Here is a 144179-nt window from a genome sequence, read left to right as displayed (position 1 = left end):
AGAAATGTAGTCTTTCCTCCAGAAATCTGGATAAAATATTCATATTCAGTGTTGAGGAGAAGTGAACAAAACCAGAGATGTTCCAAAACATTGTCTAAAGTTTATGTATGGCTGTAGAGTTGGAAGAGTGACCTGCAGCACTCCTAGACATTGCTCATCAGGGTATGTAGCAATAAGACAAGAGGTAATGGCTTTAAACTGGTAGATTTAGGTTAGACATTAGGGAGAAATTCCTCACTGTGAGGGTGGTGAGATGCTGGCACAGGTTGCCCAGGAAAGATGTGGAAACCCCCTCCCTGGAAGTGTTCAAGTTGGATGGGGCTCTGAGCAACCTGATCTAGTGGGAGGTGTCCCTGCCAATGCAGGAGGGTTGGATGTAGATGATCTGTAAGGTCCCTTCCAATCCAAACCATTCTATGATTCTATGTTTGATTCTATGATTAAGTTGCTGTGGGATATGGGGCAATGTGTGTATCAGTGCTCCCAGCCATGGTCAAAATACTTTGGTTTTGCCTACGATTTATTGTTTCAGAGGGGTAGAAATACCATGAAGGTAACTAGAACAGATCTATTGAGAGGACAGGATTTCAATCTGATCTTGAACTTGCTACACACATCTTAGATTTTTTAAGTAATTGACTTGTGAATTTGAGAACTATTCTGGGAACCTGTGTGGCCTTTCAGGTTCCGGGAGAAAAAGGTTTTGAACCACAAAACATACAGGCACACAGATGTCACTTTCAGTGAGTCACCTCCATTATGTCAGAAAATTATATGCATTATTTACCAAAAATCCTAAAGGCAACTAGTGTCACACCACAAAAAGGGAACTGTATGTGGCAATCAGATATTCTTAGCCATTTTGTGACACTGGTGACTACGGAAAATCATTCCGGGAACCTCCATCACCCTGAGAGATCCTTGATCTTCTAACACAATAAGGAGGTGATTACAGCTATCCACTGTTCCTTGCAGAACAGCAACAATCAGATCAGCCAAGAAGCATATGCTTCAGCTTCTCCTTCAGTTCCCAGAAGTGCTATATGCAAGACTAGCAGCATACAGCTGCTAGTCAGAGAGTTGTAGTCAATGGGGAAGAATCTAGTTGGAGGCCTGTGACTAGTGGAGTCCCTCAGGGGTCAGTACTGGGACCGGTGTTGTTCAACATCTTCATCAACGACCTGGATGAGGGTACAGAATGTACCCTCAGCAAGTTTGCTGATGACACCAAGCTGGGAGGAGTGGCTGACACACCAGAAGGCTGTGCTGCCATTCAGAGGCTGGAGACTTGGGCGGGGAAAAACCTGATGAAGTTCAACAAGGGCAAGTGTAGATTTTTGCATTTGGGGAAGAAAAATGCCATGTACCAGTACAGGTTGAGGGCTGACCTGCTGGAGAGCAGTGTAGGTGAAAGGGACCTGGGGGTCCTGGTGGACAGAAGGATGACCATGAGCCAGCAATGTGCCCTTGTGGCCAAGAAGGCCAATGGCATCCTGGGGTGCATTAGAAAGGGTGTGGTTAGTCGGTCAAGAGAGGTTCTCCTCCCCCTCTATTCTGCATTGGTGAGGCCACATCTGGAGTATTGTGTCCAGTTCTGGGCCCCTCAGTTCAAGAAGGACAGGGAAGTGCTGGAAACAGTCCAGCGCAGAGCCACAAAGATGATGAAGGGAGTGGAACATCTCCCTTATGAGGAAAGGCTGAGGGAGCTGGGTCTCTTTAGTTTGGAGAAAAGGAGACTGAGGGGTGACCTCATCAATGTTTACAAATACGTAAAGGGTGAGTGTCAAGAAGATGGAGTTAAGCTTTTTTCAGTGATGACCAGTGATAGGACAAGGAGTAATGGATACAAATTGGAGCATAGGAGGTTTAAGGTGAATATCAGAAATTTTTTTTTTACTGTGAGAGTGACAGAGCACTGGAACAGGCTGCCCAGGGAGGCTGTGGAGTCTTCTTCACTGGAGACATTCAAAACCTGCCTGAACGCCTTCCTGTGTGATGTGCTCTAGGTGACCCTGCTCTGGCAGGGGGGTTGGGCTAGATGATCTTTCGAGGTCCCTTCCAACCCCTAGGATTCTATTATTCTATGAAAATGACTTTGTCTACAGGTACAAGCCTTCGGATTGCACAGCATAAATATGTGCCCTAACCTAACTTTGACTATGTGCATTCATAAAGTACAGGACATCAAATACAAAGAAAAAGATAAATAAGAGAAAATAGAAATTAAAGAAATAATGAAAATTCTATGTGTAGTAGACAAAGAAAAGCCTCAATCTGCAGCATTACTTCACAGCATGGATCCAACTGATGAAAAACTGCTCTGTGGGAGCAGCTGAGCTCACCTCCTTTGCCAGCCTTGACTTGAAGGGAAGATAGCTTTGGAGGTCAGGAAGGGGACAGCTTCAGTCTCAGCTTCTGCGAAACAGTGTGGCAATAGCTATTTACCTGAAATAACAAAGCTGAGTGTGAAAAACCCCTTCCCAAAGAGGGCAAAGCCCCATTTGAAGACACTTCTATGAAGACAAGTCCTTGTTGCTTTCTACAGTTGCATGACTTCATGTAGAGCATCAGGGTTTACAGAGCATTTGCCTTATGTGTTAAAAAAGAGTCAGTTTTCAACGTCAAGCTCAATTTTAGGAGAGCTAGAGATATTTATTTAGGGCTATAAGGTACTTTTTAGAGTTGAAGAGCAGATTAAACTGCCCTGTAGTTGTGAAAAATGATATACTTTGGCTGGATTTTGTCTAATCATGCTTCAGAAGAGAGTAGGACACAACCCAAGTCTTGTTTCAGTTCTGTTCACACCTGACTGTCACCAGCAAGTGCAAAGGTCTGTAAGGACACTATCAGCCAAGGGAGGAAACAATGCACAGTGCAAAATGGCTCACAGTGAGTCACTTGCAGCAACATGTACGACTGGCAGCCACAAGAAGGAAGCATGTGCTTGTTGTGTGATCCTGAATTTACTACTACGGATTAACATATTTTTTTCCCTGCTCTTGCCATAGCTCACTAAGGGATTTACAGTGGCATGTGAAGACCCCTTTTATAAACTGCTGCCTGCGGTAGCTGAAACAAGGAAAATCACCAAAGACAAGCTGGGTTCTGGCTCAGAATTTTAATGCATTTTACATATAGGATCTTCTATTGGGAGCAGACTTTTGCAGTCCCTGTTTAGAAACTGCAGTTGAAGCATTCACCCAGATGAACCCAACAGTGTTAAGTTTTATATTAAGCATCAGATCATGCCAGCATTTCTGATGCAATAATTACAGATCAAGTTGATGTAAGAACTTAAGATCAGCTACCCTGGGTTACATCAAAGGTCCATCTAAGCCAGGAGGCTTTGTCCAGCAGTGACTGGAAGAAACTACTTGGAGAGGGGTTGTCCTTAAGAGACCAAATATCAAATGTGTATCTGGATAAGCCAGAAAATCCTAACAACACCCTCCAGCAGAGTGCAATTGGGATTTCCTGAGTCATTGATGGCATCTTTATAACCCTCAGTAGGTTCCCCTTCCCTAAACTAGACTAGATCCCTTTGAAGCCCATGTAAGCTAGCATGTAGCATCTACAACAAAGATCTCCACACGTGAACCACATGTTAAAAGAACCATGCCTTTTTAATGGCTCTGTTTCTGCTGCTAATTTCATTCAGTATCCCCTGTTTTTCTCACCAGCAAGCAACCATTCTCCATGAAATCAGTGTGAAAATGGAAAGTGTCTTTGCTCACACCTGGACACAGCTCTCCTATTAAGTGCAGAAAGCCTTGAAACCACCCACACTCATCCCAAAAACAGGTCCGTGCTTAAGCTGTGAATCAAATCCAGACTTAAGAGGTATGGACTTTATGAAAGGGCAGAGTCAGGACATCTGGGTCCTCAGTGCTGGTCTAGCTCATTGCAATCCTTGACTATCCCTGTGGATAGTGCTTCTTTAACCCCCTTTGGCACCCTACTTAACCCTTGCAAGGACTCAGGGTCCCAGGACGTGAGCACATGCCCATTACCATGAGGGATCCTAGTGCCAGCTACACACTCTGGAGTACTTTGAGGTTCATTGTACGCCTCAAAGCCAAAGGCCTAAAAGATATTTGCCTTTGTCCTGTGTTGTCTTTCAGCTCCAAAATGCCCTTTGTTTGCAGTAAAGGATGTTCACTCACTCAGAGCCAAAAGGGGAAGGTGTGCCAAGGAGGCATGTTACTGAACAGCAAAAGTGGAAAAGACAGGGTGAGCAGGACACATCCCATGTTAGTAAAGAATGAGAAGGATGTTGCAAGTGCTACAGTCAGCTGAGCAAAGTGAGCTGAGGGCTGAGTGAACAACTCTATCTCTATTTAGAGATCAGCCCAGCAGGATCCCGTTCCTAGTGTTGGGTCTACTTAAAAGGAGGGAGCACTGTGAAAAGGCTGGCAATCTGTACAATTTTGCTGCCCTCAGGCAGAATATAATACAGCTCATCCAGTCCATACCATGCTCCAGAGCAGGGTCAGTATTTGTAGAAACTTTCCCTAACGGATGATTATCCAACGTGTTCTGCAAAACCTCTGGTGCTGGCAATTCCCACAATCTCCCTGGGCCATTTATTCCTGAACTCAGATACATTTTCTTTAGCCTAAAAACTTGTCCTAGTGTTTAGCCTAAGTCCTTTAATGCAATTTAAGCTGAATACTCCTTTTCATACACTCAGTGGAGAAGACAACTATTTTATTCCCTTTCACTTAGTAGGCAATTTCCTATATGTTTAAAGACTTAGGTTTTCCTACTGCTTCCCTCTAGACCCAGTCTTTCCTTCTTTATCCCAAACAACGACAAATCTTTTGGTCTTCCCTCACAGGTTGTGTGTTCTAGACCTCAGATAATTTTTATTCCTCTTCTCTGCTGTCCCCACCAAATAGCCTGCATCTTTTTTTGCATGCAGCATGCATTGGAGGCTGCAGTGCTTCAGCAAGGCTTCGCCACCACTAAGTAGACTGTGGCCTCCTGGGTTACGTGCCTCTTTTTTATAGCCTGCTATGATATCTGATATCTGCTCTGGTTTTATGTTTTGATTTTTGGGGGGTTTTTTGGCAGTGTGACATTTACAGAATATGCATAGGGACCTTTGGGCCTTCCTAATGAGACAAATAGTTCATACTTGAAGAGGTGACAAAGTACAGTGACTCAGTAGGACAAAAGGCAGAGCTTGTGAGCTTAGGTCTTGATCCAGGGAAATAGTTATTTCCTTGTACAATTTTCTCTGGCGCAAATAGATCATTGTACTGTATTTTGAACACTGTGTTTGTGTTTTGGGTGCTGAAAGCCAGGGAGAGATTGACAGCATTAAAGAGAAATTCATTGAAGGCCAAAAAAAAATAAATTAAGAAGTAAGAGAGTGAAAAATGTTAAAAAATTAATTCTCTATAATTAAATCAAGTGATAATTTCAGTAGAAGATTACAGGCTTAAACGAGCCTCCAAGACAGGAACACAAACAATGCACTAGTTTATAGTATTAAAGGACAGCAAGCAGATGGTCATAAGCAAATGCATCAACATGAAATTAATGAAAATACCACTTCAGCACAACATGGGAGAGAATGGGATTTACTAGGCAGTGGAATAATTTCCACAAAAAGTGATGGAAGCCCCACTACTTGCAGCATTTGAAGCCAGACTGGACACAAGAGATAGTCAGTAGATAGCAAGGGGAAGGTCACTAGAGAAATTGGGATGGGATAATTTTCTCGGAGGCCTACCATTCCTGTTTTAAAAGAAAAAAAAATATAAAATTTATATATTAAGGGAAAGACCTCTCTACTATGACTTGAGCCCAGATGATGGAAAGGCAAGGAGACTAAGCTGTAGCCCTGTATCATGAGCAATAATCCTTCTTCTGACTTTGGAGGAATTAGGGAAAACCCAAAGAAAATTACATCAGGACTCCTAAGGCAGATGGCAGCTTTTGTGCTATGTCTAAGCTTGTTACAGACAAGAAGAATTTACTATTGATACACCAGGAGCTGAGTCAAGGAAATGTGACAGCAAGGTGACAGGGGAATTTTTTCTCTGTTTTTGCTGAATCATTTATGCCCTGTGAGCTGCACTTTCTGGGATGCTAAAACAATCAGTGAATTGAGGCTGAATTTGTCAAATAATTTCACATGAAGTGAGACTAAGACAGGGAAGAGCCTGTATCACTAGAGAGAGGGGTCAGTTTTTATTCATAGAATCACAGAATCATAGAATGCCAGATTGGAAGGGACCTCAAGGATCACCTGGTTCAACCTTTCTAGGTGCTACTGAAGTCTGGCTCAGGACCCTGAGTTATTCCTGAGCTTGTCTCATTAATGGGAAAGGAAGGAAAGCCTGGATCCACCAAAGTGTTGCAGCAGGAGCCTCCCGTTGCCCTCCTTTGCTGGCAGCAACAGGATCCTCTCGGCTCAGACGTAGTGTCAGCCCCCAGCACAGGAGGAGTTTGAATCTACACCATTTTCACTTCCAAAAAGAAGGGCTTAGTCACCAGACCAAGATGCTCTGAACTAGGCCACTGCCAGTCTTTCCATCTGCAGTTGTCCCACTTAGCACTGACACACAGGAGAAGGAGAAAACCAAATATTTTTATCACTTGGCCCTCATGTGACAGAGTCCTCGGCAGCAACAAGAACATAATGTATTCTTGCTTTCCCACAGCTTTCTCTTGCCCATCACACTGTGAACCAGGGCAGGGAAGTAGTGCCTTGGCTTAAAAATAGCCTGGCAAAACGTAAGCTGTGCTTTTGAAGTCCCATGGATTCTTTGGACCACTTTGTAGAGCAGCTATCCAAAGACCTGTGGTGTCACAACCAGTAATGAGGGAAAAAGATGCCAGAAGAGAAATACAAGAAGAGAAATACAAGATTCTGCTAAAGATGGGGGAAGAGGTATTATGGTCTCACCACTCAGGAAAAGATATTTAACCATGGGAATGAGATGGGAATTATAAAGAAAAGTCAGAGGAACCTGGAGAAGATGGTGACAGAAAACTGTATAGTGCGGCAGCTAGGTGTGGAAAGAGAAGACCTTGTACCCTCACACAACAAGCCCTGATGGTGCAGGCTGGTGCTGGAAAAGGATGATGGACATCACCAGCCATTAGGTATCAAATATGTGTATTCCTCCTACAGCTGGGAAAATGATCCAGCTTTCCTCCACCTTTTGCAGCTTTCTACCAAAATCCAGTATGATCCCCCCCCCAGTCCAAGTAAAATGCTTTTTTGATAAGAGTGGCAAGAAGAATTAGGACTTCCTGAGGAAAACCCCAATCCCTGCTCCTTCATGCCATATTTATATATATGCAGGCTCACATGCATACCCTTCCTCTCCTGACCTGCCGTTAGGACTGAATTACAAATGACGTGGTAGCAGCCCTTCAGAGACAGGCCAAGCCAACACTACCTTAAACCAGAGCACAAAGCATCCTGAGCCTGACCTGTCAAGAGCTATCACACTCATCTTCCCAGATTAAGGCAGGACTTCATAACTCACATCAGGTGGCAACTCTCAGGTCCTGCACATCTATGCCTGAGTGAGCGAGCTAGTTTAGTTTTTGTCACAGGTGTTTTATTTTTTTTGGCAAGAGCTGCGGGAGTAAAATGCTGTTAGCACATCAGCAGGCTTGTCACTCCCTCCCTGTCACATCAATCAGAGTCTCCATGGACCCAGGCTGCCTTGCCATGTGTCTTGGTGTGGGAACAGAGAGTCCTTTCCCCTCAAATTGCTCATCCACACTGTGAATGAGCAGCCGGGTTGTTGTGCTACACAGGGCAGGAAGGCAGAGGACAGGAGCCACTGGGCCTCTCTGTGCAGAGGAGAAGCTCAAGACATTGCAGAACAAGGAGGTCAGCGAAGCCACATCCTTCATTATGCATGGATTTGTAATCAAGGCTGATTCCAGACAGTATAGTTAATCCATGCTCCCCAAATCTCAGCTGGAAGAAAATGGATTAGCTTTACTGACTTCACTGAAGCCGAAGCAATTTACCCTGGCTGAGGATCTGATTTTGATCCTGGCCAAGGATCTGATTCTTATCCTGGCCATGAGTTACCATGTCTGTTGCAGCATACAGCACAAAAGCATGATTTGTCAAGCTGACCAGGGGTTGAACATGGCTCTTTGGCTGGAGGGAAGCAGCAGAGATTAGTCCATGCAGTACAATTTCAATATGCTGTGAGAAACACAGTGCCAGGGGGAAATAAAAAACCCCAAGAGGAAATTAAATCCCTGCACATGTTACATCATGTGTTAAACACCTACCATCTCCCACCCCAACACCAGCCACTGAGGCTTCCTTCCTGCCCCTGAGCTGTTGGCTCCCTGGGTGAGGGCAAGACAGTATAGATCCTGGCCACAGCAGAGAGATGACAAGCAGTACTGCAGGGCACACTGCAGGGAGCATGGGAGGTTGTAAATGAAGATCTTCCTAATTAGAAAGTGGTTGGAAGTGCACAAGCACACATAGATTCCTGGTCTGGGGTAAGCTGCTCTCCTACAGGCTAAGGTGATGTTAAAAGGGAAATGGTTAAACAGGAGATGGTGAGGACACAACAATGGATACAGCAACAGGTGCACATATGGCACTGCCAGCTACAGAAAGCCATGAGTAAGGGCCAAGGAAGAGCCTGGAGTCAGAAAAAGACAGGCATGTGATGGCAAGGCTCTTGAGACTACAAGCGAAATTCTGAACTGTAACCAAAGATGATTAGGAAGCAGTTGAAGATGTCAGTTCATGAGTAAAATGTTTGCATGCTGGGTATAGGAAGTCCATGTAGCTGGGACTTTGTAAGGTCAGGTAATGTTCAGGCTGAAAGATGTCAGTTGGGTAAATCCCTTTAGCAAAGGTCAAAGAATTAGAATTATGGAGATCCAATGGTTCCTAGCTGGAGGTGCAGTGCTAAACCAGACAAAAAACCTCAGGGATGCAGGGCACACACTTCTGTGGGTTTAAAAAAAAAAAAAAAAAAAAAAAAAAAAGCAATTTCCGCTGCACCTCCCACTAGACCAGGTTGCTCAAAGCCCCATCCAATCTGTGTCCTCCCCAGACAATCTTCTTGGGTATCCCATGGCAAGAGAATGGCTATGGTGTTGCACCCTTACCCTGTCACAGCTAGATCCAGCCCTCATGGGGACACAGACAGGAAAGAATAAAGGAAAATCTCTCAGGGAGAACAGGGGGTTCTGTGACATTTGCTTTGAATAAAGTATTCAGAAATGCTTGATAGGAAAATACCAAATAGGACCTAATAATATTCTCTTAATGAGGCAACTTAACTGCCTGTAATTGTGTCCTGTGCATTGTGCTCTCCCAGCACAGGAGTTCAAAGGGTTGTCACAACAGGCCCTCAAAGGAGGGTTTTATAATGAGTGACATTTCTTTTGGACTCAGTATGAAGCAGATACGCTGAGGAGGACAGGAAAAGGGAAAATGTAAGATACACCAAAAAATGGTCATCGTTAGACAGACACTGAGCCCTATCGCTGCTTACTGTAAAGCAGCACTAAAATCAAGGGCCCTCTCCTGTAGGCTGTGGTCAGTTATGGTTTAAGAGAGGATGCGATTCAAACTTAGTTTGACATCTTTAAGCAAAGGGACTTCAGAGGGTTTTATCTGCTCAGCTCCTCCGTGAGCAATGGTTTCCCCATCATGAGAGGAAAATAAGGTTTTTCCAGGACAACTTGAAGGGAAGGCCTGGATTCAATTAAGTGGAAAAGAAAATGCTTTCTCTCTCTCTCCCTCCCTCTCCTCTTTCCCTAGGACAGTGGCTGTTCTTCATATGAAGGTCACCCACAGCACGGGAGTCAGGGGCAAGGTAGAGAGCAGGGGAGGCTCACAAAATGGCAGCTGCCACCTCAGTAACCTCTGCAAATGCAAGCATCAGTTGTGCAGAGAACAGTAACTGTTTTGAACAGGTGAAAAAATAAAGCCTAGTTATTTAATTTAGCATACATGCTAGGTGGGTCAATATCTATCACTCTCTCCCCATCCTTCTTCCCCACCCCCGAGGTCTCTAAGGGCAGAGGTTTAAGTCCCAGCTGAGGAAACAGCATGCTTCATTTAGTAGCACTGCAGCAGGGCTGCTGGGGATGTCATGCTTCTGATGAGACATTAAATCAAGGTAAACACTAATCTCATGGGCATCACTGCTTAAGAAGCACAAGAAGAAAAAAGAAATGACAGAGCCTTCATGACTCTTGTGCTTTGACCTCTCACTACATTGTGACTCCTCAAAGTGAGGAAGCCCAAATGTATATGGAAAAGGAGCTATGAAGTTTTCCGACTGCCTGCTTGTGCCTTTATTTTCATTTGTTCTAGGAAAGATTTATTGTGGAAAAAAGGGGTTGTTAAACAAAATCTTCATCAGCAAGAGCAAGCAGATACCATTCCAAGATCCTATTAAGCATCCATGCCACAAGCCATCCTTTCTTATCTTTTCCACCCTCACTCCATTCCTCCTCACCCTACAATCTTCCTCTCCCCTCTGAACAACCCAGCACCTATGTTCTCTCCCTTCATCCCCCATACCTCGACTATCATGGGTCATTTTTCCGAGTTTATTATTTCAAACCCTACTACAAGGTTTGCAGCTCAGGTCAGGCTGAACCTGCACAGCCATACAACAACTTCTTTCTTTTACAGATAAGAAACAACGAGGAAGACAGCAGCAGTATTTCAGCCTGTTCTTCCCTCTTTTCCAACCACCCCCAAGCCATCTCCCTGCAAAGGCATTATTTTCTCTTTGAAATAATCTTGGAGCACCTGATACTTGCTGGAATTCCTCAGTGTAATGTTTCAACAATTATTATCTATTTTTTCAAGCTTTACATTAATTCTTGTTTAATAAAATCACTGCTCTGTGCAGGAGACTGAGCTCTCCCAAAGACAAACAAGGAAGGAAAATATTTATTGTTATCAATATCCTTACAGAAGCATCCTCACTTTGTTTGGGTGACAGCATGGGTCCAGCGCAGGCACAGCCATTGCCTGTCACAAGCACCACCTCGAGGATGGGCAGAAAGAGGTTTCCTCTAAGGAGGCAGGCAGAAGGGCCAGTGAAAGGAAGAGAAAAATATACCCTTTTAATATTTGGTGTTGTAATTTTTCATAGGTAAAAGAGAATTCAGAGACTTTTAATACCATCGCTTTGCAAAAAACAAACAGTTCCCCTCATTCTGCCTCCATCATGTGGAATTAACAGGCAGAGCTAAAGCCAAAGCTACTGATTTCATTAGGCTTACACTAGGGATGAGTTTCTCTCTGCATACCAAGCAAGTCGTTGTACATGTTTAAAAGTTTCCTTTGACTGAGTGTCTTCCATTACTTTCCCACGTCCTCACCTCCCTAAACTCCTTGGATAGGCTGTATTAACTTCTGCAGAGCCTTACACTCACTCCTCTAGCCCCTGTATCTGGCTTTCGTCACCTTCCAGCCTCATGAACTACTCATCCAGAAACCTTGCACTGGCTGTTTCCCAAGTCCCAAGCTTCCTCTCCCTGAAACCTTGCTGCTACTGCAGTTTCATTCACTTCCTGAGAGCCCTCTCTGCTGGAGCCCTCACAGTTCATACCTTAATTCTTCCTTTTTGTCTCCCTTTTAACTTAATCTGCAGGGTACCTTCACATGCACACATGACCCCACTTCAGAGACTCTGAAGTATCTTCCTCCATCCTGAACCTCCTCACAATCTTCATTCTCATGTTGTCTTCTCCACTTCTTTTATCACTTTCCCTCACTAATAAGGCTTCTGTCCTCACATCATCTAAGCTGGACACACAGGAGTATCCCTGGACCCTCTCCCATTGCAGAATGTGGCTGAGATCTCTAGCACCATTCTTTATTCTTTGCATCTGCCACCTTTACATCCTTTCCAGCCCCACCAAGATGTTACAAGCACAGAATCATTTCCCACTTTGATGGTGACTGTAATTTTTTCCATCTTCCAGTCATCTCGGTTTGTTTGATAGTCTGCTCCAGGACATCCCACTATGCCCTACCAGTGCAAGATGGTGTCTAGAAGAACCAGGACGTCAGGCAGGAGAGAGGCCAATGTGATTCTCTGAGGTCTTTTCCAACCTTAATAATTCTTTGCGTCCATGATTTTCTGCAAAGCTGGAAAAAACACAGAGAAAGTTTATGAACCCCCCTGGGAAATCTGGGCAGCTTTAAGCATCTCTCCAGTAACTTCTGCCTGCAAGCAGCCAGATGTTTAACTTGGGCAGAGCACTGACCAGTTCCCTTAGAAATCATGCCCAGGTCTCTCAGGACAGGAGGTTTGGCTGAGATGTAAGGTCCAAGGATCCCCATGTGGAGAATTCATATGCCCTCTCATTCCCTTCTGCCTCTGCCTGAGAGGGATATCACAAAATTATTATTTAGAGCTGCTGAAGTCTTTGCTGCTGGATTTGCAACAGCAAACTTAATCTACACCCCTCGTCCCTACGCTTACCCACCCCACAGGGACTCAGGTGCCTTTCAGGCATTATTGTGTGTCGGCAACTGTCTTTGTACCAGCCAGGGATGACAGGGGAGCAGACTGAATGGGAGCGAGAGCGTATCCACATACCCAGATCTGCATGACGTGGACCTGTCCCCCTGTCCCTGTGCACGTGCGCTCTCGCACACAAAAGCTGCAGGTAAGCGTGCCCTCTCACCGTGTACACCAGGCACACCCACGCTCTCTTTTGCCTCTCCTCTCCTCTCCTGGCACCTCCTCTTCCATTCATATTCGTAGCCATGCCCATGGACACGCTCCCTGCACATAGATCTGCTCTTTTTCTCACGGGCACTCCCACTCTCTCACATGCGCGCTCCCTTTGTCTCTCCTTTCACAGCCACTCTCTTCATCTTAAACCTAACACACCCCACCCACACACACCCCCCTCTCCCCAGTCCAGCTGGATCTGGCCTTGAGCTCCTGAGATGAAAGGAGCTTGTTCCTACCTAGGGAGAAATGTTACTGCTCCTTTCGAAAAATATTATTTTTTATTTTATTTTATTTTCTGATGAGCCACTGAACGGCAGAGACTGGGACCGCCTTACGGTCCAGGCAACATGGTGAGGCATTCCAGGGCATTGACCCTGCCGAGTACCAGATCCTTTGATGAAGGATCAGGATGGTCGTTGATTAGGAGAGCACTAAAACAGCCCGAAAGCTTCGTCACTGCACTGCAGCAAGGAGGGAGCAAAATGGGGCTTTGTAGCCCTTTTGCTGCTATGAGAGAAAAATCGTGCCGGCGCTGCCTCCCGAGGGCTGCGGATGCGGTTGTCATAGCAACGCTACATCTGAGTCAGAGCTATTAAGGATCACCATGGCAACAAGTGTCTCACTTGCCATTTCCAGAGAGCTGACGGGGTTTGGACTGGAACCATCACACCACAGGAAAAGGGCCAGGGTGGGAACTAACGCCTGGCAGGCCCTGGATGCGGGGGTAGGGAAACAGCACCCACACCCTTGGGCCCACCTCCCTGCAGGGTCACCTCCTGCCAGCCCCTGGGCCTCCTGCCCCAGCACCACCAGCTTCGGTGGAACTATAGCCTTGGTGCAGTGGCCTCTGCACTTAAACGAGGACATGCCGGGAGTCATGCTCCGTGCCACCCCCTTCGAGATGAGGTGCAAGCAGGGTCCAGGGCTGCTGCGGTGAGCTGACCTCTCCCTGGAAAGCCTTCTCAAATAAGCAGATTTTTTTAACCCGCAAACTCCAGACAAAGGAGGAGACAAAGCTCCCCGCTGTCTGCCAGCTCTCACCCTCCCCTCCGCGCAGGAGCCTTCATGCTCCTGTGAATATTGAGCAGAGACAGAAGCCCCGGAGGGATTTGCATTTCGCACTTGCCAGCAAATGAGCAACAGGAAGATCACACCGAGACCCCGGCACGGTGCTAGTACTAATGTGTGCACTAGAAATACACTCACTGAAGAGTCTGAAATTGCTCCTCCCTCTCCCTCTCTCTCTCTCTCTGTGGAGAGGAACCAGCTGCTGATTTTGTAGTCACAATGTCAGTGCCCTTTCAATGCAGGTGAGAAGCAGTGCTGAGACTGCCCGTGGCAGGCAGATGGTGTGGCAGGGCAGACCTCCTCCGTGCCTGCCCTGCCATCGAGTCAGATATACATGTATGTGCAGATGATGGCTCTGCATTTTGCACAGTGAGGTGGGTGTCACTGCTGCACAGGCTGGAGGTTCAGGCTCATGCAGGCAACGTACTCTGGAAATGCAGGCAGAGCTTTTAGCACTGCTGTATTTCCCTGTGGGGAGTTAGGTGTGGGGAGTACACACTCTGGCCTGCAGGGGAGGAAGGAAAGCATTCCCAAGACGTCCATGTTGCAGCTCTCTTTCCTACTATGTCCAAAGTGAGTCTCGCCACTGTCCTCCTGTAAGACAATCTGTGATGCTGGCAACACAACTCTGACAGAAAATACGAGGGAATCTCAAATTTCTTAGCTCGTGCAAGGTGTTAAGCACCTCTAGGTACTGAGACTTTCTCCCACCTGCCTTTCTTTCTCAGCACTCAGTCTCTGCCTGCAAAATACTCACATGACAGCTTTACATGTGTTGATATGGGAATAAATCACCTACAGGGCAGAGGAAGCATAGTTTTACATGATAAGGGCTGCTCAGGTATATGGGGTTTCCTGCCAAGAGTGCCTGCATGTTCCTGCATCCCTCCAGCCCATGTTCTGGACACACATCTGTTGATAAAGCCTACTGAAGGACAACCTGCATCCTTCAGCCACCTCCACATCCCTTGAAGGAAGAAACCATCAAATCCAGACATGTCAGAGCCAGATGTGTTGGTGGGTCCTTGATGACTGGGACTGTGCCAGGTCATCTCTTGTTCTGCCCTGAGACCAGAGGACAAGCACTGCCCAGAAGTGGCATTCTGCTTTTTACAGGGCCAGGTTTTGTGATCCTGGCACCCCTGGTGTCACTTTTTTCGCATGACTCACACAGCTCTGCCAGACTCAATGATCTCTCCCTTCTGTTACCAGAAAAGAAGTAGTGATAACGTCCCTCTTCCTCCTTGCACCATCCAACCTCCATGAGTTTTGGTGCACCACACTGCTAGTGGCTATAGCACATCATTGACCCCTTACGAGCCCAGACAAGCCTGCTCCACTAAGAAGGCTCTTTTTTTTTTTTTTTCCTCATGGGTTTCACAAAACATGAGGCAGGGTGAGGCGCTTGTTGCTCTGTTTGTCACTGCTTAACCTGCCTTTACCTTTGAGCTCCATCAAGCTGAGTTGCAAGGTGGCTCCCTGCTGGCAGCCGTCTTGCCCTGGGCTACTGCAAATTGAGTGAGTTGGTCTCTTGAAGTATTTTCAAACTGTGGTAACTAAATTAACCAGTGAGAAAGCCATAGCCACTGTAGATCGGAGCAGCAGTTGGAAAGACCAACAGCAAACACTCACCTGCAAGCAGGAAGACTCCCCTTCCACTTGGGACTTTGAAAATGGATGAGCAGGGAGCAGCTGCACTCATAGTTGGTACCTAAAACAGGTATGAAGCAGATCTTTAGGGCCCTTGAAGGACTGCAGCCTGCCTTCCTCAAGACAAACTTTAGGAAGCATCAAGGTGGAGGTTGCAGGAGCCAGGGCACCAGGGGTTTCCCACCTTCTGCACCGTTCCTCTGCATCTTTCCTTAGTGCCATGGGCCAAACCAAGCTAAGTGGAAACTGCCAATAGCTTTCACCTGAAATACATCTACTGAAAAAAAAAAAATGCCATAATAAAGCTTGTCCTGCCCTCCTGTTTCCAAAAAAGGTGTTTAGCTCCTGCTTCTTTGTATTTTCTGATTGTTCATAATCTTTTTTTTTCGTGACAAAGATGTTTCTTTCTTTCTTGTGAAAAGGCGAGAGGTAGAGAAGAGTCTTGATGAAAACATAATGCCCTGTTCTTGCCCCCAGCAACAGTGCCATCCTGCTCCCAGACAGCAACATGGCAGGGCTCACTCTAGGCTAGGTATAGGCGTTTGCAGTCTTTCCCCATCCCATGTCTTCACATTAATTCATTCATTTTGTCATTAATACATGGTGTGCCCACCACAGTCAGTACAGCTGGTGGTTTTCAGATCTGTGCCAATACCTGAGTTTAGTTCTGATTTAAAGTGGGTCACACCAAAATCTCTGCCTCAAAAAACCAAGAACAAAAAGGCTTATGATGAGTTTTTTTCTGAGTAAATGGGTAAGCAGATTTTAAAAATGGATCTGAGGCTCCTAAGTCACTTTGGAAAAATAAACTTCACAAACCCCCTCTCCTTCAGCGGGACAGAGGTGGGAGATACTTGATAGATAAGGAAGATTTTTTTTAATTTTTTTTTTTAACAGGTGTGTTATCATTAGTCCTCAGTGAACACACCTATTAAGGTGATTCAAGGCCATTCAAAACTCACACTCTGAGATTTCATTTCAGGTAATCTTTCTGCTGACAGCACCCGGTCAAGCAGCAGCCCAAGAGGCTGTTCCCATTATTCTTTCAAGATCAGCACACACAGGCTGCCATAACAGACCTATAAAACACCATCTTCTTTCTTTTTAATAGGAGAAAGAAAAGGCCAAGCTCTGCTCCAAGTCTCAAATAATTTCTTGACAGATTTAGGGTCAAACAGCAGGATTCACCCTCTTCCACTCTTCAGACAAAAGGGAGAAATCAAGGCCAAACAGCAGCTGACTGCAGACCCTCTCCTGCTCCCCAGCTCCGACTCCACTCCCAGCCCAAAGCATGTGATGGGACAGTGAAGCTTTCTGCAGACATGTGCAATATTGATACAAATATGTGGCAAAATTACTCTCCACTAATGACAGAATGAGGCTATTCTCACTTATGAGTCACATGTTTTTTTTGGTATATATTCCCCATGTGTTTATTTTCTTGTATTAGAGGAATAGCAGCATACCCGCTGGCCAGAAAGCTAAGTGCCTCAAAATAGCTCTGAGATGGGTCTGGCTTGCTCAGAGCCTGCTGCTCCTTCAGCTGATCCCAGACCCTTTTGACAAGCTGGAAAACATTGGGTTGAGTCTAGGAGTAAAAAAGAGTTTGTCTCACAGCAGGATGGGTGTCTGGCTCTCAACCGCAAGGGCACAGTGGACTGGGTGCAGTAGGAATGGCACTTTGTCTTTCCTGCTTTCAGCTGTTTCTTCCCATAAATGTTTGCCTTGCTCAGCTCCTGACAAGAAATGAAATAGCACAGGGACCAGCTGGTATTCTCCCACTCCTCCATGGACACAGCCACTCGACAAGCAATCTCATGTGCCCACGCAGGGACTGAGGGAGGCTGTACAGGGGCTCTGTGCTGTGGCTTGGCCCTCTCCCCGTTTCTGAACCTCAACTTACCTTCGACCCCTACTCAGTCCTAGGACAACAGCAGAATAACACAAGCTGGCCATGTAGACCTGATCCAGGTCTGCCCTATTCTCTCTTCAATCCCTGCTCAGCCCCATGGAAAACTCCTTTGACAGAGGGGTGGTCCTGCCCTGTGTTTGTGTTCCTGGGATGCTGTTGACAGCTCCAGGATTCCCATGTACAGGGATTTCCATGCATCACTTTTGCTAACTGGACTCTGGGATGATGATAAATCATGACCCTTGTTTGTCAAGTTTTTTTCTATGTGAGAAGAGAGGAAAATGTTCTGACTGGTGTATTTTTTGCTGCCGTGGCTGAGTCCTTGTTAAGTACTGAATAAGGCAGACAAGCTGGAGGATTTTAAAATTATTTTCCATTCAAACAAGTACACAAAAGCTTTATTGCCAGTCCCAATGCTGGAAAATCATGTTAGGCTCCATCAGAATCATGACAGTGGCTTAAATCATGAGTTTAAAAATAGATGTGTTAGCTTATTATTATTTGCTTTATGGTTTCTGAATCATTAGGTTAAACTGGCATCAAGTTCTTAGCATTCCTACATACCAAAAGTTCTAAAAACTCATTCTAAAAATATTAAGAAAACCTTGAGATCCTCGACTAGTGTCGTTTCTCTAGAATATGAATTTTCAAGAAAAAAATGCAACACAAACTATTGTAAGATCCCCGCTAAAACTGTGAGAACTTCTGACTTCTTTCTTCTTCTCAAGTGTTTCAAATGTACGTTTTATCTGCTCATTTCTGCCAGCAACAAAAAAAATCAGAGACTAAGCAGCACAAAGGCTAGGTTTACTTTTAGGAGAAACTAACACTGGCAGTTACTTAGGCATTGGCAGAGAGCCCAATGACACTGCTGATAACCTGGCTATCAACAAACTTCCAAGCTACCATGTTGCTGGCACGCTGCTTAGGATCGTTCTTTTTCATAGACTCAGTAGATCTTGACCTGGAGGTTCCTGTACTGATCCTGGATGAGCTGTCTCCAGACCCAGAAGCAGCACAGCTCTTCATCACTGCAGCCCTAACGTTTTAGGGACCCACACAGGGGGCTGCTGCATTGTGCCGAGGGGACACACAGGTCCCCTTGCAGCAGTTTGGGGATACAGCAGCATGGCAGCCTCTATCACCATTTTAAGGCGTCAGGTCAGTATTTAATCAGACCAAGGGGCACTCATCTCTATTCTCCATCACTTCTTATGTCCTTGAGCCCTTCTTAAGTGATTTTCTTACTCACACTCAGCCCTGGAAACTATTTTTTCCCATAAGACCCAACAAAAGTCACAGCCAGATACATCACGGTGGCAGGGAGGGAAGGAGGAAAGAGGCTGTGGTGGATGAGCACAGAAAGGAAGCACAGAGACACGTAGATGGTGGACACTAAGCAGTGACCCACTTTCCTCCTAGTGCAGGTGAGTCTATCTGCAGCATCTGCAGCTGTAAAACCCAGAAGGCTGAATAAGACTCAGGGAAAGCTAAAGTAATCAGTGACGTCAGTGAAGCCAAAACCTGGTGGTGGTGGTTGTGATGGATAGCTCAAAAGGAAAGAGGGCAAGCACCAGTGCAGACAGGGAGCACCATCTCTCATGTGGCCACAGACACCCACAGACAGCTGACTGCTGTCTTGTATCTGGCCTGCTCCTGAGGGACTGGAGCCCTCCAGTGTAAATTGGGATTTCATCCCTTACCTCCCACTGGGCTGCTGTTGGGTCTCCCCGTCCTTTGGTCACATTGCCTCCTGGCAGGCTGGTTGCAGCCCACGCAGGGTCCCTGGGGTGGCAGCCTCCCTGCCACCACCCCTCCGGGCAGGGATGCTCTGAGGAAAGTCTGGCCTGGCATGTTCTGCAACAGTGGTGCAGTCCCCAGCAGATGTCAGGCTCACACCTCAGTCTTGAGGGGAAATGTCAGGGCTGAGGCTGAACAACCAGGCTCATGGTTAACTCACCCTCACCCAGCTGTTCTGCAAAGTGTGGAAATATTAGTGCATCCAGCTGTGCTAGGCACTTGCTGCTCCTTCATACCCCCCACACAGGTGCTCAGGTGCTCATCTATTTTTAAGCTAGCCTTGAAGGTATTTAAAGTAGAAGACAAGCAGAGAGTAGGTTCCCTTTCAAAAGGCAGGTCCTTGTATCAGGGCTACACCACGCACTCTTTGCCGGCTACCTGGGACTTGCATGGGAAGAGATTAGGGACCTGCCACTGGGCTTGGTAAATGCTGGTGGACTGGGCTAGTGTGGAGACTTCAACGGGTGCCGACAGCTGGTGCAGCTAAGGGAAGGACCCCAGGGAGCTCAGAGATACAAGAAGGGCTGCAATGAGCTGCTAGTGGATGCAAGCACTGGAAAATAAGCAATGCTGAGAGAGCCAGCTGGGGGAGGCTAATAAAGCCTGCCTGTCAGGGGTACTATCTGACAGGCAGACAGCCAGAGGAGGGAAAAAACAGCTCACTCGAGTCCATGGACCCATAACTGGGTTATGGAGCTATGTAATCCACTTAAGCTATAAAACTGTCCTGCCTCCCTCCCCCAACCTTTACTCTGCTCTCCTGTACCTCTAATATTCAGAAATGTTTCCTCGAAGCTTCGCAGGAAGTCTTGACAGTGGTTCAATTTGATTAGCCCTAGCTGCAGAGTTTTCCCAGAGGATCTCGGGAAGCACAGAGCTACATTCCCTCCAGAAACCTGCAGGATATTGAGGAGTTCATACAGCGTCTGCAGTGCAGGAGAGACCTGCTCTGTAAGAGGGGCACACACACCAGCAGAGAGAGAGAGGGGTGGGCTTTTTTAACCTGCATTAGGAATTATATGTGGACACTTAATGCAGTTTATTCAAAAACAGCTGTCTTTTCCATTATGTGTCATTTACCCTGGGAGAGACAGGAGAAGTGCAAGACGCAAAAGGCCTCTTAGATCATCTAGCCCATCACCCCACAAATGAGGAATTAATCCCATTAAGGGCCACCGTTGGCTTCGGTGGCTTCAACATTTGGTCCTAATTGCACAAACACAAAGCCATTACAAGACTGCAGTTTGACAAAGGAGTTTTTTCTCTTTACAGGATATATAATTTCTTTAATTGAAGGGGTTTATCTGCGTGCTAATAATTAGAAAAAATATTGTCCACCTCTCTTCTCATTTTGTTCTTACATCCTGGTGTGCTGGATACAAGCAGATGAGAATGTGCAAAACCAAGCACGTATTATGAGATCAAGAATGCACAGGCATATCAAAAAGACAGGTCCTTGCCCATGAGGGGATTATAATCTTATTTATTATATGGATTGCAGCAGTGCATTACTAGCAAAAAAAAAAAAAAAAAAAAGGAGGTTCATTTTATAGGAAGGATCAGGAATGTAGCAGCAAACCTTGATCAAAAAGGGAGGGGTCCACTCTGATTTTCATGTGCTTTAGGTCAGCAAGCCACAATAGCTGAACACATTGTTGGCTATGTACACGTTTTGTTTGCTCTCTAATTATTAATTTAGAAAGGACATTAAGTCAGGGAGGGGACTGGATGATAAACGTGCCCGAGAGCTGCCTGGAAAAAATTAATAAGAAGGGATTCATGGAACAAGAGGGACAGAGTCCAGAAGGTTGTCTCCTGCAGACAGGGTTCAGTGGAAGAAGGTAAGGGGGCAGTTGGAGGAAGAGGCTGAATGCACTGAGAGTGTCAAGGACGCAACCATTGATGGACTGCAGGGTGGGAAAAAGTGCAAAGAAGCCCTTTAAAAGGAGGGCAAGAATATCAATATGGAAGGAAAATGCAAAACACAAAGAAGGAATATGTAACTGGGAATCAAGCTATAACTGCTGTTTTTTCCTCCTCCTGCATGTTGAAGGTGACCACTAAAGGCTCAAAATCTTTGCACAGTGATTAAGACTATAGAAAATTGTAGCAACATTAGCAAGAATAGCACTAAATTACCAAATTCAACTTGCATTTGCAAATTTTCAGTCAGCTCTGGACCAACCAAATTTGCAGGTTTTGGTGGATAAACACTTTGGTCACCTCCCCCAGTAAACATGTGTCCTGCTGTTGATCAGTGCTAATGGCTTTCAATAAAGGCTAATTAAGTAATGCTAGAAGATTGGACAGAGCATAAGACAAATCCTGAGCATGCCCTAAAGCCAGTCTGAAGGGAAGAGAAAAAAGGATCTTACCCTTACAGTGCTATGGGGGATTATTTAAGCTAGTGCAATCTTTAATAAGACTATCAATCAGCCAGGAGGGATGTTTATCCCTGTCTCCCAACATATCATACAGAGGCATTGATTCCCCAGACACAAGCAAATAATGAATTGTTCTTTGAGCCAAGAGGAAGATGAGGCCCATCTAGTCACCACCTCAATCAAAACGGAAAGCACCAAGTCTGAAATAGAACCCAAGGCAACACAGGGGAGCAAAACAGATTAAATATATGTATATATGTTTGTACACAATAAAAGGTGGGATTGGAACAAAAGAATAGACTGCAACAAACCTAAAGGATAATCTAAGAAATTTCTTAAGAGTTGCTAATGAGGCAGATACATAAATTGTTACAGGTATCTTAACTTCTGCTGAATATCAGCATAGTGAATAAAGCAAGGAGTGGGAGCCAAGACCCCAGAAATCAGAGTTGTCTCCACTGCCTCACACTAGTTAAACTACTGAGAGATTAAAAGAGACAGTCAGCTTTACTTTTTTTTTTAACTAAAAAAAAAAAAAGTAACTGTCCTTAATGGTTGTAGATAAAGGCTTAGAAATACAAAGCAATTGCTTGCCCTGAAGGCAAGTGAAATGAACTCAAACCTTGTTATTTCAAAATACATTATTAGCTTAAACTCTCAGGACTGATCTCGGTGGGAACAGTCTCCTTCGTGTTTTGTGAATGCTTAGGACTGAGAAAGAGGAACTTAGAGGAGAGGAAAGGAAGGATTCTTTCTGCAGACACCTAGACCAGGTGAAAAAGAGAAAAGTAGAAGACAAGGCAGAGATGACACACATAAAAAAGAGACTTGTCATGTTAAAGAAGGGTGACTCTGTGATACTTGACTTTGTTGACAGTGAAATCTTTGAAACATTCATTTACAGAGCACAATATAAAGAAACAAAGATTGGTATTTTTTAAGCAAAAAATGTCTTGGAATGGATTAAAAATGATGAAGTTATTGAGCTTTCTAATGCAAGCTCTCCTACTTCAAACTATCGAAGACAGTATCCATTAGTGGTGTATTCTGTGTTACACCAGGAAAACATGCTTTGAGACTCAGAACAAGTTATTTTATTATTGAGTTAATTTTTTGTTATGGATGTGTACCTTTTAACAGTTCTATTGCTAACATCTTCATGTATAAATGGTCAAATCAGTGATTCTAATCCTGAAATGACAAGCCATTATTTAAATAATCTTTACTCAAATGTTAACAAATCTTGTTTATTCCCATAACCTTATGAACTGCTGTACAACTGTGCATGGGAGGCAAATAAAAAGGTACATAGGCATCAATGGAGGTGTACAGTTAGTGGGAATACAGTTCTTGGTCCACATGAGCTTAACGTAGAGTCATTGCAATAACAGAAGAGATAGTCACAACAGTAAAAGGAAATCAGCAAGACAAGCTGTTGAAAGAAGTGGCATTTTTTTTAGACCAGTTTATGCAGTTAGAAAAAATCATAAAACTTTCAGGCACACATGCTCTTCTTGTCTTCCCTTCCCTGCTGCACCCCATCCCCCCACCCCCGAGTTTATCAGCCTGTCTCATAAAAGATATTGCAACTCCCTACAAACCTTACTTCACTTACAGAGATATGAACTTGTGATCAAGTGAGAAAATGAGACAAGCAGGACTGGCCATGCGTGCAAACTGGATCCTGAATTATTGAAAGGCAACCATGTGGCTGCCACCCAAGCAAACAGAGACAAACAATATGAGGGGAAGTCAGAGAAGCAGAATCTATGGCCATACATCTTTCAGCCCAAGTACCTAACTTTCATTTGTATCCATGTTTATTATTGGCTTAATGAAAAAGATTGTCTACATGCATAGCTTCACATGCACTGCCTCTGTTTATGGGCTTCACTTACTTTCTTCTGTCTGTCATTCAGTAGCTGAGGAAAACAAAATGGAGAATCAGTCAGGATTTGGCCTGTGTTCCCACCCATGTCTCTGGGTTGGACCTCAAGATGATGTAAACTGATGGAGACCCACTGAACTCACATGGATCTGCTGACATATGCCAGTAAAGGATCCAACTTGTTTACTTATTAGCTGTTTGTCTTACATGATGAATTTTTCCTGTACTGACAGTTAATAAAAGATGTATTTATGTAAATAAGAGAGGGAGCATGTTCTCCAATGTTAAGCCAGACTGGAGTTCAGTTAGAAAGGATTGTTTTCTCCTCAAAAAATATCAGTTGAAAGAGAGACGGACAGATGTCATGTTTGTTTTTAGATATTTGGGCTTCAGTTAAATGGAGAATGGATTTTTTACAACAAACGCAAGCTTTTTATAAAAACTGAATTTCCATTTGGCGGCAAAGTTGTTTTTTCAGGTTCTGCTGGAAAGCATTCAGCCTGGAGAAGGTCTCAGATTCCCAAAGGTTTTCCATTGCATTTATTTTTTTTCCTTCCAGCTGTGTCAGTTCATCTAATGAAAGGTTTTCCATCCTAAAAACCTTGCCCCACTTACACCTTAAAACATTCATACCTCTTCTACAACAGCTTGTATCAGCTATTTGCAAATGATGGTTTATTAGCAGCAAGCAGGGGCTAATAACTCACCATCCTCAGATTTCTGAGAATCACATATGTGTGTTGCTAATGCCTGAGAACATGCAAGACCAGCTTGTGTTCCTCCCCACAAGGGAAACTATGAATCAGTCACAATATACAGCTGCAACACAACAATAGCTATTGTCCTTTCATTTTCTGTGACAACTGAAACACAGGCACTGAACAGCAGGACAATGGGGTTGTGTCAACATACAGGAGGATTTCAGAGTGCTTACAGATATGAGTCATCCCAGTCTGTTATTAAACACTAAACCTCTGGCACTGCAAGACTTTCTCAGGGGTTTGATTCTCTTTATTTTTGTCTTAATTACTTCTCCCCATCATTTCAGATGGTGTGAAAGGAATGCATTCAATGCTTCCAGGAAAAAAGCATTTCTCTCAGGACCGAGGAGAATGGTCAAATTTCTTTAGGCATTCTCATTTGATTTAATCATTCTTACTCCCTGCTATAAATACATACATACAAAGCCACACTTAAATATAAAATCTTTTACTAGCATAACAGATGAAAAAAAGGTGTCCAGGCAGAGCAGGAGGGAAACTCTTGGCCTTTGTTAGAAGTATATACAATAGTACAGGCATCTGCCCTGACAAATGCTTACCAATGTGTTGAGAGTTTGACCACATCTGTATATTTATTCATTAATACTTTGTGCCATTTGTTACTCTGTTGTGCCCCTTTCTTTCCTGCTAGGCACTTTTCCATTATTGTCTTTAATAGAACAACTTGTGTCTCTCCTTATCATTAAAAGAAATTTATCTCCCTTCCCTGGCCTTTGGGGACTTTAATGAAAATGTGTCGCCCTACTTTTTTTTTTTTTTTTTCCTCCATTGCTACTCCAGGTGCACAGTCACCATCTCTAAATACAGCTTAAGATCACTGATTCTGTGTTTGTTAACAATCTGGCAGAATCTGTCACACTACACGGGGCTGAGGTCATTCGGTGGAGCAGGGACTCTGTGGGGATCTGTGGCTGATTTGTTTGTTATTAATCTGTTCCTCCCAGGAACTCTTCTGCTGTTTTAGCTTTTTATACCAACAAATATTTTGAGTACCATTCCTTTTCTGGAGAGATTATTTGCTTCATTGGCCTAAATACTGGTGCTACTGCCTCAAAATGATTTGTAGGGCTGACAAGTGGGACTGTGCTTTCCCTTGCCTGTTAGAAGGAGCACATCTAGCTCTTTGTGGGCTAAATGGTGGTGAGGAACGTTTGCAACATGACTATCCCCTGTGTTGATAACACATAGATTCTCCCTCCCACTCGTTCACCGGATCTACTGCTCATCTGTCTTAGCCAGCTAACAAATTCAAAGCACCTCCTGCCCTGATCATGACCTTTTATATTTAAGTCATTACTGCAAGGCACTTGGAGGACACTGGGGATATGGTGAAAGCTGAGTGTACAAGAAATACAGCAATCATTCCGTAGCCAACTCTGCCTAGATCCCCATCCCACTTTTCTTTGAGTCCCTGCCACAGAAAGTATTGAACTGGACTAATGCACAACAGAAAGCAAATGTGTATTGAATAACTGCTTTATCTAGCAGTTTTATCTAGCCACATATTAAATGATCTTGAATTTGGGGCAGAGATGGGCAAGGGAAGAAAATAAAGAGGCAAATGATCTGTCTGACAGGGCTTTGCAACGGAGCTGTAGCAGTCAAATCTCCATGCTTACATATGCGTGTTGTGGAGGGAGAGGGGGATGAACAAAGGGAGGGGAAGCCAGGCAAAGGGAATTTATCTGTATGAGCTAATCTGTTTCTTGCTTTCCTCCTCCCCTCCCCATCTCCTTTTTTTCTGCCTGCCTCTCCTGGGAGATGACTCACACCTGCTCTGCCCTGATACTACTATTTCCCATCAGAAGCACACAGTCACTCTGATGTCACCCAAGCTGTTCTGTGTTAGATCCCTGCTTTGCTTACATCTGCTCTTTGGTGTACGGGATTCAAATGCTCTGATGGAGAGCATGCCCATAAATCAGAACAGACTCGTGAAATCCAGCCACGTACCCATGACATGCTGATGTCTTGATGGCATCATAGGCTTCTGAGTGCTTCAGCCTACTGGGAACACTCTTTTAGAGCAGAAGACTGAATCTTCTCTTTGTTGGAGAGATAGTCTTTATTAGAACCCCAGGCAAAACACTCACCAGTTGACATTATGTCCTCAGGTAGAGGACTAATGACTTTTCAGTTCTAAAGGTGTGAGTCACTTCATCTGCATCTGACCTTATTCCACCTACACATCCCACCTTAGCTAAAACATACTTTGTCACCTGCGTATAAACAATCACAGTGGTGTTATCTAAGGCTTTCTACACAGGACCCACAAATACTTTTAAAACATTGATGGATGAAGAGTCGGGATCCCATCACAATGCGGGTAACCATTATTTTAATGCACATTTTAGGAAACTAAAGGCATAGAGATAATCAGCGTCTTCCCCAAGGTTATATAAGGAGTTAGAGACAGAAAATTAATTTCCAGTTTTCTGTCTGAGAGTCAAGACCATTCTTCAATTCAGTCAAAGGGATGTGCAGGCATTTTACATCAGTCTGTTCTGCAAAGTTTCACATTTCCAAGTTTCTCTGTGAGTTTCATGTTCAATTGAGCGTGTATATTTTAGGGACATTCAATGATAAATGAATTTGAGCACCTTTTTGGCTCAAAGCAAGGCTATGGACTCAACACAAGGTAAGAAAATCTCAAAGACTTCTGGGTCTCAGTACCCAGTGAAATATCCCACAGGACAAGCTCTACCTTATTTTGAGTGTCACTAAGAAGGCATTGTTCACCCTTACTATCCTGTCATTTATTTGTCTTCTTTGATGGGTACACCTAAAATATCCACCACTGTAGTGTCCAGAGCCCTTTACAGATACTATCAAAGAGAGGAAGGATGGTTTGTGACTGTCAGAAGCAAGCTCTCTATGTGCAAAGATACAGTACTTACCCAGCACATACCTTTACAGCAAACAGCTAGAATTGTCTGAAGAATATGACAAATGAAGGTGTGATGGCTTTCCCTAACTAGGAAGATGTTTTCCTTCAGTCATGATACCTGCACCATGCTCTGACAGCTGCAAGCATAAGGTTGATCTCCAGGTGAAGCCAGAACTAAGATGTGAGCCTTTTGCAGCAGCTAAAACCTCTGGAAGAGGCTTCCTGGGCATGTGATTGTCTTCTTCAGCCACAGCTGTCACTCCAGTTCTAGGCGAATGGTGGGCAAGCCAGCTGCCCATCACAGTACGTATGACCTGATTTTTGGAAATGCTGTGGACTTTCACTGACATGAACCCAGACTTGCAATCAATCAGGAGAAAAAGGAATTTCCCCTCTCCTTAACATGAGAGATGCAGTCATCCTTTTACAATTAAAATAATCACGAGCACATGTCTGACTGCTTGCATGAGGCAGTCAAATTACATCCACAGCTGTATTTCACTCTCATTTTCTTTGGGAAATGCGATACTGAAATAGTGCCTTGGCCTCTCCCGGTGATAATTTCCCTGCGGTATTATAGGAGGGATAAAACAACAGAAAGAGTTCAGCAAAGGTTTCCACAAGGGCTTTTACATTTATGTAGAGAGAAGGATGGATGCTCTTCTTTCTAGAGATTTTATCTCTTGTTTGGTTCAGCCGTTCATTGTTCCACATGTCACTGGAAGCCCAATAAAAGGCGTATTTATACTCCCAAGCTTTTTGCAATTCACCAGTCTCTCACTGAAGCCTTGGATTTAAACTCTGACTTCTTGTTGGCCTCTCCTGGATGTCTGTCTTCTTCTTCCTATCACTTTGTTAAAGTTATCATGTCCCTATTTCCACAGCTTTCTGCCCCGTACAGTGTTGCTTTGATTAATCCATTTCTGCTTCTTCTTTCATTCTGGCATTGATCAGCAGAGGCATTTGGGAACTACAGAACCTGCCCCATCCCTCCAGGTTGATACTGATCACACTTAGCAGACAGGTCTCACAGCTCCCTTTTACCCAGTTGCCTCAAAACACTGTGGAGAAAAGCAGTCAGCCACCACCTCTCAATGAGTAGTGGAACATGGCAGCCAGGAAAATAATGCTTTGTAGTCCTGGTTTCCAACCCTCTTCCAGACACTTTACATCTGGATCAGCTTTTATCATGCTCCTGGGCTCAACAGGCTGTATATCAGTGAAATGATACAAAGCCACAATGAGCTGGTTCAGGCACCATCTCTGACCAGTGCTGGGATGGAGCTGCCCTTGTGTCTGCCCATGCAGTCCATGATAAAGGGGGCCTGCTGGGAAGCATCCCACTCTGCTTCTCTACTTTAATGTCAACCACTTGACATCATCCAAGGTCCCCAGGATAGATGGAGGCTACCAGTGCAAGTCTGGATGACTGCAACTGATTCACCGTGTGCTGAAATGTGCTTCAAGGCACGGGACACCAGCTGCATATCCTCCCACCCAAACTCTGACCCACGTACCAGACAAGTATAGACAGTGCAAGGAATCTTTCACAGGTAAGCAGTTTGGAGGTACTTGGCACACAACCACAGAGCTCAGATTCATGACTAGACACTGCTTACTGGCTATCCTTTATGGACCTGTTGTCTCCATTCTGTAGAAGGCTCAAAAGCACCATTTTGCTTTGCTGTGGCACTAAAGGTCCACTGTGCAGCAGCAAGACAGCCTCGCTTGCTGCCAGATCGGATAATGCCAGCTTTTACTACCCACCTGCTACACACACACACACACACAATCCCTCTAAACTTCTAATAAAATGCTGTTGATTAACATTTAAATACCAACACAGAAGCCTCTATTGACCTGCACTTCCACCAATCGGTATTTCCAAGAAACCTAAAGCTCCAGCTCACTTACGGTGGACCGTGGCCTCTGACAAGAGATTTCTGATGCTGTACCATGACTTCTTTGGATTAACATCTTTGGATAGTGTTCCTGGGGCTCAGGTGGATAGCAGGATTGCACCTGCTCCCTCTTCGAGGAACCAGAAAGAAAAGGGCTTCTTCAGAGAGCAAAAGCATTGAAAGAAAAGTTGCTCCTAGATTTGTCAGGGATGACATCTTTCAGGATGGCTGAAAAATAAGGCTTTTTATGGTGGCAAGAAAAAATTACTTAAGTGGCAAGTTAAGTGCTTTATACTAAGTAATTATCTTGCTTTGGTCTTATAGGGCTACCACAGGAAGGGGAGCTCTGATGCATGGTTCATGGGATGTGTTGGCATTGTCTGAAGACTCTGTGCTTTCTGGCTACCAGTGCCTGAGACTTCTAGCAAATCTACAGTGTTTTGGTGTCTTCTTTTGTGCTTGCTAACTTTTCTAGATCACCACTTTATCTCCATTTGCAGACTGCTGCTCATGTCAGCTAACAGCTGTGCTCAAGTGATCCTTCCAGTATGACTCATGTGACAAAAGTGAACAAACACATTGCATCAAATGTGTACTCTTGGCCCTTACCTTTCCAAATTGATTAATGAGTATACATTTCTTCTGGAGGTTTTAATCCATGGACTGGCAGCCTGAAGTGGTTGAAAATGTTGGGGCTTGCCAGGAGAAGACCCAAGCAGAAAACAAAAACTACTCAGGTTGCTATGTAAATCACAGTTTACTCAGATCTTGGACACTGTCCCCATCTCAGAAGGGGACATCACAGAGCTGGGAGATGTTCAGAGAAAGACAACAAGGATGTATGGAAAAGTTTACATGCAAGGGGTGACTAAGTAATCTAGGACTCTGCAGCATAGAAATGAGGCCGCTGATAGGACTGTAAAGTAGCAAGTGCCATAAAAATGTTGGACACATGCTGGCTGCTACCTGTCTTTTCTTAAACAAGAACCTCATGCACCAAATGAAGCCAGTAGGCAGCCGGTTCAAAACAAAGAAGGTTGTTTCTCCACCAACACACAGTTGAATGAGAGAACTCCTTGCCACAGGCCATTCTAACAGCTTAGGTACCTTCAAGAGGCGGCTGGACAAGCTGATAGATAAAAAAACAACGGCTGCATAGAAAATGTCTTGATTCAGGATGTCCGTATGTTGGATTTAGAGCTAGAAGTACAGTCAGAAGTATTATATATACTTTCTCTATTCTGACATGCTTCTTTAGGCATTGGCTTTTGGCCAACAACAGAGACTGCATACTGGGCCAGTTAACACATTGCTCTGACTCAGTACCATTGCTCTTATATTCTTATGTCATATAAGGGCCTACTAAATGGAGACCAGCAGCTGTCATTCTCACCCTTGCCTCCCCCACCCACTTTTGCTGCCTCAGGCAATTTTTGAGAAAAACTCAACAGAGCCAAGAGCATCACTTCCAGAAGAGCGTTTGAAAGAGAAGGCAGAGAGGGGTACACTTCACACTCACAGGAACTAGTCAAAGGGAATGGCTGCAGGGCACAATGCAAGGCAGCGTGGGGAAACCAAAAGTATCACTTTAGATATGGGTCACTTATACAAAGAGACATAACTAAGCAGCACAGAGCAAGGCCTTACAGGGATAACTTTCAAATTACAGAAGCCTTAAAAGAGAAAAAGAGAGAGAGAGAGAGAGAGAGAGAGAGAGAGAAGCTTGGTTTTGCTGCAAAGGAAGAGGATAAACATTCCCTATCACAGAAAACAACATTCTTTTAGTTGGAGCAACTTTAGTTACAGCTTCATGGGAGAAACCAAGTCCTGGAAGCATATGGAAAGAAATCTACAGCTCAATAGAAGAATCCCTGCAGCCAGGAAAGACAGTCTATGATAAAACCCTTGGGTGTCCCATGTTTTGGTACTTCCAAAGGGCTGAAAGGAGACTGCATCAATAGCTTTGCATCATACTTGCATTATATTAATTTCATGCTTCTGTCTTCTGCTGGTGGCCTGTCTGGGCCAAATACGGGAATTGTCCCCTCACTTTTGATACCCTGATTGTAGAATGAGAGAAGAATGAATGCTGCCTGTAACCAGCAACTCAATACAGGCAGGGTGTGTTGGCATTCCTACTGGTACTGAATTTTTGGTTAACCTGCTGGTGTGTTTTCACACATGCAGTTGAGGTTAAATTGAACTCTGGATTCAGGAACAGAGGATGTCTGCCACTGGTCAGACTGCCTAGAACCACTTGGGGAGGGTTGTGGGTTTTTCCTCCTAAGTTTTCTTTTAGTGTTCTTGTTTTGCTTGAGTGGTTATTTGGTTTTGTTGTGTTTTGCTGTTGAGGTTTTTTAACAAATGTCCTAATATATCAGCAACTTACCATATTAATGGTGGTGACCTTTCTCCCCATCCTCTTCCATGGAACATTTTAGTAAGCTTTTTGGTCTTGCAATATAAATTTGTTTGTAAGGGTACTGGGATTTGTATTCTTGTTGTGAGCAGAGCAGATGTTCTGTAAAACCACCTGAAGTAAACCTCTAAGGCCTTTCCGAGGTACCCTTCTCACATCCAGCCTCTGCGTCACTGTGGAGATACAGCAATGACATAAAATGGACAAGCTTGCTGTACACTGCAGTACATATGTTTTGAGGACTCATGGATTTATGCTGGCAGGGAAAAGGTTTCTGTGGGTGTCCTGAGATTGTCCTTCAGAACAGGACAGAAAGGTTTTGGTTTGCATCCAGACTGCTCACGTTGCACACTCTGTCCCTTTATTGTGCCTGTGGTCCAACATGGCAAGTACCAGCTGCTCACACTCCTCCATCCCATCCAAAGGCCTCAGCATAACACTGAACTGTTCTGCATTTACTCTCAAGGTTCAGAATGGAGAATTTAATTTGTGAAGCTAAGTGCTATCATAAGGTAGAGGTCTTTCCTTCAAGCTTTTGCCTCACAAACCCCTCATATCTTCAGTGTCTACAAAAGTCCTGGAGGTTGACCCTGACTTGACACAACTAGAATTGGAGACATCCTGACCTAAATTGGACTGAAGAGGTCAGACTCCGCAGTGCGTGCCCAGGATATGAGACTGCCCATTCATCACAGCTCTAGGGATCTGCTCTCAGCAGTGGAGGCCACCCAACGCCCTTCCTCTCTTATATTTATGTGCAGCAGCTCAGTATAAAATGTTCAATGTTCTCACATCCTCTCACTTGTGACTAAAGTATCAAAACCTTCTTCTAGGTTGGCTAAGATGGCTATAACCAGAAATGGATAAAAGAAAGATCTTTTTGAAACTGCAAGGTCCAAGTCTTCTTCCCCATGGTCTGAAAAGAGAGGCAGCTTATGCTAACTTTGTGATTCTTTCTACACAACCACAAATGCCATTCCCAGAGCTGTTCTTGGCATCCACCTCATGCTCCTTTTCAGCCACTAGACTTCTCTCCTTTCCCTTTGCTTTTCCCATTATTCTGCCTTTCCTGGCCACTCCTCCAGTTAAGGGCCGTGACTTTGCTTCCTGAGATTCAAACAGGCTGCCATATTTCATTAATAATAATTTCTTCTTTTTTCACCCCAGAAAAGATGTGCTGTCTGTCAGACAAAGGAAAGGACCTCTCACATAAAAGTGGAGTAGAACTAATGTATTTACTGTATTTGCGTATTTTATTATTCCTTGGAGATGTATTAGTTTAACAGGTTTATTTATGGTACGTGAAATGTTAAATATTCCTTTGTCCTTGGGATTTACATAAACTGGCACAGTGTGAGATTCCAAGGATTTTAGTGAGGTTATTTGTCAAAATACTCTCCCCAGTAGACTTTCTTTCTTTTAATACCTTTGAGACCATAGAGGATCGTTTTACTGCAATACTCTGCTTCTATTGAAGGCTGTGTGAGTGGCTTGTAATATCCTGTGGCAATATTCCCTCTAGACATCTGACTTCCTGTGTGGAGCAATAAGAGATGAGAGGAGCAACATCTGGAGGACCCCTTGCAGACCTTCCCCTGAGCCAGGACACAGCAGGAGCTTCATGCGACCCACCTGGGTCCTTAGGGCCAGACCAAGGATGCTGTAGAGCCTGCCCAACAGTCATGGGCCTCCACACCTGGAGTTAAGACACACAACAGGTTTAACTTCAGCTGTTAGTGTAAAATCCTTCAAACCAAACTGTCTCCTTCCCCAGTTCTCCTCCTTAGCAGAGTGGGAAGAAGCAGCTTAATGCCAAAAAAGATCTGGAAGGAAATGATAGTGTATACTCTGAGGAAAGAGTGGCAAACGCATGATGTCCTGGGCTCTCAGCATCCCCTGCTGCCCACAAACATACTCCAAAGCCTTGGTTCTACCATGCATAGCCCTCAGAAGGTGAGTTAGCTGCTGCTGGGACATTACTGGGGATGGAGAAACAAGAAGGAAGATTGCTCTGGCTATAGAGGGCAGGGCCTATCCTGAGACTCCAGCCAGAAGGGGGGAGAAAACAGGAGGAAAATGGGAGTGGGTTATCTAAGTGGTGCCAATCCCTCTTTTTAAGAACAAAGATGGAGAGGAGGGATGGAGATAATTACATAACAACGTTATTTACAGGTATGACAAAATCATTCCCACCTTCTGTTATTCTGCAAAGCCAGATGGAGAGTGAAAATTAGAGCTAGTTAGAGATACCTTCATTAATTCATTTTTACTTCAGCAATTCTTTTGCAAATTAGAAAACACTGAAAGTTTCCTTTCAAAAAAAAACCCCAACAAAACAACAACAACAACAACAACAAAAAGGCAGTGGAAAAAAGCTGTAACAGAAGAGAAACTAATCCCTAATTATCAATTTAGTGGAGTGAATCAATATTTACCTCAAAACATGCTAACAATGTATATAAACACATCCTCATTCTTTCTCTGTGTGGGTGTTGCTCTCCCGTTATGGCTCACTAGGCACAACCTGGGTAGTAATTAATTCCTGTTGATCCTGGGAAGGGAGAAGGCAGGCTGGGTTGGCACCAGAGGTCAGTACCAAATCACATCAAATCCCCATGTGTTGGTGACTGGTACAGAAGCATTGGGTGCAGATAAATTCCAAAATGAAGCGTAATACCTAAAGACGGGGAGAAAAAAGGTCATGTGGGCAAAATACATGGTAGGGATGGGTAGGTCCTTTTCAGGTCTTTCTTTCACATTGGCTTGTTGTGAAATCCCCCTACAGGATGTTGACAGTGTCAGCACCTTGCTGAGGTTCTTTCTTCACCATGGTTTCTTTTTCATGTAGGTATGGGTTCCTTTGTAGCAAACTGATCAAGAGCTCACTGATGGTGGTCAGTCTCTCCATCGATTTTAACAAGCTTTGGATCAGGACCCATGAGGTCGATTCTATGAAGTTTTAACTAATTCTGAGTACCCTTGATTCTCACTAAAATGCTAGTAGTCAGCATCTATGGAGGTGCCTTATAGATCAGGGCTCTAGATCCACAATGACAGGCAATGAGTCATTTATTTGTGTTTCAGATGACTTTTCCAAGGTCATCTGAATCATATGTAATTGGGTGGACAGGAAAGGCCATCTCTATGGACACAATTACTTCCTTGTCCTTATGTTGGCAGGAGAGGCAGGATCGATCAGCAATGTCACGCACAGTGATAGACAAGAAAAAAAAATTGAGTGCAATATTATTGAGCCAGTTTTCTGTTTACTGTAGGGCTGTTACAGCTCCTAAAATATTAATTCCATTTTAAATAGGTTATCTGTTAAGCTAAAAAAATAATAAAAATCACTACAGTTCTCTGAAACTAAATAAACACTACTGCTGAATGGAAGCTTTAAATTTCAGAGTACATAGCTAGCTTTAAAAGCTGAAGTGTACCCATCCATTATTTATAACCACTTATAAATTTGAAGTAATCTGCTAAGAGTTATTACCCAACACTTGCTTCTCAGTGCCCAAATCATACTTACTGCATGTACACAGTGAGATTTTCAGTGAGGTAAAGGAACTAATCTGCCCTCTTGGTGGGCTGAGGTTTTCCAAGCATCAAGGCTCCCACTGGCCATCTCTCTAATGGAGGTGCAGTGCTTCTTACAAGCCTCACACCTCTCCCATCTGGAGGGGATGCAATCTGAAAGCAAGACAGGTCTAAGCCATCCCCTAGGTCTCTGCTGTTGTCAACAGAGATGAATAAAGCATCTTTTGCAAGTAATTCACTCCATCCTAGTATAAACGGGGTGAATGAGTCAGAAGGGGGGAGGGGCTCTTCCATCTCTTTATGCTGATTATAGGGGAAGCCTAGACAGCTCATTAATTTTAAGCTCAGCCTTTTAGGAAAGATTTGTCCGTTTATAGTCCAATCTAAGTGATACTGTTAGCAAAGTCAAAAGGACTACAATACACAGGGTCTCCATAAATCTGTAAGGTAGGGATGGGTTACTAGGATGTCATTTATCCAACGATACCAAAGCTACCAGGTCTCCCTGCTCCACCTTGGCCAACCTGCAAGCTGCACTGATTAAGACAAAAGACTGCAGCCCTGAAGTTGGCTTGGGATTTTGCATATTCTTCCAGTCTTCTTCACAATTTTAAATGCTTTCCATCACTACTCATCTAACTTCACAGGCTGCCATTTGGTCTCTCAGAGAGTGCAAATGCAAAGCCACCCAGATGCCCAGGGAGCTGCGCTGCTCTCCTCTGCTGAAGGCCAGCACTGACATTCCCAGCTATGCCTTCTCTACTGCAGGGGGAAGATGGGAGCCATGTCTCATGCTATGTGCAGTCAATAGATACCTTAGGGGATTCAAAACAGATGTGGTGGGAAAAAGAAGTTATGATCTCTTATATTCTCACATATCCTCATATCTTCCCAGCTGAATGTCTGCACCTTGCCTGAAAGACTGAAGGACTTGACTGCAAGAGCCCAGAGTTGTGGTTTTGTACATTCCTGAACACACTTGTATATAATTATACATATTTTCTTTTACCATTACTGTTTAATTAGAGCTATCTAGTTTAGTTTTCAATCCAGCAAGTCTCTCTGTCATTCCCTCTCTCCTTCCCTGCCTGGTTGGGAGGGGGAGAGGATCGAGAGATCTGGTGTAATTGCCGATCCTGAGCCAGACTGTGACACTCGCTCTCACATGTGCACTCCCTGCAAATACTTTTTGCCTCTGTCAAAAATGTGAAAGCAAGCTTGAATTGCCGAGGAGAGAAGCAGCTGCACTGATGTCAGAGCTTCTTGGAAGACATTTCCCAACAGGTCTGGAAAAGGATTACACTGTAGCTGGTAACAGTTGAGGATGTTGATTTTCAAATCCCTTTTATTCAGCATTTGTGTCAGCGTTTTCATGTGTGTTACCTCTGGGCTAAGCCAAACATAAATCTTTTCTTACTGCTCTTCTCATTAGCATGCATGAAACAAACATTAGCAGAGTGGGCATCCGCACTGAGTGATAGCAATCCATTTCTGTAGCTTTGGGAGGCAAACAGGAGGCAGGGAGCAGTGGAGTCTGGCATGTGGACCCAGCAAAGACTGCTGCTGAAAGCCTGCGCATAGTCCAGAGTGCATAAGCTCTGTGTTAAGAGTCATGCTAAAGAACAAGTGTTTCATATGTGCCTGTAACTGTGGTGGCTGGACTTTCTCTTGTCGTGCAGCAAAGCTACTGGAAACAAGGCTTTGTACCAGACTCAGCAGCAGATTCCATATCACTAATGACACTGGAAGACTGAGAAGCTGGTGTCTGTCAACAACATCCCTTGTGTTAAATTAGTGACACGTATCAGAAATAATGCAACAAGATTGTTGCCTTGGTCCTGTCTGGGTCCTGTGCTGGAGAAGCAGAAATGATGGTGCTTTTCAGTGAGAAATACTTGGGTCTCAAGCCAACCTCTTCTTTTTCTTTTTCTTTTTCTTTTTCTTTTTCTTTTTCTTTTTCTTTTTCTTTTTCTTTTTCTTTTTCTTTTTCTTTTTCTTTTTATATTTCTTTTTCTTTTTCTTTTCCTTTTTCTTTTCCTTTTCCTTTTTCTCTTTCTTTTCCTTTTTCTTTTTCATATGCCACAGGATCAAGCCCTGGTTACTTTCTCATTCTTCTCCAGTCCTTTGGGAAATGCTCTGGTGAAAAAACAAAGTATATTGCAAAAAACATTGCCCTGACATGGAAAGGGCAGTGGTCACCTACACAGCTGACCTGATCATAAGGAAGTGGAAAAACCACATCTCTTTTCTTCAGTGAGGTAAGAGTTGGTATCTTGGAGAAAATGCTTGAGATTCAGTATCTCAATCCACAAGTTTCCCTCAGCTTCTCTCAAAGACCAACAAAAAGCCTTCTACTTAAATCCCAAAGTCTTCATAATTCCAGAAACCTTGAAAAAAGGTGATACAACAGGATACTAGGGCATGCCTACAGTTCCCTTTGGTGGAACTCCATTAAGCTGAGGAGCAGGACAAGCTATGAAACAGCTGGTAGCTTCTTTGCTCAACCTCTGCCTGTGATGAACACTGAGTCCCTTAGAGGTGTGATTACTGTAATTTTAAATTTCATGCTCCTCATACCAGTGTTTGAGGCTCTCTCCAGAGTAGTGTCACCCCCATGTGCCCAACAGTAAATAAGTATCTCAGAATTCAGACTGCACTTTTAAAAGCAAACAGGTGTAAGCCTAGGCATATCTCTCCCTTCGTGCTACTGGCTGCAGAAACTGGCCCATCTTAACTTCACTGGCCCACTGAGCGAACATGTTCATATGTAACATTTTTTAGTAGCTCTTTTAATTATGCATCTATGGTGGAGATCTTCCCACAACTTTTTTTTTGTGCCAAATCAGCAGAGTTTATCTCCCCTCTGTGCCCAAGTTGAGCACAGAACCCTACCCTTCGACACCTGTACAGATTCTCAGTTACATTACACTCAAGAGATTAATCCACCCAGCACAGTTACGCATATTTTGTGGGGACTGGCTTGCCTTATCACTCCTAAATGACATCTCTGGACAAATACAGGCCCTCGGGCTATCTCTGCAGCTTGGCCAGTGCCCCATCAGCATCACTCTTCCCAGAGAAGGTCATTCTCTATGCATAAAACATCAACAAACACTTCTGTGTGGCTAATCCCCTTGTCCCAGTACCTGTCCTCTTAATGTCCTGCTGTTAAATAAGAGTTAAACACAGTTCCAAATAATTACGTTTGGGGCTTGTCCTCTTTAGTGATCCCACCTCAGAGGCCTTGCAGTGAGAGGCAGGAAAAATACTTACCCTAATGCCTGTGCTGGCCCGCCTCTTTTTCATCCTTCACTCTGGAGCAGGTGAGTTGGCCATTCCCGGGGAAGGGCAAACAAAATCTATCTTACCCTGACAAAAGATAAAATAGAAAGGAAGGGAACTGGATTTTCTCCAGCTTCTGATTTTGTGTTTTCTAAATTGTGTGCAGTGTTGCTGCTCTCGTCAGAGGTTCAGCAGCAGGCCAGGGAACCAGTCAGTCCTGGGGAACATGCAGTGAGATGGTCCCGCTCATCTCCCCTCAAAGTCTTAGGTGGCACAAGGGGAAAAATCTGAAGACTGTATGTTTTCCATCTCCCATTACCTTCTGGCTGAAAAAGCAAAACAGCACAACACCAACCTGCTGGGGTGTGTTTTATGCCAGTTTTAGGATTTATTCCTGAAAGACAGTAAAAGGGTCTCACAGTGTATTTTGTGCCCTCCCATGATATTCTATTTATGGGATTTCTTACTCTAGGAAATCACCCAACATTTGAAGAAAGCTGCTTTGCAGCAGAGCTGGGCAGGTCTGGATTTCAGCAGTTAAATGCGAGCTGATAGTAGGAAACTTCCAACTCTCTTTCTTTATTTAAAGTATGTGGCTCAGATGTACATCAGATACCACAATTCTTATCATGCTTTTCTGGGTTGTTAAGACTGAAGCTTCATCAGACTGTTGAAACTGCCACTTTCCAGTGTCTTAATTGGTCAACAAGATCGGCTTGTATGTCTGTCACTTATGAATTATTCTCCTGCTTGCACAATAAATACATTCACTGTTTCGGACACATTTACACATTTACTCTGAGACTTCAAGACTGATTTGTTTTAAATAACTGAGCTAGATGCTTAGAGTGTTCAGACTCACTGCAAGAAGGTACATTCAGACCCTGCTCCAGACACCCTTCAGAAAAGACAACACAGCAGTGCTGTAGCACTATGTTTTAAAATCTCAAAGTAGAGTTAAAAAAAATAATATCTACAGATACGATTCTACAGAAACATTTCTACAGCTGGTTTCCAGTTCCTCCAAAAGCAGATGCTGACAAAAAGGGCATATTTTTTTTCCCTCCACTCCATCTCTTGTTCTGTCACAAGTGCTCATGGAGCACAAGGAAGCTGAATCACAGGCCTGACCAAGTTGAAAATCAATCCAACCAAACAAAAAAGCTGTGTGCAGGACTGGGTTGGGAGCATGCTGCCAGGGTGGAGTAGAGAGAGGGTTTCCAGCTTCCACTTTGGTCAGCTTCACCAATTAGGAAACCACAGCCTGATAGGAAACCACCCAAAGGAACTAATAGGAAATGCTGTGGGAAACCACCCAAAGGAACTAATAGGAAATGCTGTGATTAAAGGCTTTTTTTACTAGGCTGTAGCACCAAAGACAAAGGAGAAAATGGGGACTTTTATTAAATGCTTAAAAACCCATCTCAGAGTAGCCTCCACTTCTTTCCCTACCAGAGAGAGGAATCCGGGTGCCTCACACCATAGTGAATATCCTAATTATCGGGTACATTTGCCCATCAGAGCAACAGCATGGCCTCATTCAGCTGTACTGCATTAGATCTGTGTGGCTTAGACACACCTGCCAGGTCAGGACCCACCAAGAAGGCAGCTCCTCCCCTTAACCATCCACAATCCCAGTCAAGGGCCAAGGTTTGCAAGAGGCATTGAGCAGTTCCACTTGTTGGTGTTTCTATACTGGCCAGAAGAGGTTTGGTGTTTTACTGGTAGCCTGAGCAACTAAGATGTGTGTAAGGTGAGAAAGAAACGTCTGTGGGACCTTGAGTGGCAGGTGTAAGTATGGAAAATCCATTTTATGACTCCTGCTTGCTCTGCTGAGGGGTTTTTTGTTTTGTTTTTTTTTAACTCTTCTTTGAGATTTTAAAGTTGGAGATGTTTGGCTATTATCTGTAATATCTAGCAAGTAAAGATTCACATGATACCTGCCTAGCAAAATCTAAATTCTTCACCTCCAACTTAAAATGTTGGTCCTGCCACACATGCATGCATAGTTTTTTTTTTCATCTGGGGAAAAAAAATATCAATTGTTGATTGAGCAAGAAACATAACTAGCTTGGTTGGCATTGGATATCTAGGCTTTCATTCCTAGCTGACTCTGTTTTCTGTGTCCCAGTGAAATATCAATATGCTTACAATGGAATGTATGAATCTGTCTTCAGTGAAAAATTAACAACCTTCTGTTAATAAAAACAGAAACAAAAATGCCTCTTCTAATATTAATATTTGTAATCCTCCTTTAAAAAAACACATCCCTGCCCTCCCACATATGCCTCCTCCAGATTCTAAATTAATTGCTGGTGCTAACAGTGCCATCTCTTGCATGAAACCTAAAATGGAGTTTCTGACCATTTATAGTCATTGTAATTCCTGTAGCTCTCCTGTAAAGCACTGGCACTGAAATCTGAAGTCTAGCTATGCTTTTCCTTCCACTTTCAGTGGATACCAAGTTATTTGTCAGCTTTTAACTGAAATTTTGTAATCTTAAGTACCGTTAAATAAGTGTGTTCTGCTTTGGAAGTGTATGTGCTATAATGCAAGCAACATGGTTTCCTGCTGAACTTCATGGAGAATTTTGGGGTCTGGGAAGATGGTACTATACAAACAGCAACTATTACTACAGTAATATTACTACAAATATTTTCTGAATGATAGAAAGGGTATTGCTGCTTGCAACTGATGAACCTCCATAAAAACAGATTTTTATGCAAATGTGTAATTATAATAAAGGACAAGTCAAAGTTACAACAACATGTAAGGGTAAGTTAATAAATAGGGGGACTATACTGGGCTGATGTGTTAGATGCTGGGAGCACTCACTGAGAGAATATCTTGCTCTTTTCAGAGCTAAGTGTGCTTAAGCAACAAACCATCAATGTCCTTTTCATCTGCAACTATCAGCTAGTAACACAATGTCAAATTTGGAATTGGCAGTAGAAACCAATGCCCAAGTCTGTGCTGTAGTCACCAGACCATGTGGCTTGCTGCTGTGAAGAGTGAGATGCTGTAAGGGATGTGGGTGCTGCAATGCTAAGCTGTCCTGGCCCTTTGACTAGAGACCAGAAGCCTGGTTAGGTTCCCTGTGCAGTGTCTGAAGTGTCTGAATTCATGGCATTAAAAGAGATGTACAGAAACCAGCTCATTAATCGGGGGCATAGTTCAGGGTCAGCAGGCCACTGCCAAAATCTAGGCAATTGGGAGCTGCTGGGGTGAGCAAGTCCTCAGCCCTTCCCACACAGTCATTATGCACAGTGAGGTCCATCTGCTTCTCTAGGATTCACTGCCCTGAGCAGGCTGTGACTGTGTGTGGGTAACAGCAGACACACCATGTTGTGGAGGTCCCTCCTGGGGCAGCTTGTTGCTGCCTCCATACTAAGCATGTTTCTGCAGGTGTACTGGCCTAAGAGCTGGGCTGGTTTATCTCAGGTCAGGAAAGAAAAAGACATCAAGGGGAGGGATTTTAAAAGAAATGCAAGTAATTCCCCCATAGGCTCACAGAAGACAGTACCTCTGTTATTATGGAGGGACAAACAAGTTGTGACAGAGGGCAGGACCTATCTTATATGTGCATTGCTGTCTGATCCTCTGCTGATCACAGTGTGTTCTGTCTGTCAATGGAGTGAGCAAGTGATGATTCTTCTCCTTTAATACATCCAGCGGAGATTCTCTCTAGAAGAATAGCCCTGTGGTCACCGTAGCTGTGCATGACATGGGGGAAGCGTGGCTTTAAGGGTACATATGAAGAAGAAAACCTAGTAGTTTAGCTCTGGTAACGGGAGGCAGGGGCTCAGCACAGAGGTGCTCCTGTCAGGCACACAGAGAAGCAAAGCTAAGCTTGGAAATGTGTGATGTGTGGGTTCAAGTGTCACCTATATCGGGATGTAGTTGTGTGGTGTTCTCATTCTTTGTCTCCTCTGTGGAAAAAGCAGTGGAATGGACTTGTCTCTGGCGTTTATTTTGCTCATAGCTTCCTATGAGTAACACTGCAAATATCCCAGTTTTAGGAAACTGGGCTAAAGGCATCTCTGCACTTCTGGAGGGAAGAGATCTACAGCGTCAGTGACTGAGGAGGTGGATGTTTGATGGAAAAGTTGATTGGGGGTATTGAATTGCATTTTTATCCCTATGCACGTCTGTTTATTTGCCATGGTAGATGCTCCAGCCTATTACTGGATCTGCCTAGTCCCAAGTTTGCATTTCAGCCTTTCTGGCAAGTGTTTACTACTGCTTTGTGTTCTGCCAAAAGCTTATTGGATATTAATGTGCCTTCCTGTGGCTTGACTGAACCACGTCCCTTTAGCACTTTTAAGAAACACAGGAAAACCACTAATCCCATTTGCTTTCAGCACATCTTTGCTACCCACTGAAATAAGTTTGGCTGCAAATACTCAGATTTCTCTCAGTGCTTCAGAGAAGACAAGCATATCAGATGACCTCTGCTCCAACCATTGCTACAGTCAGTACAAAAGTTAATTATTGGGTGTGGTGTGCGTCATCCATCTTTCCGCTAAAATTAGTCAGGATTTAGGGCTTTAGGAAAGACAAGTAGATGAGTGTGGGGTCTTTCCTTCTCCAGGAACAGAGAGCACATCCAGCATCCTCTGCGGCCCCAGCAGGCACAGGCAGAAAAATTAGCAGTGTTCTGCTCAGCTTCTCATGAGACAGAGCTCTGAATGCTCCTGGCTGCTTTTCAGTCAGCAGTCACTACTTCTATAGATCCAGTCAAGATTTTCCTAAATTCTCACTTCATAGTTTCCAATTCAGTACTGGGTTAGCAGCGACTGCAATTGTCCCAGAGAGGAGATTTTTCTCTTCATCCTTGAAACCAGAACCCGATGTCACAGGGACAGTGAAGCTGAGAGCCAAGTCTGTTACGTTAAATAAAAGTGGAAGCGTAGCACGTGCTTGCAGCCTAGTACTGGCTTACTGTTGGGAATGTGAGTGTCTGGCTGTGGTGGTGATGTGACAGCATGAGCTAGCAGAGCGAGTATAAACCAGTGCTTGGCCTTTGGGCATGCAGTCTAGTGGCTAAACACTTCTATCCATAATAATATCTTTTCACTGCTCTTTGGCTCCCTTCAGCTGCGTAGATTTTACTACCATGGGCATGGTGGTATAATTTCTGCTAATCTTAAATTTAGCAACTAGATGCTGCCCCGAATGACAGTGGGAGACAGTGTCCCAGTCTGATAAATGCCAATTTTGTTGGCTGTCACCTGTTTTCAGGGCCTAAGTCTTCCCCTGCATTTTATGAAAGGATTGAACTGAGTCAGAGATTACTTGGTGAGCCACACAGTGTTTGAGTGTACCAGTGCAGTGGCTCAGCCTGACTTTTCTTTGAAATTGTTCTAATCAAGATGGTGAAACCACTTGCAAACTTAAATATAGCAGTACTTAGAAACTGAAGGATATGAGCCTCTAGCAATCCTAAATTTTCTTCTGTCTGCTAGAATAATTAATCATATGTAGCTTAAATGGATCTCAAAGTATTATATAAAGGAGGTATTCCCATTTTTAAATAAGACGGGGAGAAGGGAAGGGGTGAAATGGCATGTGTGTCAGGTCAGTAGCAGAGCTGGCAGCAAGACTTTCTTCTGCATGGCGATGAAATGTTCTAAGAGCTAGGTCCAACCCACCCTCATCTACTGCTGCAGTTAAACCTACCTTCAGTGGGAAACTCACATTCTTAAATGTTTGCAACAACATAAATAACATGGAGGTTTAGGACTGTAAATTAAATGACATTTGCTTGAAATTATTTAAAGCAAAAGCTACTGGTTTTTTTCCAGCATAATATAAAAGAGTTTTACTGATGTCCTGTCTACCATGTTTTACATACGAACCTTGTGACTCCAAGTCTTTCAAGCTCCTTAATTAGGCCAATAAGAAGCATACCATAGGAGCTCTGATATGCAGTTCTGAAATAAAATGCTGGTGGCACATCTCTGCCAGCACAAGCTTGTTCTCTTTTCCCAAGTTTACAAGCTAGCATTAGTTCCCTGGATGGGGAACCCTTCCATCATCACCCCCATTCTTTACTTTGTGAAGTGGTGCAGTAGTAGCTATTTTCCTTTCCCCTTGCCTTCTTACCTCTTGTAGGAGGAACCTGGGCAGGAAAAGATTTTTGGGCATTTTCTCCCTTCCTGGGGCACAGGCTGTTTTTTCCAGCTGCACCACCTCTCCATTGAGCTCATCAGAAGCTCAGCTCTTGAAGGCTGCCAGATACACAGATAGTATGAACAGCAGTGTGGGCTTCCATAGGCAACCCCTTTAGTGGACTATGCAGATAGCTGTCTGGAGGAGATGCTGCTCTGGGAAACAGAGGCCCCCATTTGGTGTGCAAGACATTGCTAAATGCTCTATTCCATTTCCATCTACTGGCTGCTCTTCCTGAAGTCCAATAAAGAAACACAGAGCACCTGCCCACTTGTTCTTCTCTTCTGCCTCCTCACCACCACCACCACCTTAGAGTGTAAAGCTATATATTCTGAAATAGGGATGCAGCTGCCTTTCCTGCTGTGCCACCACCTGGGAAGGGATGCTAGTTACCAGGAGGCTGCCATACCTTCTTACTGGGATAACAGCAGGCATAGGCAGCTGGGGATGGCACACCAAGAACTGGCTTGGATTTTATTTATAGGTGCGTGGTAAATTGTCCTCAGCAACTCGAAGGTGTAAATCAGTTGATAACTCTACAAACAGATGCACAAAGCCTTAAAATAAACGTCTGTTCTAAAATGCCATCTGATAAAGCATGTCTTTTCCTAGAAAGAGATGTGTGTCCAGGCAGCTCTCTCCTCCTCTGCCTTCCCAGCTGAGGGAGAATACTGCCCTCTCTCGGCTACGGAGACAACGTATAGTTGCCAGCAGAAACTACCCCAAAGGGGCTAGTATTTCTGGCAGCCATAGCATCCAGCCACAGGGGATGACAATTTGCAGGATTCCTGACGCATAGATTCAGGATGTAGGTTCCAAGCTCCTGAGTGTTGTGGTCCTGGTAGGTCATCCAGTGTGTTGCATAGAGCTGCTGGCAGGATATGGAACCCAACAAGCTTTAATGTACTTGAATCCAAAGTGGTCAGTGTAGGTGCATTCAAACAGGAAATAGTATAATTTGGAGGGCTTTTTTTTGGGGGGAAATAGTCTCCATATCCTCCACTTACACAGAAATGCCCAGGCTGAAATCTAAGCCCAGAGCCAGGGTGAAGGCTACACCAGTTCAGTTTCCTTCCTTTAGGGAGGGCACTGGGGCTGGGACTCAGCTCAGGTCTACTGGAAATGCTTGTGTTGTCTTTATAGACTGACTGTGCAGTGTGAGGGCTTGTTTGTTTCCTACCTCTTTTTTCAGTGTCTACAAGAATAAGCTGAGTGTGGGCACTACACTGACTGGCAGATATTGCTCTCCCATGTGTGCAAGTGCGGCACTGGGGCTTCTAAGGGATTTATCACCTGGGAAGCAGTTCTGCCTTCCAGTTTCCAGCAGAGCCTAGGGTGACAGGACTTCCATCATTCAGTCATTTGGGACCTGTTTAACACTACAGTCAGATTACCCTCCTAGACAATCACCTTATGTAACTTTTCTGCCTTATGAGGAGAAATAGAAGTAAATCAAGACAGTTTGAGCACTGCTTTGCTCTTTCCCTCTTTTCTTTCTCTGAGCTGCTCTCAACCTTCATCATCCCTCCAAGATCAGATGAAGAGTGCAGTTCTCTTTAGAGTTGCTTCCTCTCCTATAAAAGCACAGTTGCTAAATGAGTTGAAGCCTGACTTTGGGGACAAAGAGGGACCGATGTGAGAATTTGAGAGATACAGCTGAAGTTAAATTTCTTACTAGATGTAAGCAATGCTAACGAATCTGTCAGGAACTTCTGTAAGTAGATAAAGCAAGCTCAAACATGAGACAAGGCTAGCAAAATTACTTACCCATCTCTCCCAACTTAATTTGTACTTTTGTCTTGGTGAGGTGTGCTGATTCTGTTTATCCTCAGCACCTCTCACAGTAAAAACATCCTTGGTTTCAAACTGGAAAGCCATATGTGTTACTTTAAAGTTCCAAATTCGTATTAATACATCAAGGAAGGATCCTCTCTTTCAAAGAATCCCAAAGAGTGTTGCAGAAAACAGATCAAAGCTTGTACTGGGGGAAACTCCTATAAAAATTGGTTTTAAGATCAGTCCGAATAAGATTAAGCAACATATGAACCACAGCCCCCGTGCTGCAGAAACACAGCTAGTATTTGGGTTCAGAGCTAGCTCTGAAGGGTCAAGAGCAAGCAATACTAGACAACTGAACATGAGGAAGGCTTTCCTAGAGACAATGGCAGAAAGGATTCAAGGAGGCAGGATGCAGTTTTCAGAAGTTAGAAGCCCCGGGTTTGGAAGAATACCATGGAAATTATACTGTAAACACCTGTTAGGGCCTTGGTTTCTGTGGGGATCATGGTGGAGCAGTGGCTCAGCAGTGTTTCAGACAGAACACTGCCACCTAGTGCACTCCAAACGGAGCATTTTCCTATCATGAAAATAACGTGACTTGAGGCCGTGTGTGCGCAGAGGCTGGAGGCACTGCCAGACAGGAGAAGGCATTATATTTTTATGTTGCATAAAGAAACCGTATTTTAACCTGCTGGTGATCTCGAAGTATGCCGGGGGGGGGGGGTGGGTAGGTGGGTGGCTGTGGGGGTGTGTGCAATGAACAACCCCCTTCTAACACTCCTGTTATGCACAAGTCATCCTTTTAGCTAGAGACTGTGTTTGAACTACACAATGGGTTTCCACAAGCTCGTCCTACACATTGCCTTAGCAATGTCTGATTCCTTACTGGCAGTGGATAACCTGTCGGATGGGGGCACATTCACTTGTGTGGCCACTGACATCCAGACTGTGCCATGCTGCAGACCCTCTCTTGGTGCCAGCAAGAGTGATGGCTGTAAGAAAAACTCTTGTCTGTGAAACTGAGATGGATCACATGCCTTTTTTTTCTTTTATTTAGGGAAATGGCCTGATGGGCTCTATTCAAGCCAGCAACAGAGCAGAAAGTGTCTGCAGCCCTCTCCCTGTTCAGGACTAACTTTCTTTTGTCCTAGCACATGAGCTTCCCACATGCTGAGGCAGAGAGTGGGAAATGCCTGCATGTGGCACCATATAGCAGCTGTCTACCCAGTGGCAGTGGACAGAGCTCTGCACTATGTAGCTGCTGGGGATCAGTGAGGAATGAAGCTTAGGGCTGCCAGAGTAAACTATTTGCAAGGAGGAGTCACTCAAGTTCATTTTCAGACCTAGTAGAAATCCCCCCCATTTTCTTAGTGTGAGTCAAAATTACCTGGACAGGTAGAAGAATGGTTAATTCTACTGCTGCTAGGGGTTTTTGTGATCTGCCCTGCCCAACTCACCTGTTAGTGAGCTGTTCCTTCCTTCAGGGACGGATAACCTAACAGTTTTTGTCTCTGCAGCTTCCTCCATGTAGGAAGAAGGGATAACTCTTCTCCATCCTGTGAAGTGTTTTTTCCACAGTGGATCATGACCCTTATAGTTTTTTAAGAGGATTCAGAAGGAATTGCAAAGTGTTTGTTGGTCTAAAAATGGCTAGTTAGTTTTAATCATTGGCAGCAACTCAGATATTGTAGCTCGTTCTGTGGTTTGTGCCCTGGAGCAGCAAAGCTGTTGCCTGTGGTTAAAGGTAAGCTACTTGTTCCTTCCCGCAAATGTCTTCACCCAGTTATTATGCTGCATGGAAAATGGGGGTGACCAGTTCAGTGGGATGATAGAAATGCCCAATGTCAAAACAGCTGTATTTGTGGAAGGGCAAGAGGGAAAACCTAAAAAAGACGTGGATAAAGTAATAGATTTCTTCCCTGTTACTCTCAGTGAAGTAGTGCTGCAGAGCTGGTTTTGTGCCTTTGTGAGTTCTCCCAGATTGGCCATTAGATTGTCTTTCTGACTTGGTCTTCTGAAACAACTACTGCTGTCCTATATCAGTGTAAACCTTCAGACTTTTTATGTCAAGAAATGCACCCAATTCGTTCTGTGCTGGATGAATCCACAATGTGTGAGCACGTTGTGCCAACTGCTTGTGTCCTGACAAGGCTGATAGCTCTGCTTTGACAGTCACAGCAGAAGTATGTGCTTACTTAGCAACAAGCAGCTGATGAATTAATCTGATCCCTCCACTAGATGGGATAGCAGCACCATAATTTCTAAGCACTTACGGTTAAAATGTGAAGTTCCAGCACAGCCTGCTCAGTATGACAGGTTTCCATGCCAGATCCTACTAGCCAGGGGCTATTAAAGGCAAAAGTGCTTAGTTCCAGTTTCTCTTCACCAGAAAGGGCACAGAAAAGGAAATTATTCAGTGCCCAAGAGACATGATATGTAGGTGATTTGGGCTGACTTCATCCTGCAATCAAGCAACATGGTGCCCCTGCAACCCTCTAGGTCATACCCTAATGGGAACAGAAATGAGGGAGTAAGCAGAGGCAGATATCTGTCACTTTGGCATTGTCACTAGATGCAGCAAGTGCTGCTAGCTGTCCAGAGAAAGGAGAGAAAGGCTTATTTTTGGAAGCAGCAAAAAATTGAACATTTTCATAAATCTAACCTTAAGGCTCATTACAATCTTACTCCATTATTGCTAGTAGAGTAATGTCTACTATGCCCCTAATTGCACTTCTCATTCATTATCCCAGAGTTATAATGCAGATAGTGTATGAGTAATACTTCTGCTCATCTTGCTTTATGCTTTTAATTTTGCATGCAGAAGTTAGGTATGTTGTCATTACTACTTTATCTCTGAGGAAAAGAGAACAAATAAGTTGCCCAATAACTCTCAGCAAGTTTACAGCACAGCCAAGCAGTAGCTGCATGTCCTGATTCACAGCCTCTAGAATGGTATTTTGCTTTACTGGGCCCTTTCATGACCATGAACTTCACAGGAAGCTAGACACAATCTCTTTAGAAAACTTGGATTTTTATCCTGGCAGTGCAGCAGACTAGACAAGGATTGTGTTGACTCTAATCTTAAAGGTACATTTTTACTGAAATTAAATCTGAAGATAAATACAACCTCAAGAACACTAGGTCATGTATTATATTTTTACATTCAGGCTTGTTTAATCTTTTTCCTTTCAGTGCTCAGAATACCAAACATCTTTGTCCTGACACCACTCAGAGCGGGTTCACATGCTGTCAATCCAAATCAGACAGTTCAGTTCAGAGCTTGTGGGATCTGGGAAGGTGTGAGGAATAAGTAAGGATTCTAGTATAAGCATGAGTTGATTAGTAGTGAAATTATTATATCCTTTGTAATTTAATGCCTAGTGTTATGTTCCAGAGTTAATGTCCCCTGGAGAGGAACTGAACACTTGTAATTCCCAACAAGCTAAAGCCTGAGAGGCCACGGAAGCAGTCAGGCAATATAGCATCAGGTACATTCAGCCAATGTTTTCAATGCTTCCTTAGTAACCTTTAAAGACTTGCATTCTAAAGCACAATTTCATGGCAAAACATGAATACTATTTCCAGGGAATTGAGGGAATACCCTGGGCCCTTCAAGTCATATCTACTTTGAGCTAAGAGCCTCTCTTAACTTCCTGTTGGTACAGTTTTGAGTTTCATTTGTCCTAAATGGTACATATTGCGAGCACTCTAACCACTGTTCCTTTGAACAACCATAGTACCTGGATATAAACACCCTGAGAGCATTGTCATGTATCAGATACTGTAGGCAAGGCATAATCTCCTTTACTCTGCAGTTACTTTTTGTCCCACAGTGTAAATTCCACTGAAAAAAAAAAACACAGGGCTTTTTAATTGCATAAGAAAAATAATGTTTCCATTCCCTAATGACAATCAGAAATATTAGAGGGTCAGAAATCTAGGTACAAGTATCTTGGATGTCCCCTTGATGTGCTGGCATCGTGCAGTTCTCAGCCATACACACAACTACTGAAAGGGCAACTCCATTGTCTGTATTATGTGCATCTGCTATGCCTTGAAGCAGCATATTCTCACTGTTACTTTATACTACACTTGCTGTTGTCTCCCCACTGTCCTTCTCAGAATGTCCACAGGTCACACTTGTGTGCTGCTATCCCAGTTATTGCTTCTTGTGATGTGTGTGCATTATTCACTCTTTTAGCAATTGTGGCTTTCATGTTTTGCTAGTGTTGGCACACATCTAGGGGAACAGCTTTTTACTCCTATTGCAGGCTTCCCCTGGATCGGGCAATATCCATTTTGCCTGTGCTGATCAACCAGTTAAGACAGATACTGGCCACCTTGCCTGTTGGTATTATTTGTCTAGCAGTGATGTTCAGAAGCTGTATTCCACAATGAGGGCCTCATTTAACAGACAATAACACACAGTTCCCACCCACAGAGAGCTCACTGCCTAGGGTTATGGAAAAATATATCAAGCAGAGGTCAAAGAATAGTAAAGGGCAATAACGCAACACTGGCCACCCTGGTTTCCATGGGCCTCTTGCCTCAGGGGCAACAGTCAACCTTGTCTGCATAGGACCAGTTAGTTGTCTCTTACTTAATGCATACATACACACATGCACGCACACACAGGCTGTGCATAAATTAAACAGTTTTCAGAGTACTAACAAATAGCAAATGCTAAATTCAAGCCAGATGTGACCCACTCCCTAGACACTAGTAAGCAGCTTCAGACTGGAGTTCCATGCTGTTGGAGGTGACTCAGAAAGCAGGCCTGACGGGAAGGCTCCAACAGTTAAAATCCATCTGGCCTCTCAAAGGTAGCACCTTTCCTCTGGCTGAACAGACTTTTCCAACTCAGGCTATCTTCCAAGAGGAAGAGTGGCTGTTCTTATCCTTGCACTTTGCTTAAACACTCTGCTTCTTGGAATAAAGTAGGAGATGTTTTTTTATATCTGTGATATGGGTTATGATACGTTCTACTTGGATGTTTGGAAAACAAAGGTGTGTAAACTTTTAAAGTCTGACAGTCTAGATTGTCATTCTTTGACAATCCAATGCATCTTGTTCTGTGTAGGCATGTTTAGGGGCCTTTGTAGATCCAGACTTTTGCTGCTTATGTTGGATCGGAGTCTCAAATTCAGCATATGAGACAACAGACCTAATGCAGGGCTGAGCATCTGAACTCCTGTGTGGCTTGCAAGATAGAGTAGAAAGCCTGCTGCAAAGTGTCCTGTTCCATGGCTTCAAAATGAACAGTGAACCTGCAGAAAACATCAGTGGCCTTGGTGCTCAGAGTGAATGCCTGTGGGAAAAAAGCCATCAGAACGGATTTGTGGATTAGGAAATCTTTCGTGACCAAATCCAAAGTTGCCCTTGAAATGATATTTCTTTAATTTCAAAAGACTGCAGCTTCTAAATTTTTCCCTTTTGATTAACTCGGTATTGCATCAGCATCCCCGTTATTATTACTAAATAAAATTCTGTTTGAGTTTCACTCCATAAAGTTTGATCAAATGCATTTTACTATTGCTGTCTAAACATTTAATCTAGTTAATGTCTAACTTCAAGTATTTTTAATATTTGTACTTCCTAAATTATTCGGATAGAAGCTACTGATCGTAGGCCAAATGCTGATGTCATTTATACCAACAATTAGCCGAACATTGCTCAATTCTTGCCAGGTGCTGCCAGGGTCTGAGGCTGTGGTGTCCGCTCTTGTTTCTCCCAACAGGTGGCAGCCTGTTGACTTCTCCTTTCAACCCCCCCTCTCATATTTTAGGTAAAAGGCAGCCGGGAAAAGCAACCTTATTGTATTTTTGCCTTGAACAAGAAATGTTTTTGTCCTTCTTCATTTAACCTGTGCTCGTCAGACTAATGGGGGTGGCAGAAAGAAGCCAATCCCTAAAGTCCAGAGAACCACCTCAAGGAGTAGATTTCACATTAATACATAAAACAACAGGGATGACTTCACAGTGAATGTGTCATTAAATAGCTGTCAGGAAATTCCAAGTCAAATGTTACGAGAAATGCTCACAGAAAAAAGAAGCAAACACAGCCGAGTTCCTCCACTATGGCATGTTTTGAGGCACAGCTGCCTCTTGCAAACACTTTTTTAGAGACTCAGAAAAGATCTGTGAAATAAAAAATAAGCCTTGGTACCTTGCATGCAGACTTTGTGAAGCCCAGTTACAGACAGGAATACAGAAGGTCAACAGCCCTGCAAGGTAAGAACTTAAAAGGCTTTTACTGATGGACGAAAGTGAGTACCAAAGGTGATCTGCACATAATTTCCTTACGAGATATAGTGTTTTGGTGACAGCTGAGATCTTTATCTTTTTTTTTCTAAGAGTATACTCCCCACTATGCCAGAAGTTATAATGGTACAAAGGTACATTAGAGTGGTAAGATTATTCCTGTTGCCCAATATGAACATATGATTCTGATAAAAGTACTTGAATACCAACATAATTATTTTGATACTAGAGAGTTTGTATAGCTTTACTGAGCTGGCACAGTTAAAGCAGTACAACCTTGGCATATAGATAAGGACTGAGTATCTTATTCAAATATATGGAGCAAGTAGATTACTGATCTGGGAATAATACCCAGCAGTCTTCTTTCCCAAACTGCTTTTCGGATTGTCCAAAACTATCCTGTTCATATTTCTTCTCACTAAAGGGTAACACAAAGCATAATTGTTTGTCAAAATGTCATTATTTTAAAAGAGATGCCACCCTTATTTATAAAACGAAGTGAAACAAAGCATTCAAAAATATTTGTCTTCCTTTCAGTGGTACCTGGTGCTTCTGTGTGCTTCCAAAAGAGTGAGTTTGAGTAGTGCTTGATCTGGGCCTGACAAAATACAGATATTTGCATGAAATTGCTTGTCGTAGTTTGGGGTTTTTTTATGTTTATTTACCTATATTTATCCCAAGTGGATTGGTAAAACAACCACAAACACAGACCATCATATCACACTGCCAGGTGGAAGTATAACCGTAGCTTAACAGTGTACATCTAACTACTTGTGATATCTAAAGTATTAGAAATGGCTCTGTCCTTGAGGGATTTCATGATGCCTTGGATCTCAGATTTCTTCTATCTAGGTGAGGGGCGTGACTCACTGAGCCTTGCAATGAGGGCAGCCCTAATTCAAGGCCATCAAGGAGGATGGGTCTAATGCAGGAGGTGGGGAGCAGGGGAAAAGGACAGACTTGGCTGAACTGTGCAGACTTTATCCTTCAAATGTGTAATGGGATGTGCAGGGATACCAAATGAAAAGGCAATGGGCCTTTACAGGGAAGCAGTAGGACAGGCTCACAGCTGTACTTCATGTGAAGATTGTTTTGGTTGCATGGTTCTCCATTGCTTTGCTTCTATGGCTCTGCATCCCTATCTGAACTACTGTTGTATAAGTTCAGATAGGGATGCATGTTCCTATTATCCTCTTCAGCTTTTGTGAGTTGTCTTCCCTGCACATTTACACCACAATGTGCCTCCGTTGCTCACCCTGGAAGAGCTTTATGGGCAATGGAGTTGGTCTCTCCAAGGAGAACAATGGAGCAAGTCTGCAGAGCACTGGTGATGTAAGGGTCACTACAGGCAGCTAGGACATGCTCAAAATGGTCTTCAGTTTATCTTCAGCTAAGAGTCACCAAGCAGAAATTAAGTATTTCTGAAGTTCAGAATTTTATGTCTTTTAAAACTTTCCTTTCTGTGAAAAACTCTGTTAATTCAGTATTTCGGGACAAAAATTAATTTTGAATTATCTGAATTTCCCTTGGGAGGAAAATTCTGCTTTTCAATGAGCTGGAAGTGATGTATCTTAAAATTCCCAGGCAACAATCTTATATTGGTATTTTTAATTCTGAGGACCATTCCCATGAGTTTCTAGCATTTTTTAAGTAGGTCAAATTTTAAACACAAAAAACCTTAAGAGTTATACCCCTTTCATCTTTCCTTAGGAGCAATAAGCCTTTTTGGTATTATTGCTGGCTTAAATATTAAACAGGAAGCAAATTACATTTCCAGCCATTAAAGTACAATAGAACAGCTCTATTGTCTGAATCAGTGCAATATTAGGTCAGATTGTCACAAAATGCTCAAAAATGAAGTCATATTGAAAGAATGCAATAAATTAGACTTTTTATGCTTTTGCTATGAGCTCTGCCTGATGAGGGATTACTTCTTCATTCCTGCCACTTACGGTAGAATTCAGTAGGCAACTACATGGAATTTGATATTCACACGCACAAGTGTAATACAAAAGTGCAACCCTTTTTAATGTTGCTCTTTACAAGATTCCAAGATTGCCAGTCCTTATACTGTGTGACCAGACACCTTATTTTTAAGATCTATTTTAAATGACTCCACCAATAGAGGCATTTGCTTTCAACTCCACTGGCTTGAAAGGAATTGTACTGTATGAGGTTTTAGCTCAAAGGGCACAGAAAAGTGGAGCTGCCAGGTGACACATTTTGTTGTAACACTCATCTAGTCAAATGCCTACTCATAGAAATGCAAGGCTAGGACAGACCTGAAGGATCTTGCAGAGACAAAAGCAGACAACGCTTGAGAGTATCTAAAACCCAGTGCCTGGTAGCATCCTAGCTGTGGTGTCCTGCCTACATTTGCTATCCCTTGCCTTGACATGAAGCCTGGCTGTTGCTGAAAGACCTGGGGAGTTTCTCACAGGCACTTTTGCTACCAGCATTGTAGTTCCCAGCCTGTCTCAGCAAGGTAGTACACCACTCCAGATCTTCCTGCTTTGCTCCTTTGGGCAACTGTCCAGAGGGTATTTGGCCTCCAAGGATTTTCTTATTGGGCTGAACCCACAAAAGGTTTTCCCAGTATCTAAACTAAAACACTGCTGCAAAATGACAGCTGTTACTTCTTGTCTTGACCTAGTAGATCTGAAGAACAATTTCTTTATCTTCCTCTGCAGTCATTGTACTTAATGCAAGAACTTTGTACTGTTCCCATCTTTCTTCCCTTTTCTAGACTAAACAAATCTAGTCCCTTTGTTCTTTTTATGTAGGCTGTGTTTTCCAAGACTCTTACCATTGCTGCTTCAAATCTTTTAGTCTCTGATCTTTCAAATCCCTTCAAAATGCAGTGTCCAAAACCAAACACAGTATTCCAGCTGAAGCTTCCTTGGCACTGGGTGTAGAAGAACTGTTTCTTCTTGGGCTTATTTTATGTATGACTGTGCCTAAAATGAAATTTGTCCTTTTCACCTTTGCTTTGTATTTCACTTGTGATTGAGCTTGATGCCTGGGATCCTCTTCTGTAGTCTTTCTGCCTCCTTAGTTATTCCTCTTTTGGGAGGAAATTCCTCAACTATATAGTTGATTTATTTATTTCTATACCATGCTTAGCAATTTTTTTTAATACCAGACTGTTGGTTGGATCACTTTCTCAGTTTAACACAATCAGTTCATGCTCCAATTGCATCCTGTGAGAGGTCTATAACGCTTTTGAGCATGATTTCTAACCATAAATTTTAAAAGTGTGCTCTCTATCCCACAGTTATTAATTATGACATTAAATAGAAGCAGACTCACATCATCACTGGAAATACTCCTTCCTCTTGTGTTAGCAAATCACCAAGAACTTGCCGAGCATTGCTGGTATAGCTCCAATTCCTGCCAGAAACACAGCCTCACAATCTCTGATGGACAACAAAAAGCTGTCTGAGGAATCTCCTCCTTGACATGTCTTTAAACTCCCCTGTCCTTCTGCAGTATGCCTCTTCATCAGGTATCCATACATTCGTTGCCACCTTTGCCTGCTGTTACCTACAGCTCCCAGCTGGCACGTACCTGCTCGCTATCGGTCACATCACTTCTCAGTCAGTAAAATAACTCAGCTAGAGGAGCCTTCAGCTCATTCTTGATAGTTACCGACTGTGAAAGATTTATGTATATGAAGTGTGCTCAGTTTTACTGTCATGCGCCATTGTTTTGACAGCCCAGATGAAGTTCCAGGTATGACATTATCAAACAGAATATGCCCTAGAGAAATTATTTTTCTGAGTGTTTTACTTCACACTCTGTCTCAGCTTAAAAATGCAGAACAGGCCACAAGAACGTGAAAAGAAAAGCTTTGTCAAAGAACCTGAACATACTCTTACATTTAAGCAGCTACACAGGCAGTTTACACTAGTGCTTAAAATCCAACTGCTTCACTTCAATACTGAGCTGAGTCTGATGGGGTCCTTACCTTCTTTTACTACCAGTTGTGATTTGCTTACTAATTACTCCCATTACATTAAAAATGAAAATCCCTCCAAAACAAACAAAAAAGACTACACAGACTGAAAAAAGAAGAAAAAAAGAAAGGGGGTATATTCTAATTGGGCTAAGGGAGATGCAGTGGGGTAACCCATGACTGGAATACGAATGTTAAGGGAGAATAATAAGGGAAGAGAAATGGTCTTGTGTATTATACACCAATTCTGAAATCAAAGGTGCTAAGGGAGGGAGAGCTGCTAGAAGTTCCTGGGAATTATGAGAGGAGGCAAGAAGTTGGGAGCTCTCCTGGTAAGGATCTGCTATAGAACAGCTTTCTGTAAGCAGCTAGCAGAATCACCCAAACTAATGGCAATGGGAGGCTCAGTTGTTCAGAAAGGACCTCAACACAGGACATTTCCTGAAAATTACTGGTGACAGACTTTGACATGAGAGGTGGAGAAACCAACTGGAATGGGATTTCTTCCCCGCCTGGCTCCAACAGATATACACTATTTGTTATATGAATGTGGGAGGCAGTTTGGGTTAGGGTAATCTGTACAAAGGGAAGGACAGAGAACAGCAAATTTAACTGTTAGGATGTGAAAATTAGATAACTGTTATGTTGGGTCACATAGGAGTAGTCTGTCAGGGAAAAGGATGTAGGAAGCTCAGGGTTCTTCGAACCTACTACACAGGAAGAAAAATGAAGTATAGTAAGAGAATAATTTGGATAAAGCATGAGTTTTATTTGACTCGAAATAAAAAGGAAAGCAGGCAGAAAGTGGAAGGTACATCAGATGAAGAGAGTTCTGAAAGAACAGCACAAGCATGTGGCATTAGAATCAGAAGAAACATGAAAGAAAAACAGAAGCGGTGTTAAGTCAATAAAAACTTTGTATTCATGGTGAGAAAATTAAGATCTGGGTCTTCTCTTTTTTTGGGAAGGAATGGACTACTGATAGAGCCAACTGCCTTCAGGTGCCTTTTTTAGGGACCAGTAACACAACCCAGTCTTGGGATTCTTGTATCAGGAGGAACTTCTTTACTGTGAGAGTGACAAGGGCACTGGGACAGGCTGCCCAGAGAGGTTGTGGAGTCTCCTTTGCTGGAGACATTCAAAACCCACCTGGACACGTTCCTGTGTGATGTGCTCTAGGTGACCCTGCTCTGGCAGGGGGGTTGGACTAGATGATCTTTCGAGGTCCCTTCCAACCCCTAGGATTCTGTGACTCTTAGAGAATCTTTGCAGTGCTTGTGGCAACGGTGCTTATTGTCGGCGCGCTTTGGACCCAGCTGCAAAACCAACACGTACAAATGACTCTTTCCCTGTACGAAGAACTTGCTTCGCAGCGGATGTCTATGCCCCAGTCCTACAGAGAGAGCTCCCTAGAGCCCAGCACCCAGGGGAGGAGGACCGGGACCGGGGCAGAAACCGGAGCGATCTTGGGGAAACGACTTCACCTCCCTCCACGGGTTTAGCAGCCAAGATTCGCCGCAGAAAGACGACGCGACGGGGCCCGCCGCCGTTACACAGCGCGGACGAGCTGCCAGAACGGGCGGCCGCGGGAGAAGCGCTTCCCCGGCGGCCGCCGGGCTGATGACAGGCCACAGACCGCGCGGTGCGCGGGGGACGAGTTCCTCCCCCAACCACCACCCCTCGCCTCCGCGACCCGCCTCGGCGCTGCGTGCCGCTCGCCCCGTCCTCAGGAAGGAAGCGCTCGTGTCCCTTCCTCCCACACCCGGGGCTGGGGCTGGGGCTGGGGCCGGGGCCGGGCCGGCCGGCGCCGCCGTTTGAGGCGGGGCGGGCGAGCGAGCGGCTCCCTGCCGCCCTCCCTCTCTCCCGCTCGGCCGTCGCCGTGCCCCCCACGCCCGCCCCAGCCCCAGCGGGAGGCGAGCGCCCCGGCACCCCCCTCCCCATCCCCCCCCCCCCCCCAGACCCCGCCGCCCCCGGGCCAGCCCCACTCGCGGCCAACGGACCGGGCACCGGGAGGAGGGGGGGGGGGGCGGGGGTCACCCCTCGGTGGGCTGGCTTCCCCATTGGCCGCCCGGGCCTAGCGGGCCCCGCCTTGTCCCCGCCCCGCCGGGGTCATTTAAGTTGATGGGGAAAATAAATAAATAAGGAGGGAAATAGAAATGCGTAGCAGGCGGGGGGGGGGGGCAGGGGGCGGAGGGGGGGGGGGAGCGCAACCTAACCTGCTGTTTGTAGGCGGGGAGGCCCCGGGGCGGCCAATCCGTACCCGGCTGCCGGCCGGAGCGCTTCATCCGGAGAGCCAATCAGAGCTCTAGACCGGCGAAGGAGGGCGTTATCGTTCTCCACGCCGGCCAATGAGGCTCGCCATCCGTTTGACCGACGCTTGCGCCTTCCAATAGGAGGGGCGCGTAGCGGGCCTGGGGAAGAGGCTTCGCCTATCGGAAATTAGCAAAGAGTGGCGAGGAGGGGGGCGGGTCCGGCTCGGGAGTGGCGGGTCTGTGAGCCAATGGCGACGGGCGGGCGGGGCGGGAGGGAGGGCCGAGGAGCCAATGAGGGGCCCGGCGCGGCGGCGGCGGCCGCCTGTGAAAGTGCCGAGAGCTGCTGCGCGGAGGGAAAGGGGGAAGATGAGAGAGGTACCGCGTTTCCGGGGTCAGCGGGGGGTTAGGGGCGGGCCCGCCGCTGGGCACCGCCTACCAAGGGGTGGGCCGGTCGGTCGCTCGGGCACCGTGAGGCGGGCGGGTGGCGGGGGAGGAGGAGGAAACGCGGCGGGGGGGGGGGGAGGGGGGTGTTTCAGGAGGCAGCCGGGGACGCGGGACCTGGCGCAGCGGCTCAGCCCGGCGCGTCAGCCGTTAGGGTCCCAACCGCCGCCCCGAGGCGCTGGGGGCGCGCGCCAGGGGCGGGGGGGGCGCTGCCTGCCGCGTCTCGCCGGAGCCGGGCGGGAAAGTCCAGGGAGGGAGAGTCCGAACCCGCCGCTTCTCCCCCCCTGTACCCAAACACCCACCCCCACCCCACCCCCGCGGCTTCCCGGAGTTGTTTCTTCTCCATCCCGAAAAAAAGTTTTCCGAGGCAGCGGAGCCGCCGCGCGCGCTCGCAGCGCCGTTGCCGTTGCCGTTCCCGGGGAGGGTGCGCGCAGCCGGAGGGAGAGTTGGCACCGACATCGTGTCCCCCTCCTCCTCCTCCTCCTCCTCTTCCTCCCCCCGCAGAAGGGCCGCTGGCCGGGCCGCTGGGAAAAGTTGCCAGCGCCCTTTTGTGAACGGCGCGACGGGAAGGCGAGGGCCGCGTCCGCCGGGCCGGGGGCGGGGGGGCAGCTCGGCAGCGGCCCCCGGGAGGAGGCGGGGAGGGCTGCAAGGTGCCTGGCGCTTCGGGGCGGCGGGGCGAGGGGTGGGGTGGTGGGGCGGCGGGGGAGAGCCGGGCTTGCGAGGAGTTGATGGGTCCTCCCGACAGCGGTGAGCTCAGCTGCTTTGGTTTGTTTGTTTTGTTTTGTTTCGTTTTTTATATGCCGTCTTTTTCGGGTTCACGGAGAAAAAATAAGGGATGTTGGTTTCTCTCCGAGGTGGGCAGCGCGTTTCTACCTGAGCGAGCCAGCGGGATGCTTTATGTCGCGGGTCCAGCGGTGGCTTTAAAAGCAGTCAGTCGCTTGTCCTTCTGCTGTCAGACATCTGTTTATGCCAAGATGGCAGGGTCTCGTATCCAGGTTTATTTAGTCCTGTCAGTAGGGAGTGTTCTCCCATTTCTAAATTGGAGTACAGAGGTAAAATTAATTTACTAGTCTGCAGCGAGAGAACTGGAAAACGGGCTGCCTTACTGCCAGTCGTGTTGTCCAGACTTTGCTTCCTTTTGTAGCCGAGTGTGTCTTTATTTTTTCATGTTAAATGCCCTCTTGTCAGTCTTGTAGTCCTCTTTGCTGAACGGCAAACGAGAAATTGAAAGACAGTAAAAGTCACGGTCTAATAAAATTAAGAAATATACAAAGCCTGAAGGTGGGTTCTCGGATCAAAGTAATTATTTAGGAGGAAAAAGTACCTCTGTAAAGTACAACTGTGCAACAGTCCTGAAATCTGAACGAATTCTTGGGTCTTTCTGAATGCTTGGGATGTACTCATATATAAACGATGTCTTTGAAATTATGAGCCTAATGTTACAGAAATGCGGTATAATTTAACATCTGTGAATCTCAGGGTGCTTTGCAAGAGAGTAGCTGAAGACAAAAATAAACTTATGGTAGGAAAGCAGTGTTGTCCTTCTTTTACACAAATAAAACCTCAGAGGCAGGAGCTCTTCTAACAGCTAGGCTGTCTTCAGTAGGTGCTGTAAGTACACAATATTAGAGCTGACTGGGAGGATCCTTCCCACCCCAGTGGAAAATGTGGTATTTGTAAAGTTGCAGTTTTCTTCAGAACAGTTCAAGTTTTACTGGGGGGGGGGGGAAGATATTTCTGACCAGAAAATTAGTGATGGTTCATGGCTACCTGCCTTGAAGTCTTCTGTCAATTTCACTTTCTGCTTACAGGGAGAAAACAGTTAACAAAATCTTCCTCTTAGAGACCTCCATTTAACCCCTCTTTAAAAGGAATTGCGAATTTTTATTCCACAAAGGATGTGAGAGCTTTGCTACTTATCCCGAAACACAACTGAGCATTTTTTCATAGGACGAAAATTCCAGTATTTGGCCAGCCCGAATAAAAACTTCTGGAAACTTGGGGCCAGATCTTTGGCTTGTACAAACTGGCTAGTTCCATTGTGTTTAGTGTTTAGAGGATTTGGCCCTGGTTAATTAATGGTTCACCCGAGGTCATGCAGCGAGTTGATTTTTTTAAAGCTGGAGGCTGAATCCAGAGCTGTTATTATTCAATTGTGTCATATATTTACTGCACAAAATCAAATTTTTCTTAGAGAAGCTGGATTAATAAAGGCCAGAATCCACGAGGCTCTGATTGCAACTTTTCTTAAAAATGATGTTCTGAAAAATCTATTCAATTGTGATTGTACTAGAGAAGAGAGTAAATATGTTGTAATTAGTGCATAGGTGACACTGACTATGGAGGGAGAGAGAGGCCTGAAAAACTATTGTTATTTAAACCTTTCTTTCAAAGCACAAAAGCATTTGATTGGCACTTCACTGATTTAATAGTCCATTTGTAATGCAAGAAGAACATTACAGAAGATTTTAGCATTATTTTAAATCTCATCATTTAACCTGTAGGTGTTAAAAAAAATATATCTCATTTCTAGCAGAAGAAAACTTTCTTACAGCGTGTGGAATCTATGACTAGTCAGTTGTTGAAGATAAGGATGCCTTGTGTCTTCCCAAAATGAAATAGTTTATAAGTCTTCAAATAAAACATAGCTTGTTGTGTTAGTGGAATTAAAAAAAAATAATAATAAAAAATTCCTTCTGGCAAAGGATGTAATGGTTGCTGTCACTACGTTGTAATGTCAGGAATGGAATCTAAAGCCCTCTGCTTTAAAATCAGGGTCGCTAGAATTTAAAGAGATCCCATGCAGCAGCGATGCCAGATATACAAGATATCACCTAGCTTGTTCAGCAGTCTGAATTTACAGATGTTGTCTTTCACCTGTACTTGCCTAAAGATTAGTTGTATAAGTTGAAATTATTTCTGTTTTACACACGGGGAAGACACATAGAAGGGCAACAAATCGAAACAGACTGGTTTGCACCTACCTCCACCCCCCGTGTTTCTGATCTTGAGAGGAAGAAAAGATTTCATAAAGTTAGTGAAGGCTTGTCTTTGCCTTCCAAATGTCTGGGGAGTGACTTCATTTCTAAAATATTATATGCTATAACGACCCTGAATTAAACGGCACTGACATGACTTCCCAATGTCAAAGAGCAGTCAGGGACAGTTTGAACAGACCTTCTGCCGCCCAGGCCACAGCTGCACCTATTGGCTTCATTGTCCCATCCCTCCTACGCACATGCATGCCTGGCATTGTTTTGGAAATACAGCAGGAACTTGATAATTCAAACTGATGACTCGGAGAGCCACTTGTGGAATTAATTTATTGGGCAAATTAGTGACTAGATATATAGGCAAATTAAAAAAAAAATGCTGTGTCATAGTGTGTGATTGATTCTTTCACCTCAGTGTAGTTTAATTGTCACTGCACTAATTGAGTACCCTGAAATATTTTTTTTAATATATTTTAAAAGTAAAGTCTTAAAACATCTCAGCACAGTTCTGTCTTTGTCATTTAAATATGTGAGGGGAATTGGATTTTCAGCTCTTCAATGAGTAGGTATAATTTGGGATTAGAAATTAATCCATAGCACCTATTTTATGGCACAGGATTTATAGCATGCCTGAGGTTAAACCACAACCTTGGTGTACTGATCTGTGCTGTAGGCTTATTTGATTTCTGCAGAACTGCCTGCCTAAGACAAATAGGATTTGATCCTTGCTGGGTAACCTTGGTCAAATTCCAGGTGACCCTCGAGACTTACTATTTTCAGTTTGGTCTTAGGAAATAAATGTGTTCTTTTTGTTTATTTTTCACAGGGCCTCAGTATTGTTCTGTATAGTTTGTCATGTGAGGCTGTAAATCCTTTCAAGTGAGGTGGGATTTTAGATTTGCAAACTGTTCCCAAATGATCAAATGGGTATCATTAAGGAAGAGACTATCCTCTAGCCAACCATGGACTGAATTTATGAAGTTTACTCATTAAGATTCCAGAGTGACTGCAGTTATTAATGTAGAGGATGCTATGGGGAAAAATATTTTAAATTTGTTCAAAGCACCGAAGTAATGTTAAGTAAGTGGAATTCATCTGTAATTACCCACATAGTAGCCCAAGAAATCTTACCAGGGGTTTAAGTTCTCTGAAAAGGCCAACTATTTCAGGAAGTATGCACAAATTATTAGGGTATTGAAAAAAACAAAACAAAAACAATATATGTCTCAAACTGGAGGAGTTTAGTAAACTTTTTTTATACTGCCATAGTCATTCTGACCCTTCATCTTGGGTATCAGAGAGTGCAAGATAAACACAACAAAATTCTGCTCTTTATTTTTCATGAGCACTATATACTGAGTTGAATCACTGGGCATTTCTGAAGTGAAAGAAAATTGTTGCCATTGACAGGTTTCAACAACCAGAAGAGATTTTGGAAGGTCTGTATTACTTTGTGGCCTGAGTAGGGTAAGCAGAACAAAAAAAGATTTCAGGATATATATATATATTTTTATGCTTACCAATATTGGTAGATCCCAGATTTTGCTCAGATTTTCCCAGGCATTTATGAAAGGGGCCTCAAGGAATACCAAAATACAACATGCTGTAATCAATTTTTCTTGTAATACCAGGGAAGGTTCTGTGTCTGATTCTGCTACTACTTACTTAAATAATTATTCCTTCAGCTTTCCTTATTTTTTCAGCAAATATGGGGTCCAACCCAGTTATTGCTTCTTACATTTTCATAAAAGCATACTAAGGACTGAGTACTTGTTTACTGGTTTTGGTTCCTGGTTTAAAACTTGGGACTCATTAAGCTCTTTGCTCTGCCTTGAGTAGCATATTTGACTTTAGGGAAAATTGCTCAGTCTTTGTTTCCTAACTGTGTAATGGGAATAATACCATCTGCTGTCATCACGAATATTTGCAAAGGTATGTACATGAAGAATTCAAAAATGCTGCTGTTGATATAATATATCAATAATTTCAAATGGTAGGTGCCAGTTATTCTGTTGGCTGTTTGGTTTGACAATAAATGCCAGTGTCACTAGCTTTATATACTTTGGTGTAGTTATTCTGAGTTTGCATCAGAAAACAGAACGTGGCTTAGACATGAATTTCCTCTTTGAAATAACTGAAGTGACATCAGTGGAATTATACAGGAATGATTTTGGCACTGATACTACTGAAAGACATAGTGCTGTGTGAGTGCTTTGGCCTCATACAAAGCGAGCTGTATTAGTAGTACAGGAGTTCAAAGCTTGGAACTCTAGTATCCTCTTCACCATTTTAAGTTTTCAAATACTGCAGCTAGCAGGTAGTGTTTCTGGAAGGACTTACAGGATGCAAAAGTGTGCATGTCTCAAACCCTATACTAATTATACACACAAATGACTTAATCCCCCATACAGCATTTAGCATATCCATTTGGCTAAAGATTAAGAACTTGAAACTTTTGAAGTATTTTTGTGACAAACTACAGTCAGAAATCTAGGCTGCTTTTGTTGCACGTAATGCTTTCTGTTTCCAGACACTGTAAATATTGGCCTTCAAAAAATCTTTCTGTGGTGTTTACCCACATCACTTTATGGAAGATGAAGAAAGCAGAAAATAACCATGGTTTCAGAAACTGGTGACAATTTTTAACTGGCTGAATTTTTGCATGCATCTTTTGAGACCCTGAGGCTTTAGTTCCATCACCAGCACTGCTAGTTTTGTACATTCCCTCTCCCACTGATGCTAGTTAAAAGTTGCAGTCATTTAAGTGTTACTACCTCAAGTTAGACACTGAACACCCTCAAAACTAATGTAGACTTTAGTGGCTTGTAGACATAGTGAAACAAGGGCAAAGTCCTTTCGAACAGGTTGGCAGTGCCTGAAGTTTGGTGTTTGGACCGCTAGAAAAGTTACTGTTCTTTGGTATTTTTAGGTGTAACAGAATGAAATTAGGCATTGAAATAGCAGGTGCTGCTATTCTTCTCTAGAGCAGGCAGTATCTGTTTTGCTAAGCAATGTCCTGTTTCATAGCTGTAAAGTAAATAAATAAAATATTTGTGCTATGTAGTTTTAGTTTAAAGGTTGGGTGCAGTTTCTCTCCAAACATTTGCAGGACTTTCCTCCATTGTAGTGTATGAATAACATCCAGCGAACTCACGACGAGTTTTTTTTATCGTGTGGCTGAAGAGAAGAGTCCCTATTTATAGCATTCAAACATTGGCAGGTGCAAGACTGGTGAGAAACTTTAGTCTCACACATACAAACTAGTTGTTTAGGAGATTCTTCTATGTGGTGGTAGCTGCTCTTAGCTGGGCCACTAGAATCAACAGCGTTGCTCAGTCCTTGTCTTACTGTTGAGATGCATCGGCTTGTATTTCCAGGAGGGTGTGTGACAAAGAAGAGCCTGATGGTGCTGATTGCAGTAATATACTTAGCTATGGCAGCTTTAGCTATTATTTATAGAAGTGCTAATTATATCAATAGAAATAGCAATATTAATACTGTTAAGTGTCAGAATCCACGCTTGACAGCATGAACTAAATGCAGCTACTGTGAAACAAAGCAGCCAGCTTGTCTCCCTTGTCAAGCCACCAATATGCATTTCAGGAAGAGTACACACCCACCTTAATTGCTTGGGGTCTCACCATTTTTGCTCATCTAGTTACATCACTATCATTTCAAGCTAAAACTCACAAAACCGGCTGTTCCCATGAAATGCAGACTGTATCCAAAGTCAGTCTGGAAAATTCAAACTGTGACTAACAATGGATTCCAGTTTAAAGCTGTCATCCTACAGTACTGGAAACTGAGAAGTGTCTCGAAGTTCAGAATCTGACCCAAACTTTTATTTTTCTGAGTCTGTATTCTACCACTCCTTGTTTACAAAATAGTTGGTGAAAACTCACATAGATTTCAATACCCACAGTTACGTGCAGACTACGTTATAACCAGCCTTAATTGGCATCTTTTAAAGGGCAGAAATCATATTACCAAAAAATAAACAAAACTAAAAGAAAACAAGAGCATATTGAGACTCATTTTTCTGGCTGCTTTTTTAACATTTAAAATGTGCTTGATTTCCTGTCACAGCTCTTGTTACTTCTGCCTACCTCTTGTGACAGTGTTTTAGACTGACTTCCCTCAGGAGCTTACGAATCAAGCAGGTTAATGTCTTCATTAAAACTGAATAACAGTTTACTTTGGGAAAAAAACATATTTAATATTTCAGGATATTGAACACCAAACTACTATTAAGCTTTAACTAATGCATTTACTTTGCTGACACTTGCTCTCCGATGGGACATGTAGCTCAAGTTAATGTCACCAGAAGTGATGTTTAAGAGTTCATGAGAAAGTGTTTCCAACCCTTTCTAGATTATTTTACTCCAATTCTATCACTCTGTACTTGAGAAAATGTTTTAAATAAGTTATTTCAGCAACTTGCCATCCTTATTTTGGAAATGTACTGAGTATAAATGTCTCCTTTAGAATTTTAAATAATCCTATCCCTGTCCTAGATATATGTGGTATACTGTTTAAAGAAAGTGTCAGTCTGTTGGCCTCTGAACATACAAAGAATGTCCTTAGCATACTTTACCTTTGGGAGGACAGTACAAGGATTGTCACAAACAGAAAAGGCTGGGATTTGCTGCCCATGATTGTGAACCCACCTTGAGGTGTGATCGATTTAGTGGATCAGCAGAATAGAAATGGAGGCACATGGCCGGTAGGTCAAGGATTCTTGGGTGGCAAGTGGTGGTATTCTGCATGGGCTGCTGTTACTGCAGAGCTGTGTGCTTGTGTCTTTCTCACTCACTGAAGAATCCGTTTGCCTTGAAGCCATGTGGGAAGTGAAGCCATTTGCAGTGAAGCCAGGGGCATCCCATCAGTAATAGGAATGGGGTTTGTTTGGGTTTCTTTTGTTCACGTTGCTCCACAAATTCTGTTAGTGCAATTTGCTTTATCAGCTCTTTTGTTTTTGTTAGGGTTTGTTGGTTTGTTTTTTGTTGGGTTTTTTTTGACCTCTTCATTTGGCAATCCTATGGTTTACTTATCTATTATCAGAGCCATGTCAGACTGTGGTGCATCATTTTTTCTGGATCTGACTGCAGCAGCATCCCCAGTACATGATGCAATCAAACAGCATTCCTCCACTGGCAAATTTAGACCAATCTCTTTGAATTTGTTAATTTATCCAAAATCAAAGCCACTTTCAGTTTTATGCTGATAGGTAACAATACCAATATTTTGTTAAAACCTTTCCCATCATTGGTCTGTAATAATAATAGAATTGTAGAATGGTTTGAGTTGGAAGGGACCTTAAAGATCATCTAGTTCTAGCCTCCCCTTCATGGGCAGGGACACCTCCTGGAACTCTTCTGACAGCTCTTTAAACTTTGTGAACAGGTGATCTGTGAATAAATATCTCTGAGGAGTTACAAACTTTCTTGAATTATTTACATATGCTGTAGGAATTCTGTCTTGTATTGCATACTGGGCTGATTGCATAGATGATACAAACTGGATGATGCAGAAAGAAACAGAGGCTGTGCCTAGCACATAAAGATATGCTTCAGTCTTATGAATATATTCTGTAAAAATAACTCTTACTGTAATGCTGCTGGCTTTTCCTGAGTTAACTTGAGGAAAAAAAATTGCCCACAAAACTTAGGATCTTGGTTATAGCCATAAAAGAGATTGTTGAGAAAGATGAATGGCTTAGAGAATAATTTATGCAATAGGACAAAAGTAAAAAGCCTAGTTTAACTGCTGCTGAGTAACTGAAAGATGTCATTGCTCTGCGGTGATGTTCTGGAATATAATGAGCCCTATCCTCATCTCATTTGGCAAACTTGCTAATTCATGGTAGGGTAGCAGGTAATTAATGAATGCATGTGGAATATGAATTGTTTTTTATCTTTACTCATGGTCACAACACATTTAAGTTCAGTAGAGTAGGAAAAAATATTACCAGTTTTATTTGAATAATTCTCTGGGGCACTCCACTTTTTGGATAAACATATACAGATCAGTGTTTCCCTGACTTTACTTGTCATGCACATTTATTCACTATATTGTCATTCTCGCCCTTTAAGTGGTTCCACATGTCACATTTTTGAGAATTAAACTTTTGTGGCTTGAAAATAAAAATTGTCTTGCCTAGTCCTGACTTGCAAGCTAAATAAGACTGAACTGGTTTTGTTACCACCGTGACTGAGTACTTGCACTCTCGTGGTGCAAATGCACACTTGGGTTCACAATTTCTTTTCTGAAATGCTTCATGGACAATTCTGTAGGCTTCGCTTATTGTTCCAGTAAAGTTTAAGATTTCCGTAAAATAATGTAGACTTAAGTGGTATAGGTTGGCATGAAGTGAAGTTGCCAGAAACCAGATTGCAATGAAGAGGGTTAGTGAGCTCCCTTTTCAATGAATGAATCATCTTCTCGGTGCCACGTGGGAGATGTGTACCCCATCATGCTGTCCTTTTCTGTGGATGCCATTCTCTTGGGCTGGTAATCTGGCGTTTTTTACCAATGCTGTACTGCTCCTAGAAAGCATGATAACCCAGGCTTTTGGAACACAGTTTAAATGAATACTCTCCAGATTCCCAGTTGGTGTTAACGTTATTTGCATGTATGTATTCTAACAGAAACTAGGTGTCCCAGATGAGATCAGTGCCCCATCCACTAGTGCAAGGTATTTTACATGCTGTGAAACAGAGGCACTGTCTCTGGAAGCAAATAGGCAAGTCAGGCAAAAGGTGAGGGAAACAAAATATTAGAATTCCCACTATAATGGTTGCAGACCAAGACTCAGAAAGATTTAGTAACTTAGCAGGATAATCCAGGGAAAGAGAGGTTTTTGGAGGCAACTGACTCCCACTAAAGAAGCATGGGAGTGATGTGCCAACCTGCCATTTGTGCCTTTGAAAATTTCCCCAGGGAGTCTATTGTGGAGCCAAGCATTGAACTCTGATCTTCAGTCCCTCAACAGACAACTGTTCCTTTCTGCTTTAAGTGTTTTTAATTGAAAAATACCATCTGAGCAGTGTCTGTAAAGAATTACTTTTCCTCAGAACCTCCAAAAGAAGAGAAAAATTATGTGCTGTAGCAATAAAGTAACCAGTGATCAAAATAAAAACCACAGTCTTGTTATGAAAACCAGAACTGGTGGGTAAATACTGTGAATTTATGACACCACTGAAAAAAAATCTATTCTGGTAAATGTTAATACTTTTAGAACTGAAGATATTTTTTGTTTAATTATTGAACAATTCAAATATCTTCTAAACAGACTTTACATGCAGAAGTTACAATTTTTTAAAAACGCAAGCAGAAGTTCACTTCTTGCTTTTCTTTAGGCACTGCTCATGTATGTGTCAAGTGTTTGTTTCAGCAAAGAGAAGCCCACATGGCCTTATCTTACTCTCTCCAAATAGCAGTAACACTTTTCTTCTTTTATAGAGTTGTATGTGTATTAACTCACACATTCTCATCACGTCATGAGAAGGTAGACCCTCTTCTCATTTTGCAGTTTGGGTAACAATGGCAGCAGAACCCAAGGTAATACAAGTCCAAAAAAATTGTTAGAATCAAATTACGCTGCTGGAGTGACCCATGTTCAGGCCACTCCAACACGTCCCTTAATAGTATTTTACAAGCCTGAGCCATCTGTGTGTGATGAGATCAGAGTAAGGAAGTCTGCAGTTGCCAAGAGAATTTTAGCTTGCAGAATTGTACAACTACAAATAAATCCTATGGCATCAACAGAGGAAGATCAGGGAAATGTTCACACTGAGCTCTTCTGGGCTATTTTAATTGGAGATTGTTTGTTGTTGTAAAATTTTAAGGGTTCATTCTTTCTTATGCCCACCTAATTGTTACTGACAGTGTTGTAGGCTTCGCATGCATTCCTAGTAGTTTTCTAAATTACTAAATCCTGCATTTTGCAAAAGCAAGAAGATCCATTTCTGCTGCACCTCTCTGCACACATAGGCATAGCCAACCTTTTTGACTTGGCTGCATCCCAGTACCTTACCTTCTTTCCACCTCACAGACGTGCTCAGAAATACCCCAATCAAGAACTCCCCTCAAGAATTCTCTGTCCACTTCTGACCCATGAAGTTCTTGCTATGCATAGACCTCAGAGGTATGATGGGCTCATTAGTTAATGTCTTCCTGCTTTTGTTTAAGAAGTACTTCACAAAAGCAAACAAATACAGAAGATAGGCTTTTCAAAAGCACTCAGCATCAGTCTAGCTCTTATCCCTTTGAAGGCAACTGGGACTTGACTGGGGATGGAATTAAGCCAACATTGAGCATTTTCAGCATTTCCAGTCACAAGCTCTCCCCAGAGCATTTATAATCTTACAAAAAGAATTAATTGATGAATACTGAAGTTGACCAATGGATGTGAATCTTTAGCTCTTCAAGAACAGCTCAAATTTTGGAACAAAAAGTCTCTTGAGTTTTTGTTTTGATGACTATGGGTTAAGTTCTATTAAGGTTTGTTTTATTAGAAAATGGTATTTATTTGCAGTATGCTACCTAAAATTGTTATAATTTGTTTCTTTATTTCCATAAACATTGCTATGTTTATTTTGGAAGGGTGGTTATTTAAGAAAAAAACCCAACAAAGTAAGTTTAAAAATATATTGGATATCTCTCATATCTAATATTCTCTTGTAATCAGTGTATATAATTTTCCTATAGCACCAATTTAAACAAACAAACAAGAAAACAACACCAAAAAAAAGGGAGAGGGAAGAGAGACATTAGAGTCTATTTTCAGGATGGCATATCAGACCTCACGCACTTATGGGGTAGAGGAGATTTGTTATTTTGGGCAGTACTGTGGAACTTATGAGAAGCTTTCTTTTTTTATACAAAGTTAGTTCAGAGTAGATTAAAGTTTATTTCAAACTCAGCATATTTGACCTCAAGCATCATAAGAGTCATGTAGAATTGGCTCATGCTATTAAATTCCTACAGCGAACTCCATAATAATGATTAATTTCTTTCATAAACTCTCTTCATAATTAATACAGGTTTCATTGTGAGCACTGCTATTCTCATATTGATTATCTCTACAGTTTAGACTGGACTCATAAAATCATGTCTTTGTTTACTCTGATGACCAGACATTTATTTTATTTGGATAACTCTCATCATTTGCAAAGTGAACTGAGGATATTGCTACCATAGAATTTACAAATATTTCAGAGCTGTTTCTTGCAAGAGCAGGGATAGTTTTTTGGCACCTGAGATTAATAATACTTTGGTGTTCTCTGATGCCTCTCATCTGAGAATCTGAGTTCTTTATGAAGATCAATTAATTAAGCTTTAAGACACCCTCCTGAAATAGAGAAACATTAGTAGCCTCTTGTACTGATGGATAAACTCAGATTTAGAGATGTTGACTGACTAAGCCAAAGTCACCTGCGTAATTATCATGAATGTAACCTGGGTTTGTTGATCACGAATCTTGTTCTTCAGTTATGAGGAGTTCTCCTGGCATGATAATTTTTCATGGGGTTTAGTCCCATTTGGCAAAATACGCTTTTTAAATAGTAAAAATGGCTGGGGATGCATTACCTGCTTCAAGAGTATGGACCTTTCTCATCGCCTGTTTCTTACAAAAAAAAAAAAAAAAAAAAAATTTCCAGGATTCTCTCATAAGTTGCATTTAAATCAGTAAACTTTTAAGACTCTAATAATTTCTTTGGGAAAAAAAAAGGGGGAGGGGGATTTTCACATTTCTTACAGACTTCAGGAGAGAAAAGCAGAAAATAATGAATGATGAGACTGAGATTTGAGCATATTGAAGGAAAAGAGCCACAAACCAGATTTTGTAACATTACTCTGTACGCTTCATAAAATGTTATGCAACAGGTGAATGAACCTTCCTCCTGGTCAGTTCTGTGTATTAATAATATAAATCCACCTTACTGCAATATTAAAAAAACCCACAATCTTCTTGTATATCTCCAGTCCTGAGGGATCTGAGGGGTTAGGGGCAGTATATTTTGTTTAGTTCTATTACCCAGTCTCTGAAAGGTCCTGAGTCCCACAGGAGCTGCTGAGCTCTCCTTGTTATTTTAACTTCGGAGGGTGGCGGGGCAAGTTGCAATCTTTGGCAGAAAGCAATCTTTAGAAAGCTTTGCAGACAAAAAGGAATTCTAGTTTTTGAGCTGAATTCAGCCATCCTGCCGTTGCCAAACCTACAAGCAGGGACAGGGAGATGTGGATGTAACAGGCAGCACGTATGTCCGTATTAATACTTGCAGTACAACATCCCCCATGCCTGAGGACAGTAAGTGCAGCTGAGGACACAGTGGAGTTTACAAGAGTGCCTCACATGTTGAGATGCTTTATAGTCCCCCCTGTGAACTGCCTAGCGAAAACCATATGTGAAATATAAATATACTGGGACTTAAAAATGGAGATGTATTCCAGCCTTTTAAGTTAATTTTGTAACATGCTGCATCTGAGGGCTTAATGTGTGTTGTATCCAATGCTAGCTGAATAGTGCAGGGCTTAATAAATGCAGTATGTACTGGAGACACTAGAGGGTCTGATGCAGGACACAAAAGGAGAACAAGAAGATGGTGGAAATACCACATTTTAGTGAAAGAAAGAATCCAGTTTGAACCAACTGGCTTCTTGCTTCCTTTGGTCTGAAGGCAACAATGAACTCCCGTTGTCATGCTGAGTCAGTTGGCTGTCATGCACTTTATCAGTCTCAAAATTGTCGGCATTTCATCAGAACTAGATTACACAATAGATTTTTCCTTTTTCCCCTTTCTTTTCCCCCAATACACTTGTAATACTAATAGGCACGTAAATCATCTGACATTAAAGTGTTTCCTCATTCATTTTTACTTTTTTAATTATAAAATTAGTACTCATACAACTTCCCAAGGAGGGAAACGCAGTAATCTCAAATCTGACTTGAAAGTGTAAAGCAAAAACTTTCTTATTTATGCACTTCTCTCAGTTAAAAATAAGCTAAAGCCCTTTGTTACTTTCCACAGGATATTGGCATAGCTGACATATGCTCACAATTGTTCAACTGAGGTATGTGTTCTCTGTTGGGTGTGGAGAGAAAATTTCTATGTGGAAACAGCAGCCAATGTATCAGGGTTGAATTTTTCTCCCCAGCATGACTCTTTTGGTTATTTCTGCAAAAGCCTCTCGGAGAAAACACTCACATGTAGTATTCACTGAAGCAGTACACACATGTAACGGGACTTATTTTAAAGGCATATTTATTCCTTAAACACAAAAAAGACGTGTTTTCTATAATGGAAAGCATGTGATTCTGTAATTAAAAAATAAGAACGTTCTCATGGTCTCTGTAGTCTGTAAGAACAGTTAGGTCTATGAGGGTTTATGCTAACTGCAGATCAGCGCACTTGACCAGATTCTTTGATTTTAGCACCTACACTGTTACACAGTTTTGCTCAAAGTGATATGAATAAACTAAAAATGTGTAAAAAGTGATGCTGAGTTGGCTGGACAGCAATGCATCTGTTTGAAAATCCAGCCTTTCTAAGTTCAGCCATCTTGTCTGTCCTAATTTAACATCTGTATTTTCCACCTGCATGATTAAATTAATTTTGTTCAATCAAATCAACTTTGTAATTACATATTTAGGGCAAAAATATGGATCTTCAGTTTTTAATCTTAGAAATTCTGAGGTATCCCAAACATGTTCTATGCCTGTCTCAGCCTTAACATCCTATGCTGGCCTTAATCCATCCTCCTGTGTTTGGAATCAGCCCTGGTGGCTACTAAATGGAAAGTTTCCAAGTGTGTTTGAATAATTTTTTAATTTTGTTCTTCAGTGGTTCTAGTTCTTTGTTGTTAATTAGATCAAACCACGTTTCCACTGAGGCTGCAACGGTGGTGTCATCAGCCTGTAATCTGTCAAGTCCCTTTGAAACCTCCTTTAACTGCTTTTGTACATTTAGTACCACTCTGTAAAGTTCCTTACAGAGTAAAATGTGTGCTATTTTTTGATCAAAGTCCTTCTTGTTCTCAGTGCAGATTTCAAGACAAAACACTTGTTGATGCAATACGTAGAGGCACGTATTCCTGAGAGCAACACTAAGTGTCTCTGGGAACCAGGGACATCAGTCTTCCTTTTTCACTTGAGTTAGCCAGGCTACTGGCTGTAGCTGAGTAATTTTTGTCTTTAGGCTCTACAGTACAGTTTGGGGAAAGTTTATTTGCTACTTTTTCACTCAGTGTGGTTTGAATACAGCACTGAGTAGCCATCTATCAGAAACCAAATAAATCCTTTTAAACATTGTTTCAATTTTGTTTTCATTGTCTAAACAAATAGTAAAGACATCTTTCTGATGTTTTTCTCCTTGTTCTTGGATGGTATCTTTGGTAACACTGCGCCACCAGTATTTGTGGTTTTCATGTTGGTGCAGAATGAATAGCATACAAGGACACACATGTCCATACATGTATGCTTGTGGCCGTTAGAAGGTCATTTGTCATGTTCAGCTAGCCAACCTGCACTGATGTAACTGTTAACTGCTGTTACTTTTATTTCTCCTCCTGTTTCTTCATTGGGAGATTCTCAAAGTGGACAGCTGAATTTACAAGTCTCTAAAATAAATGTTTCAATCATTGCTATCAATTGCTCCCTTTGTGTTCCATTGAAGGCAATATCATTAAGATAAAATAAGGTTGCATCTGTCTTGTTAAGGAGAGCTTTTCTTTATAGCATAATCAACTACTAAGCTTATTTTGGGATCTTGAAGACACAAAGGTGTCTAATGTTGAAGAGCATCTAGGCGGTTTGGAACACAGATTTAAATTGTCCTTGCAGCTGTGTTTAATAATTATAATGATAGCACTAAAAACATCTCACTTTCAGGATCATCAGACTCATCAGAGTTCTGCTTCAGTAGTTTCACTTAGAAGAACATCTAATCTTTAAGGGTCTGCAGAAATGAATTGTCTACTCTTTTAAGATGGATGTGAATTCATCTTAATTCATTCTTGAACAATTTTTGACAATGCCTACAGTATATTGTTAAAGACTTACCTTGAGTTTCATACTACTTTGGTACATGCATACACATTTTTCTTGTTGCTTTCTTCAACTTCTTTTGAAGTCAAATGAATTAATATTCTTATATTTGTTAACCATTAAGCTCCATACCAGCTCCACCAGCTAGTACTGGTGTCTTTAATATTATCAGTAGAGCAAGAAACCTGCAGCCTGGATTTAATACTTAGGATTGAAAACCTGAGAGAGATAGCTACCTTCCGTTAGACCCTTGTTATAGAATACTCAGACTACTTAATGGTAGTTTTTAGACACTAAAAATACCGTAAGCTCACATGCAAAACTTGTTCAATTTATTACTTTCTTTTTAGCATATGATGACAAATGATTCCATCAACTAGCAGCATCTCTCTCGTCAGGCCCTGAAAGCCTTGCATATTCCTCATGTAAGCAGGTAGGCAAAAAGTGTACATTTTTTGCTATCTTTTATGAGGGACAGAAATCATTGTATTCTTTTCACTTTCCTATTAAGTTTTAGCACGTTCAAATTTTTCATTTGCAGATTGAAATTGGAACCTAATTTTATCTAGCATCACATGTTCATTCTTTGTTATTTTCATGTAAATGTTTCTAAGTTGCAGATCCTGAATAGTCAGCACTAACAGAAAAATTGCACTGGATTATTCCTGTATCTGACATTGTTAATATAGGCATCATGACCCATGGACTCTTGGCCAAAGTAGATCTAAGCAACAGCAGCAAAATGTACTAACCTTTCCTCTGGATCCATTGTGAGGGGTTGAAGAGGGTTCTACTGTAACTTGTGTTGCAGTAAATGCAAGCCTGACATCTTGGGTCAAATGCATTTCTGCTTTTGAAGTCGTCTGTAGATTTGTCTGTTGGGGCTCTGTCTCATCCACTGCATCTGTGTGAGTTTTGGTTTGGTGTTTAAAGTGAGGAAGCACATCTCTAAAAGTCAGTGTTCCTCAGATTATTTCAGTTGCTGAAAAGAGGAATATGTTAGTTTATGAGTGCATACAATTTGTTCTGCTTTTGTCCACATTTGTCACTGGCATCTTTGGAGGTCCTCTGTAGCTTGTTGCTTTTTTTTTTGTTCGCCCTTTTTCCAACCCCCCCAATCTCTCTCATAGCTGCACAGTAGTATCCAGAAAGGGACAACTGTCTGCTGCCAACTGTCTGCCATAACCAACTCTCTGCTGCCAACACCCCCCCACCCCAGTCCCACCAGCTCTCTGCCAGACATTTCTACACTGCCAACTCTCCACCAGGACAAATCTCTGCAAATTGGCAAATAGCAAATGGTGCTGTGCCAGTCCTTCCTGTGCTGCTCCTCCCTGCCTCCTGGTGCCACACTACCCCGCCCTGACCTGCACCACCACACTGGTCCTCACTGTCACTGCAAGCTTTGTAGAACCCTTGAAGGTGAGGGGGGCTCTGTGCAGCACTGTGGGGAGCCCCAAACACCTGGCAGCAAGTGGCCTCACAGGAGGCAGAGGGGGGGACTGCCAGCCAACATCATTCCTGCCCTGTCTGCAATACACAGTACATTAGCGGGAGAAGGGGGAGGCATACAATGGGGGAGGCGTGGGGGGAAGCTGGACACCCAAGCACTGCCTGGCAGGAGAACCTGCCATTTTGCCTTGCAAGCCTTGACAGTTTGAAATACAAAAATGGAAGTTTTGGCCATCATAAACATGGCCAGCTAATGCACAGAAAGGACAGAAGGTGGTGGGAAGTACTACATACAGGAGGGTTTTGTTCAGAAAGCTGGGGAGAAGGTGGCTGCCCCACTACAGGTAGGACAGGTGGCTCAGCACTGGGCAGCAGGGAGGAGCAGTGCAGTGCTGTGGCACAGGAGGGGGGCTGGCACAGCACCGTGCATCATCTGCCAACCCACATAGAGTTGTCTGATGGAGAGTCAGCAGTGTAGAAGCATCCGGTGGAGAGCTGTTGGTGGAGAGTTGTCCTAGACCCATATGCCACTGTTACCCTCTCTGTGTGGTCTTAGATGTAGTGCTGTGAAGTGAAAATGTAGCAATCGGTTTCATTAGTAACACTTCATTTAAATTGTTTACTGACTTTTTCTCAAAGATGGGTGTACACATACTTCTTTGAGAGTGAGAAGGACTTTGGGAAGTCCCAGGAATCTTTATGTGAGTTGAGAGCCTGGCCACAGCAGGAAAATGTGTAATGGTAACTGTGTGGGATGGTTTGCTCTTCATCCACTGAGTACTTCCTTGTCCCCATGGGGATGGTCTTAGGTCCAGAGCTGTGCTCAGAAATTCCCAAGGCTTGATGTAGTCTGGAATGCACGTGACACAACTGACTACAGAAAGGCTAAGTTAGCAGGAGGGAGTTGGAGTATGAGGGTACACTAAGAGAAGTGGGATTAAGGCTGCAAAGCAGTCATGGTTTTTTACTGTAATTTTTTTTTCATTGCATGCCACAACCAACAGCTCTCCCCAGACATGTGCAGATACCTATGATAAGCCTAAAGGCTGCAACTATAGGAAATTCTTTTTTACCTCAAGTAGTATTGGCTAGAAATTTTTTTGGGGTTGAAGGGACTTGAGCTCAAAGTCCAGTCTATGAATGTTAGGGGTGCTTGTAGCTACTCTTAAAACACTGGAGTGCTTCCTGGCCTTTTAATTGAGACTATGGAGTAATTCAACTGACAATGTTTTGCTTCCAACTTCATGGTCTGCTTTTGCCACAATTTTCAATATGTTTCCTAGTCTTTAATCTAGACATATTTTAGCTATTAGAAAACAAATTGGAAATACCTTATTTTACTCTTGTAGGGAGGTTTTTTTATACTCCTTGAGGGGAATGAGATATCTTTATGCACTTTTCCCTTATTTTATTCCCCATTTTGCCTGTCTGTTCCTTGATGGCTTTCATTCTTTGATCAATTCCATCAATTTTAATTGGAATTTTTTTCCTGTCTTCTCTTGTGATAAAAAGATATTTTCATGTAATCTGTTTCTTTGGGCCCAGTGGTAAAAGGGCTGTCTTTGGGAATTTGGACATATTTTCCATTAAAATGAATGGAATATACTGCTAGTATCTTGCAGGGATTTGAACACCTTTGAGCTATTGTGACGCAAATATTCTTGGTCCTCTGAAAGGGAGCTCTTGCCATAGATAGAGGTGGGTATTGTGAGCTTTGAGACCCATCAGTAGTGCTTGAGAGCCTTGTAAGTCAACTTCTTGGTTTCATTTATCTTGCATATAACTTTTCTTTTCTCGGAGGAGTAGCCTGTGAAGTAATCCTGAAGAACTTCCAACACCATTAAGTACCTAACACCAAAAACTCAAAGAAATTGTTACATTGTGGCTTCTCCAGAAGATTGTATAACATGTCCTTCATATTTTTGAGACTGACTTTTGAGCTGACTTTTAGCAGTATGGTGAAACTAGTCCTTTTTCCGTGCTAGTTGACTTTATGTGCTTCAAAATTACAGCTTTAATTCAGGAGGTAAAAATCTTGTAGCCTGCTTAACTGTGAGGTTCTAATTAAAGATTGCAGTAGATGTGAGCTGATGCTTATTTTGCGGTCAGCCTCCTAATTCTAGAAGTCTTGAGTGTTTGAAACAGTGTTGACTCTGAAGACTATTGACACTCCTTTAAATGGTAAAAGTATTTAAAGTTTTACTTTAGGTTTTGTGGGGGTTTTTTTGTTTATTCGGTTGGGTTTTTTGTTGGTTTGTTTTTGTTGGTTTGGTGGGTTTTGTTGTTGTTTTGGTTTTTATTTGTCTGGTTTGGTTTTGATTTTTTTACCCCAAGAAATAAGGCAAGAAAATAAAAGAGATAATCTTGTCATGAAGACCTTGAGCATTTTTGTCATATTTTAATACCTCAAGCACAGAGTAGTGTTTAGATTAAAACAGCAGTTTGGAAGAGTAATGCCCCATAAATTCTATTAGTTATAACCCTGTGACTACCTTTCTCATACCTGTTTTTAAACTGTGAATGATTATAGGCACTAAGATGCATGCATGAGCTGGAAAGGGTGCTTGAACAGCCAATCCCAGCTCTCATGACTGAGAATCAATGTGTTACACCAGGTGGCCATTAACACGGCACTCCCATTTTCCCCCCAGAAGCCCATATCTCATAGTCCCCAGTGAATTTTTGTAGTAAAGCTGTAACACACCACATGAATCTGTAGGAATTCCAGATTGAAACTCACATTTTACTTACTCAGTTGCATGGATGCTTGATGTAAAGCTTGATATTTGTGTGGGATTTCTGTCAGACATGATTTTTTCTCTTGCATGGTGCCTGGCCCATGAATAGTCTACTGAAGTAGACTAACTACTAGTCAAGACTTTTATTTAGCTGTAATGGTAGTACCTTTGTTTCTGAAAGAGAAAGCTTTAAGGTATACTGGCATTTATGATTCTAACATCTGTAATGTTATCACAGTGTGGTAAAAACAAATGTTGATTCATTCAGAGACCACAACAGAGAGTATTTAGTCATATTTGTATTCTAATTCTTACCAATATTTTCTTTGCTTCAGGACAACTCAACAAATGGGAACAGTAGGACAGCAAAGTACCTCTGAATATAAAGTTATCTTTATTCCAACCTCTGTTTATTTTCATGGGTTGTTTTTTTGGTGGTTTTTTTTGTTGCATACTATCAAATGGTTTCACAATGTGACCTCTGATTATGAAACAATGCAAATTCAATGTTAGTACTTATTAGTGCAATACAAACATTGATTCTTTATTTACTTAAAAATCAGGAAATTAAAGTTCCCCTGACAAACTTATTATGCCTAATTGTACAGATATTACAAAGGGGATCTCTCATTACATAATCATAGACCATCTCGATAGTAATACCAAATATTACAGTCCTAGCTAATAATTGCAAAGTTATAGAAAAAGAACCCTTTGACCATAAATAATATCTAACTTGGGCTTGTTAACAAAACCTAACTGAAGAGGAGCACTGAAGGTGGCACACTTTGTTTCCATTATATAATTTTGAAAATATTTTGTCATCTTGTTATGTGTGTTCTAGTTCTGTAATGAAGGACCCTTCAGTTCAAATACAAGCAAAATAAGAGTTGTTTGTCTGTAGGGTACCCAAGCTCATTTCTGTCAGTCTTACACCACCACTAACCTCAACAGATCTTCCAAGTTTTGATAGCTCTGATTGAAAGAAAGGCTCTTATCTCTGTTCTTGTGTAAAATAAGACCTGAGGCTTAATTTTCAGGTAAACCAACTTTGGCTTTTAATTTCTTTGTCCTTTAAAACAGCTGAGCAAACTGTGCTGAGATTATAAAAAAATATTCTTTAACTGAAACTAAAGGACTAATTGAAACCAGTCTTGCCTAGTTTCTCAAAGAAAACTTACCTAACAAAAAGTAAAAAAAAATAAATCCAGACCAGGACATTCCTTTATTAAATCTCATACATCTAATTTTTTATTATTCAGAAACATCTTTGGCTAAAAGTTTCAAAGTTTATGAATCCTGCCAACCTACACACAAAAATAATCCCCTTGAGGTGGTCTACAGATAGCAAGTTTTGTGGAATTTCAATTTTTATACTTAGTGTTGATGGTGTTAGTGCTAGTAAAATGGTTGCATCCTTACTAGTGTTTCCTGTATGTTTGATACTGAGGTCATTAGTTGAGTTTTTCTTGGAGTGTTTTTTTCAGACTAAAAAATAATAAACCTTTGTTTCATTTTTCACTCATTTCCATTTCTTTACTCCATGGTCTGAATAATAAGTTTGCTATAAAACAGAATGAGGCACTTTTATATACTACCAGGTCAGAGGGAGTTGGCCTGAACACCCCCAGGTGCCTGTTTCTGATACCTTCTGTTGAGTGTCTGTGGGATTTTAAGGGCGTGTATGTAGAAATCCTAAGCATTGGCACTTAGCAGGAATTTGGGCCCTCTGAATCTGGGTTGTAGGGTTAAATTTGGTGGTGAGCAGGCTATAAGTGTCATTCGAGCCACACAAATCTGAGAAAGAGTTGAGCCTTTTCAGTAACTTAGAACTCCAGTCTGCCTGGGAAATGCATTGGTTTCCCCTTTCCTGGAATACATGGAGAAAGGTCTTATGTAGGAATTTCCACACAGTGCCTGTATTTGAGGGAAAAAAACCTATATCAGCTGAAGGAATTTCATGTTGAAGTATTAGATGAATAAAGGCACTTAGTGTTGCTCCTGACAAACATTACAGCATTATTGTACATGCTGTGATTTTTATTTTTTTTGGTGTGGGTCATATAGTCTTAGCTTTAAGAAAACAAATGAAGACATTTCTAGTTTTTATAATTGTATAGAAAAGCTTATAAGAAAGTACTTGGGAGCATAACAGTTATTTAAAACTCAATTCCTCAGGATTTTAGGACAATGGCATTATTTTTAGAACCTACTCAAGGTTTTTGGATGTTTGAAGTTTCAATACTGTTTTCCTCTCTTCTGTAGAGATGTTTTTTCTCCACTTTATGTATAGTCAATCAAATAAAAGTCGAAGAATGGAATTTCTGTTTTTGTACATCTGTTACAGTTAAATAACATTTTTGTTTTTATTTTTCCAGAAGTGACTATTCATTTGGGGGGCAGTACTCTCAGGTGTGATATTCTAAACTAGAAAGAGTAGCATTGTTGAAAATGCCGACATAAATATTTCCCAGGTAGAATGGATCATAGGATCATAGAATAATTTTGGTTGGAAAAGACCTTTAAGATCATCAAGTTCAACTGTTAACTTAGCACTGCCAAGTCCACCAATAAACCAGGTCTCCAAGAACCACATCTCCAATGCTCATACGCTTGTGAAAATCGTGCAAATATTCAGTTGGACCCAGTGAGTGAAACAGCAGCTTTCAAAATATTAATAGTGATGCCTCTCACTTATTTCCCCTCTAGATCAGATCTTCATTCATTATAAATTTAGTGCATCTTAGTGCATAGTTCATTATAAACTTAGTGATGTGTCAGTCATTAGAGTTGCAGAAGTTTGTTTTTGATCAGTTTGTTGTTTTTTTGTTTACTATTTAGAGAGGGTAAAAGTGAACTGGTGGCTACCGAGAGCTTCAGCATTTTCACTGTGGTTCATATTATAACCATCTGCAATTGTTATGACAGCAACCAAATCCTCCTGCATGCTCCCTTTCTTGGACAGAAATAGAACTCTTTTATAGTGATCCTAGTTATCAGGTAGAGGACTGATGGATGTACATGCCAACTTGTTTGTCACTGTTGCTCCTTTCAGATGGTAAAACTACTTTTGACAGTTTCTAGTTCAGTTTGGGATGGATTCGGTATGGATTTCCATAAGTAACTCATCAAATTTCTGGTCCTGAAATGTTGTCTGAACTGCAACATGACTCTTTATAATCAAATTACAGGTAACCTTTGGGAACTATATAGTTATATAACAGAGGGTGCACCATACGATGCAGTGGGCTGTGTAACGAGATCCGATTCCATTGTAACTCCACAGCTTGGATGAGGGCCTTACACATTAGCTCAACAGCTAATTTGGTCACAAATGGCCTGCTGATGCAAATAAATAAAATATCCCAGCACTCTGTAAGGGAAGATGATGAACACACACACAGCCAAGGCCACATATGTAACTGCAGGTTGTTAGGTGTTAAATTATGACACGATCTTCACATTCAAGACAGAGGGCTAACACATGGACTTCCCAAGTGTGTGTCCATATATGTGTAATGGGGATAAAGCATGTGGGAAACTGAGGACTTTTTGTGTGGCTTTGGTGTTTGAATTGGAGAATGGTTATGTTGGCATGATACTGGTCTTCTGGAATTTGTTTTATGAGGACTGCCAGTCACTTTCTCTGATACGCACCAGTGTTGATGGGTATAAAACCAAGGGATTTGCTTTCTTGAGATAAAATTTCTTTTATTACTTAGATCTCACTGCCATAATGTACTGATGTAGCAGCAATATTTACCCAACACAGTACTAGCATAACCCAGTACTGTTGTATGTGACATGGGATTATTATGCAGTGGAAATGCCATTTTTCCATCTTTGATCTATTATTCAGGACATTCTGTGGTTAAAAAAAAGCAAACAACCAACAAACAGCGAACATCAGAAAAGTCAGTTCTGGTTCAGCAACTGCACCCCAGTCTTGCCAATCCATTGGGTTGTCTGAGAACCTGATCCATAGAGGCAGCATAGCCTGAACTTCTGATTGGGAAAGTCTGGCATCCCAATCTCACTTCTGTTCTCAGAGTGATTGACTCTTTCCATTTAGTTTTTACTATCTGTAAAATGGGAATGACAGGAGCTTTTCTCCAAAGGAAGTTGTGAGATTTTATTTATTAATATATATGTGAAACTGAGCTATGGAATGATGGATCAAAGTTGCTAAGTGAAAGGGAAGTATTACTTATTTGGAGGTCTGGCAGTAAGTAATGACTGCTGAGATGGGAGAACAATTGAGATTCTTTGCATATTGAAAGACACCACGAAGCACACTATTTCTCTCCTGTTCTCAGCATCTTCACCAGTAAATATGCAGGGATAAAGAGCTTCTGTATGGTTCTTCTACATTTTTGTTGACCCCTGCTGATGTAAATCAAGCATACTGTCCTATTATCTTTGGGTTTAAAAGTCCTATTTTTAGTCACTTAATACAGGTATGTAATTTGAATCAGCCTGCCACGCTGCAGGACTCTTGTGCTTTTTTAATTGGCATCTTTCTCATTACATCTGAACAAAGTCGCAGAGACATTGCAGGACACAAGTAGAGACAGCTGAATCACCAATCCTGTTGGGCTGGCAATGCTGATGGTGTGATATAAGAGGTGAGTCTAGGAGATCTGTGCATGTGGTGAAGGGTACCAAGTGGAAGCGATCAAGTTCAGACATGTTGCTGAGTGTTTCTAAGTCCTGCCTATACCATCTGAAGGAGATTTGCAAGGCAAATTTCCCTGGGATTTTTAACACCACTCTGGTGCTAAACCAGCCTGCTTTCTAAGAGTAATTTCTGGGATTCTAGTAAAGTGGACCTCCCTGAAGGCATTGATGGAACTGTCCTATGTGGAGTCCATCAAAACCAGTGTGTTAATACACAGGTAGGATAGCCGAGAACATCATAGAGTCAGGATCACCTAAAGTCAGCCTGTAGAAAAGTGCTAAGAGGCCATTTATTTATTTTTTTTCAAAGGAAGTAGCTCTTAGGCTCAGACATGGTTATGTGATGCCGTGACTCCTTTTTCAGTTGTGGCTGCCAACAAGGTATGTCTAAACTCAGCATGTTGGCATGCCTAGCAACATAAAAAGGAAAGCAGAGACCAGAGCAGTATAGGAATATGTTATTTGGCACTGAAGCACCTTCCTTCCCTCTCAGTCCATCATCCAAAATGTTGTGACTTGCAGCAAAGACTTTCACAGTACTGGTGGACAGTTTGATTTTTCCTATCTTTCCCTTACTGTTGAAGATCAGGGTGTTCTTAGGTCTCTACACCTTCCTGAGAGAAGTGTAGATGGGGCCCCTGCTGGACCAAACACTGGAATTTTCCACCTGCCTTATGGTGCTAGTAATTTTCTTACTCTTTTTAATCTTTTGCTTGAGGTGTTTGGGCTCCTTTGCCTCCCTAATGACAGTTGCTAGAGATTAACTCTGAACTGAGGAGACAGGTTTACAGAAAAATAAAACCAGGAGTATCATCTACTGGGTAGACCAGCATTGTCTGTTCTTGCATTCAGGATGAATAATGCAGCCTTTTACTAAGACAGCTGGGAGCCCTCTGTTCCGGCCTCTTTCTTATGAGGTCACTCCATCTGTCACATAACCAAAATTCAGCATCTCTTGCCATGGGAGAGGTATGCTCCTGAGCATGTAATAAGAATTTCCTTGCCTGTTCTGTTGTGTGGCCAAGGACAGACCAGCCGTGTGATGGCCATGCAGGCCCTCACCATCACATGGCATGTGTGTGTCAGGTCTGTGTATGGTCTGAACGCCATCAGCAGTTACATGTCCTCGTTCCTCTTCCTGCAAGTGAACCAAGTACTTAGCCATCAACCTGCTCACATTTTGGAATTGCAGGGGCATGTGGCATGATGGTGAGCAGGTGTAAGTAGCCTGATGTGTAAGACAATCAAGCCGGTGTTGTTTAGGATCTTTTTAGAAAGACTCACAGGCAAGACTTGTGGTTCTACAGATCCCATCTTGGCAGGGTGTTATCAGTCAGGTCAGACATTGTTTGAGCTTAAGTGTCCAATGTAGTACTCAGATATCCATCCTCAATGTGTTAAATTTTAAGGATTCAAATCTGTATTGTATCCAAACTTGGTATATTTTGAATCTCCCTTCACATTTGAGTGAATAAGGTGGGTGGGACTGAAGAATACATGTCAGTTTGGGATCAGATGTTCCAGAGTACTAAGAACTTCTTACATCTGATATCCTCATTTAACTCCAGATCTAGATATTAAATTTTAAATTCAGAGGCTATTCATATTATTTGAGCTGAATACAAGGATATAAAATCTTGTGATTTTAAACCACTGGCTTTGGTACAGGTCTGTTTGATAAAGTATTTATATTTTCACCATAATATTCACCATCATAAAACTCTGAGACATGCCAGGCTGCAATAGGAAGACAAAGCACTTAATATATTTATGGTGCCATCTGCTTATGGAACTACTGGTGAGTCCATTTTACAGATGGAAAAACTGAGGCAAGTGACTGGTCAATTGGTAAATATACAGCCAGACTGAGTGCTTACCACAGTTAGAAGCGAAGTCTCCAAATGCTGCTTCTGTTTTCTTGTCCTTATATACCCTTAAGTAAGGTGAATATGGTCATAAAGTCCAGAGAAGCAAATATATATAATAGGGATAAATTTTGCAGGATATGTTTGGAGTAACTTGTAGAGTGGCCTCTATGTATGCCAGGTGTGTATCAGTATTGCAGGAGGAGTTGAACTAAGTCAGCTAATAGAGCTTTTGACTCTTTACATTTTACCCTACAGTAAGAAAGGCTGTGCTTTGGTGAAAACACTAAAAAAAATTAACCTTTTGAAAAAAATTACTTAATCCTTCTGTATTTACTATACATCTGGATAAAAAAACAATGTTTATAGGCAAAATACAAAAATGTGTAGCAGCTACCAGTGAACAAAACTAATAAAATTCACCATTCACCAGGCTGGTTAATATTATAAAGACTGTGTGAATCATGAATATCCAGCCAGCCTGAGGGTACAAATCCATGAATCTAGGGAGTTTACCTGTCTCTTTTAGTCAGCCAGCTATCCCTTTCCGATCACCACAATTTAGGCATATATTGCCTAATAATAAATGTGATAATAAAAATGTATTTTGGGAAGCAGGATGTTGCAATAGAGCTTTAGATCAAAATTGAGATTCATTTTACTTAATTTTAGCACACTACAAGCTAGCTGCCTAGCCTAATCTAGTTGTGTAGGCTCCCTTCTCAGTGGAGAGAGAAAGGAAAAGCTGGGATGAATTGCTTTTGGGAGATGCCTCTCTCTCCACTGACAATAGAGGGAGTCTATACAACTGGCTTAAACAGGACACTTAACTTTTAGGTGGGTATGAGTTACTCCAGGCAAATTCTGTGGTAAATATAATGAGATTTGGGTTCTCGACTGATTTTCCACTGATTTATGGCATAACCTTGGGAATATGGCATAACTGGTTTTTTTTTGTTTTTTTTTTTTTGGTTTTTTTTCATTTGACTCGGTTTCCCCATCTAAAAAAATACCTTGTGTATAAAGTTCTTGGAGAACCTTTGTCCAAAGATGAAATTCAGGTGCAAAGTCTTGTTTCCACACTGTTGCTAGTTTCACATGCCTGTAGGTGTCATTAAAATTGACAGAATTTTTGTGACAGCATAAGTCTACATATGATGAGAGGCAGGACTGAGTGAAAATTATTTTAGAAGCAGCATATATCTTCCTCAGATATGACAGAATATTGTAAAAATAAAAATCTAGCAACTGGTTATGTGTATGTAAAGGGGAGGCAAAGATGGGAAAATCACTTTCCCTCCCCCCCCCAAAAAAAAATTAATACAGGAAATGGGGAGAGCATTCTTCAAATTAGACCAATATTTTAAATAACCTTGGCCTGTTTGCAACTGGGAAAATGTTTTTTTTTACTTGAGAGATTTATTTCTGTCCTTGTAACACCATGTACTATATGCATTGCACCTGTTCAGACATAAGCACAGCACATTATTATAGCTGTAGGGGTAGAAGCTTCCCAATATATATTTTTGAAGGGAGGGAATGCTGAGGGAGAATAGCCCTCTCTTTTCAATTGTTTACCGAGCAGTCTATTACGAAGACTTCTTCCTCATCAAGATCAATTTTCCCTGCTCCCCTATTGTCTGGGGAAACCTATCTTCAGGAGCGTCTTTCTTGAAAGATCTCATGACTTTAAAATCATCAGTGGGCTTTGTGTAGTCTGCCTGTCAAAAGAGATATGTTTACACCTTCCCTGCATGTGTTAAAGCTATAAGGTTACGGAGCAGAATGGCTGATACGTTTCAGTGCTTCATGCTAATATGCACGAAAAATGTATTTATGATAATTATATGGACTGTCTGAAACAATGCCTTCCAACATCCTGTAACATAAATAAGAAAGGTGGAGCCAGCCGGCTCTAAACTGTTTATTTGGCAGCGATCCCGCTCAGCCTCCTATACCTTTTCTACGCTGCCTCAGCCTGGCGGTATTGAACCTGTTGCTGCATTAGCCGAGTTGTATTTTGCTAGATAGGGGAAGGAGGGTTGTCTGCTGTCTGGTAGGAGGGCTTTGTCTGTGTGCGCCTTTCTCTCCCTCGCTCTCCCTCGCTCTCCCTCGCTCTCCCTGTCTCTCGCACTCTCGCTGGCTCTCGCTCGCTCTCTCTCGCTCGCTCTCCCTTTCCCGTCTCTGTGGTTTGTAAGGTAGGTTGCAGTGTGTGTGTATACACAACATCAAGAGCAGGAAAATGGACTCATTAGGGAGGCAGGCAGTCATTACCACTCACACTGTACTTCCAGGGAGACAGCGACTATGAGGAGACAAACTGAGGACTGGGGAACAAGGTAGGCCAGTCAACTTTTATAAAAAATGAAAGAATAAAGCCTCTACTCTTCTAAAACCACCAGCACTTCTTTATTCTACCCCCCCCCCCCCCTCCCCCCGCCCCCTCTTCTCGATTTTTGATTTAGAGATGTAAGTTTTCCAGATCTGTTTGCTGGCTTAAAATTCGGAACATCTATAGAAGGCCTTACCCTCTACAAATGTTTTCCCCCCCTTCTACTTATTTAAGGGTGTGCCCCCTTATGATTCACTTTAATTACTTTTTTTTTAATTATGAAGGAAACAAATACGGTTGTTTTCCAACACTAGCTCCAAGTAAATCAATATCTTTCACTCTTAAAACAGCCCTCTCCGTATGTTTGTGGGTCTCTCTGCTTTTTCTTTTCTGCTTATGCAGTTCCATCTGTCCGTCCATATATCATGTTCTCCTTATTTACTGCTTAATGGGATTTTATTAGTATTTGCCAATGACTTTTAACTGTAATGTTGGTGACCAGGGTTAACGGTGACTCTTGTTCTTTGTTTTCTATATATATGCACACTGTAAGTTTAAAGTCCATGGTTGGCATACAGTAAATAAAAGCAAAAAAAAAAAAAAAAAGAAAAAGAAAAAAAAAAAAAAAAAGAGAAAGCAGGTTCCACTCCTCCTGACAGGATTTTTATTAGGAGATTTTTCTGTTTGTCTATTTTGGCATGGGGGCAGAGTGGGTTAATTTGGTTATTGTACATGTACTTTTTCCTCCTGGATATTTTTAACGTCTATTTTTCACTATTAGTATTTCACCAGTTTCCTTTACTAGGAAGCAAGGAGATGCATATTCCAACTTTTGTGTTGCTGATTTAATGTAACATTATGGAGGCATCACTGGGTTAATAAGAATTCAAACTTTCTAAGAGGGAGTTTGTATCCTTGGCTGCCCCCCACCCTCCCACTTTATGCATGGTTATGCTTGTGTTTCCGTGTGTACTGCCGGGGAAGGGAGGGGGGAAGGGAATAGATCTTTTTTACAGTGGTGGCAAATTATGAAATCTATCGAGCCATTTTGTCCAGAAGCAGTAACTGTTTATTTACCATTTTTCATTCCACAATTATGCTGCTTATTTGTAATTTCAAACATTGAAGCTGTTCTCTGAATTAGTATTTTTTCTTTTTTTCTTTTTCTTTTTTTCTTTTTTTTTTTCTTTTTTCTGGGGAGGGATTTGTGATGCATTTTGTAGCCCATTTAGCATTGTCGAGTTTTTGGAGCCCAGATTTATCATGGGTTCTAAAGACTGCTTAAACTGATCCATTTGAAATGGTCTTTTTATCTGAGCTCCTGTCATCTCTGTTGGAGAGTAAAACTGCTACTCTGCTGCTAACAAAAAAAATTAAAAAGAGATAGTGGAAGTGAGTTACATAAAATGTTCTAGAGAATCCTAAGTAGTTATATAAAATGGATGCTGATCAGTGGTGATCTCTCAACAATAACAATAACCTTTTTTAATAGAAAAATTATTTATTTAATAGCAAGAGGCGGACTTCTTAAAAACATGCATTAGGCCTTCCTCTTAGCACAAAGAACTCCATAATGCAATATTCCCAACCCACCTGGGACTGCATAGGAGATTCTCCAAAACCTTCAAATCCTTTGAAATGTTTATTAAAAATCCATTATTTTACAGCCAGAGAGAACTTTTGCTGCCAACAGGGGTTTTTTTGGCTGTTATTTAGGGCTTTTTTTAGCTGTCCTTTAACTTATGACTCCCCAGTTTCAACAGAAGTGCCTCCTTGCTGAACAAACTAAGTTAATTGAAATCCAAAGCAGCAGATCTGTTCACTGGCACTACAACTACAGAAACTACTCGCTTCCATTTATTAGTAGCTTTATTTCCAGAATGAGAGCGAAACTTTTCAAGGTTTTATAAATCAGTGTGCCAAGAATTAGCGGCTCATCTCTTAGCTGGGGAATCACATTCATTGCTTTCTCTTTATTTTTTTCCCCTCCTCCTTTTTATTCCAGCTGCTAAATTAGGATTTTGTTGATAGACTTTAAATGTGTTTATTGCTTCAAACAACCTGTTAACTCTAACATGATTTTCCTCTCCTCCTAAAGTTTGAATCTCAAGCTTTGAAACTCAGATTTGGGCACAGAGGGAATGCTGTAGTTATGCCACAAATGTAGGGGTCTTAAAGGTGGAGTCACTGATGCCTTTGGATGGTGGTCACCCTGGAGTGGTGCAGCTGGAGTGCTAGCAGCCACTCCTCTCATGGGATGGGTGGGTTTTCAGGCAACTGTCATTTTCTCCTGAACTACTGCAGGTGTATGTTCCTCAACAGCCCAGATTTTTAGAAGGAAAGTGTGTAGACCTGTCCTGAGGATTCTTATGCAAATGTTTTGCAAAAGCCCAGCTTCATCTTAACGTTTTAAAAAAACTTTAAAAATTACTACAAGGTACCTCGTGATTTTATGGAAACCCCAGGCAAGAAGAATTTGAGCAGAGAAGAGAGTTGGAGTAGGAGAAACATTTTTCATTAGTCAGTAGGATTATTATTTTTTTAATCTTAAAAACTTTTTCACTACGAGGATTTACTTTTCTTCGAACCTCAAGTATATTGCAGCAAAAAATAAATAAAAATCTTTCAATAGCACGAAGTCCATTTGCAATCTGGATACTGCAGCAAAGGGTAAAGTATGCCTAAGTAAACTTAGATCCAGTATATGATGCTGTAGCTGGAACTCGGGGAGTGTCAAGCCTGTTGGCCAGGGGAGTAGGACAGAGTTTGGCAGAGTGGCATGTGCGGGGCAGTGTGGGGGGCTCTGGGTTCCCATGCTCGCAGCCCGGGCAGCTGTGCCGAGGGGAGCTTGTGGTGTTGATTGGGTCACAGTGTGCTTTATTTTAGCGTTGGAGCAGACAGTTATCTAACACACCCACATGAGGAAGTGCTCTGGAGCAGTTTTTTCATGCTTTGCCATGCCCTGTAGCTAGAGTAATTTTGGGCTGAGTGGCATGTGTATATGCCTCTTTCACTCCTGTGAGATGAAAAGCAATGCTGTTGGTTTTTTTGTATGTCTTTCTGTTGTGTTTTGGGGTGTGTTTTTTTTTTTTTTATAAGTGGGACCAGAAATGGGTTATAAGACAGACAAATCCAAATACCAAACAAATACCAAATCAAATTAATTTTACTTTGCTTTTCTCTTAAAGGGGGGTGGGGGGGGAAGAAATCAATCTTGTTTATTTTGATAAAGATGGTTGTAGCAATTTCCTGAGTTGGATATATCATTATTATAAATATTACTCACAATTTTCCTATTTGCACATTTTCTTCACAAGCCTAGCTTATTCATAAGGGAAAACAGCTGCAGAAAATAATAATAAAAATAAATTTGTATGATTATTTTTATAAAACTTTGATGTAAATAGAGAACAGTGTCCCCTGCTAGAGAATTCTGTGGGATGGCTTACAAATCCTATACAAGAGAGATTACAGTCTTAGATAAATTGTTATTTAAATCATTTCAAGAAAAACCTGTTCATTTTTGCAGACCGTATGAGGTTTTAAGCAGAATGAATTGAATAGGAGTTCTGTTTAGAAATGGGTGGCATGCTGTGGCCTTACAGATTTCAGTTGGTTTCACTCCTGTCTCTTTTTATAGGACTTTGTTACAGTGTGATCCGTATGGTGAAGAGCTTCTACTGAAAGAGATTCATAAATGTTAATGGAAAACTAAACACTTAAATTTTACTTCAAGTTACTTAGATGATTTTTTTTTTTTTTAAGCAAAACTTTTAGAAAATCCAGATCCTTTATATTTTTTTATTTTTTTTACTTAAACAATGCACTGGAAATAGTTGTTCTTAAATAATAAGTTGTTCACTCAGTAGAGTCTGCAGTTCAAACTGTGCTGCAGAGGGAAAATGATGCCAAATCAAAGTGAAACAGACTTCACTGATTTTGTTAGTTTGGCCAAAGAAAATTTAGAAAGTTAACAAACTATCAATAATGAAAAATAAATTGGATTTTTAATAATCTATCTATGCCAATAATCCAGGTTTCTCTTGGTAAAGAGTAGTCTTTAAGTATGCAACCAATTTTGAGATCCTTTTGTAATATCTGTGCAACTTTAACTTGAGAAGATTTTCACAGATTGACCAAACTTTCAGTGAGCTGTGAATAGAGGTAAAGGCTTTTGTCCAGGATGGTTTTTGCTTTGACAATGTTACCTACATTCCTTGTTATTATGTATCTTAAAAGTTAGTATTTAGCTCTAAGGGCACCGATCCAATTCTCCTCTAATAGGAAACTGGCATTTCAGAGTGATTACTGGATATGTCTTTCGAGTTTCTGTACATTTTTGCACTTAGTCCTTCAGTGCCATCATGTACTATGACGGCATTTTGCCTGCCCAGCGCCGGCAGAAGTTCTGTCTGCAGATGGGTCTTGTAAAATGGTCACCAAAGGCTTGGGGACATGTTCCACTGCCTTCTTCCATAGCTGCTGGGGCAACCAGGGCTGCTGGTGCCATGGGGCAAGTTGCCACACGTGCCAGAGCTTGGCAAGAAGAAGAAAGTTCAGCTTTTATCAAGTACAGTGAATACTATATATCTTGAAGTAGTTAAAATACAGGAGTGGGAAATAGAGCTAATGGGTTAAAGCTGTCTTTAGAGAAAATAAAATCCTATTCCTGTGCCACCTGAGGTTTGACTTTGGTGAAACGAGTGTAGAGGGTCCCACCCTGTTTCTAATGGGGCAGATGTTCATCTCGTCGAGAAGTGAGCCGCTGACTGCGTTAGCGCTAGGTGGCACTATGGGAAGAAAGGCCATGGACTATGCCAGCACAAAGGCTGAAATCTTTCCATGCCAAGGAAGTGGCCTCTTCCCATCAGGGACAACCTGCCCTGCCAGCCATGTGGAGGGCAGATTTGTAGGCTGTGCTGTACTTGTTGTTACCAGGTACTGTTCCTCAACACCTTTTATGAAAGACAAGTATCCTAACAGAAACCAGTCCTACCTAATTCAAACACTGGCAACATCTTTAGGACTTTATTCTTCAATACATTGTGTCGTATTCGTTTCCATGTGCTTTTCTGAAGTGAGTGGACATAGACCCCTAGTTAACATTTTAGGTACAGTTTGCACGAGTGTAAATGACAGTACAAAGGGTGAACCAAACCCGATATGGTCTTCCTGAATGTTTGCACTGATATTGGTTATACAAGTCAGTATTAAAAACAGTTGGTAGCTACAGTGAAGAAGAAAGCAAACCTGAATGGGCAGTGCTTCTGACCCTCTGTGGGGCACCTAATGGGAACTCTTCTGCAAGACAGAAGTGGTGCCAATCTGTAAATTACACCTGTAGATGAAGCCTTAATGTTATCCTTCCCTAGTAAATTTATCTTGGGATTATGGCAGAGCTAAACATGCAGACAAGTTTAGTGTGCCATTTGGTTCTGAGGTAAATACAGCATGGAAATTACTCTAAAGGATAAGCTTTCTAATATCTTGCTTCTAAAATCATCAGTAGCTGGAAGTGTAATCAATCCCATGAGGATACAAAAGTAGGACTGGGAAAGTTGCCTTATGGACTTCAGAGTTGTCCTTTCAGCTGACTGAAAGTTAATTATTGATTTCTCTTTCCTCCCTGGAGAACCATATGCCTTTTTTTCTGGCTTGAAAGTTAGTGGTCACAGTGCAGGAATTTGAGATCAATGGTCATGTGGCAAAACAAGATTTCATGGGCAGGATGTCAGGAGTGGGTAAGATGGAAGTTGATGTGAGGAGAGAGTCAAGAAAGGTGACTAGGTAAAAGCTTATGTCCACTATCGTTTTTTGTGCAGTAGATGTCGAGCCTGTTATTCTCCATGGCTTTGGCTCCTGAAGTGCTAGCAATTTGATGGCTGAGTCACAGACATTAGAGGCAGAGAGGAATGCTGAGAATAAAAACAAAACAACAACAAACAAATACAACAACAACAACAAAGTCGCATTGTTTAGGCACAAACACCAAAAAGCTGTTTAATTGCTAATGTGCTCCCTCTGCTGGTTCTCCAAAACTAACAAACGCTATTCCCAGGAGACGGGGCCACACCCTCTGGGACACTGCCTTGCAAAAACTGTGTGTAAATGAATGGCTTTGAGCTCTCCTGCAACGAACAGTATTAACAGGAGAAGTCTTCTGACAAGTATGTTAAAGCCATATATATCAGGCATGACTGCTGGGAAAGGTCATGAAATGTCCAATCCTGTAATTCAGCGTTTTTTTGCTTTGTTTCTATTCCCACTTATATTTGATAGGCGTTTCTTTTTCTGCCATTTCCCAAAGTATATATTTTCCATTTTGCTGCTGCTGCTGCTGCTGCTTCTTGGGTTTTTCCCATCTGAAGGAGTTTTAAAAAAATATTCTCATTGGTACTTTTAGTTTCAGTTTCTATGCATGTAGTATCTGAAGAAGCCCTAGTGTAGCTTAGGCTTTGGCAGCTTCCAATTCTTTCTGTCAGTTAAATCTGCTTGTCAGCTTTATACTGTTGTGCCCACTTCATCCTGTCCTTTGTCTTGAATACCTGCTGTTTTTTCAGGATACTCTTGAACATCCTTCCTCATTGTGATTAATCTGTATTTCTTTTTAAAACATAGACTGAACTGTTTAATGTGTTCCCTACACAGCACATTTCCCCAGTAGATAAGTTTTTAAAACCCAGCATTTTGTACTTCCATTCTATGACAAATATTTAAGTCCTGGATGAGACTGAGTACTGAAGGAAAAAAAAAAAAAAAAGAAGAAAGCTTTATTAATTCCTGTAGAATATTTGGAATGTGCAGAAGATTTCTGACATGGTAATTATATAATGAAAGATTGTCCTGTACTTCCGGTATTTTCCACCTACGTGGACTGTCATGCTAAAGAGCCTTGTCTTGCAGCCATTGTGACATCAGTGGGAATCAGCTGTGCTGAGCTGTTGCAGGACTGGGCTCAAGTTTTCCATGCAGAGTAGTGAAAAGTTTTCCTTCTGCAAGTCTTATGCTTCCCATCTAGGTGACTGCTTATTAAATCTTTATCCGACAATAAACCAAACAACCTGGTGGGTAGCTAATTGGCTGGAGTGACTCAAGCCAAATATAAATCTCATTTTTACTGAGTAGTACATTGAGTCTCTGTGCTCTCTTTAGTATTCGTTCATTTTGAGACGACTAGAATATAATGTTAATATAATCTCCGGTTCTTCTTTCTCAAATTGTCTCAGAGGATCCTTGTAGGATGATTCTCCATTACTTCCCTTTCATAGGCCCTGCAGTTCTGGAATCCATTCTCCTGAAACAGTGTGCAGGGAACTGGCCCTTGTGTGGAAAGTCACAGCAGAGGCACTGGGAAACTAGTACAGCACAGAGACCTCATCACCCTCCTGTCACCAGGTCCCTGGACATAAGGAATTGTACAGGGGTAGGTGCAGAGATAGCTTGCCCTCCTGCTGCACCTGCTTTGGGAACGGATAGAGAATTCAGCACCTGAGCTGAATTCTGAATACCAAACTGGTGTATTTTGCTAGTGCTAAGCTCATGTAAGTGATTAGAACTGACACCAGTTTCTGGTGAAGGCCCAGCCCATCCTGGCTCACAGGCAGAGAGCATTTGAGGTCCAAGCCATGTTTTGTAATTTCCATCATTTCATACAAGTACTGCTTTTACTTTTTTCTCCGGTCCATGACCAAGTTTTGAAAGCTTCAAAACGTGCTCCAATTGGATAGAAAAAAGTGTGGTTTTAAGATAGTGACGTTTCCTAAATAAGCTTGTACCTTCTCAGCTGTACCAACTTCAAATCATTTATCTACCAGATCATTGATCTATCAAGTCAGTCCGGCTCAGCCTGAAACATTTAACTGCTGTGAAAGCAGCTGCTCCTGAATGAAGTTAAAAGCCATTTGTGCTTTTGCAGTATGTTTTTCTATGCTGATTTCGTGCTGGACAAGAGAAAGCTCAGTATTTTTCCCTGATGCTGGGCATTTCTGGATTCTGGAATTATTTTTTTCTTCTAATCTCTGAGTCCATTTTTACAGGGGGCTGGATCCCGTCCAAGGGCCTTCCTTAATGCTTTTTTAGATCACTGTTTTTTGTTTTGTTTTTCTTTAAAAACCTGTGTACATAGATCATAGAATCATACAAACATCAAGTGGTTTGGGTTGGAAGGGACCTTAAAGATCATCATATTCCAACCCCCCTGCCGTGGGCAGAGACACCTCCCACTAGACCAGGTTGCTCAAAGCCCCATCCACCCTGGTTTTAATATACTTCCAAGGATGAGGCATCCACAACTTCCCCAGGCAGCTGTGCCAGTGTCTCACCAACCTTATAGTGTAGAATTTTGTCCTAATGTCTAATCTGAATCTCCCCTCTTCCAGCTTAAAGCCATTACCCCTTGTCTTGCTACACGTTCTTGTAAAAAGCCTCTCCCCAGCTTTCCTGCAGGACCCCTTCAGGTGCTGGAAGGCTTGGAGCCTTCACTTCTCCAGGCTGAAGAACCCCAACTCTGTCAGCCTGTCTTCATAGGAGAGCTGCTTCAGCCCTCTAGTAATTTTTGTGGCCCTGCTCTGGACTTGTTCCAGCTGTCCTTGTGTTGGGAGCTCCAGATCTCAAATATTTTTGTCAGCAGAAAGCTGTGGTGCAGTATCAGGAGTTGTAATTAGATTGCAGTGCAGTTACTACCATGATATAACTGCAAGTACCTAGGTACTGGTAAGGATAACCTACTGATTAGGGAAGCGGGATTCATAGTTAGTTTCTAGTTTTATGTATAACTTTCAATGAGTCACTTTATTTCTCAATGTCTCAGTTACTTATCTTCAAGATAGGGATAATGGTGTTTGTAAGTCCCTGAGAGCAGTTGGGAGAGTTAGTTATAGCTGTATTAGCTATTTTCATGTTATTGCAAGAATATTTTCTTCTCAAATTTGTGCCTTGTTGTCACCCTAGAAGTGCATTGCCTCGTCTTTCTTACTGTAATGGTTTTACTTTAGCATTCCAATGAAGTTTTTGAATACTTGTGGTCTGTCTCTGGCATGTCAGAATAGAACTGACACCTGAAGTACTGTTTTGGGGTGTTTTGGTTTTGTTTGAGGTTTTTTTTTTGAGGAGGTTTTCACCCCATTGAGAGTAAGAGCTAGCATTTACTTAGTTTAGATGGCGTTAAGGTTAGGCTTTGACCATGCAGGCTGTACTGTGTTGGATGAATTTTGCATATGTTTTGAGCCACATATTTTTACTTCATTCAGCCCTAGGGTGTCTTGACTTAAGTGCTGTTAATAACTGAGCTAGCTCAGTTAAAGCTGTCTCTGTCTTGGGGTGAGAGCCCTCTTGTCTAGATCACATGGATCTCAAGCTCCATGAGAATTTAGTCTGCTACCAAAATTAATTTAATTTTCATTCTACATCTTTTTCAGGTGAAAAAAGTGAAAAACAAGAAGGAAATGAACTAAAATGAACTTTTCTGGAGTTTTCTGGCTAAGACGGGTTGTGCAGGAACACAGTTTAGTTGACTGTAGGCTGTTTTAGAGTGTTATTAAAATCTGGTTGAGTAATGTTACTATGGAACATTGGCTTCCATGTGGTAGAAGGATACAAATGGAGTATTTAGGAAGGAGGTTTGGGAAGAATGTGAGCAGCTAGAAGAAATAAGAGCTGAGATGCAGGCAGGGGGCAGAACAGCTCAAAGAAAATGAGGACAAAAATTCTGAACTTCATGCAAAAAGAGGAACTAACTTGGTCCCAGTGGCAGGAGAGGGAGAAAAAGGAGCAGCAGAATTCTGTATGAGTAAGACCAGCGTGAAGTGGGACAAGGCCACAGCCCTTTTCTTTTCCCTCATGAGCAATGAACTGAAATAATCATAGACTAACCATCCTCAGAGGAATGTGCTCTTGGGATAAGAAGTTCCACGTGAAATTTCTAAATGCCTGTGTCTCTGCTAAAATGTGTATTGGTCATATTTTGTCCCAAGTTACATTTGTATCAAAGTTGACCATGAAATTTAAAAGAAAATTCAACTGAGAGCTGACTTCAACTTTGCATTTCTAGGCTACTGGCTGTAGCTGGCTTACATCTAAGGCAGTAAAGATGATGCATGGTACTCCACAAGTGATTTGTGACCAGAAGACAGTTTTCGTTAGGACAGTGCTTCTGAATTCGACCTCATTTTTGCTGTATTAGGTACTGTTTCCCTAGTGGCAGCACACATAGGTGTATTAACAAGATTCTTACCAGCTCTTTCCTTGAAATCTGAGCTGATGGAATTGATGAAAAGGCTTGCTTTTAGGAGGTGTTGGTGATTATTCTCATAATACCTAGGCAAAGCCTGCAAAGAATTTAACATCCAAAAAGATGCTTCTGTTTTGTTGTTGTTGTTGTTATTACTTATCTGCAAAGGCTTAATCCTGAGACCTTTTGCGAATTTTTGTTCTGTTTTGGTCTCATTACCCAAAACAGAGGATTGCCAGCTCTAAGTCTTTCCTAGGCTTTTTTAGATAAAGGAGTGACACACTTACTTCAAAGCAGAGAGCAGTTATCAGCTGAGTTCAGCCGGAGAAGGGAACGCACACAAAAGGTTCCAGGACAGTTTAGCCAGAGATAGCTGCTGATATAAATAAATAGTACTTTGCATTTCTGAAGAAACTTATTCAAATATGCTACAGCATTTAACGAAAGTTTAACTCCAGCAGCTCAGTCAACATTATTATTTCCATTTTTTAATCAGGAACAATTGAGGCACAGAGAGAAAGAGGAAGTGGTGCCTTTCTTTCTTTCTTTCTTCCTTCCGCAATCTATTGTACATGCAGATAGGACTTTGAAAAATAAAGACCATGTTCCATTGAAAAAGGAAGCTCAAATGAGTCTTGGGTTTATTAAACACCATGAGGCTTTTTTTTTTCTTGTTTTTTTTCCTTCGTTTTTATTGTAAGACATATGCAACTTCTTTGCTATTGGAGTCTTATTTCTACTTTCAGACGTGAGATAAATAGATCCTACAGTAACTGAAAATTGAGGCCAAACAAATTTATCATAGAATCATACAGTAGTTTGGATTGGAAGGGACCTTTAAAGGTCATCTCACCCACCTCCCCTGCAATAAGCCGTGACATCAGGTTGCTCACAGCCCAGTCCAGCCTGACCTTGAATGTTTCCAGAGAAGGCTCATCTAACACCTCTCTGGACAACCTGTTCCAGTGTTTCACCACCCTTGTTGAACATATTTTTTTCCTCATATCTAGTCTAAATCTACCTGTGTTTAGTTTAAAACATTACTCTTTGTCCTTGTTGCTCTTCTCTGGACATGCTCCAGGACCTCAATGTGTTTTTTATCTTGTGGTGCCCAGAACTGAACACAGTACTCAAGCTATGGCCTCACCAGAGCTGAGTACAGGGGCACAATCAACTTCCCTACTCCTGGTGAACACACTGGTTTTGATACAGGCCAGGATGCTGTTGTCCTTCTTTGACACCTGGGCACACTGCTCTCTCCTATTCACACGGCTGTCTGCCAGTACTCCCAGATCCTTTTCCCCCAGACAGCTCTCCAGCGCCTCTTCCCCAAGCCTGTAGCGTTGCTTGGGGTTATTGTGACCAAAGTGCAGTACCCAGCACTTGGTCTTGTTAAACCTCATCTATCCCAGTGAGCTCCAGTGTTAGCTTTGTCCAAGATGTCAATGTTATAAAACTGGACCATTCTGTCCACTCTTTTTGTACAATTATAATCATAGGGGAAGATTAATACTTGGCTGAAATAGATAGTGATGTTCCTTGTTTCCTGAAATAGTCATCAAAAGAAAACTGAAGCTCCCTATCACAAGTAAAGACAAAAGTACCTTCCAATAGTTATGTTGTTCTGGGTTTCTATGCATAACTGCTGTTATCCTCTATGATAGCTGCAGTATGTAAATGAGAAAATAGTCCCTGAGGGTTCTTTGGACACAAGCATTTAAGGAGGGTTGTTACTTCTCTGTTTAAACTGTCAGTGGAGACAAAGCACATGCAAGTAATAATGGGAGCTTGCAAGTACTGGGTTTGGGCAGAGCACAGATGTATGGCTACTGAGGCATCTATCAGAGAATGCACAGTATGAGGAACTTAGTTGTCTGTACTTTCAACCTGAAAACTGCATTTAACTTTTTATTATTTGAGAATGAGATTCAGAACTCAATTCTTGAAATATTGCAACAAAGTTTGGGGTTTTACTGTTTTCTAATATAATTTCACTTCCCAAGAGCCAGTTTTAATGTCTATTGATGCTTAGAAGACCAGATTGGAAGGACAGCAACAGAAAATTTTATTAGCCAGCACAATTAATACTTTCTTCTTTGAGAACTAAATTTATCTAGAGAAGTGTGTTTACAGAAGAAAAGGCTGGAAAGCACAGCAAGTTTTTCTCTTTGTCAAAGACATATGGACTCACCATCACTGGATATATTTATGACACACTGTAAAAAAGAACACACCTCAGGTGTGTCTCGCACTTCAAGGATTGAAGGGCAAACTGCACGAATGTGCCTTCTAGGAAATGGATGAACCAGCTTTGTCATATGCAGTCTCCAATTTTGGTAATCCCTGGGAAGCTTATAAAAGCCAGGATGGAGTCAGTAAAACCTCTTTTTACTAACTTCTAAAAGGACACAAAGGGGTTTGGATCACAAGGCTTGTCTGGGTGCCAAGTGCACCTTTAAAGTATTCTCATACTGTCTCAGCCTGCTGGAACTTTTGGTAGACATGATACAATGAGGTTCATGAAGTAGATGAATACAGTAGATAAAGAGAACAAGTTTACTGGAAGAATTCTCACCTCAGAAAGGCAAGTCAAACTTCTTTGTAGAGGAAAGCCAATACATGTATTTTCCCCCCTCCATATCCCCTAAATACAGCTTTTTCCCCTGTTACCTTTTCAGATATATGTAATAACCTGTTCTCTAGATTCAATGGTCTCTGAGATTCATTTGTTTCTGATGATAAGCACCGGTCCTTGGAGAGATCCTCAAGTCAATTGTACTTGAGTTCTCTTACTTTTTAGGACACGTTTATCCACTTTATGTGCTATACTTGAACATAGGGAAGTTCTACAGGAGTTCCCTATTATATAGTTCCTTCTACATGCTATTGTGGTAATAAAAATTGGCAACTTTTTTCTCTCATTAAACAGCTCTACTGTTACGCGTTTACTTAAAAAATGAGCTTCTGGGTTTTTTTATTTTACTGAGGTACAACGTCTGTCTAATTAGGACACATGGAATCTTCAGAACTCCAAAAGGGTGCTTTATAGGACACACCATTTTTCCTTCTGGGTTCTGTAAACCATTATATATCAAATGGGTTTTGGGGAAAGACGGGTTAGAGTCAACAACTATGCAGGTATTAAGTCAGCAAATCTAGTGGATACTTATTTCTTAACCATTTTATTTAACTCATATCTTTGTGGCCCTTCCTTTGGTTTTGATGCAGACCACTGATGTGTTTAGAAGGAAATTTTCCTTGGCCCTCCTGTTTTCCTATGTTTCAAATGTTCCTAGAGATCAGTGAGGTGGGATTGCAGCTGGGGAGCGTGGAATCTGGAAGAATGACTGGCTGGGGACTTCTCCAGGCTTTCTGGGAAGCCTTGGAAAATGATCTGCTATTAACCAGCATTGGTGATGCTCCATCCCTTGTCAGAGAGAATCTTCCTTCCTTTCAGAGCACTTATTTGGGGAAAGGCCAGGAAGGAAGTCATTCTGCATGATTCAAGAGAGACTTTAAAAATCAATGCTTTATTTTTTAGGAAATACTCAGGCAAGAGCCTACTTTGTTGTATGAATAAAAGTGTAAAACTTCAAATCTTTATTGCTCTTTGCTTATTTTAAAAGCTTTTACTTTTCTGTATCTTTACTCTCAACACCTGTATATTTAACCTTAACAAAAGAAGCATAGTAAGCTGAGCAAATGGAGTGGTGTACCATTTGCTTATTTATTTTCTGCCTGAGAAGGCCGTGTACCCGCTTCTTGTGGCAGAAGGGGCCATATGCCATGGTTCTTTCTCTGCAGTGTGACCAGGTCTGTTGTGTGTGCACAGTAAAACTGAGCTGGGCAGAATTCAGTCAGTGTTCACCAAGTTTACAGCCTGTGCACAATACAACTGTAATAATGTCTATGTCCAGGAGCTTCAAAGCTTCCTGGAATCTTTGGATTTACTGTGAATGTGCTGTAACTAATGTGGATGTTTGAGGTGGGCCTGACATGTCCCAAAGCTGCTTGACTGCATTCATGGTAATTCTCTCAGTAGCTGTGCTGTGCTTCTGTAGGAGTAGGTCTTTCCAGATGAGCCTGATCAGGAGATCGTGAGTGAGATAAATGAAAGTCAAGCACCCTGAGTAGTACTCAAACACTGAATTTATTTATTTATTTATTTATTTTAAATTCAGGTACTGTTTATAATGACCTTGGATATGGCATCTGTAAGAAGAGATGATGTGAAAAATATAAATAAAAGTACTTGCTGGGTGTGCTGCAGACCCTTCTATTGATCTGGGTACTTCATCTCTCTCCTCTTCTGCTCCCTAGCTGTAAAATGGAGTGAAGAGAGTAATTTCTGCATGCTTTGAAGCTTAATGAACATTTTGTGAAGTGCTCAAAAATCTTGAGGTGGAAAAGGCTGGGGATAAAACATCAATTATGGCCACTTTTACCTTCTCTTGATCTGAAAGGAATGAGGAGGAAATGCAAACAGTTGTGTTACCATGAGAAATGAAGATGTATTCATTTCAAAATTTTTTCACAATAAGGTAGCCTTTTATGCCATCTGGAAAATTTTCCACAAAACTGTCTTCTGAAGCTTTAATCCTGTCCCTCCTTATAGTGTTTCGCGTGATGGCATAATCAGTGGAAGAATACAGAAGTTAAACAACAGGTAGAAGTGCTGTAAGGCAAGTTTTGATGCTTCTGAACCTTCTATCCTACTGATGTCAGTGGAAGTTTTAATTCTGGTTGAGGGTTGCAATTAATTCTCTGAGTTGCAGAGAAAGAACAAAGGTGGCTATTCAGGTAGAGAAGAAAAGAACCAGCAAGTATCCACCTGGGTTCTGTGTAGGAGTGAAAGTCTTGAAGTTTGGAGGCTAATCCCCCAGAGATGGAGAAACATGGCATTGGTATGATGAGGGATGCAAATGTATTATTTATATTTTAACCCCTGGCAGAGAGAAGTGTTCAAGAGGGTGGCATTTAGAAGCAGGATAGAGGTGAATCTAAATTAGATGGAAGCAAAGGGTGAAAAAGAAGAGGAAGGTGCTGTTTGACAGCAATAACCATATAGATGTCGGTGTTTGCTCTCAAGTTTGTGGTGGAGCTGAGTCTCACCAGCAGCAGTGCTAAGTGAGAGGAGCATAAACAGAATACATAAATAGTTTTGTTGAGAGTCAGGATTTTATTTTGCCTGTGAAGTTGGACCTATTGTGATTCTTGGCTCTGCCATTTGTTTCTTTACCTTACCGGTAGGATAAAGTTGATATTGCTTAGCCCAAATTCACATATATGAATATGCCTTTAGCTCTTCCTCTGTTGCTTTGTTTATCTGTCTCCGTCTATCTCTCTGTGTGCCTGCTGCTTGTCTGCCTGCCAGTTTTTTCTTTGTCTCTATCACTTCATCATTGAACCCATCTGTGTAGAAAATGGGATATTTGGCTGTGTTGTATTTTTTGTATTATTAGTTTTTTATTTGTGTCATTTTGTTCTCTCAGACTTACGAGGATAAAACTCGCACTCCTGGGGGTGCCAGGCATTTCAGATCTTGCATTTAGGAGGAGCCGTGATGCTTTTTGCGTCTGTTTGTCTGTCCATCTGTCTGCTGGTCTATAATAAGCTGTGCAGCGAGACAGCAGCTTCCTATCTGTGTGTGTGAAATTAGCTAATTGGTGTTAGCAGCAATATTTTCACATGTTTTATAAGCAAAGTGCAGCAAGGTATATAAATGTAGATATGATCCAGAGACACACACACGCGCTCGCACAAGCCTGTCGCTGCTCATGCATAGATGCTCAGAAGTAATTAATGTTAATAAGATTTTAATGTGCTAGTGAGATCATAATGAGGAGAAATGAATGCTCTGATTAGAAAAAGGTAACTGTGTGTGTGTTTTGGCTTAGAACAAGATTTCCCCTCTTTTTTATAAATCACAATTTCAGAATTTGTGATTGCATCAATCGGTTTTTATTTTCAAATTAGAGGTCTGTTTAGCCATTTGAATGATTACCCAAATAAATGGGTGAAACCCTGATCATAAGGAATAGTGCAGATTATTTTTTTTTTCCCTCTTAGAAAGCAATGCTACTATATGACACGGCTGGGCAGCCTCATCCTTCTAACGTTACATTTTTTTGATGCTGCTTTTAAAGCCTCATTAGAAACTGCTCTCAGAGACAGTGCTCATTTTTTACAAATAGAGATGTTTATCTATAGGTGTCTGCAATGCATAATCAACCACAGAAACTATTGTGCCAAAGCACATTCCTGTTCATCAGTAATGATGAATCCTCAGAGTCCAGATGATCACATGATACCTTGATAATATTTTGAAATAATTTAAGAAAGCAAAAATGTTATACTTGTATTTTTTTTTTCTTTTAATCAGTTAGTGTCCAAATAAGAGAGATGGGAAAGTGTTTGCAGGAAATACTTCACAAGATAAGATTTTTTTTCATCCTGGATGCTGTGTAGTCACCAGAACCTAGGCTGGCTAAAATCCAGCTGGGCACTAGGGGTCCTTCTCTCCAGCAAATCCGTGGAAAAAAAATTGTCCAGAGGGCTTTACTTTCATTTCCATACTTATTATTGTTATTATTTTGAGTAATAAAATATATAAAAATATTATAAAGTTCTTGTTTGATAGTGCTACACAAATCACTTTGGGGTTGGGATTTTTTTTTTTTTTAAATTGACACTGAGAGTTTATTCTGTTTTAAAAACATCTAGAATTAAAATGCAAGTTTAGAAAGTCTGCGCTAGAGTGCATCCCATATTGGGATGCATCCCATATTGGGGACCTTATCACTCTCTTCAGCTACCTGAAGAGAGGTTGTAGACAAGTGGGGGCTGGGCTCTTTTTCCAGGCAACTAGCAACAAGACAAGAGGGCATAGCCTCACTCTGCTCCACGGGAGGTTTAGGTTGGATATTGGGAAGTAATTCCTCATGGAGAGGGTGATTAGACATTGGAATGGACTTCCCAGGGAAGTGGTGGAGGCACTGTCCCTGGATGTGTTCAAGGAGAGACTGGATGTGGCACTTAGTGCCATGGTTTAGCCAGTGTGGCAGTGTTAGATCATAGGCTGGACTTGATGATCTTAAAGGTCTCTTCCAGCCTTAGTGATTCTGTGGTTCTGTGATTGTGTCTTACCCACGTCTTTGCTTTGGTGGCATCTGGCTTCTGTGGCGTTCTGAAGTGCTAGATCTATGTTTGAATTAATGAAATATGGTTCATTTCCAGAAAGTTCTGCGGTACTGCAGCAGTGGTTGCAATGAGAAATGGTAGAGCATGGTGATAAGACTGCATTTTCCAAATTGTGCTGAACAAAACCCAGTGTCAGTAGATACAGTTTTAACATGATTTGAATTCTCTAGAGGTGATGATGTGATAGTTTATAATGAATGAATTTATTTTGGGAAAAGGAAACATCAGACTTTATGCATATTTTTTCATTCCTCTAAACACTTCAGCTTGCTGCTATATAGTAGGGCCTCAAACTCTAGTTTATCACTCAGATAGCTCAATCAATGAACTTTATACAGGAACTCTAATTTTCTGAGGTAGCTTGGGATATCATCTGCTCGTATGTGTGCTGAAGTGTGTTGGTGCAAGTGCACTCAAAGCATCACTGAAACCTGAACATGTATGCAGTAAGGCCAAAGCAAAGTATTGCCCAACTGCTGCCAGCATCCAGGTAAGTTTTAATGACCCTGGATGGAACAAGGAGACCTTTACTTCTCCTAAATGCTTATAGTTTGAGAACTGCTTTAAATTCTGACTTAAATAAAATGGTAGCCTTCGTTCTCCCTGTAAGGAAGCAGCTCATTGGCTTTAAAAATCATTGGTATTTTCTAGAGATAATTTTATTACAATCTTTTGATAAATTCAATCCCAGTTTAGTATTTAAATGAATTAGTACTGAATTCATGGAATATGGTTCATTTCCAGAAAGTGCTGAGTGGTTTTGTTGAGAGACTGTAGAACATGGCAATATGGTGCCAATTCCAAATCATGATGAGCAAATCTAGTTTCAGTAGATATAACTTTGACATTATTTGAAGTCTCTAAAGAAGGTGACATGACAGTTCAAATCCCACTTTGGGATTAGTATCCACATGCATTTTTATCATTGCCTGTTTCTGCTTGTTTCTGGTATGTTAACGTGCCAGTTCCCAAGACCAGCTTCCAGCAAGGCGAAGAGTGATGGTAAACTCTGAAAGCACTGAGTTTTCTTCTTGGAGCAGGGAGCAGCTAAGCCATGTGAGAACTTTCTCATTAGTTTTTCTGTGTTCTAGATGTAAAATGTTGAAGAAAACACTCAGTTTGATGTTCTCAGCATCAGAGATGGAGTAACCAAGCTCCCTTCAGTTAGAGGTTGAAAACTCACAAGGCTTGGGGAACTCAGGAAGAGCTGAGGCAAATTTGCTAAATGCATGAAGTCAGTATGCAAAACGAGTTATGTTGAATCCTTGGGGAATGCTTTAATTCAGGAGCAGTTCAGTCTTGGACCAATGTAGCTGAACAGAATAAGGAACTAAAGAGAGCTTTGATGTTGAATTAGAGCATCTCCTCACAGCTTCAAGACAATTAAATGTGTGCATATTGGTGTCAGACATCTAGTTGATTTGCCTTAACTTTCTAAACATCCCAATACAGACCTGGCTTAAGAGATAGATAAATTGTCACCAGGCAATTCATTTTGCACTAGGAATCCAGAACAAAACAAATTTCAATAGCTTTTTTACTCTGATGAAACTACCATAATGCCAACTGTTGCACTGTTCATTCCAGAGTAGTACTAGTTGTCCTGCCTCTTCTTAGACACCATTGTTTTCCTGAGCAGTTATTGAAGGGTCCATGGATACTGAAGAGGGCTTTCTGTTACAGTCAGATTGTATATACATAAACTCCAATATTTAGGAATAAAGCATACCAAAGGTAGAGATACTATGTATTTGGACTGACTTCTAGAATTTTTATAAGAAAGTAAATGTATTCACAAGTCATATTTCTGCTTGGCAACTACCTGCTTTACTTACCTTTAGCTACTGTCATGTAGGGTTAGTTCAAATATAAGAAAGAGAGTTTGGGGTGTGGGTTGTTTTTTTTGTTGTTGTGATGGCAGAACAGAATATGGTGGGATCATATTAATGACAAGTTACCTTGGGAGAAACTGATTTTCTGCTAAAGAGGCCTATGCACAGTGTGAAACTGAGAGCTCATAAAATGTTGGCACGTTTAGAGCACGTTTGCCAGTCTTACTCGTATTACACCTGTGTAATTTTACTTTGTTCCTAAGGACACATATAAGGTTAAAATGCTGTTAATTAATAGTTTGTAATTGACAAACTGATTGTAAGTAATTTGATAAAGTCTCAGTGCTAAACAATGTTGGATTTCAATGGTGAAAACCCTCTGCATAAGGATGGATTTTAAAAATATCTGTAGGTTCTAGCCCTATCAGGCCAGCAGAGAAAGTAGGCGATTAACTTGAGAGCTTCTTTAGAGATAGTCCCCTGCTAGCCTCAAAGAGGAGGTGCCTGTTCAAGTATCCGCACTGATCTCAGGTTTTTTCACAGAATCACAGAATTGTCGGAGTTAGAAGGGACTTCAAGAGATCATCTACTCCAACTCCCCTGCTAAAGCAGGATGGCCTAGAGCACGTTCCACAGGACTGCATCCAGGCGGGTCTTGAATATCTCCAGAGAAGGGAACTCCACAACCTACCTGGGCAGCCTGTTTCAGTGCTCTGTCACCCTCACTGTAAAGAGGTTTTTTTTCGTATGATCTGGAGGCAGAAAACATACATCCTAAACCTGTCAAGACTTAAGCTTCGAAAGAACTGATTATCTCATCTTACTTGCCCAATTCCATATTCATATTTTTAAACAAGCAGCTTCTTTTTCTATTAATTTCTTAATGCCCAGAAGCACCTGCTGAAGCTGCTGGATACAGAGATCTTGTAGTAGTAGTAGTAGCATATGGATTTAGAAGAGCTATTTTAGATACTAGTTTTGAAAATGATGACCAGAAGGGTCTTAGGTGTAAATGAGGTTAGAAATTCCAGATAAAGTGACATTTCTGCCAAAAATACTGTTTTAAAGAGTTACATAGTTGCAGTGTATGGCATTTAAATTAAATTAAAAAAAAAAAAAAAAAAAAAAAAAAAAGTATGTCTGTAAGAAGACAGAAACTGTTGAAGAAATCAAGGAAGTTTTTCATAGAGTTCTGTCATCTCTGCTTCTGCAACTCTCAAAAACTTCTGAGGTAGGTAAGGAAAACCTTCTCATGAACAAGTATGGAAAATCCTAGCCATGGGGAAAGTTCCTACCTTACTCTGTCATGTAATTGACCAAGTCTTTGGACAATCTAGGTGTAGGTTTTCTACTGGATTAGAGTTCTGTTTGACTTAGTAACACATAAAGTTCTTTGTTCTTTATTTGTTTAAGGTTTTTTTTGTTGTGTTTTGTCTTATGGTTTTGGGGTTTTTTTGTTTGGTGTTTTGTTTGTTTGTTTGTTTTTAATAAGCTCTTTGTCTCAGTTTTACCACTTTTACTTTCTGGCAGGTATCATGCAATCTACAGGTTGATTCACACATGAAAAGAAATAGCTTAATTTTTCTGAAGTTTTTTATGTGTGGATATTGGGAAAGCTGTTTGGATATTTGAGGTTTCAAGTAATGTAGAAGAGACAGCACTGAGCAACGAGACGGAGTTAGAAGCATGAATCACTATGGCATGAATTTGCTTCCTGGTATCTTAGTTTTCTTACCTGGTGGACACGTGTCCTGTCATTAGCAGAATTCCAGTGGCTTCAAGGTTAGCTACAGTCATCACAGAAGTCTACAAAATAGTTAATGTATGAACTAACTCCTACACTTATGCCCATATTTACAAGTAGTGCATTTGGAAAGAGTCTTGAATGTATTAAGAAGTGTTTGAATAGTGCAATTGGGTGATGGTTCAGTTTTTGCAGAAAATGTTAAAACTTAATCTTATTCTCATTCTCCAAACACTCTGCCACTGACGTTAGTAGGAATAGGCCTTTTTACCTGTGCCTGCATTAGCGATTCAAGAGAAGATGTGAACTTCCTGTGTTTCCTGAAGCACAGTGTTACATATCTATTGCTTCAATTTACCTACCTTTAAGATAGGATTGGTATTTTAGAAGTTCCTGTCAAGTGGTGGAATTTAATTGAGGTGAAGAGCTTTTGTGTTTTATTTTATAGCCTTTGGGATCTGCTAGGCACTGTTATGTTTGGGACTCACTCATTTGGTCAATCTCTGCATTACACTTTTCAGCTGTGCTGTTTGCAATTCACAAGTTGGCAGCACAGCAGCATCTCTTCTGCAGTGGGACTCTGTATCTGAGATGCATTGGGCCACCTTGCTGGCCAGCTGCACCTTCTGCATGTAATCCTGGGAATCAGATAGAGATGATGGTGCTTAGCAGTATCTTCAGAGCTTTTTTCCTCCAAATGAGGTCCTGAGTTCAAGTTGATCCACCACCTGGCATTTTATCTGGAGTGACAGCCCAGGTAACACAAACTGCTGTCTGAAACCTTATGCATTGGGCCAGCTGAGGTACCTGTCTTCTATGCAGGCAAAAAGCTATGAAATCTGATATGGGAAATAATTTCTCTGCAGTCTTCCTTTGTGGTACTTAATACAGTTTGGAGTAATCTATTGAGGTGCTTGAGCCACTCCGTTTGTTGGAAGCTCTCAGCCCTGCTTAAGTGGAGATTCTTATAGGACCACGTGTCAAACATCCTCATATAATTGCCCTGATCATCTGAGCAGTGCTTATTGCAAGTCATGTGGCAGGTTGGTTCTGTTGGTGGTGATAACCCAGGCTGCTCTCCTCCCAGCAGCTGCTGCCAAAAAACTGTCCATGGCAGGATCTGCACTTTCTCCTCAAGACTGTGAAGGAGGCCCAAGACAGCATCGGGCAGGGATCATGGGAAGGGTGAGCAGGGTGTGGGATAGGGGGGTGAGAGGAGGGAGTTGGACCCTGATTTTATGGAGGTGAGAAAAGCAGGGAAGGAATGAAGCAGGGACCAGTGCCATGGGGTTAGCCATGGCAGAGGGGTGTGGATGATAAATTGTGTATATAGGTGGTTTAAGTAGAACTTGCAATAGGAGGATGGGAAAGTGAGGGTATGGATGTATCTGTTTTGAAGGGAAAGAAGAAACTATACAGGCATGCCTCCACCTGTGCATACTTGAGATTCATCACAAAACTGGGAGATGTCATTGTCCAATGTGTTGATACCGTAAGAAACTTCATTGCTTTTTGGAAGAGTTTGTAAACATTGAAAATAAATATAGTTAAGACATACTCAATTGATTTTCTGCAGTCTTAATACAGTATCCCAGTCTTGATGAATATGTATTTAACAAAATCATGCTTAAATATTGTGCCCTGGTATAACTGATTTCCAGAACTCTACCTTTGCTGCTGCTTTGAAGCTGCTTCCTATCTTTTATTCCATTTCCTTTCCCTGATAGTGAGCAGATGACAAAAAATTGTTAAGTTTCCTGCTGCCACTTTGCTGTGACTTGTTGCTGGCCTAGCAAGTACTTGCTTCTATTCTAAAGAGTCTCTGTTAGTCTCTGGATGTGACGGATTTATTTGTAAGCATCTAATGCATACTGAGACCTAAAGTATTGACAATTCTGGTAGAATAAGGCTATCTTGAAGGATTCCAAGAGACTCTCACACTTCCTTCTGGAGTAGATTACTTGTATCAACCCATATCTTGCTGAAATCCAAGGACGAACACAGTCCATTTCTGGGCTGAAATTTTCTCTTCATAAGATCTATAATAATTTTACAGTGCTTCATAAATGTCTTTTTTCCTGTTGTAGGATTTTCTTATAACGCTTGTCAGTAATTTTAGCTATCCTAGAACCTTCAAAAAAGAGAAAGGCCTAAGGAACTCAGGTAGTCTTCTTCGCTGTCCAAAAGAGGACAGACTATATTTTTTGTTATTCCTGACACGTAATTGTGCAGACTGTTGACTTGCGACTCCCACTTCAAATGATCTATTCTAGTACCTCATTGTTCATGCCATTGAAAAGATTTTCCTTTTGCCTAACCTGAATCTTTCTTGCTAGTTTACTTCCATTGTTTCTTTGGCAATTAATCCCATTCCCTTTCCAGTAGCCTTTTATTTACTCAAAATCTGGGTAATGTAATAATTTTTGGCTGGTTTTCCATGTTGTTAATGGTATCTGCACTTATGATCATTCATACTTTTTTCTGGATATTCTTCAGCATCTTCACATCATCTTGAAAAGCACTGCCCCTAATTTGACAGTTTACATCCTGAAACTTCCCCAAATTGAGTAGAGCTGAAATATTGCTTCCGGTGTCCTTGGGGCTACATGTCTGTTTTTACAAACCCCAAAATGACACTTGACTGCTTGCTTCAGAAAGATATTTCTAACCAACATCAAGGTTATAATTCACAGTAACTTTAGGTCCTTTTCTGGAAATCTGCTATCTGCTGAGTTATCACCGCTTGTATTTGTGTCATTAAAAATTTCTGCCCAGCTACATTACTTCACCCATATTCTTGTTGAAGCTCATCCAGTATCTCTGGACAATTTATTTTATTTTCCAAAGTAATTTTGAATTTCATTCAGTCATTCAATGCCCTCCTACATTCATATTCTCTACAAGTTTAATAAACATGTTTTCTATTCTATCATCTAGGTTATTAATGTAAAAGTCCTGTAGAAAAAAACTCAGGGCAGAAACCCAGTTGATGTACTCTTCTGTTTTGATAATTACTGCCTGGATTCCCTTATCCAAATAGTTTTGCATCTGTGTGATAACCATGGCTATGCTTGTTTTGTTCCTAGCTTGCTTATAAGAATATTATATAAGATTATCAAAGGCCAAAGTAAAGTCAAGGTATATGATACTTGCTTTCTACAAGGTTTCTTCTTTTCTAAAGCAAGAAGGAAATTAAGTTGTTTTGACATGATTTGTTCCTAAATCAATGTTGATTGCTACTTGTGTTTTATACTTAGGTGTTTACAAGTAATTTTGATTCATTGCTTAAATTCAGTAATCTAGAATTCCCATTCATTCCTTTTTTTCCTTTTTCTCTCTCTTTTCATGCTAGGTACTAGCTTTATTCTTCGAGTCTTTTCTCATCTACAAAGTCTCAAAGTCTGCTTCAGAGAGTTCTTAACAGATATCAGGATGAAATACATACAGAAATTATTTGAAAAAATAACTTAGCTAAGTACTGTAATCTGTTTCCCCTTCTTCTGGAGTAAGACCGTACACCTTTTGGCAAGTATTAAGCGAATTAACCAAGTCTCTCCACTTGAAATTTTGAATGAAAGGTGATACAAAAAAAGGTGTTAAGCACTCCAGCCTACTCACATCATCTGTCAGATCATCTTCATCTCCATTGATTAACAGAGCCACATTTTCCCTCATCTACCTAGGTCTACTAGTAGAATGTTTTCCTGTTACTCTTGATATCCCTTGTTGATTTTGTTCTTTGACCATTTTGTATCTACATGTCTGCAATTTTCTTATTTATTCTAAAGTATTCTGATAAGCTTCTGCTTTCTTCAAGCTTTTTTTCCTGTCTTGGGAGCAGTAAAGAGTTTATAATTTAGTGACATTTAAACCCTACTGTTCTATTTTTTTACTTTTTATTGTGATAACTTATGATATTATTATAATTTCCTGGAAGAGCAGTTATGCCTCCCTAACTGATTTTTTCCTTCAGACTCTCCCAGGGATTTCTGCCTCCTAGTTCTCTGAGATTATTGAAATCTGTGTTCTAGAAGTCCATTGTTTTTACACTGCTGTCCTCCGTCTTTGTTTTCCTGAAGAACTGTGGACTTCATGACTCTGTCTCACACTCTCACCCACTTACTCTGTTCATCCATAGAGATTAGAGCCCAGAGTAGAAGAAATGACCCTGTGATCTTTTCTTTACTTTCCAAATTTAAAATGAAAGTCCCAAATGCATTCCATGGAGTTGCTGGAAAGCTGTTATCGGCTCTGTTCTTTTCACCACAGAATATATGTAATCCTCATCTTCACCAGTTTTTTCATGCAAACACTTTGGCTTGCTTCACTCTTTTCAAAAGCCACATTCATATTCTGTCTTGGTAGTTTGTGGTGTTTCCCCATTGTGGTGGAGCTACCTGTAGCTATTTTTTCTGTAGATTCGAGGCTCCATACATGCTGAGCCTCAGAACATGCTTGTACAGTCTGTATTGCAAGGCAACAGTCATTCCCTTTTTTCCTCTTCCAGATCCTTCTCACAAAGGTTATATATCCTTTTATATTTCTATTGCAGTAATGTGAGTTAACCCATCAGATTTCTGTCATGCTAATGAACTCATAGTTTTGATGATGTGTTAACATGTCTAGTTTATTTTTCTATTCACCAAACTTCTTGCATTATTTTGGACACAGGAGACGCTTATCTGATATACATTTTACCCTTTGATTCTTTCCCCTCTAGCAAACTATTTGCGGTCTTGTTCAGCCCCTCTTTGGAGGTCCTGATCAAGTTACTGCTGTTTATACTAATTTTTTTTTCCACATGCCCATTTCCATTCCCTGAACTGGGAAGTCCAGGAGGCTATCCTGTCTTCAATTAAATGTCACTTAATTCCATTGTAATCTGAATTTACTGATGTAAAAATTGGTTTATAGTATCAATAAACTGGATTTCTTTTATTATATTTCTGGTTTTATTTATTTTTTTTTTTAATCTCACTCTGCTCCCCATCTTCTCTGCTTTTAAAAAATTGTTTCTTCCTCTTAGCTTGCAGGTTCCTTGTGGCAAAGTTTTGTGTTCTATCATGTCAGCTACATCTTAATAGACTTGATGTTCGTCTCTGTTTTCTTCACAGATAATTTTTTCTTGGTAGCCATTTGGAAGTTTAGCAGATCAGTACCATTACAACCATAGCTCCCTATAACTGTCTTGTAAAGTTAAACTTTTTTTGTGTGATTTCTGTCCCAGCTTTTTGTAGATCTTCTCTATTGACTAGCCTTGCTTATGCTGATTGACTGCTTCAGTCTGTTGTGAATCAGATGAAGATTGAATGCTCTTTCTCAAATTTTAGTTAGCTAATAGCTATTTCAGAGCACTTGAACCCTGCATCTTAAGGCAATGACACATTTTTGTTGTACTGAACCTGTCCTGTTGCCACCTGTGTTTGCAGTCTTGTTTGGAAGGAAATCTTCCATGCAAGCCAATATTCAGTAGTCCTTGGTTTAGTACTTGGAAAGATGGGAGGACGTCTGAATATGAATCTGTGGGGTTTTCCTTTTGTTTGTTTTGGTTTTGGCTTTAATACTGAATAATTAGAAAATTCCAGGGAAGATAATATTTAAAGTGCCTGCCCAATCTAATTGCTTACATTAATTCCTTTAGAGACCAGCATTTTTAAATTCTGTTTGGGTACAGGTCATCTTAAAGGAAAATGCAGTCAAGACAGCTGTTTAGTCTCCCTCTGTTATCAGTGGAGAAAAGGAGAAATACCTCTAGAGAGCTATTAATCATAACTATATTACAGTTTTAGGATGGAGATTAATGGGTGTCTGGAGGTGATTATGATGGCTTCAGTTAGATACCTAACTTTCAGGAAGATAATAGTTAGATTATGTGCATCTTAGTCCCATGCCTGATTTATCTGAAGAATATGCCTAGTGTCCAAATATGTAACACAGAAAGCTACCATGCTTTGTCTTGTTTTGCATATTAGAATTTTCCAGAGTTTGGAAGAGTTGTATTATTTTGAAGTATTTCCTTTTTTTAAACCTCGCTTTGTCTCTCTACCTTTTGACTGTAACTTTCTCTTTAATTTGGTTTGTGGTGAAGAGACTGTTGTGATTCTTTGTTTTGGTGTGGTGTCTTTTTGATGGGTCACGTCTTTTGAGACTTCCCTTCAGCCATTTGCTCTCCAGTATTGCAGGTAAATAGTGTTCCATGTTAGTTTCTTCACAGGTGGCATGAATATTAATTAAACACAGGTTTGAGTATATTAAACTCTGTCTCTATGTTATTTGTTTTAGGTTGTTTTTTGTACTTGTATTTCAGAGCATTTTATGATGCTGCCGCTAAAAATAAGTGATCCTGGACAACAGATTAGACATATTTGTTGTTTTTTGGGAAAGAACTAATGTCATTTTTGTGTTGCACAAGTTTCCCTCTTCATCTCTGTACAGCCGTAAAGTGTCCATGACACTATTATTCTGGCCACTCTGTTGCCAAAAAGTTGTCAAGAAATTACTGGAGAATTCAGAGAAGAGCAACAGAAGTTAAGAGGCTGAAGAGATTGAAATATGAGCAAAGATTACAAGATTTTAATATCTACAGTTTGGACTAAATGATGACTAAGACATATGATAACAATCTACAAGTATGTGAAGGGTGTAAAATATTAAGACAAAAAAGGAATTATTTTAAGATGTTCAAAGGGGTAAAACTCAGTGAGGAAAAATTTCAGTGTGAGTCACAAAAAATTCCAAACAATTGCATGTGCTGGAGTCATGGAGTGGATTCTGCAAGATGGTGGTAAAACACCTCCTTTCACATAGCCCAGAGATCACACACACCCATGCACACAAAAGCACACCGATCTGGTGTCATCCATTTCTAAGCAGCTGCTTGGACCAAGTGATGCTTCAGAGGTGGCTTTTGGACTCTGTGCATTCTGGCTGGACATCTGGATTGGCCTGTGTCCCAAATCAGGCTTTCCTGAGGGCTCAGGCAGAATGAGCTGCAGCATGGAGGGTTTTTTCTGGTGGCAGCAAAATGCCTTCAGCTGCTATTTTTATGGAGAAGCCCTTTTCCATCATATGGCTGTACATGTACCCATCCATTTTATAAGCGTAGGCAGATTCAAGCTGTCATCAGCAGAATATAGGCAGAAGACTTAAGGAAATTTAATGAAGAATAGGATTTTGCAATATCCTGGCAGAGGATTGGTACGACATGTTAGGTGTTTTCTTTTTTTCTTTTACCATTTTCTATCATCTCTGTAAGTTGGTGCAGTCACATTAAAAACTTTTTCCAGTAGACTTTTTCCCTGCAACTTGAGTCCTCAACACCTCTTTGTTCATTTTGATAAAGGCTGCAGATTTGCACTGTGTGTTTACTTTATTTAGGAGGTCCTTTATTATCCTAGTGAATTGTGGTGGACTAAATAATGTCTGAAAGTATTTAACTGTTTTGACCGCTGTTTAATCGGGGATGTGTTTACTGTTTGCAACTAGTTTTGCACTCATTATAGATATGGACAGAAGGAGTGAGGACTACATTCTTTTGCTTCCTCCTCTGCCCTCAGTTCCTCATTTTTATTTTCTTGTGTGCATAACCATCATGTGCGCCAGCTTGGGAAGCTGGCATCCCTCCTGTTAAGATCAAACTTTCTGTTTCAGTATGAATAGTGCTTGCTTCCAACTTCAGAGTAGTGTCCAGCATTGCATGCGTACTGTAGCATACTGGAAAGCAATAGCTTTAGGGTTTTCCTTGTATAAAAGAGTTTTGGTTTTTTGGCTTTGAATTAACTGGACAACTCAGAGCACACATCTGCGGATAGGTCTTTAAGCTTGTGGGATACTAGGTTACTGGAATATTTCAGTTCTGGAGTGGCTCAATTTTAAGAAGGTCCTACTCCACTGGTATGTACAGGAGAAAGCAAACCAAGTGCCATTATTTATAGTACTCCAAATATAAAGCTGGGAGCACACCCAACTTTGGTAATCCTACGTTGTCTATAAACGTCTGGAAGAAGAGGGGAAATTGCACCAGGTAAGCCAGATATATTTTGAAATGTCATTTAGTTCGCTAGTCTGGGGCTTTTGATTTTATAAAAGCACCTTTTTCTGCTTTGTGAAAGCACCTGGCTGGGCAAAACAAGAGATTGTCTGGTCTGTTGAGGTCATGGAGAAGTGCTTGTGGGGGGGCTGAAGAGATGGGCCATTTTTGACTACCAAAGTGACAACTTCAGCAAAGCCACTACCCTCTTTGCTGACAAAAGGTGAAGATTTGCCAAGACCTAATTAGTCCTTGTGCACTCAAAAATGTCCTCTTTAAATTACATTATCGAAAGCAGTTGCTGGGTTTTTTTAGGCTCACTAGAACTGTTAATTTCCCAATTGAATATGTTAGGCTATCTGCCCTAATCCCACTCCTGGGAAGAGCCTTTCCCACCTTAAGCTCTCTGGTTTATGTGGCCAGCTACAAGCTAAACCCTATTTCCACATCATGTTTAAGTTTATGCTCAGATTATGGTCCAGTCAGCTTTTTCTAGCTTTGAAGTTGTAATAGAGAACCTTTCTCTCCTTTCTCTTAGGTTCATCTGTAGTTAATGTTTTACGTCTGTCAAATTTTCATTTTGGAAAAAATTGGTTTTCAAACAGTAGCGATGGGTTTGATAGAATGGGAGTTATTATGACTCTCTTTATAGCCATAATCCTGGGCTGTAAGAATTCTGTTTGTCTCATGTCCCCCGCTTAGGACTTTTATTAAGTTATTTATACCATGGTGGCTGGATCTGGAATGCATGCAGTAAGGGGCATGACTCCCTAGTGTGGATCTGCTAGCATGACGATGCATGGAAAACTTCAGTTAGTATTTAATGAACTTCTTCATATATTTAATGTGGGGACATTGCTGAAAATATGAGCCTTGGCAAGTGGAACTATCAACTATTTTTTTTGTTTTGTTTTAATACTTCAAGCACTGAACTTAAGCACACTTGAACTCAGTAGCTAAAGAAAAACGTGATTTCCCTAAAGTAATTTCTGTAAGCTGATATTCTAAGATGGCCTTTCAAGGACCAAAGAATGAGGTATTCCCAGTGAAAGAGTTAAAAAAAAATAATCTTAATTACAGAAATCCTTTAGCATGTACAAATTGTGGCTATTCTTTCCCTGAAAACACCAGTTTCTATCACTTCGCTAAAGGTCTAAACAAAGATGAATAAGGAAAACAAAACATATAAACATATTGCATGTGGGAATTAAAGAGGATTTTCTTGGTTCTAAGAAACCTATGCTGTTAATTATAAAAATGAAATATAATATTTTTCTAAAAACGCAGTATGCAGCTCATGAGTTTCTGTGGAATGTCCTTAACTGTTCACTGACTCACTCCCTATTCATTTATAGCTAATATATGGCACTTTTATTGTGGTTTCTAAAGCACAGAGGTTATGTGAGTCAGATGCAACTTAGAACAGAGATTATTTTTAAATAATTAAAACCATATTTAAAAAAAAATTACTAAAAAACAGAAAGAAAGCATTCAGTGTTCTCAAAATACTAAGTGCTTTCTAAAAAGACTTTTTTTTTAATAAACAAGGGGGTAGAAATGTTATGTAAATCTAAGTGTTTATCAGACATGCATTTACTTCCTTCAAGGAGACAAGGGTTTTTAAGATTTTCAGGGCTTGTGAGAAAGGCACATCTTTGAGTACTTGGCACCAAGGATGTGATGGAAGCATTTTTCCTTGAAAATTTTCAGCAAGAAGGCAGAAGGTTAGAAGTGGCATGAATGATAACTTTCTTGAAGAATGTAATCAAGGACATTTTGAAGATTGTGGGTGTTTGGATCTGCCTTCAAAAAGGGGAAAAAAAAAATAAACAAATACCTTTCTACCTCTCTGCCTACCTTTTTTTTTTTTTTTTTTTTTTTTTTTTAATTCTTCCTGTTCCTTCTCAAGCCGATTCTGGTTATCATAAAGTTTTCCATTAATGATACGGTGTTTGTAAGGGCAATTGTTAGTTTCTTTGCTGTGACTTTGAAGTTCTTTTGTTGTGACAGCTGGTAGGCTGGCATTTCCTGGACATCATTGGGATATGATGATAGCTTGCCTGCTTCCCTTCTTTCAGATAGACTTTTTTAGAAAGGATATCAAACTGGCAGACTCAGATTCCTGTATTAAAAAAGCAAAAGGTAGGTTGTAATGGGCTGGAGTTGGGAGAAATACAGAGATCCAAAGAATTACCAGCTTTTTGGTGACATACTCAGGAACACATGATATACAGACAGAATCAAAAAGATCTTGAAGTGTGAAACTTGTATTTGTCCTCCTGCACATCTTTTATGTTTTTAAGAGTTTGTTGCAGCAACAAAGGGAGCTGTCCTGTTGACCTGTTACCAGCCTAAGCAGAGGCCACATTCTAATTAATGCATATTTTTGCTATCAAAAGATAACATACTCTCGGCTTAAGAAGATTCCAACAGCCTTGCACAGAAGTGTCTTCAACAATATATTAAGCCTCATATTGTTCTGTTACAACAGGGCTTTTTTTCCCTCTGCTATTCTTTTTTTAATAACCAAAGAAGCAAGTATGTCTTGGTTTTGATCTTTAATCTGGTGGTTTGTGTACTCTGATGACCTCCTAATCACATTCTCCATGACATGTCAATCTGCTGCTATGGAAAGTGGGTGATTTGGGCTGTCATGAAAGTGCTGATATGCTCATATATCCTGTACGCTTAGGACAGAGGAGTTCAAAGAAATGCATTAACTGAAGGAATGAAATGCTATGGAAACCCATAATTCAGCTGTCCAGTGTCCCTTTCCCAGTTCATGAGTGGTTCTTTATCTACATTGTGACTTGAAATGTGAGCACCAGGTGTGAAGATTAGTTTATTTTTATTTAAGCAAACACAAACACAATTTCATAGCAGATGATGAAATGTAAAGATGTGAGATGGGTTTAGTAAATAGTGAGGGTGTGTATGTCTAAACAAGGAAGGAGATTGTAGGATGCAGTTTTAGTTTATAATGCTCTCCTCTCATTACTATATAACCATCTGCCTCTCTGGCATGTTACTTAAAATCTGGTGATGTGACTTCAGTCTGTAACCTCCAACATTACACTAGTGCTTCCTCTGCTGAGGTACTGGAATCATCAAGATCACAAGGTAAATGCTGTCAACATCTACAGTTTTATTCTTCATAAAAACTAAAAGATAGGACTGACCTTTATTATTAAATGGAAACCAGTCTAATATGCAATTTGCAAAGCATGATATGAATGTGAGTCTGGGGGCAAGGATCTACAGCTCTTGGTACTGGTAAGGACTTCCTCTGTGATCCTAGATGTGAAGATTATGACAGCTAATGTTTGTATAGTTCTGTGAAAATGCAGAGCATTGAAAAAAACCAAAAAATTGTGTTACCATTAAATTGAAGACTGTCTAAGCAAACAATTTCACCTTCATAATCCAGGTACCTTTTATGCTATTGTTCAGTGAGTTTGGCATAGGTTTAGGATATTGTGGAATTGTCCTTGTTTGAGGAAGGCGTGGTTCAAAATCTTAAATACATTTTTCTGGCTTTTCCTGAGAAACAGCATCATCATTTAAAACTTAATACTGATTCTTTCTTCTGAATGTTGTTTGTTTGTTTGTTTTTTCCTAAGGTTTTTCTTTGACTATTCAATTTCAACAAATGACTAAGTTATATAGGGTTCCGAGTGTGCATCTCAATCAATCCAACCTTACTTGCAGGAAATCCTTGAGCAAGTTAATTTGGCTGCTGTGCACTGAATCTTGACATATCCCCTTGGATATGCCCATTGCTACTCTGAATATTGTGGTGAAGAAAGAAGAAAACTTGTCCATGGATACAGACTTAAGGCCTTAAAATTGGAGTTTCTCTTGTGAATTGATTACAAGGATAAAAAGGATCCATGATCTGATCTGTACATGTAAAAGATGCAAACATTAAGTGTTTTTAATCACTGGTGTGTCTCAGTGAATATAAGATGGTGGCTTTAAGAGTGGTGAAAGTTTCTTTTTGATGCATGGTCTTGGACAAAGGCTTGTTTTGCTTTGTTTTTGAATTACAGATGCTTTTTGAAGAAAAGGAACTTGCCTAGGCCATTCCTGAGTTGTCCTGTAGATACTTTGAGGGTATAAACTGAAGAGGAAGTTGGGATAAAATAGCTACTTAAAAAGAGATTAAGGGATTTACTTCAGTGCCTCTATGGGCTGTGATTTAAAGGGAGAAGAGCCTAATTTTTCATATTCTAGCTGGTTTTATTAGCTACAGGTTTTAACTTCTTGGATAGATTCTCACATCTTTGTATTAGCCAGTTTTGGGAGTTAATCCAGACCAGTCAACAAAACTGTATGTTGCACTTGAGTTCTTGGTAATTTTAAAAGCTTTTCCGTGTCTATTCTGTCCAGTGTAACTAGCTCCCCAGCCTTTTGCCACAGATGGTATTGATTAGCAAGAATGATAGAGAACTATACTTAAACTCCATTTTCCAGATATAAAAAATAAAGTAAAATTAAAATTTGGGCTATGGAGGGAAGAATTCAACCAGAATTGAATACAGAATGGTAACTCCAGGTCAAAAGACTCTTGAAACCTCTTGTAGTTAGTTAATATTTTTTTTTCCTGTAGAATTATATCTGAGACAGGAGCTGAACTTTGTCTTCCAACTTTCTTTGCCAATGATGATGAGTGGGGACACAACTTCATCAGTCTGAGTTTACTGCCCCCCTCAGAATTTCACAACCACAGTACTCAATAGAGTATTTATGTAGAAGTACATGGTTATCTTTACTGGAAACTGTTTTCTGTGTGACAGATAAATTGAGGATGACATGGCTTTGGCACTTGAGTTGGGAAGCTCAGTACTACTATGATTTTCAGGAATTAAAGGGTTTTATCAGAAGTCCCAGAAGAACAAAATTATATAGCAGGTAGTAGATGTTTGCATCTGAGAGGATTTTCTCACTTGGTTCTTATTCACTTATATCTCTCTATCCTGTATGAAAAACATCTTGAACCTCCTTAAATTTTCTGTCACAAAAGCTTGACTCTGAAGTTGTTCTCCATTTGTATTCATTTATTTTGTCTTCCTGAAATATCAGCTCAGTATTTCAATAATAGATTAATAATGCCTGAAATTCTTAGAATCCATTTTCAGTATTGGGTCATCCAGTTAGGAGATAGTGCCCTCTGCATTTTTTTGAGGCTTGATTAGTCTTAAGATCAGAAATACCAAAATGAGTCATAGCCACCAAAGTCACTTCAAAGTTTGGAAGTTTTATACTGTAGCTGATTTGCTGTCCTGAATGGAAGAGGGCCAGGAGGTGAGTTTGAGCACTTGACTCCTGGTCATCTACATAGCTAATGTGTTAGCTCACCCTGTGGCTTCACTTCCTACTTTCTGAAGTAATTCTGTTCAGATAAGTCTACTGTAGAAGCATTTACCTCTGCGCAGTGTGGGTATGAACCTAGTCTCTGCCACATAGGCTTAGGAGTTTGGATTGTGCTCAGGTTTAAAATTATTTTAGGTTGCTGTAGAGACATTGTGTGACCAGGAACCAATTGCCTGAGGCAAAAGAAGGAAAGAGTCCCAACGCCTTCAATGGTTTCCATTATCAAGGCACTCTGACACCGTTTGGGGATTCTTGACTAAAGTTAAATGAAGACTTGAGGATTTCTCTGCTATAAATGGTATACTCTGCTAGTGAGTTTGGGGGCAAACACAAGCTCTGCTTTCTTCTGTGGAATCTCTGCTTCCAACATTAGTCAGAACAAAGTAGATGGACAAATAATCAGATGCTTGCTGTCAGCTTGCCTTCATTGTCTGTGATGATTTGTGCTTGCTGAAAATCTGCTTGGTAAAGCTGAATCAAAATGTGAGGTTTCTGTGCTGGCCCATACACATCACTTCTGAGCATTATAGAATCATAGATTCTTATGCAATTGAGCAACTCTTCGTCTTGCCTGTGAAAGGAAAAAGATAGTTTGATTGATCCCGTGAACACAGCTCATTTCTTTCCTCCCTAATATAGTCGTGTTTCTTAAACTAGGTTGAGTGTTCTTTAGTGGGTTCCTGTAGAAGGCATTCAGTTTCATTTCTTGGGAAATGTTTAATAAACATGAATAAAAATCCAACACAATCCAACCCCTAGTGGTTTATCTTGTGTAACTTTTTCTTATTTCTTTATTTTCATTGGTGTTGCTTTTAGACAAAACCAGGCAGTTTTAAGTCTACGTTAAGGTCTCACTTTGTATTTTTGGTCTAGAGTTTGGAAATAGGAGTGTCTGATGCCTTGAAATGTTTTTTATGTGTAAATTAAACCAAACATGATGGATTAAGTGGAGTTTTTAAAAGTATTACATATGGCATAGTAATGGTGTTGGGAAAGAAGTAAAAAAGGACAAAAGCTTTGAATTCAGACTGGCAGACTGTATTCCAGAGGTCTTTAAGTGCTATTTGAAAGGTCTGGAAGATTTAGGTTGAATATTAGTGCTCAAAAATGCAAAGAAGAAGTAAATTTAGAAATATTTCAGATTAAAACTTTTCAATCTCATTTTCTCCATGCTGCCTTCCAGCATCCAGTGTTTTCTCTTTGCATTCCATTCCCTAAAAGCCTTTTCTACTTTCAGAAACTATTTAAATGCTTATTTCGTGACTAGCATAGTATTCAAAGTTCTCACAACTTTTGGGGCACAGAAACTAATGGTATGCCCTTTACTGCAGTTCCCTAACTGTCTGGGAGAGAGTCACAAATGGGAAAAATAGCGTCTGTGCATGTATCCTGTAGCTTTTGTCCGAGATGCCATGAATTTCATCCAAAACCAGCTGTGGCTTTTAGCACAGAAAGCTCTACCAGCTAGAGGTAAAAAGTAATTTTTTAGTCTTCAGTAACAGAGAATGACACTCCCTACCCTCATATTTACCAACAGAACTTTAACATGGTTAGTTGTGTAGCACTGATGGAGAGGCAGAGCTATTATTTTCATTTCTTAGATGAGGAATTAGAGCATGGTGAGATTGCGACTTGCCAAAAGTAACAGTGTATGTGCAAAGCCTCTAGGTGAACCTGATGTACTCCAATACCTGGAGTATTGATCGTATAACAATTTATTAGTACATAAAAAACGGGCTGAGCTATTGTGGAGAGATCTATCACAGCCACTTAGGAAATCTTTCATACTGCTCTCTCACTCCAAGAAGAACATCTTAAGTTTTGTCTGCATTGAAGTGAGGTTTCTCTGTTTATACATTAAAACACAACCTGTTTGTGTAATGGACCTTCAGAAAAGATTTAATCTCTACAAAAATTTTAACTTCACAAGTCTGTTTGATACCTTTACAGAATCTCTTTCTACCATACAACTTATTGAGTAAATAGACCATGAACATAAAGGGGAACAGACCTTGACTGGGAGCAGTAATTTCCTGCCCAGCTGACACCTGGATGGCAGCTTAGGGATACGGTCAGGCACTGTTCTTGGAAGCATCTTTTGGCTGTGAAAGAAAAGGGCAAACAGGAAACTGAAACTTATCTTTTATGAACGAAAAATACTGAAAATCAGACGGACAGCACCAACTGTGAGTACAAAAAGTCATGGCAGGATGCAGATTCCTACAGCCCGTAGTACCCTCATAATCATTACTCAGACGCCCTCCAAGGTGTGAGACAAAACATATAAAATGTAAGCTCTTGGTTTTTTTCTCCTTCCCTTTGCATCCCCAGGTTTCTATTTTCAGAAGCCAAAGAGATTGAAATTTCAGCTCTTTTGGTTGAAGGCTAAATCAGAGGACTTCATCTCTAATTTGCTCTGCTTTATGTCTCTGAAATGAATGCACATGGAAGAAAAATGATCTGTGCAGCCATTGTAAGTTGGCTCTGCAACTGCTGAGTTTGGTATCATGGCCTCATTCCAGCTGTCACCTCAAAAATGAGGACTTCTGAATTAATTCTAATAGCATTGGGCCCAATATAATATACCTCTGAGATCCTTCTGAGATGCCTAGAAGTTCTTATGGCAGCTGCTTCCCCTACCTCTCCTGTCATGTCCCCTCTGCTTAAATCTGTTGTGTTTATAGAGGTGCCAGAGAAAGCTGGGCCAAGTCTGGGGGCTCCTAGGCCACCTGAAGATCTGTTTGGACCTCTCTCTTCCATTTAGAGTCCCTTTTCTGTTTTAAAGAAAATTATATTTCTCTTGAATTATACTAAACTTTTCAGTGAAGAAAAAGGTCTTGCAAATGTGTGTGTGCAAGTATGCTTGCAGACAAAGTGACAACCTCAGATAAACTGATATTTAATCATTCTATGTGGTAATACTGACATTAGTGGAGATTGCACTTGGTTTCAGTGTTTTTAAGTGGTTTTACCAGATCTTATTAATTTCCTGGTCACAGAAACAGAACTTTTGAGAATCTGTTTAAAATGGTCAGCTGCCTTATGGCTGAGTCACTTTACCTGATACGGGGAACAACCATGTTCAAGTGCTCTTTTTGAGTAAGACAGCAAGATCTTGTCCCTGAGCCTCACACATGTGAGATGAAGTCTGGTTTGTCTTTCTTGTTTTCATGAAAGACTCAAGAGAACATGGTTCTCTTCTGATCCAGAACAGGAAAAAATGACAGTGTAAAGTATCTTGTAACAGAGGGAGAATTCTGCTCTGGTCTAGAAAATGCTGAAGCAAAGCTTTCAGTATTAAAGCAAAAAAAATAATAATTCATAAAAGGACTACATTTTAAAACCAGAAAGAGGATTCCAGCTTCTCCGATACTATTAATGAGAAGCATAGTCAAAGTTCTTTAAAAATCAAGATTGTAGTAAATAAGGAGTTCTGTTTCCTCTGATACTAATTTAGAAGGATCTGCCAAATGGGAGAGAAAATAACTAAGCCCTCAAGCTTACAGATGTTTCTTGAGGGGAATCTCTGTAGAGAACTGCAATGATTTCGTTGAGTTGTGTGTGAGTGCAAGGTGTGAGGAGATAGACCTGCTCACAGGCTTGGGACTTCCTGACCTCCATGACACCTTCATGGTTGGGCAGTTGATCTTTTTATTACACAAGCTGTGAAGTGCACATGCACTGAAAATTGTATAATGGTTTCTCCCACCTATATGTTTAAATTCTGTTACTTTTAACCATTTTAAGTAAAAAAAAGCTGCAGAAAAAGCCATTTTTTTCCAAGTGGAAGACATTTCTTTATAAGACATTTTTATTGATGTTAATGATCTACTTCTTAAGTGTCATTCTTCTTGTTAGCATTCCTTGGTGAGAAGGTGGCAGTGCATTTCTCTGATAGACACTTTTACCCACAAGCTTGGTTTCCATAGCTTACATCCGCTGTCGTTCTTTCCCATCCTGTTGTGTGAATGGATTGTGCTTCATGTTTGTTTGCAGTGGTGGTCTAAGAGGAAGGTCTGCCAAGTGTAAAATCCTGAATGAAGTGGAAAGGGAGGGAAGTATTACTGAATAATGATGAGACATTTACATACTTCAGAACAGATCTGACTGTTACTCCATTTTCATAATGCCCGCTTTGTAATGACTGCAAGCAAAGGCACAGTTATGCTTATTCAGTGACATTTATTTGATCCTAGTTAAATAGGGATTTTAAGAATTTTCCTTGAAACCACTATCTGCACCAGAAGAACATGAATATGGGAAGAGGAATGAAATAATATAAAAGTATCCCTTGATCTTAACACAGTAAAATATAACCCATTTAGGTGCTGTTTGCTGGTATTTTGCTTTGTTAAGATGTGCTTATAATCCATTAAAAATACAATTAAGAAGTTATTAGAATTGCACAGGGAAATATTTGGAATTTAGGGAGGGGAGAAGTCAAGACTTAACATTTTATTGCCAAGGGGAGACTGACAGCTTAAGATTCTCACTTTTCCTTCAGTTGTTAGCCATGTGTAGTGCTTTTGTAGCTGAATGTTGAAGAAAAAAAAAACTGCACATTTTGTGTCTGTGGTAGAGCTTCGGTGGAGACAATTTGCCTCCCTGTGACGTACGTTGATGTCTCAGCAACAGAAAAAGGAAAAAGCAATAAGAGAAGTGATAAAATATAGATTGTGGAGGGAAAAAATAAAGACATGCTTATAAAACTCTGAACATTTCTAAGAGCATCTCAGGAGAAACAGAAAAACCCAGGTCTTTGCCTAGCTGACTTTATAAAAAGGGACTAGATTTCACATGATGGTACATCGACTGGCTGTATGCTATGACTTACATGGATGTTGAAGGAGGGAGGATGCACTGTATCTTGTCATCATAGAATGCCAGGTTGAAAGGAACCTTAAGGATCATCTAATCCAGCCCTTCCAGGTAGGAACACAGTTTAGATGTGGTGGCCCAGCATCTTGTCAGTCTGAATCTTAGAAGTGTCCACTGTTGAGGAATTCATCATGTCCCTGAGGAGATTATTCCAAAGTCTGACTGTTCTCATAGTGAAAAATCTTCTTTTGATGTCTAATTGGAATCTCCTCAGGGATAACTCACACCCATTACCCTTTGTCTTTTCCATGTGACTCCTTGTAAAAAGGGAGTCCCTATCTTCTTGATAGCTGCCCTTCAAGTACTGGAACATGGCAATAAGGTCTTCCCTAAGCCTTCTCTTCTCCAGGCTGAACAAACCCAGCTGTCTCAGCCTTTCCTCATACAGCAGGCTTTTCAGTCCTTTGGTTATCTTTGTGGCCCTTCACTGAGCCCTCTCAAGCCTGTCTACATCTTTTTTTGTATAGCAGGGACCAGAACTGTATTCCAGGTGTGGCCTGACAAGTGCTGAGTAGAGTGGGATGATGACTTCTTTGCTGGCGATGCCCTTTTTGATGCAACCCAACGTCCTGTTGGCTTTCTTTGCTGCTGCAGCGCACTGTTCATCCATGTTGAACTTGTTTGCCACCAGGACCCCCAGGTCCCTTTCCATAGAGTTGCTCTCCAGTCAGGTGGATGCCAGCCTGTGCTGCACTCCTGAGTTATGCTTTCCTAGGTACAAGACCTTACACTTGTCCATGTTTAACTTCATAAGATTTTTGTTAGCCCATTCTTCCAGCCTGTCCTGATCTTCCTGGAGGGTGGCTCTCCCTTCTGCAGTTTCTGCCTCCCCACTCAGCTTGGTGTCATTGGCAAACTTTATGAGGCTGCACTTGATCCTAACATACAGATCACTTACGAAGATACTAAATATTGTTGGACCCAATATCGATCCCTGGGGAACTCTGTTTGTGACAGGTTGCCAGTTTGAAAAAGAACTATTTACCACCACCCTCTGAGTGCAGCCTGTCATCCAGCTCCCACCCACCTCACAGTCCAGTTGTGCAGATGGTAATGCATCAGTTTTCTTAGAGCACACTATGAGGAATGAAGTCCAAACAGACCATGTCCACTGCTCACCTGGCATCAACCCAGCAGGTTACTTTATTGTAAAAGGCGATCAGGTTTGTCAAGCATGATTTGCCCCTGATGAATCCCTGCTGGCTTTTCCCAATCACATGCTTCATTTGACTTGTGACAGTCGTCAAGAGGATTTGTTCCCTAATTTTCCTAGGGATTGAAGTAAGGCCAATGGGTTGATCTCCATGACTTCTCAGAGATTATGGCCTCACAATATCAGCCAGTTCTCTCAACACCCCTGGCTGGATGACATCTGGGCCCATTAATTTATATGGGTCAAGTTCCTGTAATAATTCACATACCAACTCTTCCTTCACTGATGGTGGGCAAGTGTTGCATTAACCTGGATTTGTGATGCCACAAGATAACAATAAAAGGTCACTGGTAAAGACAGGCAAAGTAAGTGTTGAGAACTCTGCCTTTTCAGCATTGTTGGTGACTAGTTCACCTCTCCTGCTTAACAGTGTTTAACAGGCCAATTTCAACTCAAGTTGAGCTTTTGCTTTTCTAACTGCACTTCTGCATGCTCTGGTGATGTCCTTGTAATTCTAAACAGATGGTATTCCCCTTTTCCATCTCTGATACAGTTCCCTTTTAATTTCAAGCAGACCCAGAAGCTTGCAGTTAAGCCAAGGGCAGCTTAACATGAGCCAGCAGTGTGCCCAGGTGGCCAGGAAGGCCAACGGCATCCTGGACTGCAACAGGAATAGTGAGGCCAGCAGGAGTAGGGAGGTAATCATGCTGCTGTAGTCAGCACTGGTGAGGCCACACCTTGAGTACTGTGTTCAGTTCTGGACCACTCACTGTAAGAAGGACTTTGAGGTGCTGGAGCATGTCCAGACGAGAGCTACCAAGCTGGTGAAGGGTCTAGTGAGCAAGTCATACGAGGAGTGCCTGAGGGAACTGGGGTTGTTTAACCTGAAGAAGAGGAGGCTAAGGAGAGACCTTCTTGCTTTCTACAACTACCATGAAAGGAGGTTGTAGTGAAAAGGGTGTTTGCCTCTTCTCCCAAGTGAATAATGATAGGACTAGAGGAAATGACCTGAAGTTGCAGCAGGAGAGGTTTAACTAGATATAAGCAAGAATTACTTTACTGAAGAGTAGTCAGGCACTAGAACTGGCTTCCCTGGGAGGTGGTGGAGTCATTGTCCCTGGAGGTATTTAAAAGATATATAGATGTGGCACTTCAGGGCATGTTCTAGTGGGGTTTTAGGGGTCGTGTGGTGTTGTTGGTTTTTTAGTGTGTGTGATTGTGGTTTTCTGATTGTGGTTTTGTGGTTTTCCTTCTCCCCCTACCTCCCTCCGCCCCTGGTCAACAGTTGGACTTGACGATCTTAGAGGTCTTCTAAAACTGTGATGATTCTCTGATTCTGTGTGATACTGTGAAGAACTCCCAGCACTTGCTAGCCGCTTTGTCATCCATAGAAGCATCCCACAAAATCCCTTCCGATTGATCCCTGAGTGAACTAAAGTTTGCTCTTTTGAAAGGAGGTCTAAGAGTGTATATTAGACCTTATCTTTTCTGCTTATTTTTGTCATAGGTGTTGAGTTAATGCTGGCTGACCCACACATTTTAAAAATTATATCTCTTTGAGTTTTCTCCCTTAGAAACAAAGTGGAATTTTAAAATTTATTTTATTTATTTAATTAATTATTGATCTGCTACCCAGCACTTTTCAGATTCAGAAAAAGGAAAGCTTGAATTAAATATAAAATACATATAAGTGGTCTACTGGTGAACTTTCAGAGCTGTATGTCATTCTGTAACATGATTCCAAGGTTTGGGGGAGCTTTTTTGAGGAGCTGTTGCTCAGTTATGCCTGGTTATTTATGTACTTTCTGCTATACACTTCAGTATCTCATTCGTCCACAAAACATCTGTAGCAGGGGCAGTAGTGCAGAAAGCCCTGCAGCATCCACCTGTGTGAGCATAAAGCATCTTGTAAGGAAATCAGGACCTGGGGGAGAAAGAGAAGAAAAATGCATGTTCACTTTGGTAAAGAATTGAGATGCTGTGCTGAGTGTTTTCTTAGGGGTCATGATGAAGACCTGGGAATTGTCCCCCTTGTTCTAACTCATACCTCTGTGGCCTGGGAAAACCTGGAATCCTTTTCTAACACCAGTCTTTGTGAGTGAGGCAGCGTCCAGCCTCTAAGAAGGAGGTACTCTAGTACATCATCTAACATAAAGAGAAGAAAGCTCAGCATCGGTCCTGTTCTGTCAAAGGCAGCATCAGCATTTCCATTGCCTTCGTGACAACACCGGACCCAGCCCTACATGTGGTGTCAGAGGGTCCTTCCTGGTGCTTAGCTCCCTTTCTGGGAGTGCCGACCGGGGGAGATCCCATCTGTACCTTGCTTCTGCAGTGCAGTCCTCCTGACAGCTTTTGTTGCCTATCTTCCACCTCCCTCTGCTCACCTCACCACTTCCTCAAAAGCAAAAACTGTATTTTATTAGTATTATTGAGTGGGTAGTTTATTATTATGTAGATTTTTTTTGTCTGAAGGTCTGTTATTCATTCTAGGCGGAGGTGTTTGGCTTCAATCACATTTATCTGTCTGTGTCCATGTTTCAAGGATTTCCATGGTATTGACATTTTCATTACAGGAATTTGAAGAATGTTCAATTATATACAGGCCATGAAACATATTTACTTTTTTTTTTTTCTTATGTCTGCCAACCATTCCCTGCCAAACTTTAAACCGGGCTGTTATGACTCTAAGATTTTTCTTATTTTTTTACATATCTGCTATATTGTAATACATACACATAGTGCAGACACAAATAAAAGCTCATACTGTAGCATTAGAAGAAAGCACCAGTTTTTATCTGGAGGATTACTGAGGGCCTGTTTCTAATTTATATAATGTTTTTGTTAACAGCAGAACCTCTTTAAAATGCCCAATGAAATAGTGTAGCGCTAATTTAAATAGAAGTTTTAGTGATTTTAGATATTCCCCCCATTATAACAGGTAAGGTTTTTAACAGATGTCTCAATAACTTTGCTATTAGCAGGAATATTATATGAATTAAAATCAGGCCTCTTTGTCTGTGTCATTCATTGAAATGACCTACATGTTTGGCAGATGGAGAGGACTTTCTTGGGCTTTAGTACTGATGGGGTAGGGATTTTTTCAGTTGTGTATTGTGGGAGAAGAGAGAAAGGTTTAACATAAGTTAACATAATTTGTGTTTTATTAATGCCATACTTCAGTTGCCCTTTACACAAACTTGTATTAGGCACATCTTGGACTTTTAGGCATAGAAAACATCTAGGACATTTCTCCTGGATACAAGACTTCGGTCTTATTGTAAACTTTTCAGTGAAGCAATGGACAACTTTTTGGCAAATGGTTGGACTAATGGAGCTAGAGCAGAAGGTGCAATATCTCAGTTGCTGTAGAGGTTCTAGATGAAACGTCCTCTGGAGACCTGAGCACGTCCAAATCTTTCAGGGGTGCGATTTTTGTGCTTAAATATTTTTATCCCTCTTCCTGGCATAGAGAGAGTTTTTCAGCATTATACTAAGGGTCTCTGATAAAACAACTCGCTGTCACGTTGTTATGCCAGCACATGTCTCTGTTTTCTTCGAAGAATCAAAAGGACCTCTCAAGTTCAAGATTTCATTGACTCTCATGATGACAGCAGGGCCTGAATCCTTCTGTGAGGAGGCAAACCATAGAGAGAGATTAAGTTGTAGATTTGGTCTGTTTATCTACTGCAAAATCACTCTCTGGTGTCTTGTGCACTAGTGCAGGTGGAAATTATTTCTTATTATTTTTGTTGAAAGTGTGATTGGAATGTATCTAATTACACAAGCAAATAGAAAAGCTCCACACATAAATGTGCCGCCTGGGCAAGCAATATATCCCACAGTCATTAATCATGAGATAAAAAACACTGTGGGATGGGGTAAAGTTACTTAAGGGATACATTTGACCCACGATCCTTGTTTTAAGTCAAGTAAAGAGACTGTTTTTGCAGTTTCCATTGACATCAGAGAGAGTTGCAAGTTCTTAACATTTCTTCAAATCAAGTCTGTTTGAATTCAAGTGTATCAGTATTGTCTGATCAATTTACTGATGTTTGTTCAACAAGTTCACAAAATCCCTGGAATATCTTTACAGTTTGAGAGATGACTGGGAAAGCACTCCTGGCTGCCAACTGACTGAAGAAGCAAATAAGGAAAGGTGTAATGTTATCATAAGCTTGAAATAAAATAATACTGTTCCCCTCGTCTGCACTCTGCAAGACTCTAAGTTGGGATATACGTGAAGTGATTATCTGATGGTGGTGATGATAATAAAAATAAATATCACAGTTTTCAGCTCTTAACTAGCTGCTTAGGATGGTATGAATCTATTCATATGAGGGTATTGCTTTTCCTTCTTGGAATTTTAGGTCTTTTTCATAATTAATTCAAGCAGAATCTGAAGTCTTTCTGGAGTGATGGCCTAGTTCATGTCAACTCAAGACTTACTGTTTTAAGGAGCTTCCAGGGATTCAGAAACTGCTATTGTTCCACTTCGCCTGCTCAGTTATATGCTTTACACCTGTGTACTTTCAGAGGAAAGTGACTGAAAAGCAAGCATACTTGTGTATTGTGGGAGAAATGAAAACAACAATTCTGGAGGTAAAGCCAGTAAATAATTGAATTAATCACAGAATCACAGAATGGTAGGGGTTGGAAGGGACTCTGGAGATCATCAAGTGCAGCCCCCCCTGCCAAAGCAGGAACACGTAGGGCAGATCACACAGGAACACATCCAGACACATCTTGAAAGTCTCCAGAGAAGGAGACTCCACAACCTCTCTGGGCAGCCTGTTCCAATGCTCTGTCACCCCTACAGTAAAAAGGTTTTTCCTCATGTTGAGGTAGAACTTCCTGTGTTCTAGTTTGTGTCTGTTGTCTCTTGTCCTATCACAGGGCACAACCGAAAAAGAAATTGATCCCTCCTTCTTTACACATTCATAATCTTGTGGTGTATCAGTGTTGTCTCTTAAATGGGAAAGGGGGTTTTTGATTTAATAGAGGTTTTCCAGTAACAATGACTGAAAACAGTCTCATAGAGTACCACTGGTTGTTTATTATTTACATGTCTAAGTAAAAAAATAGTACTGATGCCTTTTTAGCATTATCTTTTAACTCTTTTTCTTCTTGCAGAAAGAAAAACTGTAGGGAGAGAGAAACACACTTAAGCAGATAGAAAAGGGAAAGGGATGTGGTACATCCGGCGCCCATTAACACTGTCAGTTAGCACCATTTATCTTGAAATCTGTCCAGCTTGGAACACAAAGTATGTACGTCAGGGTTCAGGCCAGACAGAAACAGAAAATTATGGTATTTGTGGAGACACTAGCCAATATGGGCGAGAGAGCAAAGGCACACAGTAATTCTAAAAAGAGCTGCATTTTTTGTGTGTGAAAATTTGATTATGATTCTTTCAACATAAACACAATTCTCTAAGGACTTATTAATGCTTCAGTAGCATAGTGGAAAGACTCTAGCGCAGTCCGCTTTAATAGCTTTCTGGCTTGAACCCCAATACATAATGTTCTAGTAATAGTTTATGGGTGACTGCAATAAATTGGTAGCAAGTGTTTTCCATTTTTTGGCTCTTCTTATCAGATCTGCTAGTGGAACATTTTGTTCTGAGAATATTGCAAAGGCAATTGATCTGCTTTGGATGTGTGCTCAAGAGTTTTGTGTCTTTTGAAATATATGTATATATGAATTTTTTTGCTGTGTTCTGAGATGTACAGTGTAAATCGGGGGGGGCAGTAAAATGTTACAGGGATCTGAGCAGTTGGTTAGACCCAGCAGGACTCCACCTACCCTAACTAATGTTCTGTAAGTACTGCCAAAAAGGCAGAGCTTTCCTCCCCCCCCCGCCACTTCCCTTCCCAATACTTTCATTGTTCTAGCCTTGTCATGCAGCAGTGGAAAATTTGTTCCTGTCCGTGCAGGAATAAAGGTCTTTCACACAGGTTCATTTTAGACTCAAATGGCTTTTTGAAACAGAAAGAAACGTGGAATATTTGCACTTAGTTGTGAGGGGAAGAGCCACTTTTGATTAGAGATGGGCCTGATACAGCAACCTTTGATTTCTGTTGGATTTGGAGCTGAACTTAACTGTAATTACAGAGTGAAATTCCATGGCCTCTATTAGGCAGGAGCTGTCCCTCTTGGTCTTCAAATCAATTAATTCACAGCTCCAGATCGTCTCTATAGCCAGCCTAATTGAAACAGCCTGCTTTCATCTCCACTTCCACCACTAGAAGAAGAATTTGGTAGCTGAACCCAGATTGGAAATGTCTAGCTGCTTTCTGTGTGTAAGAGGCCAAACAAAGACCATCAGCCAGATTTGCCTCTGGGTATGATAAATAAAGTCAAAGGTACTGAGTATCAAAGAGTAAGCAAACATTATCCATTATCCAGTGGATTGTGCCACTGAACATCTCGTGCTTCTTACTGACTCCATTTTGTTTCTTTAAACAGCTAGCATGCTGTCTCTTTGCACAATCATCCCACATAGCTTGTAGATTAGATTTAAAATGAGAATGGGTACGTTTCTCCAAGAAACATTAAACACATGTAAAATTAAAGGACGGCTGAGAACCTACTTCATTCCTTTAGTCTTCCACATGTACTGGAACATTTGTTTTATATAAAGGTTATATTACTTGGGGCAAAAATCAAATCTTAGAAGAATGTAAACTGAAGTCTGGAGATCTCTAAAGCACAGAGTGAATAGATGCTCGAGAAATATTTGAAGGAACAGAATGTGGACTTTGCCCACTTAATGTTAAAAGTATCCCGAATGACAGCAGGGGAGTCAGTTTGGTTGTCATAAAAAACTGCAGAGAGAGCTGGAGATTAACAGAAAGTACTGAAAATCTGGCCCTGAGACAATAAATGAAAGTGCTAAGTGGATGAGAGTGAGAATTGATGAAGGAAGTTAGAACGGGAAAAGTGCAAAATGAGGATTGTCATTCATACTAGAACCACTTCTAATAGTGTTTACACTATTGTAAGCCTAATAAATGTGGATATTCGGATATTCCTTCTCTGATGCATACAACCTGTATTATAAAAGTGTACTATGAACTCATAGAAGGAGAAGGGCATCTGAATAAGAGTATGCAAGTTGGACTCTGAGGACAGAGATTCAGTGCAACTTCTAGGCAGTTCCCATCCTGCAGCTCTGCTCAGCTTTCACTGCCAGTTGTGAACAGGAATCTTTTTTATTTCTTGTTTACTTGTTTAACCAAAAGATAATACTACCAACTATGTGGGAGCCCTGCCTTAAACAGTCTAATTTTTTAATTTTCCAAGGAGAAAAAAAACAACCCAGCCCACGTTCAGATACAGTTCTGGGAATCTGTTGCATATTGCATTCATGTAGGAGCTACAGTTTTCCATCTTCCATCCTGTGTAACGGAGGATGGTTTTCAAGGACTGCTGCTAATGATGCCGTAGGCTGGTTGTTTCTCTCCACAAACAGAAATGTGTCCCATTTCCTGCTAAGGTTTCTAGGCAGGGTTGTCCAATAGGTAATTTCCTGTAGTAAACATTACAATAATTAGAATTATCGTTCCAGAGCACTGAACTTTCAGATTCTTTTATTACCCCATCACAGAAATCATACAAAAGGCAACCACCGTCAGATATGGCTGTTATTAATTTCAGTTGTGCTAAAGCAAATATACAGATGTAGAAAGTAGATGATCCTGTGTTTGTAACCATTTGTGTTAACATGCCCTTAAAATACATGTGGAAGAACAAGCATGCAACTCAAGACCAAAGAGGGTAATCCAAGGAGAACTGCTGAAATTCCATTTAACAAAACCCTGGCAAAACAAAATCACCCTGCTTTCTTGTGCTTTTCTTATACGTAGAATATTTATTTTTAGTAAGGAGTAGGTTTGTAAGTATGTGTCTAGGAAACTGCACACACTCTAGACAATCAGTAAGGTCTAGTGTAATAGTTGGTATTAAAATGAGCATAATATTTCAATTAGCAAAATTCAGAAACATAGTGCTGTTGATAACGTACAGTGAAAAGCCCCACAAGAAGGCTCAGTGAGATTTGGTTCACATTATCTGCCTTGTCTTATGGAGGGCAATATTTTATTTGTTTTTTGGGGGTTGTTTTTTTATTGATATGTTAGAAGCAGAGAATTTGAGGGAGAATGGTCTACTTAAAAATTCTTAAAGTGGGAAGAAAAATTCTTGAGGAGTGTTCCTTTTATGTTTACTGTATTTCTTCACTGTATAAAGTGGTCTACTTACAGTGCTGTGATGTGTTTGGAATAAACAGTAGAGTGCTATATTTCACTGTAAGGTCTGTCTATAGAAAGTTCTGGCTCTCAGATCAGCTGTTTACATTTTTTTGAAAAAGCTCCCATCTGTTACATCAAACTTGTTAATGTAAGTCTACAGGATACAATAACATTAATGCTTTAAGTATCCAAATGAAATGTCAGAGTCCAGTTGCAGATACCAAATTCAAATGTGGCAGTGTCCTGAATCCACCTCTTTTACTAACAGGCCATTTAATAATCTGTGTAAGTATCCATAGATGTCTAAGTCTTTGAAGGTCTGTGAGGGGCCAGATGTACAAATGCAGTTACAACATCAAATCCTCACAAAAGCTTTTTCACCATGCTAGCATGACCACATAAAATTTGGCCTCGTTTTTTTTGGCTCCAAAGCTACAGCACCGTCAAGACCTATTTAGACTGAAAATAAGCTTGGTAGGGGAAGTCTGTGAGCTTCATGCTGTTCCCAGTGAAGTTAAAGGCAAAGTGATTGCATAAATAGAGCTATACCTTACTTCCCTGTATATTTTTCCCCTCATTTGAAAAAAAAACAAACAACAACAAACCACAAGCCAACCCCTAGACTTTATGTTTGGGGTTTGTTTGTGTGTGTGTGTTTTTTTGTGTGTTTGTTGTTTGCATTTTTGGTTTGTCGGGTTTTATTTAGTTTTTGTTATGGTTTGCTTTGTTTCAATTTAAAATATAACTGAGTCATTGATATTTTTATTTCTTGTATGAGCTACTATAATTTATTATTATAGTGGCCATCTGACTAGAATGAAGATGTATGCCCCTGTTTTGATCCTTGTAATGATGGAGGATGAAATGTAAGTTTGTTATATTACCTTTCTTGTTTCTGTTCTTTTGTATCTGTGGTTTTTTAATTTACATTGCATTGTGAATGAAAACCCTTATCTTCTGTTATGTTTTTTTCCTGCCACTCAAATTTTGCATCAACACAAAAGGTTTGTTCTTCTGTTCGTGTTCAGTATTTGGTCATGTTCATTATGAGGTGTATCTAGAATACACGGATCACATATTATACATAAAATATAATTTCTCAGTGCTTTTTCCTTGATATCTTATTATTAAGGGCTATTTTTCAGTGGAAAGAAACCCAGCCTATGCATAAAACTGCATTCAAATGAGCCTTGCACATCTAATCATGTCTATTTTTATTCCCAAATGTTCGGTAATCAACAGTAATTTCAAATACAATGGTTATAAATCATATTACTTGTAAACACAACAAAACTGGCTAAACAGGACCCTGCAGAGGGTTAATAGTCCAATAATAATTAAAATAATCCTCTTCAATTCAGTAATAACTTTGGCCACCTGCCTTCATCCAGGCCCCAACACCACCCTTAGTTCTCCTTAAAAAAAATACATTGCAGATGATCTTGTGTAGCAGATTAACAGAGCATATCTGGAACGTTACTCAGATTTTTGGGCAATGGCAACCTGAACACATTCATAAATTAAGCTTCTTGCATGGCAGCATCCGGCTGTTAACTCTCGACTATTTTTTTTAAACTAGTGTGGCTCTGTGTAACTGGAAAGCTCTCCTTGTGGCATTGCAGGGAGGGAAATTTAAGTGTGTGCGTTGGAGGATCTCTGCTGAACAGAAATGTTCGATGTTTTAAAGAGCTTACACAGATAAACCCCATATTGCAAGGACTGAAATTTTACACTGATTTTCAGATTTGGATGGCCATTATATCTCTTTAATATAATATTTTAGTTGTGATAGTGGATTACACAAATATTGATCCACACATGGATGTGCAAGAGAGATGTCAAAATGGCAGGATTTTTTTCTTTAAAAAATTAGATGTAATGTCTCTGGGTCAGGACTGGAAGTTAGGAAGGCTTTTATTTTCTTCTGTATCTTACTTCAACTCGTTTTTCTGATATGTTTTTCTCACTTGTAAAATAGGAATTGTGCTTGTGAGATTTGTGATGGAAAGTGTTTGGGACACCAGTTATTATTGTTGAAGTATGACACTGTCTTCAATTTATTGTCCTTTTTTTTTTCTTCTTTTTTTTTTTTTTAAGTTGTCCAGACCTAGAAATAAAATAATAAAATAAAAAATAAAATAATAATTTTTTTGTAATAGATTTCATCTTGTCCGTTGGTAAAATAATTGGCCTCTGTAAAAAATCAGTAAGTAAACAGCCAAGCAATTTTTGCTTGTACATATCGTAATTCCCATTAAAAAAATTACCTAATAAAGATTGCCTTTTAAATAGAGCTATTTGGGCATATCAGGGGCATGTTGTACTAAACAAAAAGAGGAAAAAAAATATCTCTGTCATTTGTAAGAGACCATTTAGCCTCTGAACATATTTCCTCCACACTAAATAATAGATGTTATTCTCAGATAAATAGAACATGGTCTGTATCCTTCTATTGAAAACTGTTCTGTTTGGTTTGAATACTTCACCCAGTCCATCCACATGCCCCCAAAACAACAAACGGATTTGGCTAGTATGTGTTGTGAGTAAATTTTAGGAGTGTTATATAAATTGTTAATTTAATAAAGTTAATATTTAAACAACTTATTAATCATTAACAAAAGTGGAAAGTTCAGAGTTAAGGTGTTCTTCTTCCTTCCCATAAAAATAAACATTAACAAATCAGTCTAATTCGTATGCATAGTATTGGTAGCTCTGGTTTGGAAAGTTAATGGTAGTAGATGGATGTGAAGATACTACTCAGGCCAAGTATTAAGATTATTTTCAAGCCTTTAAATTTTTTTTCAAAAGTATTATTGACAGGTGGGTCCCGGCAGTAGAAATTCTTAGCAGTAACATTATTAGCATACGAATGTACTCATCAGTGAGTTAAATGGGAGCTTTTCCTTTTGTTTTCTCATCCTATTACCTGAAGAAATTGTTGAGGCCACCGTGGTTTTTTGATAGATCTTGTTTGTTGAACTCGGCTCTCTTAAGAATGGCCAGGTCAAATAAAGAAATTGTGCATGTATGGAAGAAGTGTTTCCCCGGAAGATCCTTCTGCTCTATGATATATGAGCTGGTCAGCTTATCACTGGTGCTGTACTTCATGGTGGCAGGGTCTGCGGATGGAGCCCTGCTCCTTCTCTCAGATGCCTCTCCCCCCTCAGCCATGAAAGAGTGAGAGCTGGTCTTTAGCTATTGCATTAAGCATTGATTCTTCTCTGCTGGTAACAGATAACCATATAAAATGGTGATACAGATACTAGTTGGGGAACTGTTAGCATAGTACTATCATTAAACAGAGCAACTTGCTAAAACTGAGAAGTGCGAGCGTGGTAGTGGAGTTTCTTGCTTTTGGCTCAGTGCTAACTGCTGGACTTGTGATAAGCATGTGCAATTCAGGCTCATTCAGTGCTTTATTTTGAAGCAAGACTTTAGTGCTTTTACATGTACCTGATAGGTGCTTTTTGCCAGTAACTGAAGAAGGAGAAGCCTCAATTTGCAAAATCTGATTCTTGAGTTACTGTAGCTTTCTCATTCCCTTTAGGACTTGAAAAGTGATTGAGTGGAGGTGCTGGTATTTTTTCATGCAACTCCCTTGGTATTCTGCGATTTCTGTAGATAACTCCTTCCCAGGTTTTATTTGGCAAAAACAGTGAAATATGTTACTTAACTTTCTATGCATAGAATGGAAGCTGTTGGTCTCATTCTTTTGTGAGAGAGATAAGACAATGTCTCTTTCATTTCCTGTTTTAATGTTGTAAGAGGTATAATTTTAATTTTGTGTTAACCAGTTTTCATTTTGGAAGAGCTACTTGAAATACAACTTCACAGTTACTTCAGAGCTTTAGGATCCTGTTGTGTAGCATAGTGCCGGGTTTTTCTGATGTGTGCAGATCTGCACAGAGAAGTCAAGCCTTTTTGGATCATAGAATCATAGAACTATTCAGGTTGGAAAAGACCCTTGGGATCACTGAGTCCAACCATCATCCCTACTCTACAAATTTAGATCCCCAAATCTGATCTCTGGATTGACAGAGAAAACAATATAAGCATTTCTGTTTTTTAAAAGTTATTTTAGCCACAGAAAGATTAATTTTCTCTGGGATTCAGAGATATTTCCTTTTCTGAATGGTAGAACTTGTGATCAAAGTCTGATAATAGACTTTTATCACCTTCCTTGGAAAAAATCTCATTTTGATGTGAGTTATATTTATAACCCTTATTTATATTGTGGCAGCACCTTGAATATTTCTGCTGGGCTTCCACTCTGGCCTAAGAGCAGAACAAATCTCAGCCAGTTCTAACTGCTTACAGCCGTTTGGCTTGCCAGTAGCTCAGGAAATGGTAGTCAGCTGTTAGACTGCTGGGACTCTAAGCAGCAGTGTTTTCTTTTTGACCATTTGTCAGTACACTAATAGGTCTTAGCAATGTGCACCTAACTTTCTGCACATATAAACCATGGCCAACCACTGGTTTGCCTCTTAGAATGAGATACCAAGGGAATGCTAAACATTACTCTGTGATGTGATAGGGATATACAGCTCACTCATCTAAACATGAGGCACTTACTCTAGGCATTTAGGCTTGATGGAAGAAATAGGCATAAGGGAGAGCCTTCCTTCTTTTAGCTCAGTATCTGAGAAGGAATCACCATCTCAAGATGCTTAACTCATTGCAGTGGCGAAAGGAGCAACCTAGGCAACAATGTCTTTTAGATGGTCTAAGTTAGGTGAGGTGACTGTACCTTCAATGCCCCTCTGTTTTTTATTTTACTACTTAAAAAATGAGGATAATCCAGTTCTATTTGGTTTTGATTTACAGAGCTTTGAGATTCTTGATGCTAGAGTTACAAAAATGCAAAGTAGCATGATGTTTGGAATAGCTAAGTTAATGGGGCAGGTGAAATACTGGTATTTTCTAAGTGAGCTTTATATTAATTAATAGAGAGGAAGGAAGGGTTTGTTGTTAAAGCAGTAGAGTGTAACCTGAGGTAAAAGTTCAGCACTGTACCCTATCACAGATTTCCTGAGTAACTCCAATCTATGTGTCCCAACTCATCTGAAAAAGTGGTTCCTGCTCTTTCACTCTTTGTCTGGCCTGTCTGAAAAGTTTGTTGTTGTTGTTGTTTTGTTTGGTTTTGGTTTGGTTTGGTTTTAGTGACGACTGACTCCCAGTTTGTGTCACTGCAGTGCCTAATACATTGATCTTACTGAGATCTCTAAATTCCACTGCAGTATAAATTATTTATTACCTGAAACATAATTTTGTATAGTACAAGTTTGAAGAATGTGTAAATAAAAGTTCTATACTTAAGTGATATTAGAATAATTAAGGAATTACGGAACCATCAGAGTTGGGAGGGACATTTAGGGATCATCTAGTCCAGTTCCCCTGCTAAAGCAGTATGGCCTAGAGCACATTACTCAGGACTGTGTCCAGCTGTGTCTTGAATATCTCCAGAGAAGGAGACTCCACAACCTCCCTGGGCAGCCTGTTCCAGTGCTTTGTCACCCTCACTGTGAAGTTTTTCCTCATATTTAAATGGAACTTCCTATGTTCCAGCTTGTGCCCATTGCCCTTTGTCCTGTCACTGGGAACTACTGAAAAGAGTCTGTCTCCATCCTCCTTGCACTCACCCTTTAGATACTTACAAGCATTAATAAGGTCTCCCCTCAGCCTTTTCTTCTCCAAGCTAAAGACTCCCAGCTCTCTCAGCATTTTCTCATCAGGGAGATGCTCCAATCCCCCAGTCATCTTTGTTGCCCTCCACGGAACTCTCTAGTAGTTCCGTTTCTCTTGAACTGGACAGCTCAGAACTGCACGCAGTATTCCAGATGTGGTCTCACCAGTGCAGTTCTTTTTTGTTCCTGAAGTCCAGCCAAAGCTCTCTGTTTAGCCAGGCTTGTCTTCTTCACCACCAGCTTGTCGTTAGGGACCTTGGACATGGCCTTCTGCGCCTTTAAGAGTCCCTCCTTGAAGTATGACCAGCCTTCCTGGGCTCCTTTGCCCTGCAGGACTGTTTCCCAAGGAACACTCTCAACCATGCTCCGAAACAGTCTAAAGTCTGCCCTTCAGAAGTTCAAGGTGGCAGTTCTGCTGGCTCCCTGACTTGCTTAATATCAAGTGGATCTCATGTTTTCAGGGGTATCAGCTCAAGAAACAGATTTTACTGTGTAAAGTATTTGTACTGAAGCATTATTAATTTAAAAACTCTTCTGTGTAGTAAGCAGCAAGTTAAATTCATCCTTGAGTCTCATTGACTTTGGTAAGATTACAGCAAAGATTAGTTGGATCCACAACTATCCCTTTACCTTTGCTTTGAATTTTCAACTAAATATGTAGAGTGCCTTTTGGATTGTTTCTTTAAAATTTTCATCTGTACAAACTTTATATTTATTCTATTAGTTATGAGGCATTCTTGTAATGGGGGATACCTGCTAGCTTGCAGTATATCTCCCAACATGGTTTTAATCCAAATACTGTATACCAATGTATCTCAGCTAAGATTTTTACTAAGTCAACTGTCCTCATGTCCTTAAAGCAGGATGAATGTTAGAACTAAAAATTTCCCACTGAACTGAATATATCAGTCTTCATATTAATACAATAGTTATTTTTGTAATAATATTAATTTTTAATTAGTCCCATTCTTGTTACTTGGTTTCTATGTACCGATTTTTACATGTTAATCATTATAAAAAATAAATACAATATCTGTAATGAATTATAAAAACAATAGGAAAAAATAAAGCAAAAGTGATGTTAGGATTGGAGATGTATTGTGTGTGTCATATTTAATACTGTTTCAAGTGTGTACTTTTCTTCTAGTTCCTTGTATTTTTAGACTAGAGAACCATTTGCAGCATGAAGGAACTGTTTTGTGTCCAGAAGTCATTGCAAAGTGGCAAATACTAAATTTTTAATGTTCCCCACTGAATGTAACTGAGGAAAGATACATTTTCTAGGAGGTTTTGTAGATTGTTTTGTTTTTTATTTTTTTCCTAGAGGAAATGTGAACTGAATTTCTCTATTGTGAGGCATTTTAGGGTATGCCATGGAAGTGTTGTACATGTATCAGAATAATTCTTAAAAATTCAGTGAAGTGCAAGAATAAAAAGAATTTGAAATAGGCTCAATTTTGTTTTGTTTTTAAAAATGTTTTTGAATGTCACTTGACAAACATAACTGAAGAGACTGAGAGAAGCTTTGAAACTGATATTTTGTCACAGATTGTAATAAACAATAAGGGTCCTTTGTAATAATACTGAAAGTACTTCACCAACAGACAAACATGCTTT

This window comes from Apus apus, chromosome 1, assembly GCF_020740795.1.
Source record: "Apus apus isolate bApuApu2 chromosome 1, bApuApu2.pri.cur, whole genome shotgun sequence".
Classification (NCBI taxonomy): Eukaryota; Metazoa; Chordata; class Aves; order Apodiformes; family Apodidae; genus Apus; species Apus apus.
This window is presented reverse-complemented; position numbering follows the sequence as displayed.